Raw genomic sequence first — 142,372 nt, forward strand, 5'->3', positions numbered from 1 at the left:
CATAATTAGTGATTGGGGAGGGAGGGCTCAGCCCATTGTGGGTGGAGCCATGCTTGAGCACCTGTGTTCTGTGAGAAAGCAGGCTGAGCAAGCCAGTGAGCAGCACCCCTCCATGGTCTCTGCATCAGCTCCTGCCTCCACGTTCCTGCCTGCTTGACTGAGTTCCTGTCTTGATTTCCTTCTACGATGAACAGCGACAGGGGAATGTAAGGTGAATAAACCCTTTCCTTACCTAGTTGCTTTTGGTCATGCTGTTTCATAACAGAAATAAGACCCTGGCTTTGAAAGTAACAGTCTCGTGCCTTTTCCAGTTTGCTTTCTCTGCTTCATGCTTTGTGGTTGAGGAATTGTAAATTTGTAAGGTGGAGTTTTATATAAATCCACTGTAGGGTCCACATTAGGTGTCTGGCTTCTCGCTGTTCCTATCACCCATACCTATGGGGAGAAGCTCAGGCGTTGTGTGGAGAAGGGTCTCATTTCCTTTCTGGGAGTTCAGCTTACTTGGCGCCATCATGTCTTCCATGCCTCCAGGTAGCCAGTGGCAGACATGGGCCTTTTGAGATGAATTCTCTCTCTCTCTCTCTCTTTCTCTCTCTCGTGTGTGTGTGTGTGTGTGTGTGTGTGTGTGTGTGTGTGTGTGTACCTGCTGTATCCATGAGTACCGCCCTGCTCCTGTGCAGAGCTCACCAGCACAACAATCCCACGGCTTAAATTCCATGTTGAGAACACCGAGGCTCTGAGGTTGCTAAGCTTCTAGCCCAGCTCTCCCAGCTGAGGCCAGATGCAAATGAGATTTGTGTTAGATGTGTTCTGACCAGTTTCTGACTGAGATCTGAGCTGCTCCCTTCCTCAGGTCACACCAGGGTTCAACAACTTGACACCTCTACCATATTGGGTGAGGCCACCCTCTGCTTTGGGGCACCCCTAGGAACCTTGCCTTGGCTTCAACCAACTGGCTGTCAGGCACACCTCCCCTCCCTCTGCTTGAACATCTCCTGGATTCACCCCAGGGTGGGGAGCTCTGTAATAGGGGTCATGGTCAACACTGAAAACAGTTTTTCAGTGTTTTTTTTTTTTTTAAACATAGAGAGTCTAATTTTTTAATTGAGGCCCAAAGGGATGGATTTATTCAATTTTTGGTTTATTGAGACAGGGTCTCGTGGAGCTCAGGCTAGCCTTGAAGTCACACCAGCCTGGAGTGGCCTTGAACAGCTCATCCTTCTGCCCCTACTTCCTGAATGCAGGGATTACAGGTGTACCCCAGCCCACACTGGTTTATGTGGTGCTGGGGGTGGAAACAGGCACTCTACCCTCTCAGCCACAACCTCAGCCCCTTGGATTGGAGGATGACACGGACAGTTGTTTCCAAACTGGCTTTGGCTCAACACCTCCCTTCCCAGTCTCCTACAGAAACTAGTCTGGCATCTGTGGTTTTACACACACACTTTCTTTCTTTCTTTCTTTCTTTCTTTCTTTCTTTCTTTCTTTCTTCCTTCCTTCCTTCCTTTCTTTCTTTCTTTCTTTCTTTCTTTCCTTTCTCTCTCTTTCTTTCTTTTCTTTCTCTCTCTCCCTCCCTCCCTCCCTCCTCTTTCTTTCTTTCTTTCTTTCTTTCTTTCTTCCTTCCTTCCTTCCTTCCTTTCTTTCTTTCTTTCCTTTCTCTCTCTTTCTTTCTTTTCTTTCTCTCTCCCTCCCTCCCTCCCTCCTCTTTCTTTCTTTCTTTCTTTCTTTCTTTCTTTCTTTCTTTCCTTCCTTCCTTCCTTCTTTCCTTTCTCTCTTTCTTTCTTTCTTTCTTTCTTTCTTTCTTTCTTTCTTTCCTTTCTCTCTCTCTCTCTCTCTCTCTTTCTTTCCATGCCACACCCCAAATTAGTTCTCTGCCCTATTTATCACCAAGAAAAGGTCTCAGACTGTGCCTTCCTCTCTGGTACAGTCTTTTCTATGGACTGTGGGGAGGGCTGTGGATAGTTCCAGCAGAGGAAAGGATCACAGGAAACCAGTGAGCCACACAGAATCCAAGGTCCTTCCTTGCCTGGCCGTTGTCATGGGAACCTGTAAGCTATCCTTACAGGTGTGCATGGCCACCCCTGCCCACTGCACTCAGAAGGGCTTGTCTCCATGTCACTTTACCCGAATGTTCTGTGCTCTGTGGGGGGGAGGAGAAGTGACATTCCTTGTGTCTATCCATTCAAATGCCAGCAACACCCCCAGCTGTGGAAAAACCCAGCCACGCCTCTGGACCCTTGCTAAACACCCCTGTTTGGGAAGTTGGGGTTCCATTGTGTGAAACTGGAAACCACAGCTTTTCGTGGTTGGTTTCTTGTTTCCCAACTTAAATCCCAGAGGCCCTGACAAACCCACAAAGCCCAACCGGGGGCTTCATGTCTCTTTCCCACCTCTTTTGTTCTGCAGCAGTCTGCTCCTCGGTAGACAGTCACCCACAGCATCCCTCCCCAATGTCAGGTCCTCCCTTCTCCATCCTGGCCTCATGTCTGCCCCACACCTACCAGCCAGTGCATGATTGCAAAAGTAGGTTCTCAAAGCAGATGTCTTAGTCACTGTTCTATTGCTGTGACGAGGCGCCACGACCAAGGCAACTCTTATAAAGGGAAGCATTTAATCAGGGGCTTACTTATAGTTTCAGAGACTTAGTCTGTGACCACCATGGCAGGCACAGTGCTGGAGCAGTTGCTGAGAGCTATGTCCTGGTCCACAAGTAGAGAGACACACTGGGACCGGCTTGGTATTTTGAAACCTCAAAGCCCACCCCCAGCGACATGCTCCCTCCAGCGAGGCCACACCTTCTAATCCTTCTAACCCTTTTAAACAGTGCCATTTCCTGGGGACTAAGCATTCAAATGCATTAGCCTGTCTTAGTTATTGCTGTGAAGAGACGCTATGACCGTGACAGCTCTTACAAAGAGAGAACATTTCATTGGGGCTGCTCATAGTCCAGAGGGTTAGTCATGGCGGGACGCATGGCAGTGAGCAGGCAGACAAGATGCTGGAGAAAAAGCTGAGCGTTCTACATCTTGATCCGAAGGCAGCAGAAGTGTAGCTTGAGCCTAGGAGAGTCAAAGCCCACCCCACATTGACACACTTCCTCCAACAAGGCCACACCTACTTCAGCAAGGCCACATGTCCTGACAGTCACTCTCTATGGGCCAAGCGTTCAAATGCACGAGTCTGTGGGGGCCGCTCCTGTTCAAACCGCCACAGAACTTATGGAGCATTCTCATTCCAACCACTACACCAGATTTCCTGGGTTCAAAGTCCGCTCCCATCTTCAAGCTGTGAGCAGCTGGTGACAGTGAGGTAGAGGAACCTCAGCTGTAGGTCTCCGGTGCTCTCTGATGACACTCGCAGCTTCTGGGTTCGTGGAAGCTGGGGTTCTGCTAAGTTAAAACATCCCACGGGGTTTCACCTGTAAGTCACAGGGTGTTAGGCTCCCAGGGAGCCTCATCGGGGAGGAGTGGGAGGCCGGTGGTCCCCCTCCCCATATCCATCGGCTCTGTAGCACTGACTAGTTCCCATGTGACATCACTGCTTGAGACCTCGGGAGATGCGCACAGCTGACTCCCGGGGACCAGGATGAGGGGCTACACTACATTGTCAGCTTTTCGCTCAGGTGGGGCTGAGAGCGGGAGCCATCTCTGGGGCACAGAGCCTAAGCTGCCAAGGGCTAGCTCCGGCCAGTCCCGGCTGCCGACCGTGCCTCCTCTCAGGCACATGAACATGACTGCTTCAGGAGCTCCTGTGCACCTATTATGTGCTGGATGCCAAGTGAGTTTGAGAGATGTAGTTACAGGTCTGGGTGGTGGCCATAGTCCTCAGCACCACTCTTCAGATGGTGCCTGAGTGGTGTAGGCGTCAACATACTTCTTTATCCGTGACACTGGCAAGTTCACAGGATCAACGACCCTAGCCCCTCCCTCCCCCATTGCTGTGGTCCTTACCCCAGGAGGATTTGGGACCCGGGCCCAGTGTTTTGGACAGTTGACTTCAGAAGGTATGAGGTTAGTAGTCATGCCTGGTGGCCATAATAACGGGCAAGTGCCCACCTCAGGCCTCACTGGAGATTCCTACCGCCATCCCTTGACTTTTGGACTCATGAAGGTCCTCAGCGAGTGCTTCCTCTGCCTTTGAGCTGACTGTTTGTCCCCTGTAAGTCTAGTAGCCAACAGCAAGGACCACCCCAAAGCTACTTGAGTCAACAATGTTGCCTCCCTCAGGACCCTCACATTTCAGTTACAGATAGGCCTCGGGGGCCTGATGGGATGTGGCTACTCCTGAGATGAGAGGCAAGTCAGGGGTGGGGCAGAGACACCCCATCATTGCCTTTCCTTCATGTTCTGAGGTGTGTCTTCCTTTTCAGGCATCTCCCCCGAATGCTGGCAGATTGCAGGCTGTGAATCTGAAGGAAACAGTGAGCTGGCAAAGATAATGAAAAAAAAATGCATTGCTGTGGGCACTTCCCCTCCATACGTCAATGCTTTTAGAAAAGAGATGGGACATGTTTCTGTGTCACCATGAACAGCTCTCTGCCCTTCATTCCCCATCCCCCATCGGTGCCTCCTACAGCCCTCTGAATCTTGAACAGCAGCCTAGAAGGGGGACGCAATCCCACTCTCCAGAAGGGAATGAATATACCTGGACAGATGTGCTCTTTGAAGATGGTCATTTGCAATCTCATGAAGTCTGGCATAAGACAATGCCAAATGATTTAAGGCTGTCTGTCTGTCAGTCAGTCAGTCAGTCTGTCTCCCCCTCTTCTCTCCCCATGCACCCTCTGCCTCTTCCACCTTCCAAATGGGCTCTGATGGTCTCTGGTTCCAAGACAAGCACTGTGCCCCTAAGTGAATTACTTAACTTCTTTGAGCCTCTCCAGCCTTGGCCATGTCCTGGGTGGTTCCCTTCTCCATGTTTTCCCTTGGCTGGTCAGAAGGGAGGGTGGGATAGGAGAGCCCTGCATCCTGCTTTATACCATTCGACCTCCATCTGTGCCCAGGTGAACTCCTGAGGGACAGAAACTAGAGCCTACTTTGCCACCCTCATCCCATCCCCCACTGCGCTCTCATTCAGTCCCAGGATCCCCCTGGGGTGGCACACTGCTGAGGCTGGGAGCTCCGGGTCCTGCTAGTGGTCTCTCCTAACTGTGGCCTAGTCCTGTGCCCCAACACCCTCCACTTTGTGTCTCTCTGCCCTCACTCCCTCCACGTCTCTAATTTGGAGTGTTCCTAAAGCATCAGGCAGTGAGCTGGTGCTGCAGTACTGTCCCTTCCTGTCAGGGGGACCCTTAGCAGCCATCATATAAGTGAGGTTCTGCTCATGACATCCATTCCGTTTCTTTCCCTCTCTTTCATTTCCTGCCTCCCTTTCTCTTCCTCTATCCTATTACTGTAATAGCAGTGCTAAGGACAGGGCAGTGCAGCCCCTGTTCTACAGATTCTGTTGCTAAGGAAACCACTTCCTTGGTTACCAGCCTGGGTACATTTGTCTCACTATGCCTGGATCCCACAGAGCCACCCCCACTCTGCAGGATGGAGTGATGGGGGTGGGAGAGAGGGAGGAAGGGAAGGACAGAGGAGATGAGAACTCTGAGATAAAGGGGTAGGGACAGAGAGACACCTGCAGCAGCAGAGACCAAGATGAGCTGATGGCGAGGGAGACAGAGCAAGATGGAGAGACAGGAAGAGGAAAGGGGCACCCGGGGCAGCTGAGGGAAATCGGACCTCAAAGAGGGAAACCATGGCTCTAAGGAAAAGTGAGGAGGAGGAGGGATGAGGAGAAAGAAAACAAAGGAGCGATAGGAGGGAAGAGGGGCTGGGTCTCTGGCAGGGAGGCTAGTCTTTGGAGGACCTGCCTGCATCTCTCTTCCCTCCCACACCGATCCAGCAGCCGCCTCCAGGGCTCCTGGGAAAATCTGGAATTGCTTCCAGTGATCAGCCTTGTTCTACTTGAGTCTGGGAGTCACTGTGGGAAGAACAGCAGGATCCAGACTGGATGCCCCCTCCCCTCCCCCACAAGCTGGTTTTCATGTTGCTTTCCACAGTGAGAGCCTTAGCTCTGAAACAAATCTCCATGTTGGTTCATAGGGCATAGGGGTCGCCAGGGGCCTCCCTGTCCTCTTCCCCAAATGCTTTCTGATTCTGATGGCACCTGGTAAGATGTGAACTCTTCAGGAATGGGGACTCCCTAATCCTTTTTTAGTCTCGAAAACAGGGGGGCTCAGGGTCCGTGTTGCACTGAAAATGCATGCTCAGGACTTGTGTGTGAGTTAGATTCCAGATGGCCCCAGGAAGGGCAGGCATTGGCTGTGACCATTACTTCAGCCCAGCTTCACCCTGGTGTCGAACTGGGTCCTCAGGGAGGAGGGGGAGCTGGATGTAACAGCTCCTTGTGATCCTGAGACAAGAATCCCAGCCAGTTAGATGTCACAAGGCTTCCTTTACTAGGACTGGGTGGGTAAAGGTAGCCTCAGGGATACAGATGGGACTCAGGTTCAAAGCAAGCCAGTCCATTAGTTCAGGACTAGGCCGCCAGGACCAGTCAAGCCTTGATGTGAGATCACATTAGGCTACATGTGACCGAAGTTAAGACTCATCCCACGCCCAGACTGTGGCTTAGCACCTAGAGTCAGTTAGGTGACAGAGATTAAGGTCGAGTCAAGAGACATCAATGGCACTTGTTTTGGGGCCGGTCAGGGATAAGCCTGTGAACACAGTGGTCAGACAGCTAGGAGCAGGGCTCAGTATGCATAGGAGCAGCGTTGGGACTCAGTCAATGTGGAGTTGCAATAAGGATTAGGATAAGTCTAAGACTGATCATGGATCAGTATACATCTATGACCTAGACATGTAAACTAACCAGGATTTAGCTGTGACCCAGTTTCAAGGGTCTAGGTTTGGCCAACCTAGGTTCAAGGCCCCTAGAATTGGGTGACTCAGGTTCAAGGGTCAAAGATTGGGTGACCCAAATTCCAAGGTCTAGGTTTGGGTGACACAGGTTCTAGATTCAAGGATCTAGATTCAGGTAGCGCCTATGACAGGTCAGAGTTGGTTTAGGACTGAGACTTGAGTTGGCCTCGGCCCAGGTGCGCTCAGTTGCCCAGCATGGCGTCAATGAGCAGAACCCCCTCACTCCAGGACTCTGCCACTAAAGTCTCTTTTCTTGCTTTTGCATTGGTGGCCCAGGACCCTGGGTGGGGAGAAGCCCCTCCCTGCCTTTCCCCTGTCCATCTCTGCTGCCCCTCCCCCAACTGTTCACTGGTAACATTAAAGGCCCCTTCTCCCTGCGGCTAAGCCCATCTCTGGTCACAGCCCTCCCCACAGAAGCTGCAGTCTGGTGTGTAAGAGAAGCCAGGGTGGAGGTTCAGAGATTGAGGGTGGCAGCCACAGGGTCCCTGGGCATCTTTGTGTTCTGGCTGGCTTCCTTAATGAAGAGACAAGGTACAGCGGCCACTCAGGGTCTCTGTCACTCACATGCACAGAAGAGACATCTCCCAACGGACACCCCCACGTGTGTGCATACACCCAGAGAATCCCTCACCTCGGCCGTCCCCTGGACCTTCTCCTCTCTCGTACACACACACCCAGGAAGACACTTCACCTGTGAGCTCCCCACATATAACAGGGCCACGTGGTGGAATTAGCAACAAAACTCTTTTAATGATACTGTTGACCTGAGGAATCTTTGAACAGAAAGTTCGTGACCAGAGGTGGCCACTAGCAAGGAACTATATAGCCCAGGGTCTGGAACCAGAGAATCTCAGGAAGAGCCAACCTCCAAGCAGGAGGGGGAACAGGCCCCTCTACCAGCCAGTGAAAGAAAACTAGAAATTAGCCCAGGGTGGGGAAACACCATACAAAATACATTCAGAACCCCCTGGCTGAGCCCCGGGGTGGCCCAAACCCTCCAGGTGAGGGCATCTGAGGAGAGCAGGTCCAGTGTTTTTTTTTTTGGCCCTTCTTTTTGGTGTGGCCAGTGTCCAAGGGGCAGAATGTCTTGGTCATATTCCTCTTAAAAAAATATAGATCTCTTTTCGAGAACCTTCTCTAGGGTTCCTTGGCTAGGCGGGAACGAGAGTTTGACTGCCCCTCCCCCCCCAAGACTTAAGTGGCTGCTCCGGACTGAAGTGCGAGGGGGCCGTGACTATGGCTTTTACGTTTATGCAATGGGAATGGCAAAGGTGCGGGCTGGAGGGGGAAGCCACAGGGATCCTGGGGAGACGGGATCCTGGATGCATGCTTTTAGAAACATGATCAGTGACTCAAGTCACAAATCCTTTGGTGTCTCAGCATTGAGAGAGCAGCGGTACAATGGAGATCTAGAGCCATCCGTTACCCCATTTCTAAGGAGTCCCGAGTGGGGACTGGGCCTGTTGGGCTACGAGCAAGGAAAGGGGAGGCTGATGGCTTGGAGGGTAGGCAGACTGTTTTGGGCGTGGCTCCGAGTTGGAGCTCTTTTGTTCTCTGCCCTGGCTGAGGGATCAGGAGGGCAGTGTTAAGATAGCCGTGTTGGTCCACACCCTGCAAAAGTTGGGTCGCTGGGCTTTGTATGTGGCACAGAGCCAACCTGTTGGGTTGGTTTTTTGGTACCTAAGGGCCTTTAGAAGGATCAAGAACCCCAATGTCATCCCCACCCTCAAGACACAGCATGGGCAGGCAGGGCAGGGTTCCGGCGCCCAGGACAGGTGGAATGGCACCCAGGTTGGGTCTCTTATGTGCTTTAGCCTGGGGGCGGCTGCCACGGTAGTGCCAAAGCACCAATCTCTGTACCTCAGAAGTCAGACACCCAAGGCCACGGAAACAGGTCCCAGCCGTCTGCCTGTCACACAGAGGTGGCCTGAGAGAGATCAGAGAGCCAGTGCTTGCTCAGGGAAAAGGCAGGGGCCCACATAGTCAGCTGCAGGGTCGTCGCTTGGGAGGGTCATCAGCTGCCTCATTCAGAACCTCCTAACTACGGTCGGCTCCATGACTACCATCTCCCTTCTCCCATCAATGGCAGGGACAGGGACACCCCCACACTCTCCAGGGGGAAGGCGTCTGATGTCTCCTCCCCAGACCTAGGACGGGCCTCTTTGAAGGCAGGCAGAAGCCTGGAGCTGTCTTCATGCCAGAGGGAAGCCAGCTCTTTGAAGCCGTGGTGTGGGGTGTGGGGGTGCTGGGCCCCTCCCTGGCTGCCCATCATCTCGGGCCATAGGCATCGGGCACCCCGGTGAGGTTGCGGCTGCGCAGCGCGGCGTCCACCATCCTGATGTAGGCGGCGATGGTTCTGCGCATGTCAGCCGTGTAAGGGTCATACTCCAGTTTGCGCAGCCCGGAGCGCTTGAAGTTGCCATCCTTCTGGCTCTCCACGCACAGCAGGCGGTCCTCCCTGACCGACACGCCCAGCAGGCTGACCATGCGGCCCAGCTGCGCGAACAGGTCCTGTTTCAGGTCCTCGAAGTGCACCACCAGGACCGTCTTCCCAAACTTGAGCCAGTCCAGCGTGTGCGTGGCCCACCACGGGGCATAGTTCCTCACGAACTCGGGCCACTCTGAGGAAAGAGCAGTGTGTCAGCACGCCACCAGGTGGGCGGATGATAGACCTTCAAGATCTCTGAACCCGCCTGTGCTCTCTGGGGTAACACGCACCTGCCTGGCGCCTGGTTCATTCCAGGTACAGCCCAAGACACAAAAGAGACCACACCATATAAATATATGCTGCCAAAAATGTGGAGGGGCAGAAATAAGAGACGCAGGATTCTACAGGAGGGGTTGGGGAGTACAGCCTTGCTTGCCCAGCAGGCTGGAAGCTCTGGGTTTGATCCTGGGAACAAGAACTCTTGGAAGGAAGCTGTGTCTGCAGAGGCTGATGGGTTGATTAGAACCTCAGTTCTGTGCAGCGGTGGGAATGTTGCCAGTCCAGCCACTATCTATCTTACCTTGGGTTAGTTCTAGGCTCTGGAACTAACCCAAGTACAGCTACTCCTTGCCCTCTGCCACGCCAGAATGAACATCCCCTGACTAATAGGTATCTTTTGGAATCTATTAACAGACAGCTAGCTTCCTCTTAACCCCAGAGCAAGAACGCCATCAGATAGCATCTTGGGCCTATAAAAGTCCCGCCCACCTTGCTGAGGTGCCTACCAATATATCTTAAACTTGTCTTGATTTATGACTATCATCTTTGTTCTAGGAAACTACAAAAACTTGGTGAGACTGCTTCTATATTGCAATACAGAGTTTGGGGTGTCCTAAATCTGTTTTTTTCTGGGCCACGGTCACTCAAAATGCCTCCAGAATAAACGAGCTCGTATTCCCTATAAGAGGAGAGCTATGGTTTTTATGCCATCAGATATAGTGACATGTGGCGTTTTCACCGGAGGAAACACTTGAACGGAAGCCAGGCACCTGTATGGATCCAGTGGGCCCTGGCCATAGGGTGCTCTCTCCTTACGTGAGTTCTGTCTGGGGCTCTGACCTCCCATGCTTTTGTGGACAGTCTGTCTATGCTGAGCTGCTTAACAGGTCATTCTTTGAGAGGTATCTTCTTTTTGTCTGCTTCAAAGTTACTTGTTTTAAGGTGTGTGGTTTGTGTGCTTGTTTGAAAACATTTCGGTCTAACGTTTGTTTGGTTTGGTCCGCTTGCACTCAGAACTCTAGAGGCATTTTAGATTCTGCTGTTTAGCTCGTGTTCAGTATTTTGTTTGCTTCTGGACTGTTTTGTCTTGGTTTTCCTTGTCTCTGAAATGCTTTATTTATTGCCATGTGGCCTGTGTTTCCTGACACTCCTCCTCAAATGCTATTCTGCATTTTTTTCTGCTGCGGCTCCTGTGACCTCGTCAAACCCCTAGTTTAGGAAGTTTACGATCATCTGATGATGAAGCTGCTGAAGACAAGACACACTTGTTCCCTCACACCCCAACCCACCCCAACGTGTGGTGGTGTCAGCGGCAATGCCTCAGTATGTGCAAAGGCCTCAGTGAAACTCAACAAATACGCCCCATCCTTTTGTTTTGTTTATCGGGACAGGGTTTCTCTCAGGAGCCCAGGCTGTTCTGAAACTCGATCTGTAGACCAGGCTTGGAATATTGGCTCATTGGGAAAGACACACATGAAGTTTTGTTCCCCCCCACTGTCCTGAGCTCCTTTGTGTTTGTGTAAACATATAGGATAACAAGAGACCCAGTGGGGGAAGGTGCAAAAAAAACAGCACATACAGCTGACCCAAACCACACATTTCCTAGCTAGCACAGACAGGTGACTTTTCAGGACAAGAGAAAAAAGAAAGATGGAGAAATAAAAACTGAGGAAACAAGGTTTCCAAAAAGGAGGAAGTACCTGGAGAAAAAAAAAAATGGACATCTGGTACTCTGACCTGCTCTGTGAGCAATAATTGCTGACTAACTTCCAAGTGTTTGGGAAAAAACAAAAGAGACTAAAGACAATCCAAGAAGTTACAGCCTCCAAGCTTAACAAAGTCCTGAGCGATGGAAGTCTTAAAACTCACACATAGGCTTTAACTAAAATGTAAACTGATCTCCAAATACTGCTCATATTGGTAATTCATAATAATAAAAGAGTAGTAAAGCCACACCTGAGTTACATTTCATGTCATTAAATTAATTTAGAGGCTAAAATTTTAAAAAAGGGCTCTTCTTCCTTTCTGGCCTGCTTTTTTTGTCACATCCTATCTTACAGTTTCTTTGAGCAGCTTGTTTTCCTTTAACTCCCATGCTTACGTTAAAGCCGGTCTTAAAAATTCCTGCCAGTCTTAAAGCCCAGAATCTCAGCTTGGCCTGAGCTAGGAGGACTCCTTAGACTATTCAAGAAAATCAAATGAAACTGTCTGTGCCCCCTCCATCCTTTTCAGCACAGGTTCTGCGTTCCTTTGCTTCCAATTGCCTAACAAGAAACTCTCTAGACGTTTGAGTGGCTCTGACACCCAGTATTAGCCGTTTCTCAGACCCAGCCAGCTCTGCTCCTGAGTCGTATGTAGCAATAAGTGGCTTTTCTTGGGAACATCATCATAAAACCTGATCCCCTGAGTAAACAGTGTAGCAAAAATATATTCTCAAGAGACACGTGTGTGTCTCAGTCCAACTGTCAGACTGGTGAAGCAATGGACCCCAGGGATATGAGCCCCCCCACCCCAGGAATTTCACACTGGGAGAGGGAAGGGTGCCAGCTGGAGGGGAATTTGTCTCCCTGAAAGAGATTTCAAATAGTTCTAGTAACTGTCAAACACCTTCAGGACACCCGAGGCCCAGACAATGACGAGGGACCAGGACTGTTTAGATTTTACTTCAGGTCCCAGGTCCTTAAAGCCAGATCTCGCTGTCCCCCTTCCCTTGTGACCACGCCAACTAAATCTCCTCTTCCCACTTTTAATGGCTCTTTTAATGATCCTAAATATTTGTCTTTGGGACAACTGACATGTTTTTAAATTTAAAAAATTTTAAGTCTGCTTTAAGAACAAGATGCAATTCTGATGAAGATGTCACCTTATGCTCCTTATCCAGTTGAGGGTATAAAGTAACTATGAGATGATTGCTCTTACGCCAGCATACGATTTTCCTAGTGACAGCTGAGATACCCCAGACACTGACTGAGCTCATTATCTCAGAGATTAAAAGGCCAGATCACATCTGTGCTTCAGATATGGCTTGTTTACATGTGAGTGTTTATCTGCATACCAACATTTCAAAGACAGTTCTGAGCACACTGCCTCTTTAAAAACAAGTGAACGAACAAGCAGGGATTCAAGATCTGCACCTTGGTAAGGCCAATGTAAGAGAAAGCCCTAAATGTCTGCTTTTTGTTTTGTTTCGAGATAAGGTTTCCCTGTGCATCCTTGGCTGTCCTAGACTCACTCTGTAGACCGGGCTGGCCTCGAACTCACAGAGATCCTCTTGCCTCTGCCTCCCTAACTGCTGAGATTACAGGCATGTGCCATGGCTCCCGACTATTTCTATTTTTAATTGTCATTTTAAAAACCGATTTCCAGGTTTGCATAGACATCTTAGAGTTTACAGATCCACTTAATGTATGACCATAATTATATATTTAAAAGAATTATTCAACTCTTAATTTAAAAGAACACTAAAGTCATAATTGCTAAGCACTGTCTTACTCTGGACGCCTTACGTTCTTGATGTCTGGGGAAGACAGCTATAAGAGGAAATGCTTTTTCCAACCATGACAACAAAAAACACACACACAAAAGCAAAACACTTCACGGTACCTGTTATAGTAGCTTAAATCTTTAACAAGCATTTAGTTTAAATTTGGTTAAGAAAACAAAACTATAAATGTGCTTTACCTGTGTTTGTAAGTAATGGATATTTAAGATACCATGTTTTCTGTCTTACATTATGGCCTCCTGAACTTTCTTTTAAAATTACCTCATTAAAATTGTTTTCTAAATTTTATAATAATAATAAGATCAAGGTATGTTGCAAAAGGATTGTTTAAAAATGGATATGGTTATGACAAGGTTAAAAATAACATTTAAATTATAAAACCTAAGGTCAGTTCAATACCCTGAGATAAAATTAATGCTTAATTCTCTACAATACTTTCTTAAGTACTGATTTGTTCTTAGTAATGTTTAAAAAAATCACTTAAGACAATAGTAACAAAACCTTTTTTTATCCTTTGACTAAATGGACATTTAATACCTGTGATTAAATGTTTCCCCGTTGAACAAAGCCTTTGCTTTTTGAGTAGTCAGTCATTGCTTTAATCATTTAAAAGTTGTTTAGAGAGTTATCCCTATCTGGAATATTCCTACTAAATTCAGTAATAGTTGTAAAAACTTTATGATGAACAAATATTTAAATCTGTTTATACAATTTGGTCTAATTAATGAATAACTCATAGCATTGTAAAAGACTCTTAAGTATGATAACTAAATTCAAAGTTAGTCCCCGAGTCTTCAAAGGATAAAGACCACCGGATGATTTCAGAATCACCGGAACTGAGAGACATCACATCAAAGACTCCATTCTGATGAAACGATCAGGCCTGTATCCAAGTGCTTCCAACTCACTCCCAGACTATACTATGCAATTCATATGAGATTTACATAAAATAGGTTTTTTGTTTGGTTTCTCTGTGTAGTTCTGGCCTGGAGTTCACTATGTAGACCAGGCTGGCCCCAAACTCAGAGATCCACCTGCCTCTGCCTCCTAAGTGCTAGGATTAAAGGTGTGCGCCACCATGCTGGCTTTAAAAAATAGTTATATTTATATAAATATGTTCGTATCAGAGGTCTATAATTTCCATTAATATATTAATTATAAAGGTGTACTGCTGGACTGTAAATGTGTTTTCACTGTGCAGGTGTATTCAGGAGTTAACTCTACTCAGTCCTCACGGGTGCCCATCATTAGCGTGGTCATCATTTAACTGAAGAGGAAACTGAGGCAGAGTGGATGAAGGACTGTTGAAGGCGGTCTGGGATCTGGGAGACCTGGCCAGCTGCTGGTGGGCCTTTTACTACCAAGGTATTATGTGTAATGTCAGGGTGCTAACAGGGAACAGAGGGCTGTGTACTGTGTGGCCAGAGGACGGGGACTGTCGCCACACTGGCCCGGGCCCTGCAGTTGTTCAATAAGCATGGTTACCCTCCTTACTGCTGTCCATCTTTCTCAAGCAAGAAGTCCCCATCGAAGGCCCCGGGAGCCCACACAGGCCTCTTCTGGGCTCTGCAGGCTCCATTCTTCCTCCTGACCACAGTGAGTCCTTCCTGTTTGGTCACTCTGCTTACACATCTGTCTCCACTGCAGAGTGAGACCCTTGGGGTGGGGTTAGACAGGCTTGGTAAGCTTGTTCTTGGGGGTCTCTCTGCTCTATTCAAACTCTCCTTTGGGGGGCTCATTGTTAGCCCTGACACAGAAAGTCACCTGACTAGGAGGGTGCCTTTAGGGTTGCCTGAGACAGGTTACACAGAGCAGAGCACTCCTTGGGGGTAGTTGTAGAGTGGATCTCAAGGATAGCCGCTGAGGCTCAGGCTGGAGAGAAGCCGGGAGAGACTGCAGAAGGTGGGCGCTGGGCTGCTGGGAACAGCATCAGCCCCTACGTGCACTAAGGGCCCAACTGCTGACGGTGCAGCACTCCTCAGGCCCCTCCAGAGGGAGCACGGAGAGCATGAGTCTCTCAAGCTGGGTTGGGGACTTTAAGATTCCAGAAGCAGAAAGACATACATGGTACATACTCACTTAAAAGTGGATATTAGACATATAATATAGGATAATCGTGCTAAAATCTATACACCTAAAGAAGCTAATCAAGAAGGAGGACCCTGGGTAAGATGTTCAATCTTCATTCAGAAAGGCAAACGGGATGGACATCGGAAGAGGGAGAAAACAGGGAACAGGACAGGAGCCTACCAGTCTTTCAGAGGGCCTCTGAAAGACTCTACCCAGCAGGTTATCAAAACATATGCTGAGACTCATAGCCAAACTTTGGGCAGAGTTCAGGGAATCTTATGAAAGAAGGGGGAAGGGGGAAATAGAAAAACCTGGAGGGAACAGGAATCCCACAAGGAGAGCAACAGAACCAAAAAATCTGGGCACGGGGGTCTTTTCTGAGACTGATTCTCCAACTAAGGACCATGCATGGGATACAAAGTAAATAAACTATAATTAATATAAAAAAATAAAAAATTCTCCTGAATCCTGACCCTCTGCTGGGTGACGGATCCTCACTGTCTCACTTAGTCCTCCCACATACCCCAAGGGAAAAAGACTTTCGGATATCATCCCCAGGAAGGACTGAGGCTCAGACAGGGAAAGTGACTTGGTCAAAATCACACCCTTCCATCCAGCCTGTCTCACTCTGGCCTATTTCCTCTCCAGCCACCGACAGCCTCATCCCCGCTTCTCCCACAGCCTGGTACCCAGCAGGAACCAAATTGAAATATCCAACAGCTAAATTGCACCGTGATAAAGGACTGCTTTTCTCGACAGAACTCATCGAGGCTGTCCTCAGATGGCCGTGTCCCGCCCCCTCCCGGAACCCCACGGCTACTTGAGAAATATTTATGCTGGTGACGGGTTATTTCTTATTCTTAAAACAGATTATTCACAAGACAGCTGACTAATTGGGCCCGCACTGTTATAATGGGTGAGGACCAGATGTATCTGGGAGGGTAGGAAACCTTACACATACAGAGCGGCTCCTTCCCTTTCACAGCCTCTCCCTACTTCCTGGTCACCTCCCGGCACCCTTGGTGGCTCAGGACAGCTACTACCATCCCAGGAGAAACCCAGGTGAGGCTAGCCCTTGTCACCCAGCACCCCACAGGTCTAGACCTCAGGGGTGGTCACGTGGGACCATGCTAAAGACATTTGCTTGGTGTGTCAAGCTGAGCCTGTCTTCTGAGACCATCACCTGAAGCTCTGGTTCTGGGGAAGCTGCCTCTGTCTCCCTGGAGCATCCTTTACCTCTGGGTACTGGCTGAGACTCAGGGTTGTCCATGGATGACCCTGCACCCAGGTGGCTGGGGCTGGAACCTCTGCTCCTCTCTACCTGCACTGGGCGACCTGGCTGGTGCTATTTGCTCGCCTTGAGTTTCAGTTTACAGAGTTGCAGACGGGCAGCCTTGCTCTCTTAGGATAACGAGCTTTGCAAAGCTCCTGCTCAAGCACCAGGTGCAGAAGAGTCCATGCTGCTCCGGAGGAGCCTGCTGGTGTTGGCCCCCAGCTTTTCCTGAGGCTCCCCACATGTCCCATCCTGCTGGCCTGAGTCTCCCCACCCTCAAAGTAACAGCTCCCATGTTGTTCTGGGCTCCTCCATATCAGAGGTTCGCCGGCACCGCTCCAACTCCCACCTCTCTGAGCTCCTGAATGACTTCATTGCAAAGTAGAATAGAATTGAAAGCAAAAACCATCCCTCTCGCCCCCCCACCCCCAGCCTCCGCTAGCTCCGGGCTCCTGGTAATTGATCAGCACCTACAAATCCAGAAATCAAGGCCCCCGGACGACCCACAGGACACCTGTGTGCCTGGCTGCCTGCCACCTGGCGGTCTCTGCTCCATCTCCTTGTCGTCAGGGGGAACCAGGCCCTGATTAATGGTTTCAAGGCACCAGCTCCCCACGGAATCATTAAACACAGGATCTGTTTCATTAAACAGATCCAGGACAATTCACCTTGTGTAATCATATCACATAAAATTTCGCCTTCGTCCCGCTCCAGAGGGGTTGTAAAATTAACGTTATGGAACCGAAGCTGGGGGGTGGGGAGGCTTATCTTGGCTCTAATCGGGAGGGGATTAGGGCTCCTGTGGCTGGACACACACAGCAGCTATGCGGCCTCTGCTTCTTCCAGGTCACCCTCCCTTCTGTACATCGAGGGTGTCCCAATGCAGTTTTCAAACCTTGGGAGAGCATTGGAATCCCCGGGAAATCTGGTTGGACACAGACTCTTAAATTTCCCAGGTCACACAGCTTCAGGGTCACACTGCCACATAGGCAATGACCTGGGACTGCACGCAGGCTGGGTGAAACCCAGGAGAGGACCCCAAAAGATGTGGCAATCAATGCCATGTGGATTTTACCAACAGTGTCTCTGTCACCAGAACCAGAGAACCATAGCTGCTGAGGCTGTACCTTCCAGCCTCTGCACCCCACAATTTTATCACCCCACTAAGTCCAAAAAGCTAAGAGTTGTTCAAGAAAGTGCAATGAAGGCTGGAGAGATGGCTCAGAGGTTAAGAGCATGGTCTGCTCTTCTAGAGGACCTGAGTTCAATTCCCAGCTCCTACAGGGTGGCTTACAACCACCTATAACCATCTATGCCCTCTTCTGGTGTGAAGGCACACATGCAGGCAGAACACTGTAGACATAATAAATAAATTGGAATGATTGGGAGTCATGTTATCAAGATTCACTGTAAATTCCAAATCCTTAGCTCCTGGTGCTTTGGGTGTGGCCTGTGAGGCCTCAGCTGCAGCCTCTTAAGAGCGCCCTGCTGGCCACCCCATGCTGGCCACCCCATACCGCTCCAGCTCTTCCCTTCTGTCACCCCATGCTGTCTGCCCCATACCCCAAACTGCCCCAGTCCCTCACCCCTCGCCTGCTGTACCTTTGCCTTTCCAGTGAGCATGGGCAGCAAATCCTATGTGGCCTCCATACTTGCGGTTGAACTCCGCCATGAGGGCCTTGTACGGGTTGCGGATGAGCAGAATGGCTGCGTCAAAGGCTTCGATCTCCTTCTGACCGCTCTCGTGGGTCTTGATGCAGATGGTCCGCCCACTACGCCAGTGGTCCCGTTCACCTTTGAACCCTGTGGGCAACCCCAGCCGAGAAGTTAGAAGCTGGGGAGATGGGGAGGCAGGAGGCACACCCAACCCTTCCTACACCACCTCAGGACTCTCTTCTTCACTCACTCACTCACTCACTCACTCACTCACTCACTCACTCACTCACTCATTCCTGGGTGTGTTCTGAGCACCTGGGACCAGGTCTTTTAGCAACAGCTCTTGATGTTCACAGAGGCACAGCATCCTGAGGGTACTGAGGGCAAGGGCATGGGGCTACAGCCTCATGCCACACATCCCTTTTCTGGGACTCTGTACAACCCGGGCAAAGACTTTGCACCCATGGCCTCCATTCTGTCTACGCTGAAACCCACTTTCTTCCAGGCCCAGCAATGGGGAGATACAGGTGGCATACGAGAACCCACACGCTCCTCAGAGACACGGCATCGGTTCCAGGTTCACTGGCCCATGCCTGCAGTCCCCATGCTTGAGATGCCCTGAGTTTGAAGACATCCTGGCTATTGGGTGGGACTCCATCTCCAGAAGCCAAAGCCAACAAAACAGTCAAGAAAACTTCCCAAACCCCCACACAAGACATGGTATCAGCAGCAGCGACCGTACGGAAGTCACTTTCCTGTCCTGGGAGACCTGCGATGCTGTGCCTTTGACGCCCCGATGGCATCAACCTATCGCAGTATTTGCGGAGCTTGAAAACAAACACAAAGAAAACGCAGCATGGTCGCCTGGAAATACCTACTCCAGAGTCTTAAGTTTTCAGTTTTATGACTAGGAGGACGCTGTGGGAGGACAGTCGGATGGGCTGTCCTGAGGAAGGCTGCTCACTTGTCACTGAATTCCACCACCCGGGGGGCCCCCTTCTGTACCCCTCTTTTCCAAGGGCCAAGCAGCTCTCCATTACACAATGTGGTACATTTAAATATTAGTTTCCATAGTCACCGCAGCTGTGGTTCTGAGGAGCCACCAGACAATTGTTCCAAGACCTCATCTCAGAGCTGCAAAAAAATGCTTCCCCTTGTCTCTCTCCTCATACCTCCACACCATAGCCTGGTGTGCCGCGTCACAGTGTCCCCAGTTGCCCTCCCGCCGCGGTCTGGTGTGTCTGGAAAACCTCTGTGTTTGGTTCCAGATAAAGAGGAGAGAACCTGAGCCCAGGTCCCATTCGCAAAGCACCATGGACTTTCAGACTGATGGCTCCACTGTTCTCTGAAGCTGTGAGGGAGCCGATGGGGGCCCAGTCCCGGTGTCTAGGCAGCTGCCTCCCTTTGCCTCTTTCAAGCCACCGAGGGAAAACAGAACCTCAGAACCCTTCTCAACATGTCTCTGCAGAGCGGGGTTCACCGGACTTGACATAGGACATGAAACCACCTTACATCCCTGACCTCAATGATCCCAGGGAACCCTTCTCTGAGGCTGGAGCCTGAGCAGTTAGGGCAGTTAGGACAATGTGTGACCTGATCCCAGCCACCACCTCATAAAGACAGCACAGCTCCAGTTCTGCTGATGGTCTGGGTTCAAATCCTGACAGGAGCCTCAAACACAGTGGGTGCTACTTCCCACATAGTAAGTGCTAAGGACATGAGTACAGAAACCCAAACCAAATGCAGAGAACTGGGCTCTAATGTGCTGGTTACTTTAGTGACACCCATGGAAAGGAAACCTCAGTTCAGGGATTCCCTCCATCAGATTGGTCTGTGAGGCATTGTCTTGATTAATTGCTGTGGGAGAGTCCAGCCCACTGTGGGTGGGGCCATCTCTGGGCAGGTGGTCCTGGGTTGTATAAGCAAGCGGGCTGAGCAAGCCATGAGGAGCAAGCGAGTAAGCAGCACCCTCCATGTGCCCCTTTCCTGTCTGAGAAGGCTTTGTTCAGAGTTTATCACAGCAACTGAAGGCACTAGGAAGCCCTGCTCCTACACCCCTGCTAAATCCATCTTCAGCCCTGCCCACCTCACCTCCTGCCACTTTCTCCCACCCTCCTGCTTTCTATGTTGGGAGCTGTTGCCGCCCGGCTTTTCCTCAGCTGTGCCGTAATGGCAGTGTCTGTTTCCCTCATGCTGGACTTGTTAATGCGTCAATCCATGCGCGTTTACATCAGCCTCACGAGGTCCAAACTATGCATGATCACAGGATCAGAGAGGGACAGCAGCATGTCAGAGACCACACAGCCAGGAAGTGCGCCTCCACCAAAACACAGACACAGAGCCACAGCTGAGGGCTCCCTGCACACAGATGTAAAACCCATGCCAAGGAGATCGCTTCCTGTCCAGTGCTACCTTGGATTTCTAACTCCCAGTAGGAAGCCCAAGGGTGATAAGGACGTAAACCTGACATCAGGACACAGCTGGGCACAGTCTCTAATCAGACACTTGAAGAAACTGTGACTCTGGGGGCTGGTTATGTCCTCTTATTCAGCCTCAGTTTTCATGTCTGGGGTCACAGACAACTCGACAGGATACCTGTGAGTGCCTCTTGAAAAACCACACGAGGGAAGAACGTTTCTGATGTAACAGTACGGGGTAAATGACTGTGAACAGCATCAAAAAAAAAAAAAAAAAAAAGAACAGGGCACACAGCAAATACTACAGGCAAGATGCCTAGTAAACAGTTGATAATAAATGCCCCAAAATAAACAGTTATCATACCTCTATTGGTAGCACACAGCTGTTGGTCAGTCTATATCTGTGGTGAGGTGCCCAGCACACAGTAGATGCTTAAGAAATATTTGTGGCAATCCAAGTGGAGGAAAGTGACTAAGCACATAATAGGTGTCAATTAGTCGGCAGGCTCAGGGCAGGTGCCAAGTCTGAGACACACGAAGTGTGGGTCAGCCATGAGGAGGAGGATAGCACCAGGCAGGTGACAGGCCTTGACTGGGGAGCCCAGGCGTGCTGAATGGTGCACCGCATTTCCCTCACCCTCCACCTCTCACCTTTGTTGTACAGAGAGCCATCGAAGTAGTAGCTGCCAGTGTAGAAGCCAGTGGCCAGCTCGATGAGGTGGCGGGCCCACGTGTTGCCGGCGCCCGGGAAGCTGGCTAGAGCAATGAGCTTCTTAGACTTGGCTGGGAGGAACCTTCTGTCCATGCAGCGATTGTCTGCGGGAGGACAGACAGGGGTGAGCACAGTGTACCCTGGAGACAAGGTCATATCGGGAAGAGGAGAGGCTCTGTGATGGGCTGAGCGTACAGGAGGGGGGACAGTCGTCCACAGGAGGACAAACCTCCTGTCCAGTCTCAGGCGATCCCCAGAAAGTCTCTCACATTTGGTGGTTGCAGGGTTCAAACTGTCAGTTTGATGGGACTGAGACCCCGCCCCAGCCACTGCAGCTCCTATCTGAGCCAGAAGGCTCCTCTGCTTTCTTTTGGTGCCAGAGGAGCAGGGGCTGCCCTGGGGTCATGGACCACACTTAAAAGGTACCTCTCCCTCTATGCGACTTAAAAAAAAAAAAAAACCTAAGCGAATGTTGCACTGTAATTAATGTTTCACATGGTGAATCGCACTTCTTTCAGAATGGCAGGGTACAAGAGGGCCCTGGGGAGAAGGGGTGGAGAGATGTGTGACTTAGTAAACACAGGAAAAGGGACGAAGGAAGCCTCTGGGTGTGTCCTGCACAACATCTCAATTTTCTGAAGTTTAACAGGTTTTGTTTGGTTTTTCATAATAAAAGCTTGGCTCTGGGTTTGGGGCACCCTTCATCCCTTCATCCCTCTCAAAGAATGCTTAACTCACACCTTCCTGGGAGGCCATGAGTCAGCTCTCTGATAACATCTATTGTTCTCAGGGTTAAGATCTACTTTGTCAGCCAGGCACGGTGGCCAGTGCTGTGATCCCAGCACTTGGGGAGGCAGAGGCAGGCAGATCTCTGGGTTTGAGGTGAGCCTGGTCTACAAAGTGAGTCCTGGACAGCCAAGGCTACACAGAGAAACCCTGTCTCGAAAAGCCAACCAATCAACCAACCAAACAACAGAAAACTATTTTGTCTATGGTAATGGTCAGCTGCCTCCATTATTTACCTTTTTTTTTTTTTTTTTTAAGTTAAACAGTGTTAGACTTTGATTTATTTCTATATTGCTCCTTACGGTGTTACTCTCGTCTCTAATCAGGTCCTAAAGGTCAGCTTGCTATTTCTATTTGTTCTTTCTCGATAATCGCGTGACATATAAATCGTAAATAGTTTTCACGGTTTCATGGTAAGTTCTGAGAGCTGACTGACCATAAAATGTTTCATCATATGTTCCGGTAACTGTCTGACCATAAATCCATAACATGTACCTTTTTCCATGATCATAAAAATAACTGCAAAATTCCGCTTTTGTAATCACTTGCTATAAAGAGGTTTCCTTGCCTTTGGTCTGAGTTGCTTCCTTCTGCTACTCTGGAGGAGACTGTAGGTTTGGCCCAGCCGTAAAAACAAATCTTTTACCTTGCAACCTCTCAGTGTTAGCTCCTGTGTGGTTCTGAAGCCCCGTACACCAAGGGAGAAGCTACAGGCTGCATGTTCTAGGCCGTGGAACCAGCAGACCCAAGTCTCCACCCTGCCTTTCCACTGGGCACCTTTACCTCCTTGGACTGAAGTCTCCTCGCTTTGCGAACAGAAGTGAACAGGCCACTCAGAGTGAGTCTGAAGTAACGCCCAGAAGCTGCACTTTGATCACCTGTCTTGGAATCCCAGCTCTGCCCTATTTAGCTGTGTGGCCATACTGCTCAGCCTCCCTGTTTAGTCATCCATGTGTAAACTGGTCACACATCGTGACTGGACGGTTAGGTGGGCAAAGCCTGGTAAGGCACATTGACAGTGCTGGGCACGCAGCCTGCTAGCTGTTTAGTTCCCGTCAGTAATGTCAGGGCGCATTGTGTAGTCGATGCTTAACAAAGGACAGACACAGTAGACCAAGATTTGGGCAGTTTGCAGAATCTATGGTATGCAACTCTTCCCAGGGGGTAGGATCTGCTAGAGCGCCTTGGGCAGGCTTGGGATGAGCACAGAGATGCTATCGACTGTTGGGAAGACATCAGCTTCTAGCATGGCTCAGCAAGGCCACACACGAGTACAGTGCTATTAGTTTGGCAAGACTCTCTCCTCCAGGCCAGGGCCACATAGCTCGGCCCAGATGCCCGATGCATCCCAGAAAACCAGCACACACGTGTCCCTCCTCACTGCACTGTCAATGAGCAGTATTTTTCTTACCAGGCTTCTGTACTCAATATCAGATCAAGTGGGACCACCGGTCACAGGATTTTTACGCAAATCACAAACAGGCATCTGTTGCTTCCCTCTAAGAGGGCACCGGTGTGCGAGAGTGCAGACTGCCTTGCAGGTAATACTGCTGTTGACACACCCATGCCGTGTCCGTCTGTCCATCTATGCACTGTTGCTAGGAGGCAGTCTGCCCAAAGACGTGCTGTTACTCTTCAGACTTCAGATGGGCTGGGAAAGCTCTTCCCATTGAGCCAAGGATTCTAGCATGGTCTTTGCAGTCAGCTCTGAAGGCACGTTGCTCTCCTATGTAGGTAGGACTGTGGCCAGTTCCTTGTCCCTCCACCATCTCTAAAATGGGCATAGTTCTGCCCTGTTCACAGGCTGACTGTGGCTTCACATCATGGAATGAGCTGAGGCTGGTGCAGTGAACGGCCAGTGTTTCCATGCTGAGATAAGTCCTGGGGTTCCCTTAGGTTCTGGTCCAGCGTAAGTGCCCAACCCCATACCAGCTACTGTTTGAGAAGCCCCTCCCAGGAATAAAGGTTGATGGTCTGTCTGTAGGCAAGCCCCTCAGCTACTCTGAGTCTCACTTTCCCAGGGAAGTGGGAACAATCACCATCCCCACCTCAGAGGACAGCTGAGGAGAAGGAAGTATATATGAAGGCCTCAGTACTGAGCCCAGTGTGGAGTAAGACTTAAGAAACCCATTGCTGCTGTCATACCACCGTTTTCTTTTTCTTTTCTTTTTTTTTTTTTTAAAGATTTATTTATTATGTATACAGTGTTCTACCTGCACGTGTGCCTGCAAACCAGAAGAGACCACCAGATCTCATTGTAGATGGTTGTGAGCCACCACCATGTGGTTGCTGGGAATTGAACTCAGGACCTTTGGAAGAGCAGCCAGTGCTCTTAACCTCTGAGCCATCTCTCCAGCCCCCCATACCACCGTTTTCATCATCATCACCACCATTACCACCACCACTGTCACCATCACCATAATCCTTAACACCTCATCATCACCATCATCACAACTGTCATTACCACCACCACCGCCACTATTACCACCACCACCTTCATTACGAATATCACCACCATCACCACCACCATCATCATCACCATCATCATCACTACTGGCACTACCATCACCACCACTACCATCATCACCACTGGCACCACCATCATCACCATCATTACGACCACTGTCACTACCATCGCCTCCCTTCATAGTTCTAGTTTGCCCCTCTGTTGCTGTGATAAACCCTGACCAAAGGAAGGGTGGGTTTCTTTGGCTTTCATGTCCCAGGTATGGTCAAGCACTGAGGGAAGTTAAGGCAGGCACTCAAGCAGGAGCAGAGGCAGGAGCCATGGAGGAAGCTGCTTACTGGCTTGCTTTCCATGGCTTGCCCACTCTCCTTTCCTAAACAACCCAAGGCCACCTGCCCAGGACTGGGACCACCCACAACGGGTGAGACCTCTCACCTCAATCATACACCTTACAGACTGGCCTATGTGCAATCTGATGGGGACAGCCCTCAGCAGAGATTCCCTCATCCCTGCTATGTCTAGGTTTGTGTCAAGTTGACAAAAGCTAACAAGCATGACTGCAGTCATCACCACCGCCATCATGGCCACCCTCCTAGCCACTGTCATCATCTCTACCCTTGGCCTCCCCTGTAGGCGGTACAGAGATAAACAGTCAGCGTGGGCTCTATCGGCAAAGGAGGACAGGGATGGAAAGGACGATTGACAGGGAGGGGAAGAAGACAGGCTGACAGAATTCCAGAACAAAAACGATGTTGGAGACCAACCATCTACAGCTTCATTTTCCATATGGAGAAACTGAGGCCAGGACAGGAGGTATGGGTTGTCCAAGATCACATTCTGGCTCTGTGTTGGAGGAGACCCAGGGCTCTCTTTCCGCTATCAGCAAAGCGCCACCTCAGGTAGACACGGGCTCATCAGAACCTCCCCTCAGGAACTTCCCTTGTCTCATACCCAGGGTGCCTAGGTCTCAGCAAGTCCGCCAGCCCTCAGCCTTCTCATCAATTCACTTCCCTCCTCACACTGCAGGCTTCAGGAAACGGACTGGCCAGGACACACCTGGGAAGGGGGGTCTGTCGAGGCAGCCTGGCTTACCTTGGACCTGTGTCTGGTACACAATGAAGTAGCTGGGCGTCCCACAGCTCTCAAACTCCTCGGCACTGCACTTCTGTGCACACAGCTGCTCGTCCTCCCGGTCGTGAAGAGGGAACCGTGTGGTGGGGAACCCACAGTGGCAGGCAGTGCCAGCGAGAGCTGCCAGGGGATACTCCTGGGCATGAGGACAGAGGAGGGTCACCCAGTCCCTGTGCAGCCCAACCATACCCCTCCTCGGACATCACAGCCACCCGGCCCAGTCCTTGTGTTGATTAATCGTTTATCTGAAATGAGACTTCAGGAGAAACAGGCACGCACATTCCCAGGCAGCAAAGGGAGACCCACAGAATGCACCGGCCCTCTCCATCTATCTGCTGGCTTCACGGTGAGGTAAAAAAATATTCCAGAAAAGTACTATCTGGTCACTGAACAACTGGACCCTTTCGTTTCCCTCGGTGATCTCCATGGCAACGTCTTACACAGCATCAGTACCAAATTAGGGATTAGGAGGCACCTAGAGCTGGTGTAGATGTACATGGCCTCGGCAGAGCCTTGCCTGCTCAGTAAGACCCTGGAGTGTCCTAGGACCCAGGTATCTGCAGGGTGAGCTGGAGCCACGGAACACTGAGCGGCCAGTGTTGGTAAATTCTCTCTGGGCCCTTTCCCCTGCCGAGAATGAACCTGGGGTCAGCGCCATTTTTTTTTTTTCTGGCAAAAGGGATTCATTGAGGGTTACGGCAGACAGTGTCAGCACTGTACTGAGAGAAGCACATGAGAGAACCAAGAGGGAAATGCTTGGCCCTGTCTTCCCTGTGACTAGGAAACTCTGTCCAAATCTGTGCTCTAAACCACCAACGGATTGCCCACATGCATGCGGCAGACCACACGTGGAGATCGGAGAACAACCTGCAGAAACCAGTTCTTTCTTTTCACCGCATGGGCCTTGGGAATCAAACTCAGGTCTTGAGGCTTGGCCGCAAGCCTTTCTACCTGCTGAGCCATCTTGCTGGCCAAAATCTGTACCTTTTGTACAGACCAAAAGGATATAGGTGTGCACACAGGCATACCAGAGCTGCCTTGGGTTGTTTCCTTTGCCGCCTGGGTAGCCAGGTTATCTTTGGCCAGTTGGCGCCTAAGCCAGATACAGCTCAGAAAGATGGCATGCAGCAGGGTCCCACTGGCCACCGCTGACGACATCATCCAACCATGAGTGTTTAGTATGCCTCCTCAGCACCCTCAGTCTCACACTCCTTCACCCTCAGACACAAGCAGGTGGCTCCTGCCATTTTGTGCAGCTCCGTGGAGTGACGCTCATTCTGACTCATCATAGGTCATGGTCTGGTGACCCCTGCAGCTCTTCTGAGTGATGGCAACTTCTTCAGCGCCACATCCTGCCCCTCAGGCTTCATGCCACCCTGTCCTTGCACCCCGAGGGCTGCGAACGGCCCCAGCTCACCTTCTCTGTGCAGAGGTCCACACACTTGTCCACAGACATGTTTGGCATGGCGACTGTCACGGGCAAGGCCAGGGAGAGGTTGTTGGGTCGCCGGAAGCAGCCTCTGAACACCGCGCTCCCATCTGAAGGGCCAGACGAAACGGAGCTGTTAGACCTAGCTGAGGCTAATCTTCATCATCAACCTGTCTGTATCTGGAACCCATTAAAGCCCAAGTAGCGGGGCAAGCTTTCCAGGGATTTTCTTGATTGGACTCCTTGTCATGGGAAGACCCACCCTAAATCTTGGCCACGCCTTTGGTGTCAACCCCCATAAAAGGACATGGAAGAAGAAAGCTTTTGCTTTTTGCCTGCTTGCCTTCACACTCATGGCAAGTTCATCTATCCTGCTGCTGAGGGCTTCCCTCCTTGTTGTTAGACACCTACATCAGGACCCCAAGGTAGAATGAAGACCAGCAGCTCCCTAAGAATTCCCTGGGACTCCAGAGCCAGACCAAGACAGTTGACATCTAGTCTCACGGACTGAAACAACTCCCATAGCCTTGGTTTTTCTGTCAGGAAACAGCCATTGTTGGACCACTGCTTGTAAGTCACTCTAACAAATCCCCTTGTGGAAGGAAGGTGTAGAACACTAAAGCCCAGAGAAGGCAGAATTTGCCCGAGCAAGCCAAAGCAGGAAGGAAAAGAATGGTCCAGTTCCCAGGGAATAAGCTCAGCATTTCAGGGACACTCCTCTGCTCCAACATCCATGTCAACTGGTATGAGAGACTGGTTCTCCGTGGGCCACCTTACCCCCTTTTCTTTTTTAGCATCCCTGTGCCTCGTGTCTCAGTCTCAATGGTGGGACTGCCCCATACATGAACCAGATGCACGGGGGGCAAAGGTGTGCGTCACATTCTCATTAGAAGGAACTGATGCTACAGTATAGCAGGAGGCAAAGTCCCCAGCAGCATCCAAGGGCACCGTCTTCCCTGTACCAGGGCCTGCCCCTGTGCTTTAGGGAAAAGTTCCTGGACCTCAGAAATTGCTGCTGGACCTAGATGGACACCTATGGGCTGAAAGAACTGACACTGTGTTAGGGCTGGGGAGGGGGCTCGCGTTAAGATCCTTAATGTGAAAATAGCAAACCTGGAGCCCAATGCCATGTCCCCCAAAGAAGTTGGCCCTGAAGAAAACATCTGGAACCATGGTCTCAGGCTGGCTGTGGGGAAGCAGAGCCTGAGGCAAGTGTGTAGATGAAAGCTCCAGATGGGAAATGTAGAACGCTGGCTGGTCCAGGAAGGTGGTGAATATACCTCTCTTTCAACACCCTCCCCTTTTATTTTATTTTTATTTTTTGGTTTCTTGGGTTTTTTTTTTTTTTTTTTTTTTTTTTTTTTGGTTCTTTGAGACGGGGTTTCTCTGTGTAGCCTTGGCTGTCATGGACTCACAGCCCAGGCTCGCTTGGCCAGGCACTCTACCACTGAGCTACTCTCCCAGCTCTTTATTGCTCAGATCCTGAGCTGAATGTCCCTTCCCAGAAGCACAGTTACAACAAAGAACCTAGGTCTTGAACACAGGAGCAGGGACAGGTGGGACTTGCACAGCCCCAACTGTGACAGTACTCTGCTGAACATTGTATAAGTACCAGCAGGTCCCCTTCTCTTAAAAACTCCACAAGGGGTCTAGGGATGCGGCTTGGTTGGTAGGGAGCTTGCCTAGCATGCATGAAATCCTGGTTCCATCTCCAGCACCAAATAAACCAGGCATGGGGACCAAAGACCGCAATCCAGCCCTTGGGAGGTGGAAGCAAGAAGATCAGAAGTTCAAGGTCACCCTTGACTATACAGTGAATTTGAGGCCAGCCTGGGCTATAGAGCAAAGCAAACCCCAGAAGCCCACAAGAGGCAAACTCATTGAGGGAGTTAACGAGAAACAAAGATGTCTTGGTAAAGAAGTCCCATTCTTTCCCAGCTGCTCTGAGACCGTCTGAAGTCAGAAGAGCAAAGAGCAAAGAGAGCCACAGAGGAGACGGGCCTCCAGCTTGGCAGATCTGAGTGCAGAAGTGCGGATCCATGTTCCTTTGCACACACAGACACAGGTGTTTAGATTCACGGGCTGGCAGAGAATGGAGAGTTCCTTCCATGCAGCAGGTGGAGTGTTCATGAATAGCATGTGTACATCTTAGGTCTCGGAGCTGGTCACATTGGCACTGGCCCACAGCACAGACATGCATTTGGCTTACAGGACAATTCATATATCATGCTGGGTATATGCTGTCCTGTGCTGTCTCAGCTTTCCCTGGGGGAGGGGATGGAGGCCCCAATGTTCTCATGTCTAGACTGGCAGTAACGTGAAGGAGCTGTGGTGGGCCTGCCTCCTTGCCTGCTGCTCTGAGACTGAGGACAAGGAGACAGAGGTGGGGAGTCCTGGCCTGGACACGAGGAGTCTAGACCGCGAAGGGCGGGGAGAGGATAAGGACTTTGTTGTCCAGTGCTGTGGAGGAGTCTCCTTTGATGTTTAAGCTGCTCATGAGAGGAGCCCAGGGAGAAGGGCTGGACAGGAAGCCTTGATTTCAGACAAGGCGAGGTCTGCGTGCGGAGTCTCACGGGGCCAAGGATAGCAGCTGGGGGAGCAGTGCAGCAGGCAGAGAGTCAGCTCTAGGAGCAGCCCGTCTTCAGGACATAGGATCTTCCTGTTCTGAGGTGCTGGGTAAGACTGCAGAGCTCTTGACAGCAGGGGGAAGATATGTGAGCCTTCTAAGTGAGCCAGGAGAGGGTCCAGCCACTCTCAGGAGTCTGGGGAGCCCGGCTCTCTCTCTCTTTAAATGGCCGTCCACTACAGCTTCGTCAGCTGGACACCCAGCATGCCAATGGTGGCCGAGATCCTGAGTCTTCCCACTTCCCTCCTTCCCCCATCTTTGGTATGGGTCACATGACTGTCTGCCTTGTGTCGCTTGCATTTGAAAATGAAAGTGAAGTGGTCAGTGGCTCCCTCGGCCTCCCTGTGGCATAAAAAAAGATTTGGATTCCCACAGCATTAGGCTGACATTTTCTTGTTGGAAAAATTTCTGGAGCCCAGTGCAAAGGGGATCAGCCTTAAGCCAGATGGACCGGGTGACGACTGGACTTATTCTGTCAAGCATTTAGTGGATTTATTCTATCTAGTGGATTTAGATGGTCATCTTCACGTTTCACTAAGCCTCAGTTTTCCTCATCTGTGAATGGGGTCCTCCTCTCCCTCACTTGCGCATAGAGGCTCGGTACTAGGCAGTGAGCTATTGTCAGTGCCTCTTTAACGTGCACCCATCCTGGACAGGATGAGGGTGACCAGACACTATGTCTTACTGTCTAGAATATAACTTCCCCAGGAACCACCCTCAGGCAAACATGGGTGAGAGCTGGGGAATCGATACTCCTGCCTTCTTTTCCTTGGGCAGGCCACCTCTGAAGTCTGGGTAGTGTGTGCCAGAGAGTTCCATAGGACCTCGAGGGAGTCCTCAAGAGTGGCTGGATCCATGAGGGACTCTTTACTGGCTGCTTTTAGCCTTGCCACTCCATTCCCCAGCAGAGACACAGCGGCAGCAGCCCCCAGTCACCTTGTACGTGGGCCAACAGTGTAAGAACTCACAGTGAAGAGTGTCTCACGGAGGTCAGGGCTGCAGCCTCTCATGGCCACTTCCTAGTCACGCTCTACCACAGCCCTTGCCAAAGAGCAGTAACGGTGACTGTGACAGAGGCTTGCTGTGTGCAGCGTGGAGCGGAACATATTTCATAGAGTGTCTCATTCTCCCTCACAACAGCCTGTGAGGCCAGCAGTACTGCTACCCTGTTTTACAGGGAGACAGCCCAAGACTTAGAAGGACCCTGTCTCCAGGTCCCACGGCCAGCAGGAAGCAGAGCTGGCTTTTGTCCCCAGCCTTCTTGCACATCAGAAGTGCTTTCCCACCTCTGCCTCTCCACATGAGCTGTACCCGGTTCTAAGGAGGGGCTCTGGGGATCCCCGTGCTAGTCACACTTATATCCCAGGATTGCTCTCAGGCTCCGCAGCAGGGTCCTACAATGGCTGCAGAAGCCTGTGCCCCACATTTTGACAATGTCAGCTCTTATTGGCAGTCTAGCAGGGACATGCGTGACCCCGGTAGCTTGAGCTATTTTACTAGAAAGACTTGAGCAGAGCAATGGCGCACTGACACTCTTATTTAAGAGACCCGGAAGTCCTGTCACTTCATTGTTTTGGTGGTTCACAAAAAGATGAGGTAAATGTCAGTGAGTGTCAGCTCAGAGGCAGACATGGAGGAGTCCTCCTTAGTCTGAAAGAGGCCACTGGCCCCTGGATAATAAGGGCAAGTTCCACTGCACTAAAAATGCTGGCTAGGGGATGCTACTTATGAGATACCTACAGTCAGAGAGGCATTGATTACAGAAGGGGTCTCCCTGTCCAAGGGGAGGTTCAAGGCCACTATTTGTAGACCTCACCAGAAGGTCCCAAGGATGTTGGAAATCCAAGTAGCTTGAACTGGGTAGTTCTCAGAGCAAAGTCGGGGACTCCGTCAGGAGCAGCATGCACCATGCAGATCTGTCTGGACCCTCACTTGCTTGGTGGTCCTAGAGATGGTTCAAGTTGTTCCCAATTTACAGACCATGATCAGAGACTCAGAATGGATCTGCAGCTCGGCCAGAGTCAGTGTAGCAAAGAAACAGAAATCGGAGTGGAAAAATCCACACATCTCGCCTTGCCTGCCTGCTTTCGGGAATTTGTGGAGAGGTGCAGGCTGAGTCCACCTGTTACGACTGGCCCTGCCTCCCGAGACTGTGGCATCCACCAGTGCCATATGTTAGAGTCTGGCAGAGAAGGAGCTGGCAAGGTCCATCAAAAGAGACACGAGCTTCCTGGACAAGCTGGAGGTAGGGGTGGTAGGAAGTTAGTACCAATGAACAGAGAGTGCATACACCCATCCCAGAATTATCCTTCCAACTCTCAGAGATGGGAATCTCCAGGGTTATCAATCCCAGGAAAAATCCACTATCCAGCTGGGAGGTATTCGCTGGGTTCTTCAGAGTTATTGTGAATTTCATAATGCCTCATCAGGGCAGGAGAGAGTGCAAAGGTCAGAGTAGGAACCAGAGGCAGGGTGAAGAGATGCTAAGGAGGAGAAGGGGAGAGAGGAAGAAAAGGGCTGACCCCAGGGAACAGCGCTGGGTGGCAGTCACAGGGTCTGAAAGGCACCCGATGGCCGTCAGCACCACGGACAGCGCTCTGGATCCTCTCCACCTAAATCCTGCAAGCATCCTCAGGCAGACAGACTCTCTCCAGACCTCCTATAAAATCACAATGTTCTCCAATTACCAGCTGGTCTCTCCCTCAGGGAAGAAAGCTGAACTCAACGGCACATTTAGCAAACCGTTGTGACAAATGCAATCTCACCAAGAAGGTAGTCCATTTCTTGGTTCTTTTAGACCAAGAGTGAATTTGTGTGCCCTAGGGCCTGCGTCAACGCAGAATGGCAGGGGACTGGCAGAGACTGGTCCAGCCCATTGCAGGAACAAGCAACCCCTCCCAGCCCACCAGGGTGGCACTCAGAAAAAAAACAAAACAAACAAACAAACAAACAAACAAAAAAAACGCCCCTGGAGGATCTTCTGATTGGAAGTGTTCTGTGTGAGTTCTCAAGAGACTCTGCAAATGGAGTCCTGTTTCTACCTTCTCCATTTCCCAGAAAGGCTCTCTCACTTCTTCACCTGTGTCACCCATGCTGAGTTGGCTGTGAGCCAGTGAACTGGATGACACACCTTTCTGAGTTGTTTATGGTGGAAGCAGATCCCAGCAATGGGAGTCAAGGGCACTCTGGGGTCAGAGCAAAGGAAGCAGAGATGTCGTAAGTCTTAGAGGCAGGAGACAGGAAAGGGGGTCAGGGGTCAGCAGAGGAAGGAGTTGGGCTGAAGCTGAGTCCTTGCAGAACTGGCGATGTTCCAAGCGGGAGTCAGAAACCTGTTTCCAGCCACCCTTCAGATCCCCCAGAAGGCACCTGGGCATCAGAAATACGTGCCCATCGCCATTCCTGATGCACAGCCAGGCTTTTCCAGGTCCAGGTCCAGGTCATTTGCTTAGATTTCCCCGGGTTCCTTGTCATGTGTCTCAAGTCTGGGCGTCCTTTCCTTCTCTACCAGGTGAACGAAGCTTTATCCACTGTGTGAGAACCCCACCAAATGCGCTCTCTTCTATGGCATCGCCCAGGGTGTTCCACAGGGCTGCTTCTGCTCTCTGTGTCTCAGTTTCCACAAGTGTACATATAATGGAAGCTGACGAGGAAGGTGCTTCCAACAAGGCTTTCACTGAGTCTGGACCATTGCTTCTGGTTCTGACTGTTGGTTTCTTGCTCACCTTGACTCTCCAGAGAAGAGGATTCTACTCAAGCGTCTCCTCCTTTGGGCAGCCTCTGTGGTACTCTGTGCTTACCTCCACAGCTGACTCAACCCAACTAGCAGCCAACTGTTACCCCAGGATTGCGGCCTCCTTGGAAGAGAGCCTGCACCTCTCACACTGAGTCTGCAAGAAAATGCACAGTTCCCTGTTCCAGTTTCTCCATACACCACACTGCTGAGCGAGAGCCTAGCAGGCACCTCGGCTGGACATCTGGTCAACTGCAACCACCTGTCTTCTTACCCACACCACCTCCATTCTAGTCTCAGGAGAAGCAGCCTTGAGGTACACAACTAGGCTTGGGCTTGCCTTCAGTTTCCCCGTGGAAGGCTTCATACCATGCAGACCACACTGGAAACATCTTCTCAACCTGTGGGTCGTGACCCCTTTGGGGGTTGAATGACCCTTTCACAGGGGTCACGTATCAGATACGCTGCACATCAGATATTTACACTAGGATTCATAACAACAGTAAAAGTGCAGTTATGAAGTAGCAATGAAAATAATCTTACTGTTGGGGGGGGTCACCACACACGAGGAACCGTATTAAAGGGTCTCAGTGTTAGGAAGGCTGGGAACCGCTGCCGAGCTCTGCTCTCAGTAGAAATGGCCCCATCTCCTTCTGGACAGGACACAACACAAGGATGCTTTTCCCAGGCAGTATGGTGTCCCGCCCAGGGGTCTTTTGCTACCACAGCATGGGCAGGCTGGGGGAGGGGGGGAAATGCCACCCTGCCCTCCCCTGTCCTCTCTGTATGTGTGAAGATCACCTCACCCAAGAGAGCTCACCAGCTCACTCACCGTGTGTTTGTTACACACCTCGTCCAGCTGACATGCCTTTGATGTAAGTGTCATACCACAGAACCAGAAGCGGGGTGGGGGCCGAGGAGGTTCCCGGGTCATCTAGTTAGCGAGACACACCACTGAAATGCTTCCCACCATCCCAGCCGCATCTGCAGTCAGTGGTAGCATCATCCCAGTGGCTGCGATACCCTGAGGTCATCTCTTCAGATGGCCAAAGTGTTACCACTATAGCCTCTTGAATATCAGTACAAACGTGGCCAGTTGTAAGGACATGCAGGCTGCCATCTACTTAGAACCCCACTGTACCAATGGTCAGAAACCCAAGCCTGCCCACTGCACTGGCTCTCTCCAGCTGAGGTTTCCCACCTCTGCGCTTTGCCAGCCGGGCCTTCAGACCTGAGCCAAGGTGACTAGGCACATTTGAAAACCGACGGCACACTCAACCCTGCTCGCTGCGGCGCACAGGCTACCGAGGTCCAGGATCTCAAGCCCTGAACATACTGCCAAGTGCCAGACTGTGACAGAGACGCCCACTGAGGAGATGCCCCATCCCTACAGCCGGCCACGTGTGAGGCCGCAGCCAACACACCCGTACAAGAACGCACGTACAGAGGACAGGAGCTATGGACCAACAGCCTAGAACAGCTCATGGGCACCATCCGGGTGTGGAACCCAGCTGTGTCTGTATCTCAGGCCTGTCACCCCACCTGCTCTGGAGGCTCAGGCTTGAGGAAGGAGCTGCAGGACAATGACCACAGAAAGGATGCCCCCCGCCTCTCCTACCATGTCCTCTCCTTGGTTTGCGAACTGCAGAGTTTTCTCAACAAGACTCTGGCTGGGGATGCTAGCAAGCCATACGGAAGCTTTTGGAGGGGCAGAGAAGTGTGCTGAGCTGGAGAAGGTCCCCACTGCTTGCTGTGGCTGTGGCGCTGAGACAGGCTTCTCAACACAAGTGGGAGTGGGTCAAAGCAGTGTCTCATGCCTTCCGACCTCCCTCTTCAAGTCCCTCCCTCCCTCTCCCTCCCTCTTCCTCTCCTTCCCTGCCTCCTTCCTTCCCTCTTCCTCTCCTTCCCTGCCTCCTTCCTTCCCTCTTCCTCTCCTTCCCTCCCTCCCTCTTCCTCTCTTCCTTTCTTTTTATTTGCAGTCCTGAAGACTGACCCAGGGCCTTGTATATGACAGACAAGTGCTCTGTCCTAAGATACACGCCCAGCATCTTCCCACCCCTTAAATGTTTTGGAGACTGGTTCTCCCTACGTTGCCCAGGCTGGCCTCAAACTTCCTCTTGTAGCCTAGGCTGTCCTCGACTTAGAATCATTCCCCCTAGCCTCCCCAGTAGCAGGATGTCAGGCCTGCGCCACCAGGTCTGGCTTTCCTCCCGCCTATTTCAAGGGTCACCGTGAGGATGACGTGAGCTACCCTGTATAAAGTGCTCAGGAAAGGACAAGGGCTTTGAACTCTGCAGTCCTGGTTACTACACTGCTCTAGCACACTGAGGCTGAGCCCATCAGGACCCGCAGAGCGGGCAGTGGGGGGCCGGCCGACGCTGGTGTCCCGAACTCACGTACACCTTCGGGCAGACTCCTGGGCCAGCTGCAGCCGGTAGACGGACAGGCGGTTGACGCCGCCACACACGCTGCCACGCTCTCCCTTGCACTCCATGTCACACTCCGCTTCGCTCACGTTGGCAGCCTGGATCTTGTGGCCGCAGTAGCACTCGGCTCCGAACTCCAGCCCAGCGTACAGGTAACCCCTGTGGGAGGCTGCTGTCAGGCGGGGCGACGCCACCAGGGGGACCCCCAGGGGACAGGGGACTGCACAGGGTCTCCAGGAGGCATGGACACCAAGGAAGGAGAGCACGGGGGAGGGGGATGGGGACTTCAGCAAGGGGCAGGGAACTTGGAGGAGGAAATGGGGTCACACCCACTCCAAAGGGCAGGACAGCCTTCTGGAAGTCACAGAGCGTGGGGAGTCAGAGACCCCTGGGGACACCCATCAGCCCTCATCACTGCCTGATGTGTTCTGGCCCTTACACTACCCTCTCCATGCCCACATTAGTACACTCATGCATAACACACACACACACACACACACACACACACACACACACTCACTCTGTACACACACATATTTATACATCCACAGGTACTCACTCATATCCACACAAACTCGTGCATACACATAAACGCATCCACACACACGTTCATTCATGTGCACAGAAACATTCACACATCCACACACTCACTCTTACACATTTATACATTCACAGATATACACACGCAGTTACCAACACACACTCAGGACACACACACTCAAAATATTCAAATATATTCATATACACATTACTGCCACCCTGTCCCTCCCCCACTCCTTTCACCTCAGAAGGACCCAACCTCTCCCTTCCAGGAAACAACCCCCAGGGTGACGCCTCACTGAGCAGCAATGGGGAAGGGGAGGAGGGAGGGCGCTTGTATCCCTTTGGCAGGCTACAAAACCAAGCTTACATACCCTGCCAAGAAAAAAAAAAATTCTTCCCTGAAAACAAAGCCAAACAAAATTCCAGGAGCCATGAGGGTATGCTATTTTTTTCCTAGCCGTGGAATCCTTTCCTAAAAAGGCCGCTCAGTGGACACCAGTCTAAACACATGGAAGGAGGCTGCTGGCTCCGGCTGAGAATTTGGGGAGGGGGGAAGACTTGCCAGCCAGCCCCCTGGCCACCATGCTCCTAGAGTCACGGGGGCTCCTTAGGCAGCACCCTCAAAAAACATCCCTGGAGGAGATGCCGTGGCAAGGGCTATCTCCTGGCTCCCTATGCAGTGCTGCGGAGATGGGCAGAGCCACCCAGACCGGTGCCCGCACATGCCCTGGAAAGCCCTGGTGACCTGGTGGCATTACTCTTGTCCCATCTACCTGCTCTTCCTGGAAGAGAAGGCAAGGGCGGCTGACATGGGCATCTTGGAACCTCATTGCAGGAACTGCCTCCATGTCCCTTCCCTCTGAGCCTGCTTCTTACGCATCCCTTGGGCCCCCTCTCCTGCAAAGGAACCTGTTGGCAGCAGCAAAATTCCCCAAGGACGTACGTTATCAGGTCTGAAACAAGGGACAGCCTGGAACTCAGAGCCAGAAGGGATGAAGGCTGAGGAGGAGGGACGCTGTTCTGGAGAGGGCTCACCAGCATCCGGGAAGGGGCTTGTATGGTGGCTGGCCTCCTGGCTGGGGAGAGCTGGGAGTCCGCAGCGCAGCGTGTTAGCAAACTGCGTTCTTTAAGAGGTGGAGTTTAAAAGCAGGCAAGATGACACAGGCCTGCAATCCCAGTGACTCGGGAGCCCAAGGCAGGAGGACTGCGAAGACTCGCGATGACACAACCAGCATTTCTCAGAGACAGTCGGGTGCCAGGACTAACCTCACCCACATAACCAGCTGACCACAAACACCCTACCTTACAGCCTGCTCCTCGGTCCAGCCCACACAGTCGCACAGTCACGCTCCCACAGGCCATGTTCGCTTGCATCCTTGTGTACACGCATGTAGGTGCACACCCATGCAGACACGTGTGCCTAGACACATATGAATCCATGTATACATGGGTGCACACACACAAATCAACCACTCTTGCAGTCCTCTTGTTTTTCACACTCCCTTATTCACTCGCTGACAAGGCAAGGCAAAGGGCACCACTGAAGGAACACCGGGTGGGAAGGGTTGGAAGGGATATGTCTGGGGGCGGGGTGGCAGCGGTGGGGCGGGGGGCACTACCGTTCAGCACAGTTGTCCTGGCAACGGAAGACTGTCATCTTTTTGTAGTCGAAAAAGGACACACCTCGCAGAGCCCGGCTCTGAGTGTCGTCCAGGTAGCAGCCGATGTACTTGGCTGTGGGGAAAGAGGAAGAGCGTGTAAGTACAGCTGAGGATGAAGCTGGAGGGATGCAGGAGGAGGGTCCCGTGCGCCCCTGGCTGTGTGGCTTTGCCAAGTGTGTGGTACCTAGGTCCATCCTCAGGGCACACACAGGAGATGGGAAATGCTGGGCCTTGGCCAATCAGGGCAATGGGGACCAACGCGAGGCTGCAGGTCCTGAAGACACAGGGCACCGGAGGGACTCCCTTCCCTGGGCACAGCCAAGTGCAGGGGTTTCCTGGTGACAGTGGACACTGGAGGCATTCCCCTGGCCCAGGAGGAGCCCCACACTACCCAGGACAAGGCCTGTTTTAGTGTCTGTGGACAGTCCACAGGCTGCCTCAAGGGTCTCGCCGCACTTGGATGACTCAAGGTTCGACCTCACTTCACTGTTACTTCCCATCTGGTCTAGATGGGGTTAGATGGCCTTGTTCCCCCTGCAGTGGGGATGAAGCTACCCACCATCCGGAGGGGGATGACTCACAGACACCCCGCCCCGGTAACACTGTCCTGTGTGTGCTAGGTTCAGAGTTCTGGTTAGCAGCGTAAGAAAGTGCCCATTCACTGGCTGGCTAAAACACTTTACAGTGTGTCTCTCTGGGGGACATGGGCAGATGCTTCTGTGCCAAGAATCACTTCAAATGGTATCTAAGAACCACGCAGGCATCAACACTGACTCAGACACAAAGACAGCAGCTTATGGTTTGTGCAAAATCTCTTTTTTTTTTTTCCTTAACATTTCCCCAATGCTATGGTAAGTGCCTCATACACACCAAGACTCTGTGAGGATATTATCTGTGCTCTGTGGTTCAGAGAGGGTGCTATCTGCTCAGGGTAACACAGCTTGTGTAAACGAGGCCAGAGCTAGACACACACGGCGTTGCTCCAGCTCTCTCTTCTGTATGTTTGGGATATTCCTGTATGCTGGACAGACCTGGCGTTCTCCCGCCCTACAGAGGAGAGACCCAGCTCAAAGCTGGATGAAGACTCAAACGCAGGTCTACAGGACCCACACCGCTCTCTCTGCCCCTTCTCTTTAAAGAGTTGGATCCAGCTAGATCCTCGGATTAAATGGCCTTCCCAGGGAGTGATCAGGAAAACCTGAATGCCATCTGACACTTCCTCTGCCTAGGAGACCCCCCCGGGTTAAATGGGAGGAGGCCCTTTCCCTGTCCTTGTACTGGGGAGCAGAGCTCCATCCACCATTTGTAGCTGTCAGCTCTGCAGGACACCGGTCTCCGTCCTGGTGACCTGGACTTCCTTCATACAGCAGAGGTGATGGGCTCTGCTGAGAACAGTCTGGCTTCAAAGGGAGCATCACTGCCCCAGTCCCCCGTGAGCCCATCACTCGTGACAGCCCTTCAGGGTCCTGGTGGTCTTTGTTCTTGCTAGACATCCCAAATGCCTCGTGCCTCAGAGAGAATCTCAGCGGAGAGGGTGCTGTAGGGCACAGAGCGGGGCCATGTACACACGTGTTTCGTTCTGGGCCTCTGCTAAGGGACTACTGAGCACCTAAGGACGGTGGGTCTTTGTTTATTTCTGTCTCAGGGAAAACCCAGGACTCACACATACTCAGACATCCCTCTACCACAGAGCCACGCTTTCGGCCTTCTCAAACTTCACAAATTTTTTTTTAAGGAAGCCATTTTTAAAGTATGTATACATGCACATGTGTGTGCGCATTCATGTGTGTTTGTGTGTGTGAGAATGTCATGTGTGTCCAGGTGCCTGCAAAGCCAGTGTGTGTGTATGTATGTGTGTGTGTGTGAATGCCATGTGTACACTGAGGTGCCTGCAAAGCCAGAAGAGGGTTTGAACCCCTGGAGTTACAGGAGGTTGTGAGCTGCCTGATATGGGTGCTAGGAATGTCACTCATGCCCTCCTCAAGGGCTGTCTGTGCTCCTAACCACTAAGCCACCTCTCCAGCCCCATGGAGATCTACTTCACTGGCAGAAAGCCAATCATCAGGACACTGATATCCTTTGCCTTCCCCTCCTGAGGGCCAGTTTACACACATATCTTACCTGCCCTCCCCACAGGGGTACCCAGCTAAGCTGGGGTCAGTAGCAATGCCCACCCACGGACCTGCTGGACTCAAGATAGGGCATGAGGTCCATGCTCTGAACCCTTAAAGATTAAAGCTGGTCATGCTGGCACCTGCCTTCCCTGGCTCATGACAATGGCATTCTATAATACCAAAGATGCCAAGGGTAATAGTCCCTTGTACCAAGTTCAGTGTGTGCAGGAGAGAGAGAGAAAGACAGAGACAGAGACAGACAGAGATAGAGAGGGGTGAGAGAGGAGAGAGCATTAAGAAATGTGGTTTTTTTGTTTTGTTTTGTTTTTTTTTTTTTGAGGCAGGGTTTCTCTGTGCAACCCTGGCTGTCCTGGACTCACTTTGTAGACCAGGCTGGCCTTGAACTCACAGTAATCCACCTGCCTCTGCCTCCCTGAGTGTTGGGATTAAAGGTGTGTGTGTGATTAAGAAATGTTGAAGCCCAGGTTCAGAGCCTTTCTGCAGGCTGGTGGCATGGCAGGACAGACGGCCATTCTCCAGGACTCTGATGCTGAAGCCATTGACCTGGTGAATCTACCCTCAAGGAGGTCCTGGAGCAAACCTGGAGGTCTGTCACCTCCAAAGCGCTGTTTTAGAGGCAGGACAGTGGAGGCTCTTCCACTCTGCTCAGACGCCAGGGTGGAGGACCAGAGAGGAAGGCTCCTGCAGTGACAGGAGAGAGGAAGGTTCCTGCAGTGACAGGAGAGAGGAAGGTTCCTGCAGTGACAGGAGAGAGGAAAGCTCCTGCAGTGACAGTCAGTACTGGCTCATATGTCCTTCTCCCCCAAACCTGCACTTTTAGTTTGAAATGACATGCTCTCTATGGCAGAGTCCTTTTTCAGTGTGTGTGGTGTGGCACGGGGGATGGAACCCAGGGCTTTGGAAACCCAGGGGTCTATCTGGAGCTGCATGACTCCTCCCCAGGCTAGCCTTAAGCTGAGATGTCCCACACAGCAGGTATACACATCTACTGAAGGAACACTTGAGTGTCTGTTTCCTTATCTGTCAACAGAAGGGAGATACAAGGTCCTCTGGATGTTTTGAACACGGGCATTTCACACACCATTGCCCAATGAAGTCAACGTCAAGGGCCCGGTGGTTCCTCCCTGCCAGCTTCTCTGGTCCCTATACCTGGAACCTCACGGCACTGCCAAGCTTGAGCTCAGCCGTGTGATTGCCAAACACTGGACCTTCTTTCCCAGGGCCTGTGCTCAAATCCCACTGCAGTGGCAGAAGCTCTCGGAGGTGAGGTGTGTAAAACAGTGCCTAGTCACAGGCCACACCAAGGGGGACTAATGGCTGAGTTTACACAATCCATCAGCATCTCCAGGGCCCCAGGGACCGATGAAATAGCTACGGGATGCAGGCTGGTGATTTATCTCCAGCCCAGGGTCCAGAATGTAACAACCTCCTCTTCTCACACTTTTTCTTCTGCTCTTATTAATCTTTTTATGGACAGCCCCCCTCTCTGATGGAGGCCATTTGCTAAGAGGGTGGCTGAGCCCAGGCAGGGACTCAAACACTGTGCATGTATCATTACCTCCACCCATTCATCCGTCCCATCCACAGGTGCCACACGCTCTGACCAGCGTCCTCAGTTCATCTCATTTGGTCACATGGTCATCCTCTGACAAGGCCATCAACCCTGTTGGTTTGGGGCCACCCTCCAACGTGTGACCCAACCGAAGATGCGGGCTGCACCCAGGGATCTGACTTCTTGCCGGGTGCCAGCTCCACCGGCTGCAGTTCTTTCCCTCCCCCTTACAGTCCCAGGGCTCTGAGGATCAAGTCTCGCATGCCCACGACCTGCAGGTCTCCTGGCTCCAGCGTCAGGCCAGAGCAGCATTCTGAGCACTGACCTAAGGTGCTGAACTCCAAACAAGTCCCTCAACAAGGAGGACACTGCCTGTTTCCGAGGCTGCCTGCCGAGGGCCCAGAGCTTGGGGCCGCTTTTCTACATGCTCTTCCTTCTCTCTTTGCATTTCACAAAATATGTACAAGCTCAGTGTGCTGGGCCGCGCGCGCAGCATTGAGAAGAAGGTTCGCATGCTTTGGAAACCAGTGGCTCTTGTTTCACCCTCCAGCTCTTCTGCAAACAACCAGTGTAGCCATCGCGAGCCACCTGCAAAATGGCCTCTAACTCATGGAGTGGTGCTAGTGAGGTAAAGCAATGAGTTGCTCCAACATGGTCCAGCCCGCAGCGACCACTCAGAACACATACCAGTACCAGCAAAGGGGCAGCTGTTAAGTGACATCACAAACCAGAGGGTGTGCCGGGTGTGCCAGGCGTGTCGAGCATGGAGCAGGTGCTCAGCAAATGGCATCGCTCCTGTCAACAGCCATAGGGGCCACATAGTGGTCTCCCAGTATCTATCCCACAGCGGCAGGGTCCAGCATCCCCCACATTTAGGAAGTGCAGTATCTGCACAGGACTCAGACCCTTCCTTCCTCACATGCTCAGCAGTTCTCTCTAAATGGCTTTAGTCCCTAACGTGGCGTGAACACTGAAAATACAAGGGGGAAAGCCAGGGTGTGATCCTTACAAACACATTTTTTCCTTAGGTTTGTTTTTTTTTTTGGTCTATGGTTGGCTGAATCTCAGGGTATGAACCCTCAGCTACGGAGCGCTGACTGCATTTGATTCTCACAAACCCACGGGGACATTTTCACGCAGATCCACTGTCACAAGGGCTACCACATGGCACAGGGCGGAAAAAGAGCCTTCGATCGGACTTAGATGGGGCGGTGTTCTGGGTGTGGACAAAGCTGAAATGGAGGTGTCCTGGCAGAGGGAGAGTCGCCCTCTCATTTACTCATCCATCCATACTGGGTAAGCTACAGAGGCGCACCTGCGCTGTCCCGGGTGCTGACGGGCTGAGCTGGCCAAGCCTGGAACACCTCTGCCCTCCTGGATCAGAGGCCCAGCTATACAAGCAACAGGCCTCTGCCTGGTACTGTGTGGCAAGAGTAAATCTGGGGGGGATGTGTGTGTGTGTGTGTGTGTGTGTGTGTGTGACTGTGACGAGGCACAAGGTGAAGACAATTGGGACATTCTGGGACGTGGCTATGGGAGGAGGAAGGGACATGGGAGCTATGCAGATGTAGGCTGAATGGGCTGAGATCCTGAGCAAAGACAGCAGGGAACTCAGTGGACAGCAAGAAGGACAATGGGCTACAGTGGGGGAGGGAATCTGAGACGTAAGTGGATGGCTAAGCTGGGGCTGGTACCCTAGGCCAAGCCTGTTCTGTCTCCTCACTTCTGTGAGCTCCAGGTCTCTCACAGGGCTGAAAGGTAGGAGTCTCCTACACAGCTTCTGAGCTAGGTTCAAGGCCACCTGTCCCTGTTCCTAGGATGGGTCCCTTTGTGAATCCTGTACCTTCAGGGGGCGGGAGGCGGGAGAACGGCTTCCTACAGTGGCACTGTAAGGCTTGTGGAACCAATCCTCTCACCCCATCCTCACGGGGTTCCCTGAACATCCTCCCATATTAATACCATGAGCTGTGGCTGTGGAAGGTCTCCCAGCCTGCTGGTCACTGGTAGCTGCCAGTGCAATGGGGACGCCTTCAGAGGAAGCCAAACATCTGGGCAGATGGGGCTTAAACTCCAGGTTCCATACCTGGTGACTGTTTGCTTTTAGTTTAACTTATTTTTTGATTACATGTATGTGTAGTGGTGGCTATGTGCCAGAGACCATAAGATCCCCCTGGAGCTGGGATTACAGGTAGCCGTGAACCACCTGACATAGGTGCTGGGACTGGAACTTGGGGTCTTCTACAAGTGATTTTGCTCTTAGCTGCTCATCCCTCCTGAGGCATCTGTTTGTGAGACAGGGTCTCCTAGCCTAGGCTGGCCTCCACTTCCCTATGTGGCTAAGGATGGCCCTGAACTCCTGATCCTCCTGCTTCCACCTTAGCGCTGGGATTACAGACGTGCCCTGCCCTCCCTGGGAACCCTGCTCTATCCACTGAGCTACCCGGCCCCCAGCCCTGCACACCTGCTAAACATGCATGAGCTCGTCTGCACCCTGTTCAAGCCTGTGACATGTACTGGTAATCAGAATCCTTTTGGGTGTAAAAGGCTGAGAGACTGTGACAAGGCAACAGAATTTACCCAGGGCTGAGTTAGCTCCTGGAGCCTCGTCGCCAGGACGGAGTGTGGCAGATGCAGAGCTGTTTGGTGTGGACGCAGCTTCGCTTTGCTAAGCAGCTGCCACCGATCCTGGGCTCCTGGTGTCTTTTTTTTTTTTTTCCTTTGACACAGAGTCTCATATAGCCCAGGCTAGCCTCCCGCTCCTCCCAGCTCAGCCTCTCAACCTCAGGAATGGCAGTAGGCATCACCCTGCCCAGCCACCTCCCTAACGACAGGAAGCATAGCAACTCTGTTGAGCCCGTGTTCACTGCTGACCCCGGGACACTCAAGAGTTCTGGAAACACTGATGCTGGCATTTCTGCGTGTTTAACCAGCTGTGGTAAAGGGCACAGGGACTGTAAACTGAGGCGAGTATAAAGGTTCAAATCGACCTTGCCAACTGAGGAGCTGTGTAACCTGCTCACTGTGGATGACAGTGCAAATTTCCCACACCCACGAGGGTCTGGAGCTCCGTGACCAGTTGCTGGCTGTTATTCTTTGTGTTCTGTGTTTTTTTTCCCCTCCTCCCTCAGTCCCTCCAGGCTCTTACCTCTCTCCTCCTCCTTTTCCTTCTCCTTCTCCCGGACAACCCTCCCCTTGAGGGCTCTGCTCCAGGTTCCTCCGTAGTCGCCCAGCTTGGCTCTCTCGCTGGTGTCCTTGCTCTTGAGCGAGGGTCCGTACCTGCGCGTGATGCTGGAGGCCTCCCCGGCGTCCCGGAAACCTCTGCCCAAGTGCAGGTCACCCAGGAAGGGCAGCTCCGCTTCGGACGGGCTCCCCGCCGCGGGGCTGGCCTGGCTTTGGGGCACAGCGGGCTGGCCCACGAAGCCTGAATGCAGGAAGACGAGGCTCCCGGCGGTCAGGTAGATAGCCAGCAGGGTAAAGAAGCGCACGGGCTTCCGGCGGAAATATCGGAAACACCGCTGGAACTTGAACCAGAGCTTGGCCATAGCCGGATCATTCCGGACTGGCTCAGGGCTGGCTGGGCTGATGGCTGGGAAGGGGCGTGGAGGGCGTGGCTTCCCGGAACTCCACAGGGTTGAAACTCCGAGAGTTTGGTATTCTGATCCCTCCACCAGACTCGGAGACACTGTAGCAGGTCAGCACCTGGCTGAGTCCGGAGGAGATGAGGACAGAGGTTGCTGGTGTCCCAAGGTTAAGGAGAGCTGCCCGGGGCCAAGAAAGAGGAAGTACAGGACACGATCCCCTTTCCCCACATCTTGTTCCTCAACCCAGAGTGTGGCTAAAGAACTCTGGCGACGGGGACTGGGGAACGGAGCCCCACCGTTTCTGCTCACTCGGGCCCCTTCTCAGCCCCCTGGGCTGTTGCGCCGGATTAGTTCACCGAGGGCTTTAATGCTGGCCTCTCCTCCAGCTCCAGCGGGCGACCGAGCTGTGTGCCACCTTCTGGGGACAGGTGCTGGGAGGCCTCCATCTGCTCAGGCTTCAGGGCACCAGGCTACCACCTGCAACACAGCAGTAGACACATGTGTGAGGCCCCCACCAAAGCAGGGACTGTAAAGAGATACCGAGAGACCTCAGGAGGGGGCGCAATGGCCCTGAGAGGACTGGAGGCCAACAGCAGCAGCAGAAGCACCCTGAGAGCAGGGCCGCATGGGATCCAGGGCTCCGGAACCTCGCCTGCACTCTCTGCCACACTGGAACTCGGGTGCTTCAATCCTACCGGGTTGGGGGCTGGGGTTTGTTTAGGATCTGCATACACCGTCCTGTGGGTTTCCAAACACCTCACGTATCCTAGACCACCTAATACAATGTTTGCGTTCAAGTTTTTTTTACAAGGCACTAAAGACAATACTTACAAAGGAGGGCTTTTCTAGGCATTCAGTATAGACCCGGTGTGTGTGCGTGTTGAGTGTGTGTGCATCTGTAAGGGTGTGTTTGAGTGGGTAGTAGCTGTGTGTCTGGAGGCCAGAGGTCGATGTTGAATAACTTCTGCAGTTACTCTCCCCCTATTGTGTTTTGAGATACCATCTTTTCAACAAAACTGGAAGTTAACTCAGCAACACTGCCTGGCCAGGGAGCTCCAGGTATCCTCCTGCCTCTGCCCTCCCAGCAATGAGGCTCTGGATTCAGGTTCCCATGTTTAGGTGGCCAATTTTTTTTTTATCAACTGAGCCATGGCCCCAGCCCCTCACTGGCTTTTTTCACCCACGGTGGTTGGTTGAATCTGCGTATAGAAGCTGCCAGCTGGGCAGGCCGGAGCTGCTTGCTCTTCCCTGTCTACACAGGCTTTGTCTCTATTTGTCAAATATGCATGCGAGGGTTTGTGGGTTCCCACAAGTCCAGAGGAAACCTCAGAGACGTGGCTGCCCAAACCCCTTCATTCTCACTCTCCCCAAGGAATATTAAAGGAGACCAGCTGTGTTCCAGCTCAAAGCTGAGATGCAGAGATAAAACACACTTCCCAGGGCTCCTGTTCTAATGCAGAAATCAAATCTCCAGGCAGCCATCACTGCCTGAGGGGAAATGGGAAGTGAGGGAAGCAGGCTGAGGAAGCAACCCATCCGCATGATCAGTATTTGCTGATGGCCCCAGGTGGCCAGCTCAGTGCTTCCTCCGTCCATCTTCTCTTCTCTCCTGTCTCACCGGCCAGGATGAGTAGGGCAGCATCACAGTTTAAAACCACTGGGTTGCTTGTTTTTTGTTTTTTGTTTTTCTTGCTATTTGTTTTTTGTTTTAGATAGGGTCTTGTGTAGCCCAGGCTAGACTCAAACTTGCTCTGTGGCTGAAGCTAGCCACGAGCTCCTGTTCTTCCTGCTTCTACCTCGCAAGTGCTGGGATTACAGGTAAGTGCCCTTATCTTGCTTGGCCAAACCACAGCTCTTAACCTCTCTGATTCGGCCTCTTCCCACACACTCTGGACACTTTCTGACAATTCAGAGATAGCCCCAAGGCAAGATTGCATCTCTTTCCAGCTACTGCAGCGACTTCCCCTGGTCGGGGCCTCTCTGAGGAGGGTCTGATTGTTGGGAATTCGAATTGTCCTTGGAGCTGCTGAGAAGTTCTGACTTTCCAGTTAGCATCTCTGGTGTCACAAAATGGGTGGCCTTGGAGAATGCTCATGAGCACAGGAAGCTGAGAACTCCATTTTGGACTATTTGCCAGAAGGAAAACAAGGATGGAGATTAAGTGCTGGGCAATGCTGTTTCACATTGCCAGCAGCAGGGGGCGAAAGGACGCTCTCGGCCAACGCAAGGGGGACCCTATAGTCCATGGCCAGCAAAAGGGCCCCCGGGTGGCCCCTCAGGCCACACAAAAGCACAGGAGCTTCACTGAGATGTTGGGTGGTGTCTGCCACCCCCCTCCTTCAACAGCTCAGCACTTACTGCACCAGCCACCTTTTAGGCACGTGGAACTGGTAACTAAGCAAAGCACAAAAATCCACACACTTGTAGTGCCAAATGTCCGTTTGTCCATCCATCACCTTCAGCCTCTACATACCTACCAATTATCCACCCGTCTATCTTTGCATTCGTCTGTCAGCCTGTCTACCCATCCATTCAGTTCTCCACTTAGCCAGGTACCGTCTGTCCTTCCAGTTACATGGAACAGGCTTCTTCCATCAAACCTGACGCTTCAAGGTACCTTTCCTATATCTGCGGGGTCAAAGGCTGCTCCCTGGGGGAAGCTGTCCTCTGCTCCATGTTCCCGTGCTCCAGGGATTCCTCAGGATCCTCAAACCTGACACTGTAAACCCAAAGCTGCAGAGCAGGGATATCCTCTAGGAAGGGCCCGGCCAGGAGGCAGAAAGCAGTGGGTGGAGCCAGACCACAAGAGTCCTGAGTGCCAAGGCCCTGCTACTGGCACCGAACTCATGGGTGTTCCACGGACACTGCATTTCAGGCCTCACTCCACCTCCTGGTTTTTGAGGCAGCGCCTCCTGTAGCCCAGGCTGCCTCAGATTCACCATGAAGCCAGAGACGACCTTGAACTTTCAAGCTCTTCCCACCTCCGCCTCACAAGTGCTGGGGATATGGGAATGCACCTCAAATGGTTTAAGGGGTCTGGTACTTTGGGAGGACACCCCTTCCCCACCTTGAGCACTGAAGATGACAGATCTTTAAGTCAAAGTGTGAGCCCTGGCGAGAAGCCCACCTGGGTTCATCTAGCTGGGAGAGAGACGCGTTTTCACCAGCCTCCGTCTCCCCGCCTCTCCCCTCCATTGTTGGAGGATTGAACGAAACTGTAGGAAGACAATGGAAACACTCAGGGCTGCCCGCTGCCCACCTGCCTCCCCAGGCTCCCGTGAGCAGGAAGCTATCTGCCACATAGTGAGGAACACGGTGTCGGTCCCTGCAGCGGTTCCCTTGCTGGTGATGTTTCTATGTCTGCCTCTTTGGTTGTTCCCCCTGTGTTCTCTCTATATTACCTTAAGTGGCTGCCAGGTGGGCGTTTGGGGGACACCGAACTCATTAGCAGCCAGGCAGAAGACAGAAATAGACGGGCGTGGGGTGGGCTGAAGACTCAAGGAAGAGGGACAGAGAACAGGGGCCATGCCACCTCCCCTTCAGGAGGATGGTGCAAATGCAAGTTTCCTACCCACACCTTCCTGCTGGGGCTGGGAGGGAAAGCCCCCCCCCCGGGAGTCTGAGCCCCGCACACCATGCTGTAACCCCAGCACCTGGTGTTCAGTCCGTCCCCAGGCTGTTTGCAGTGGAGGAGGTGAGGACAGAAGGGGCTGCCCCTCACCCCAGGCCTTAATGTGAAATCAAGATCGTGTACCTAGGGCTGATGGGCTCAGGTAGTAGACGGGGGTGGGGGGGTGGGGGGGTGGAATCTGGGGCTCGGGAGGGGGGGAAGGATATTGAATCACTTAGGGTGGGTCTCCGAGTCACAGTGCCCTGTCCTCAGAGGAAGCTAACCGCTTCTCTACCTCCCGGAGCTGGCAGCCCTCCCCCACTCAGCAGCTCTCCCTAAGACCGCATCTCTCCCTCCTTCCTCCCTCTCACAGACAGAAATCCCCCTCCAGAGAGAACAGGATGGGATAATTAGTTAGCCATCATTCGCTGAGCATCTACTTTATTCTGGGTGCCCTGTTTAAAGGGCTTTCAAGCCCGCCCTACCTCTCCCTCTCTCCTCACTGGGTTTGAGGCAGCTCCCCCAAGTCCATAGACCTTGCACCCATCCACAGCATTGCATTGGCTCCAGCGAGCTCTTTCCTCCTTCTATCTCTATCGCCTGGGGACTCTGTGGTATTGATGCCCTTCCTTGGCAGTCACAGTGTCTGGACCTCCTTGGGCTGCATTTGTCTCTCTGTAAGGTGAGTCAGTCACAGAGAGATGCTATGTAAGGTCTGGGGTTGTCACTTGTTGAGGATGCTCTCATGGCCCCCTGCTCTTTACTGCAGGAGACCCCGAGTCTCAGTGTCTTCATCTGTGAAATCTGTCCCTGCCTCAGTGGGCATGGGCAGGGTCCTCAACAGAAGCCCTGAATGCAGATTATTTTTTAACACCAGAAACAACCAATGTAGGGGCTGAACCACCAAGTAAGAGATTCTTGAGGGAGACTGGAAGGAAACTTTTAGGCTAGGGAGAGGTTGGGCCTTTCTTCCCTACACCAGAGCCTGACTTGGGTGGTCAGAGGCAGCTGGGTGGGGGACTAAACAGGTCTGGGGACCAACTAAACCTATGACGGAAGTTTTCCTCAGAAATAGCTGCAGAGAAACACAGCTGGTGAGAGCTGATGGCTTCCTGGTGCTGGAGAGGAGCCTGTCTGGGTCATCTCTGTCTTCACCTCCTACCTCTTGACAGCATGGACCACTGGTGAGATGAGAGGCCCTATTGCTGAAGGAGGTGTGTGTCTCCCAGGAAGAGTTTCTGTCCAGCCTGGGAGGCTTGTCTCACATACCTAGCCCATACACATCTCCTGGCTTCATCTCATTTTGCTTTCAGAGTTTAGCTTAATCTGTTATCATAGTGTATGTGTGTGCCACATTGCATGTGGAGGTCAGAGGTCAGCTTCCTTAGTCCTCTACTTATGCTGTGGGTTCCGGGGGCTAAAGATGGGTTCTGCAGCAAGTGCTGAGCCAGCTGGTTTGCCCCATCTTTTGTTTTAAGATGAAGGTCTCATATAACCTGAGCTAGCCTCAAACGCCCTATGTACCTGAGGATGTCCTTGGACTGCCGGTCCTCCTGTTCCCACCTCTTGGCACACCCTGTAAAGCTCAACATTGTCCCATCTTTCCTATAATACCGTGCAGCCCTGAGGTAGAGGAGCAGAGAAACTGAGACTCTTAGTTCTCATCATTGTTTACCCAAAACTCCAAACGAATCCATTTCCCTCTGCCAGTTTCTGTTTCACGGCTTCTTTAAAATCCAGGGAAACTGAGGCAGGGAGTTCCAGAGCCTCCTAACTGCCTGGCTGTCCAAAGACAGAGCAAATGTCATTCCCCAGTGAGAAGAAGGAGAAAACAGATGAGCAGAAAGGGGACACTGAGTGAGGAGCCAAACCTTGGACCTTGACGCCTCCAGGGGCTTGGACACCGTCATCAGCACACAGCACCGGGCACAACGTATGGGCTCAGAGAGTCTTTGCCACACCCAGTCTCCAGAGAGCAGTAGCCTAGGCCTAACATTCTCCTCCATCCAGCGCAGCCACGGCTACTGGGGAAATCGGGGGAGTCCTTATTCAAGGGCCATATGTTGCCAAGGAAACCGGGTCCCTTTTGGATTCTTAGTCTTCTTAATAAAAGGATTTTAAAACAGACTCAAAAGGGAACTTGGGGACAATTAGTGTCTGAGAGAAAAGCAGCAGGGTAGGCAAGCTGTGAATCCTGGCAGCTGCCTGGAGGAAGGAGATGGGGAAGAGGAAGAGAGAGCAAGCCATGTCCTTTTAAGATAGGGTCCAGAAAAGCCAGAAGGTCCAGTAATGGAATCCAAGCATCACAGGGCAGATGAGGGGTAGGGACAGCTTCAGAGAAAGAGTGAGAAAGCCCAACCTGCCTGGGAATGAAGACACAGGCTTTGACCAGGATCTGAAAGGATAAGGAAGAGGGAAAAGAAAAAGTTCTACTTTTCAGAGTGAGAGGAGTGTAGCATGCCTGCTACAGGAGGGGCTTCTGGGACAGAAAAGTGCTTTTGGGGTGATGACCCAGCTCTGCTAATACTATTATGGCATTTATATGTCACATTATGTCCAGGACCACAGAACACGTGACACTGAACACAGCCGTGAAGCCTGGGACACGAAGAGTAGCCTCCAACCCCAAGAAGGAAGCGTATGCAAATGACAACAGGCCTGACCTTCAGAGCTGAACCCCACCAGTGTTGACAGTGTGGGCAAGGACTACTGTGCTTTCTTACTAACTGCTGCATCAACAAATATGACCGTTTGCACATTAAGGTGACCATGGTTGGCTGTAATTCGTCACACATTTCACACAGCTAGGAGAGTGGATTTCGTTCGATGTTCTAACACAAGGAAATGAGGAATGTCCCAGGCAATGGATGAGCTGGTCCCTCTGATCTTCTCATCACACATCTCACATGGACGGAAGCATCGCCCTGGGCTCTATGACACACACTATTATTTTAAGCTGCCATTAAAAGGGTTTGTAATCGTTGGTTTGGATATTTTCCAGGAAAGGATGGTCACATCCTTGCCCGCTCTGGGCTGGGAAGGTAAGAGAAGCTGTAGAAAGGGAGGCCTGGAGAGAACAAGGCAGGAAGCTATGTTCTGTCCAGCGGTTCTGATGACCCGGCTGAGACACAGTCCCTATCTGTGGTCCTCTCTACCAGGCAGCTGGCTGCCTTCTGCAGCCTGGATCATTCCCTTCCCCAAGAGAGAGCCTCGCGTAAAGCAGGGCCCTGGGCCCCTATCATTAAGCCATCTGGAGTCATCGCTCTCCTGCAGGCGCTGCTGTGTCGTGGGTCAATTAGTGTTCATTTGCATAGGCATCCTTAATAGGCTGCTAATTGTCAGGGGGATAATGGATGGTTCTGTTCATGGGCAGAATGTTTATCCAGGGGCCAGACCCATGGGGGTGGCAGAGCTAGGAGAAAGAGAAAGGAGGAGACCTGGAGGCCGAAGGAGGGCATGGGAGGAAGGAGGGGACCAGTTCTGCCGCTCGGAGCCTGCAGCAGTGTCTGGAGGTTGGGCTTCCCTGTGCTCCAGCCAGCTTCTCCAGTCTGCTCGGTTAGCATAACCGGAAAGCACAAGTACCGAGGGGGAAACTCTATGGGTCCAGAAGGACCCTCTGGGAGCTGTCTAGGAGCTGAGAACTCCAGAGAAGGTCCCCAGCAGGGGGACATTGGGCAGCATGTCCTGACTGGATACTGGGACAAGAGTGGGTTCATCACACACAGGCTGCACCTAAAGCTGTCCCCAAACCTGTGGTCAACTGTGTCCCTGCTTCCCAAGGGAGCCCACACAGGGTGGAAGAGGGAGGTCCAAAGGTTCCTTCTGGGGCGAGTGATGCTATCCCTGCTCAGAACCAGGAGGCACAACCCCTTCTTGGTGGGCCTCAGGCCTGTGGCCACAAACCGGCGGTGTTCTGTGTGGCCTCTTGACGAACACATCTCCTGACCTGTGTCTGAAAAGGGGCTCGTGTCCCTGCAAGATGCCTGACACAGACAGGACAGAAGGAGGTGTACAGGTGATATCAGAAAGCAAGGTTCTCCAAACCAGCCAGGACAGGCCTGAAGGCTTATAAGAGGACTCAGAGAGCCTAACAGAGGGACCAGGGCCACAGAGCCAGGCCAGAACTGAGTAGCTCCAGACACTCCGGTCCTGTGTCCACACTGCTCTTGTTCAGCTCCTTCTAGCCACAATCACCAGCATACCGCCACTTGTTGACACACCCAGTGAGACTCTAATTTGGGAACAGTGACTACTTCCATTAGAAACTCTTCCCCGGAGAGGAATTTTCCACCCAGGATCAGCCAGAGAGTACGCATTGGCTGGGGGAGGAACTTCTGCCCACCCCTCCCCTGACCCAGTAGCTCCCTCAAGGCCATGAGAGACCCACTGCAGTTTGGGCCTTCATGTCCCCCATCATGGCCGCTCCAGGGGACTGCACAGTGGTTTTAATGCTCCCTCGACAGACAAGAGAGTCAATCTGCTTAACAGAAGTTCAGCCGATAAGCAGCCGGACACCACTCAGACCCAGGCTTGTGCGAATCTAGAACCTTCTGCCCACTGCCGACCTGCGGCCTCCAGTCTGAGGAGAAAGCAGGGAACGAGGACTTCCCAGCAGGTGCAGAGGTCACTGGCCCTCAGGAATGAATTTTCATCATGGCCTTCAGTGGCTAGAAGGGTTCTACGCCACCAATATCTCCTCCAATGCCCCCCTCTCCCAGAGGACAACCACAGGCAGAAAGAGAATGTTCCCCAGCTCCTCAGTCAACCATCTAAACATCACCAGAGGAGACGGTATCGCAGCCCCCTCATGGCACACCCCGAGCCTGCCCTTTTCCCACCTAGCACAGTCATGAACCATTATATCCCACGCTGTCCCTCCTCACACCCAGCACAGATTCCGGTCCTGGACCCCACTCACACACAAGGAACAACAGCTGCTGCCATTCGCTCCAGAAACCTGGTTAGTGCTAGAAGCTGCAAACTAGATTGCTCAGCCCTTGGGAGTTTAAAGTGAGCGGCTGGCTGGAGCCTGAAGGCCCCCAGGCCAGGTTCATGTTTCTCCCCGGCTGATTGTCAACCTGAGCTGTTTTCAGCACCACAGGCTGGTCACACCCAGCCCACACCAAACAGCACTGTTTGCCTACCTCGATGGAGGCCCAGTTTCTGACCTGCCCTGGAGAACAAGCTTAGGCAGGGCCAGTGCCCTTGGGCCCATCACTCAATTCATAAAGCTTTTACCCAGCTCTCCATCACTGACTCTATTTGGGGGTTCAGTGCTAGGGTTCCCATTTGTAGGACCTTGTGCTGGGGTGGCCAGGGTCTAATGACTGGCAGTAGGCTCTCTGACTGGGACATCTAGATTCTGGTTCCTTCTGTATGGAGGTCAAAGCTCCCCAGTCATGCTTCAGTGCCTTCCAGGGACTGGGGAGAAAGACACACCCATGAATTATATATTTCCAGTCAGCTCCAAATCGCTCAGCAATTACAGAACACCACAGGAGCCACAGAGGGCAAGAGCCTCCCTGTGGGCTGAGACATAGCTGGACAGAAAGGACCTCACCAGCCAGGGGCTGGGTTAGAAGTAAGTTTATATTTTTGTTTTGTTTTGTTTTGTTTTTTTCCAAGCTATGCTTTGAATAATACAGGGAAGCCGTGTGATGGTTCTTAAAATGATTTGATATCATTCATCCATCCATCCATTCATTCACTCGTGTGTATGCTTTGTAGCGCCCACATGGAGGAGGAGGTCACAACACACCTTGAGGGAGTTGGCTCTCCTTCCATCATGTGGTTTCTAGGGATCAAAGTCAGGCCGTCAGGTTTGGCATCAAACTAATCCATCTCGCTAACCCACCTTGCCAGCCATTTCATGAATTGTGTTGCCAGTTCGCTGCAGTTTGACTCTTGGCCCTGACACAGGCAGCACAAAGAACGTGGGAGCCACTGAAGGCATCAGGGCTGCAAGTTCTTACGTATAACACGGGATGAGAGCACTACTTCCATCCCGTCTCCCTGGCCGTTGAGCTGGGTGACATAGTGTGTGTGAAATACTCCTCAGGGGCCAGGCACATCACAGTGGTGCTGGTACAGGGATCACCTGGATGCCTTGCCTGGAGAGCAGGAATTAGCCCAGACAGCCATGACAGGAAGGCGGGACAGAGTCAGGATAGAGTCAGGGGCCCTTGTCTCCCTGAGCTTTCATTTTCCCAGCTTGATAGCCCATGGCTACCCCGTTGCCATGGGCACAGGGAAAGGTAGGGCTGGGTCAGAAGTGAGAGGGGGCTGCTACTTATCACTCTGTTTATTTGGGGGGGGGGAAGCCATCCCTTTCCAGCCCCAGCATTAATAGGCTGCTGTTGAACGTTTTAAATTTAAATTTAGACGAACGTCCCCCCACACGAATGCTCATCGCCCACACACCCCCAAGAATAAATCCACCCGGTGAAGGGGAGACGTCTGTGTGCTTACATCCTGGGGGTGAGGGAGCAGGGAGGGCTGGAGTATGCAGGAGGCACCTGGGGACAGGGAAGCCCCTCTCTGTTGGTGGCTTTAGGCCCTCCTGCCAGGAGCACTGGACCGAGAGTCTGCCGTGCAGGGCTGGGCCAGTGGGGCCTCGGCTAGCAGGTGGAACTGACTCCCTGTCTCAGAAGCTGCATGCCTCTCGGAGCTGTTTCCTGTCTACAAAGGAAGTGGTCCCAGACCTGCTTCTGTAGGCTTGCCCATGCCCCAAAGTCGGGTGGCTCACATCCAGGAAAGCTTTGCCTGCGTTCAGCGCCCTGCTGTGGCTTCTTGTGCGGCTTATTACAAGAAGGTGTGGGTATTTGCCACCTCACACTGTCTTCTGAGAAACAGCAGCTGCCCACAACAGTTCCGTGCTAGGCAAGAAGGAGCTCAAGCCCTGTCCTCTTTTTGTTCTTCCCATTTCACCTTCAAGGTCATTCTACGGCTGTGTGGCCTTGGCCAGGTAGATTGGCCTGCTCTGCTTGTCTAGATAAAATATATGTGTGTGTGTGTGCGTGCTTCCCCCTAGTTTTTACCTGCTGTCCTACTCCAATACTCAATACTCACTTGTTCAGTCAATAGACATCCCTTATTACTAGCCTCATTAGCAGGCTAAAGTTTGCCATAGGGGACCAGCCTGAATTGGAGGCTTTACCAGCTGGGAGGGTTCATCATATGTCACCCTGGGGACCGAACACTTACTTCACATCTGGGGAGTGTTTGTTCTCCACTTAGAGACCCCCTCATCTTCCCAGGCTCGCTCTGGGTCAGGGGCACCACACTCTGGCTTATTCTCTCAGCACAGACAGACAGAGGTTGTGGACCCAGTGCTCAAGAGGGCGTGTGACCTCTGGCTCCAGGAAGCTGGTGGCTTTGTAGTTTTGGACTTGGGGTGGGTGTTGGTTTAGTCTCCCCTTACTCAACTTTCAGGGCCTCAAAACACACAACTTCCAGCATTTGAGATGATTCTGTAAGGTCCGCTCCCCTAACCCCCACATACACTTCCAAACACAAGGGTGAGAAACTGAGGATCCCAAAGGTCAAGAGACTTGTTCAAGGTCATGTCGCTCTTTGGTGCAGAGCCAAGACTTCAACCTGGCCTGCGGGGCTGTGTGCAGGAGTGAGGCTATGTGTGTGTGTGTGTGTGTGTGTGTGTGTGTAGTTATGTGTGTGAGAGTGCATGTGCAGCTGTGTGTGTGCACATACATGTGGCTGTGTGTGTGTCCTTCCTCCCGGCACCCAATCTCCTGTTCCCATAGGAACGGATGCTTTGGAGTTAAGTTTCCCCATGGCTACGTGGGGCACTCTACTCAGGAAGGCACGTCTCCAGAAGACGCTGGTGGGCTGCGTGAGCACACCATTCCTAAAGGAAGCTCTAGTCCCCAAGACCGAGTGGAAGCCTGACACAGCAAGGTAGTCCCCAAAGCCTCCCAAGTCAGAGGGCGACAGCTCGGCCACGCGCTGGGTTCCATTTGTGAGCTTACTCATTGATATTTTTAAAGAGGGGGTCTCTCTGTATAACCCACTCTGGCCTTGAACTCTCTATCCTGTTCCCCCAGCCTTCTAAGTGCTCGGGTCATAGGGCACATCACCACACCTGGCGTTAACTTAGTCTTCTGAACCAACCCAGTGACGTTTCCCTAGAATCCCCAGGAAGGCTGCAAAATGGGGGTTCTCAAACTGTAGCAAGCCTAGGAACCTGTTGGGATCCCACGCTGTGTGGCCGGGAGCACATCTCTATGGGAGACAGGAGACGCACACTCAGGTGTGCGACCATCCCAGGGCCAGGGCTGAGATGGAGCCTGGCTGCTCCAGGGCACATGGCCCCGACACTGTCCTCAGCCAGCGTCTGCTGAAGGAGATCAGGGTGGCAGGATGTGGCGGCCAGCTCTTTAATTAAAGCCTCGGCGAGAAAACATTAGGGCAGCTGAAACACACAAAGCAAACTCAGTGAGGAGAGGCTGGGGAGAGCCCCCAGTCACAAAGGCGGAAATGAAGAAGGGAACAGGAGCCCTCTGGAGAGAAGCAAGGTCGCTCCTTGCGTCGGTAGAAATGTCCGCTTACTGCGATTTCTAATCATCTCCCTCCTCAGTTGCTAACCTTCGAGACATGGTTGCCATGCTTACAGCAGAATCTGAATCCAGATGCGGAGGGAAATTCTGCCTGTTTCTGCCACCCTCCCACCCCAGGCAAGTGGATCCAAGCTGCTGACTTCATGCCCCAGGGGAGTACTACCCAGCCTCGAAGAAACTGGCTACTCAGACCAGCCAACCCTCATGAGTCATACAAGCCGACATGACCCAGAAAGAAGCTGGAGTCTGAGGGCTGTCGGTGTCTAAAGGGGGAATGGACTCTCGTGTTTCTTGATTTGGGCGCTGGGTGCTGAGTTACATGCATTCGTCAGAGCTCCCAGAACGGCAAGCTAAACCGGGTGGATGTCACTGTAGGCGAATTACACTTAATAAAAAACCTGAGTGCAACAACAAGCCCCAGTTGTGTTTTCCACTTGGCCAGCTGCCTCCCCAAGGGGGCAGGGTTGACACCTGCCCGCTCCCTTACCCCGGCCCCTGAGATGCTCAGCTGGGCTGGGGTGCTTCAGGGAACACCTGGATTCCCACGTGCCCCCCCCCCCCCGCCCCCGGCCCCCTCCCTCTTTTCTCCAGGAGCTGCAGGGCTCAGGGTTATTTTGCCCTGAGCAGCACCAGCCGCTGAGCTGTTTCTCGGCAGGCAGCTGCCACCCCCTGCTGTGTTTACAGGAAAACACATTTGCACAAGGTTTTGTTTTTACCTCTGCCTCAGCAGCCTGGATCCTATGAAAGCCCAGGGCAGCCTGGTTATCCAGCTGGAAGCGGCTGATGGAAAAAGGCTAGAGTAGGGCAGCCCAGGTAAGGTCTTATTAGAAGGTCAGGGGCCCTGGACTTCTAGGTTGAGGGCACAAGAGCTGGTGGTGTTCGGGTGGTGTGCGCTGATAAGACCCTGACAACTCGAAGCCCCTTTGCTAGGGAGGAGATGCCCTTACCTCATTTGCAGGAGCCTCTCCCACCCCCAGCTGGGAGGAAGTGGAGCCTCAGTAGATAGAATCAAGTGTCTTCTCCATGGTGGTCTCCCGTTATAAATCACTGGCTTTCACCAGCCACTCTGGTGAGCTCAGCTCGGCTTCAATTCCCCCTTTCCCCCCAACATCAGCTGTACTGAGTGCCTAACTCCTCATCTGAGAGACCATTGTGCTTAATCTTGATCGTTAACAGACAGGGCCTGAATCCCTTGGATGGAATCAACTGGGCATGATTGTGAAGGAGTTTCTAGATGGTTGTTCAGTGGGGTGGGAAGACCTATCCCACAGTGGGACCATCCTGTGGGGTCCTGGGTCACAAGAAAAGAAATCCCGCTGAGCGCCAGCATTTATCTCTCTCTCTGCTTCCTGAGGGATGGGTGCTGTTTAAGGAGTGGTGGGCTCGGGACATCTGTGTTCTGTGGATACTGACTAGCACAGGCCCCGGGTGATACCAGCACACTCGCCCACCACCCACCCCTTATCTGGCCTCCCCCGGGTGGCTCCAGCTGCCTCAGCGGAGGAATTGGCTGGGCTGACTGAGCCCCGTTTGCTTTGGAGCCTCCTGCATGAAGCTATGAGGCCAGCCTGGGTTCAGAGAGCCTTGTGGGTCAGAAACAGTCCTGTAGAGATGCTATCTATGGTGGTGAGGTCCAGCTCAGCCATGCCTAGCTCAGGGCTGCCCTCCTATGTGTGAAATCATCAAGATTCCCTTTTCGTGGGGTGGACAGGACTATCAAAGCAGGGTCCGTAAGAGCCGGTGCGGCTCCTGAACGCCTGCACAGTCAGACCCTAAGTGTGTGGCCTAGGGCTGCTGCTTTATGTCCATTCCCCAGACTGGAACACGGCGGAAAGACAACTTGTTTAGTGCGTTGCAAGTAGCAAGGATGAATTCGGCAAGCACAGACCTTGTTCACAAGTTCCTGTGGAGATGAAGTGTCAGCAGAGATCAAAACATGTGGAGAAATGCACAGAAGTACATGTTTCTCTTTGTCACAGCCAACATCGTTGTTGCTGCCACCACTGTCAACCAACACCATCATCGTTGACATCATCACCAACATCACTCTTGACGTCACCATCATCACCATTGTCACCATCATTTCCATCACTTCACCATTGTCACCATCCATATCATCACTGTAACCATCACTGTCACCATCTTTATTGACATCATCATCAGTGTCATTGTCAACATCACCAGTATAAACATCACCATCGCCGTTGTCTATGTCATCATCATCACTGTCACTGTCGTCATTGGCGACATCATCACCATCATTGGCTATACGATCATAGTTACTGCCAACCGTCACTATGGTTGTCACTGTCGACATCACCGCCACCATCATTGTCATCATTGACACTGACACCCCCCCATCCTGAGTATTGTGCTTGTCATCATCATCACCGCCGTCATGCCCTGCCTCCCTGCGGTGAGAACATGGAGCTGCTTGTTGGCACTGAGCAGTACATTGTGTCCGACCCAACCACTGACGTGCACGGAATAAAAGCTGGATAGATGGCTCCTGGGTGGAAGTCACACAGACACCCACACCCCTCCACCTAGGACACTGTCTTTCGAGGGAGAACACACAGCACAGAGGACGCCCTGGAGACAAATCCACACACTGCCTTTCTGGCTACTCGGAGTTTACTGCTCCCTTCCCGGCACGGGGAGGCTGTGCCTCCAGCTTCTTGCCCTCCCTTTGGAGAAGATTCCAACCAGAATCACCTCTCTTGGGGCTGACACGTGCACCTGTACCACTCTAGCCGTTTTTGTGGCACTCTAGCCATTTTCACAGGGTCTGAATAGTCTCCATGAAGCAAGTTCTGGGCAGGGCCACAGGTGTGCCATCTGGCTGGCTCCAGGTTAAGCTCCGTAAGCCAGCAATAGGACACTTGAAACAGGGACACATGCACAGATGGATGTGTGTGTGTGTGTGTGTGTGTGTGTCATCCTGTATAGCAAGACTTGGGGCTGGGAGAACTGACGAGGACAGGGAAGGGGATTTCAAATGGGGGGAATGCCTTAGAATCGACTGGAATCAAGCACTCAGGAAGCTGCTTCCTCCGAGTTCACACTGCCCTATCACATTTGACCTTTCTGACGAGGCCCATGGACAACTAAGTCACGTCTGTCTGGTCTGTGTTCCGCAGTGTCGGGGACACCAGAGCGTGGAGCTGCAGCCTTACCCAGCCGGTTGTGCTGAGCTGCAGGGCAGGCAGAGGCTGCGGGCTGAGCTGCAGGAGCAGGCCAGTCAGACTCTAGCTCCAGTCTCTGCCGCTGTTATTTGTTTTGATACTGGGTTTTGCTCTGTAATCCACCAATCCTCTTGCCTGGTCCTCCCAAGCTCGGGGATTACTGGCATTCACCATCATCTCGGCAGCCCATCTTTCCCACACAGTAGAGAGGGCAAGCCTGGCTTCCCTGATGGCCGCTCTGCCTGGATTTCATTCAAGCTAGCCTTTGCTGAGCCTTGCCCCGTGTCAGTCAATTTCCATGATTATCTAACACAGATCTCCCAAGAAGGATTCCAGTTATCCCACTGAAAGATGGGCTCAGGAAAGACAGGCTCAGGAAGGGGCTAACTGCCTTGAGCTGTTAGGAGCACAAGAAGTGTGAGGATGTGAATTACACAGAGGGAGTTCTCTGGGGATGGGAAGTCAGGCTGAGACCTCAGAGGCACACACAGTCACCTGGCAGGGTGTGGCAGGACAGCACTGAGCAGGGGCAGATGCACAGAAGGACTGTGCCTCGGACTTTCCTGTCGCAGCCAGGGCTCTGGCTCAGCAGTATGGAGCCAGGTCTCAGCCATGGCTGCTGCCTCCGGGTCCGTGTCTCCCCATCTCTCTGCTCCTTCCTCATCCCCTTTACCTCAGGAGCCCAGCGCTGTGACCAGCTAAGCTAAACCAGTGCTCCGCCAGAATCCAAAATAGCTACTGCTTCCAGGTGAAATTAGTGAGGAGGAACACTGCCCCATTCATCAGGCTGACAGGCAACATGGCCCCGGGATGAGGAGAGAGGGAGAGAGAGAGAGAGAAAGAGAGAGCAAGCACGTGTGAGTGTGTATGAGTGCACGAGTGCATGTGTGTGAGTGTGTCTGTGTGTTTATACATGTGTATGTATGCATGCATGAGTGCGTGTGTATGTATGTGAGTGCCTGTGTGTCTATGTGTGTATTCATGTGCATGTGTGTGAGTGAGTGTGTGTGTGTGAGAGAGAGAGAGATCATGCATGTGTGTGTGAGTGTGTGTGTCGCTGGGTTTCAGCCATCAGTCATTTCTTTGGGAAGATGTGGGGACCTCAGAGTGGTCCCCACCCCTTTTCCTTCGCCTCCCTTCACTCCCCAGCATTCCCAGCCAGTAAAACTTCCTCAGAGTTGACTTCACACTCAGCTCAAGGAAAATGTCCCTGCCTGGCCTGAGCCATGTAGCCCAGCTCATCTCCCCACCACGGCCGGACACAGAGGTCAGAGCCTTGATTGGGGACATGGGGGTTTCTCACAAGTAGATTTGGGCGCCTGGGAGAGGTGACGCTGCGGTCCTTGCAGGCAGCCAGAGCTCAGGGGATGTGATGTGAGGAACTGACATCTGATGGGCGTCATTTGAGTCTGGACCAAGCCACAGCTGAGGCAAGATCCTGGTGGATCATGTGTCAAAACAAATGATTCTCTTTCCAGAAGGCGACACACACCACTTTAAGCCCGTGGAATCCTGCCCAAGTGAGGGGTCCTGCAGACAGCCTCCCAGGCCTCTGAACACTCTGGGTCGGGACTGTGTGTGGGCGAGAATGGGATCTGAGGCTAGGTGCTGGGCATCCTGAGACAAAGATTTAGGATGGGCACATACCCAACCCAAGAGGTGACATCAGATCCACAGGGCATTACGTCCCCTCACGGTTTCCTCAAAAGACAGCGGTCATAAGGACTATTTTGGCTGTCGCCTACCTGGCCAGCATGTTTTGCGAGTCACCTCAGGTTTAACAGTCCTGTTTGCAGGCGAGTGAAAAAGTGCGTGCGTGAGTGTCACCGGGACTGGTCTTGTGTTTAACCTTGGCAGAATCCCAAGGGCCATAAACACTCCTGGGAATGGGAATGGCTTCTGCGGAGGCTCTCCAGGGAGGAGGCTTGACTGACAGAGCCATAGCTATGCGGCCACCTCAGGAGTTCAGCCCGCCTCCCGCATCCACCCTTGGACACCTGCTTCAGGGGCCTGCACCTCACAACACCTAAAGGCAGAGCCATCCCTTGGGTGTCTTTGAGGCATGTACAATGACCCTGTTGTATAAACATGGGGTCAAGGTTCAGAGAGATAAATCTGCCTGTCCAACGTGATGAAGCAAGGCGAGCTGGCATTCAGGTACAGGCCCTACACAGAACCAAGAAGATTTCAATAGGACAATAGAAAGTACCGAAGTCACCTTGTCAGCGATGCCGGCCTGAATAAACTGCGGGTCACAAAGCCAGGAAAATATTCACTTTGAGTCACCTGGATTAATGAGGAGGAGGGCCCCGGCTATTGCCCACAGATCTTTAACACTCTCAGCCTCAGGCTCAGAGCCCATCCCACACAGGCTGCTGGCCTGGCCCCCTGCTGCCTTTGAATAGAAATGGTGATTAGCCTCTTTAGGGGAAAGCATATTGGTTTCATATTTTCAGGTAAGTTAACTTCCAAACAGTGTTTTGGTAAAAAATGTAAATCAATGCAAAGAGAAATGAGTAACTGTGGGAGAAAGCATGAAGCTGGCATGCTCCTGGCTTTCATCTGGGAAGAGCCACCCCATGCCCAGTGGAAGCCAAACTATTGTCAGCTCAGCAATGGAGGGTCTAACTCAGAGATAATGGAGCCTGCATGCCCCCTTCTCCCTAACTGTCCCAGGCTCTGGGTTAAGGCCCAAACCATGCTTGTTTGCTAAGGCTGGCAACCAAACACCACAAACCAAGCTTATAGCTGTACCTCATGACTGGCAGCTGCCCCACTCCCCTCATGCCTTCACCCCTGCAGGCTGCTCTCCCGTGTCTGTTTGCCCACATCTTAAATGTGTTTTTAACTGTTTGACAGTTTCATACATTTACACAATAAACTTCAGCGGCCCTCACAGCCCACTCCCCTCTCCCACTGGAGCCTTCCTTCCTGACACATCCACCCCACTTATACCTTCTCTTTGGGTGAGACCCACTGACTTTGACCAGGGATGCTTGCACGAGGCTGGGTAGAGGCTGTTTTACTGCACACCTTACCTTCCCCAGCTCTGGCTCTTGCGTCTCCCTTCCGGGGTGGTCCCTTAGTCTCGGAGGGAGGGATGTAGCCGTCCCATTTAAGGCTGAGCACTCACTCCGCCATCACTTGTTCTCTGCATGTTGGCCAGATTTGGGTTTTCATAGAAACCTTCACCAGTCAGGTTTTCTTTGGCTCACAGTTCAGAAGTTTTAGTCCATGACTACCTGGTCCTATCGTTTTTGGGCTGTGGTGAGCAGGAGAACATCATGGAAACGCATGGTGGAGCAAAGCTTGTCACCTCATGGTGACCAGAAAAAAAGAGGGAGAAGGGGAGGAGAGGAAGGGAGGGAGGGAGGAGCTGAGGACAAGATAGTCCTTTGAGGGCACACCTCAGTGACTTCCTTCTCCCTATAGGCCATTCTGCCAGTCCCCACTACCTCCCAACCATCCACTCAGCTACGAGTCCATCTGTAGATGATCTGACAGCCAGTTCAGAGCCCTCAGCACTGCCACAGTGGAGACTGAGGCTCAGCAGGTAAGCCTTCAGGGACAGGGACACTCCAGATCCAACTGTCCCAAGCCCTGAATGCACTCTGACATTTTCTTTACGGTGGCACCGCAAAGCATGTTGCAACTTACGCCATTTGACAGGTGAAAAATCTGAGATTCAGGGAAGACTTCATTCAAAGCCACAGAACCATTGCGCATCACGGTTGCCCAAGACCCACAAAGTCAGGCTTTGAAGTTCTACCTGCCTGCCTGCCCGCTGCCCGAACGTCCCTTCACCTTCCCGGGTTACCCTTTCTACTCTGTGAATGGGAAAAGCTGAAGCTCCCAGAAAGGACGATGAGGCCACAAGCTGCTCAGGCTTCTCTGAGGGGTTTCCGGACATCTCCCAGGGAACAGCTTCTGGACTGTCTCTCAGGTCTCTCAGTCTGTGCCAGGGAAACCAGCAGACACTGTACACCACTTGGGAAGAGTCACATACAGTCATCTACCGAGGGTTGTAGCTTCAAGGTGGTCTGATTCACACCACTCACACTCAAGAAGGGTGTGGAGGGCCTGACGTGCTCCATGACTACAAGTCCTTAATGGGGATCTTTCCCCAGGCTGTGGCTACATAGCCCAGGTCTCTTGGCTGCTACTGGGCAGTGGCAGTGAGCCATAACTCCAGGGGGAACCAGCATGCTACACTGAGTTACATCTGAGCTGGGGTGTCCTACTAAATTAGGCATTCAAAGCCTCGTCACAGTCCTGTTTGGGGCTCATGCTGGGGTAATAAGCGTAAGCCGAGGAATGTTAGAATTGCCTTGCACTGTGGATCGGGTCACCTGTCACATGCGTGTCACATCACACTATGCCATATGACACCCATCAAATCACACCATTCACATCAGATCATGCTACATCACATCCGTCACACCATACTGCATATGTCTAATGTCATGTCACACGTAGCTCCAGAGGGCTGGGATTCAGAAGGAACCCGGTCCATCTAGCCACCGGGATCTCCAGAGTCCTGGGCCAGCCTAGCCCAGCAACACTGTCCCCACCCCTGCAAGACACCCCATCGTGACTTGCTTTTGTTTTGGGTTCCGGAAGCCACTCACATTGAGAGGACCCCAGCCATGAGCCTCAGAAGGTCAAGCGTGCACCCCAGACCAGCCAAACCCCTCTGTTAACTGTGAGGCTCTCACACAGCTGGTCCTGTCTGGGAAAATGTCTTTATGGGAGCACAGGAGAAACCCAAGGGGCCTGTGCTGCCAATACCATGCCCAGTGATGCCAAGCCAGGGCCAGTTTTATGCTGGAAAAATGTCATCGGGGAGAAAATCCGGCATCGTCAACATCTCACCTCCCACAGCTGCCCTCCCAGTAAGGATGTTTCAGGGACCCTCTGGGCCTGGACACCGAGGGCTCCCTGTGCAGAACCACCCGGTCCCGTTCATGTGATCTGAATAGTGGGAGCAGTGTAGCTCAGTGTTTGCTGAGTCCTTACTGCCTTGTGGGCTAGTGTGTGCATGTGTGCGTGAATCTGGCAGAGACCGTGCAAGAGAAACCCATTCCATGGGAATGCTCTGGGCAGGGGCAGCTGCAGATGTGGGGTGCTGAGCTTAGCCCTCCCATCTCTGTGTGACTTTCCCTGGACAAGCAGGTCCTCTTCCCCAATGGAGGTGTAAGTGCCAAACCAGTTAACATGACCCAGGATCAGCACAGGGCCAGGCCCACGGAGAACCAAGAATGCAAGGGACTGGCTGTAGGACTCTAGGCGCAAGGGTGGGGACAGCCTTCAGCCAGGAGGGCTTTGTCTGTCCCAGACACGGCAGAAGGGACCATGGCTACAGGATGGTATGGCTCATACTAGGGAGTCTCAGGAGAGATGCTGGCTACAGTGCAGAGGCTGCTCCAGCAGAGGCGGCTGGGTCAGGGCAGCTCAGGATCCAGGTGTCTAAGACACAAAGACACAAAGAAGGAATGACTCTGCCTGGTGTCTGTCACCCTCCTAGGTGTGGCTCCAGCTCTTGGCTCTGTGTGGGTTGAAGGGCTGTGTCAGCTGCCACCCAGAAAGGACTGAGCAGCCGGCAGAAAGGCTACTCTGGCCTTTGTGCTCTGGCCCTCAACCTCCTACTCACTCCCCTGTGGCACTAGCCCCCTAAGCCTTGCAATTTAATCCCTGGGTGTCCAGTTCTTGGCCTTACTCCAGGAAGGGGGGTCAGTGGGGTGAGCTGCAGTGTTAGCATAAATTATTGATATGGAGGGCGGCAGCCGCTGGAGGGTTTTTGTGGGGCAGGCGCCCTCGGAAGCTGGGGCAGGGCTAGTGAGAGAGAAGCCCCAGGCAGTGCCGTGGCTGGGTGGCTGAATGGCCTCAGATGAGCCGGCCCTGAATTCCAGAGGATTCATTCCCATGACATCCCTGTATCTGTCACTCTTTGTAATTTCAAGCAGGTGGCCGGACTATGACATTGGAGCAGAGACAAGAATGACCTTCAAGCAAGGGCTGCTGTGGTGGTCACAGGGAGGAAGGCCAGAGTCTCAGACTCAGATTCTTCAGGGGAGGGGGAGGGTTGATAGCAAAGGGATGGGCAGAAGGAGGGGGAGAGCCACCACTCTGCTGGGATGACAGTGTCACCTCAGGGTCCCCTAGGACATCAGCATGCACTCAGGGATCCCGGATCTCTGCATCTGTTCAAGACATGTCTCAGTGTTTAAATCTTAGACACTAAATTAACTTTAAAGTTCTGGGTCTTTTTATGATATGTGCTGCTGGATGGCTCAGGCTGACCTCAAACTGGTGATCCTCCTGTGTCTGTTTCTGGAGTGAAGGCATTATATTCCTATGCCCAGGCAATCCACTGTTTAAAAATCCAGAAAGGTGCACTGTGTAGGTGGGAGAAATCTCAGTGGCTGTGAGGGGCTCAGAGCGTAAGGGAGTGAACGCTGCGGACGGAGGTCTGGAGAACTGAGTCAGTTCCGAATGGTGCCCACGTGAGGGTCATTCTACGCCTGTCACCTCTGCAGACTGTACAAAAGAGGGAGCCCTCAGCCACACCGTGGCCTGAGTGACAGAAATGCGGCCCCTAAGCTGTTGTGATGGGATGCTGCGGGGCACCTGGAGGCCGGCAGGAGCGCTCTACTTCCTGCTCACTGTTTTTTCTTTTCTTCTAGCTAGAAAACTTTCCCCCAGCTCAGAGAGCAAGTAAACACCCCCAGTGAGCCAGAGGGAAGCAGCACCATGAAGCCTCACTCATGGTGTGATTATCAGAGCATCCACTGCTGTGACAGGCACCACGACCAAATGCAAACAGAGAGGAAAGGGTTAATGCGGCTTAGGCATCCCAATCACCTCACCAGGGAAGTCAGGGCAGGAACCTGGAGGCAGCAGCTGATGCAGAGGCCATGGAGGGGTGCTGCTCACTGGCTTGCTCCTCCCGGCTTGCTCAGCCTGCTTTCCGACAGAACCCAGGACCACCAGCCCAGGGACGGCCCCACCCATAGTGACCTGGACCGTCCCACATCATCCCTCCATCATCAGTCAAGGAAATGCCATACAGACTTCTCTACAGGCCAATCTGATGGAGGAATTTTCTCTACTGAGGCTCCTCCTCCCAAGTGACCCTAGTTTGTGTCCAGTTGACCAACCCAACCAGGACACTTGCCCTTCTCCATTTGCTAACCCTGCTCTCTGGGAGGAGGTCAGAGGTGTGGAGGTCAGGGTGGGTGGGACAAGGAGAAGACCCCAAAGGGACATCAGACACTTGGTGCCTCCAACACCAGCTCCACAGAAGACGTGTCCCCAGGAGATCTCTCATGCCATGGAAGAAAGAATTAAGAGTCTTCTGTGGGGGTTCTGTGTTGGGTTTGAGTTGAGGGGGTTCAGGAAAGCTGAGGTCTCTTGGACAGCTGCATTTGGGGGTTGAGATGGATTCTACACACCTTACGGGCCCACGCCCATCTGCCTCTGTGCAATTCCACAGCCTGTCCAACCCCATTATTCAGAGCACTGGCTCCTTGCATGGAGACCGGGCCAGGTTCCAGCCCGTTCTTCAAAAGGCTCCTCTCAAATCCTGCCACCACTCGCCATTCCTGAAAGTACGGGGTCCAGCTTATAGGGAAGTGAACAGATTGGAGAGGGGACCGGTCCCTGTGTTTCCCGGCCTCTCTAGAAGCACTTGCAGCTGTTCTTGGCCGTGTTAACGCCATTGGCTAAGCAGAGCCTTTTCTGTTACCCAGAGGAGAATCCCTCCACGCGCGGCTTCCAGGTGATCCCTGGGTAAGAGGCATGTAGGAGGGGAGGTGCCCCCCCGCCTTCCAGCCCAGCCCCCTCCTCTCCGTGACAAACCAGCACGTCTGGCTCTATCTTCTCCCCATCTGACTCTGCCACACGACACAAAACCAAATTAAAAAAAAAAAAAAAAGACTATTTTCTGCTCACATGAAATTTTTAGTTTTGGCGAGCATTCCAGAAAACACTTTCAGCACAGGGTGGCTGAGCCATTGAGCTTCTCCAGAAAGTCTGCTGGGACAGAATGGAGCGTGGGGGGCGGGGGACCAGTTCCTACAGACATCCCTGACAGTCCCCCACACCTCCAGAATGGCCTCTCAGCCAATGGGGGTGGCGGGCCATTATTAGGATAAACGCTCCATGCCAGGCGCTGGTGTTTGCAGGCTCGTTTAAACCTAAGCACACACTCCTGCTCCGTATCATGGGAATCGAACTGTCCTCTCTCGGTTGGTCAGTCAGTCACTCAAAAACCAGATCACATCTAAGTCCTTGCCATAAGACTGGTATGTGGCTACAAGGCTGAAGAAAACCCAGCTTCCCCCTGAGAGCCAGGGTCTGTGTGTGTAAGGAGCTACGAACGCGAACGCGTACGAGTTCGGCATGGTTCTGGTTTGGGCCGGCACTGGCTCTCTTCCAAGGCTGTCAACGCCTCACAGCCAGTCCTAACAAGCTTCCAGCAAAATCACACCTGCGCTAGAGAGAACACGAGAGCTGCCCTTTTCATGCAAACGGGGGAACTGAGGCCTGGAAAGTAAGGAATCTCGGCTGAGGCTGCTGAGAGGGTGGGCAGTGGGGGTCAAACAGGTCTTCCCACCCTCTCTCAGGGGCCTCCCCCTGCAGGCGGTTGTGTTTTCTCTGGGCTCTGAGTTGAGCTGCCGTGTGTGTGTGTGTGTGTGTGTGTGTGTGTGTGTGTGTGTGTCCAGACCTGCCTTCCTTATCATGTCAGTGGCTATGTGGTTATCACAACAGAAACGGGGATCCTTAGGAACATCCCAGGTGAACACTGTACCTCTATTTCCCATGATTCTTCACTCAGGAGGAGACTTGAGGGGAGTGGGACTTGATTAAAGGTCCAAGTTTTAAAAAACCTCAAGTTTGGGGACACCCTGGAAGATAGAGCAAGGCAAAAATTGCTGCTGGCGGAGCGGAGCTGGGGCGCTGGGGCTGCACACAGAAAGATGTCTCCCTCAGGGAGCTTCCAAGAGCCTCTTCTGCCCTCAGACACGCCCACACCCTCGTTCCCAGAACTGTGACAGCGTCACCTCACGCGACTGGATGTGATGGGTAGGTCTTGAGATGGGAGGTTGGCCTGGGTCACTTGGGGACATGGTGGAATCATGGGGGAAAGAGGCAGGTGAGGACACCAGTCTGTGAGAACTAGCTGAGGCCTGAGTGTTGGTGGGTGCCAGCTTAGGACGAGAAACAGGCCCAGGGTTGTGGGCAGCTTCAAGAGGCTGGAGAAGGCCTCTCTGGTATCTCCGGCATGTCGGTGTGACCCAGATCTTGGCATTAGCAGAGCAAGATCCAGCTTGGCCTTGGGGCACACATGTCTGTGTGGCTGCTTCAAGGCAGAATGTGTGAATGCTACTGAGAGGAGCACACACTCCGTACCTCCAGCTTTCCTCTCAGGCCTCTGGTGGAGCTGGCCTTCCATGTCCTGCTGCCAGCAGGGCACAGGAGGAATGGATAACACTCTCCTACCTGTCAGCTGGGTCCCATCTCCCTGGACTGTCTCTTGTCCTCTGCCCTACTCTCTGCCTGGCATGGCCTCTGGGGACTACATCAGCAGGCCCTCCACTCTGCACATCTCTGCTGCCTGTAGTCAGCCAGTGGGAGGTGCTCCCAGGGCGGCTTGAGGAGGCTCAGGGTCCTGGCGTTTCTTCCTCAGCTCAGCTCTCGCAGGCCCCCTGGGGTTAGGTGAGCCCTTTCTACTGAGGCACAAGGCCTTCTTCCCCAAATGCCTGCCCTTTGCCTTGGCAAGCCTGGAATGGAAAAAGCACCACCCCTCCCCCCATGGCTGGCTCTGGGATGCTGTGCCAGCCCCTGCGATTTCTCTCCACCCTGAGCAAGCCTTCAACCGCTGTGGTATCCCCCTGGATACAGATAATCCAGGTACGCCCAGAGCACTCAGGAGCAGGAAGGGGCAGAGAAGCTTTGGCCTCAGTTCTGCCTGGAATACCCGGCTGGAGGTGCCCATGGACTCCCGCTGTGGTCACACAAGGCGCAGCCCAGGCCCTCAACCTGAATGCCTTGCTGACACACACCAAGACGGAGCTTCTCTTGGACCCCAGCGGAGTCAGCTCTGCTCTAGGTACACTGTGTGTCCATTTCTCAGATTTTCAGAATCATCCCCCGGTGCGGACGCTAGCACAGATTCCCTTTACCATGTGGGGAAACTGAGACGCAGGAATGAAGTCGCTTGTCAGAGGAGGCACTCAGCCAGTGAGTGGGGTCTCACTGCAAACTGTTGGATGTGACATAGGCTAAGGTCTGTCAGGAACCCCCCTTGCATACTTGCTGGTGCCCCTCATTTTACACCATGAGATGCCCCATCTTACACTTCCGGCCACCTGTGTCTTACACCCTAGCAGTTCCCAGGGCCATTCACGGTCGCAGCCCTTCCCTGCCAGGGAAAGGAAACTCAGGTCTCTGCCATCGGGTTTCCATGGTGAGCCTGGATAATTCTTGGGTGTCCTTTTTGCCCGGAGCAGACTCCATCAGCCACAGCGCACATCCCACATCTTATAAGCCTGTCCTGCACAGGCTCTGCCCAGGCTCATTCTGCAGCATCTGTGGCTGCCAGACCTCAGCCTCGGGCCACGTGGTGGCTTTTTGATCACCCCTGGAACCTGGCTGGAGCCTGGCTGGAGCCTGGCTGGAGCCTGCAGAGCTTGGTGCTCCTGGGCTCACGTCCCTGTGCCTGTGGCACACTGGGCCCTTTTTCTCCTGCCTCTCCGCCCTGCTCCTCCCAGGCTGGAGCCTTGCCTGGAGCTGAACAGGGCTCCAACTTTGTCATTCCTTGGCCACGTCCCTATCAGCTGCCCATGGGGAAACCAAGTCACAGAGGGCATTGGCTGAAGTGCTCTGAAATGGAGCTGGCAGGGTCTAGGCTGCCAGGCCGTCTGCCTCGATAGGGAGGCCTGTTGGGTCTGGTTTCTGTCTTTCTTCTTTCTCCTCTTCCTCAGTTTCCTCCAAGGTCCCAGGGGAGGAGGGTTCTGTTAAATGCCCTCATTGTGAAGACTCAAAGCATCCCCGCCGCCTGGAGACAGACCCAGGAGGGCTGTGACGTCAGGCCAGGGATCCGTGGCCTTCTTATCAAGCGTAATTCTCCTCCTGGCCCAGGCAAGGGAGGGCAGAGAGGGGCTGAGACCGCTGCGAAGAACCGTTGGACCTCAGGGGAGGCAAACACAGTCTCAGAAAAGGAGGAGCGTTATCTCACCAAAGAGAACAATTAATTGGCCATTCCCTTGTGGAGGAGCTTTTTCATGGCTAGAAGCTCTCTCAGAGCCAGCAGGGGCTTCCAGGGAGCTGACCCACTGAGCCTCATGCAGGTGTGTTCCGTAAATGTTTCTGTGGCTCTTCGGTGGTGTACAAGGTATCTTGTGAAGGCCACAGGCAGAAGGCGGCACAGGGCAGGGGCAGGGACAGGCTACATCCCACACACAACTTTGAACCCAAGTGGCTTTGCAGCTTGGAATGACTCTCCTCCTCTCTTGGCCTCAGTTTCCCCAAATGTAAAATAATGAGGGGTTGGGTAGGCTGCGTGTTCCAAATGTTCTCCGCTCACCCACCTCTGCTGGACATACCACAGAGATAAGAATGGCAGAGCTGGCCGTTCCGCATCTGCACTCTTTCTTCCCAGGCAACCGAAGGCCTGGCCATGGTGCTGCCTCCCCGGAGGTGGGGGTTGGGTGAGAGAAGATTGAGAGAAACCAGCAGCTCCTAACAAGGTTAGGGCAGTGAGGAGGTAGGCAGGTGGGAATCTGGGAGCTCTGAGGACGTGAAGGGTGACAGCATCAGCCCGGGTCAGGATGTCGAAGCAGGAAGCTGGGACTAAAGAGAAACTGGACCACAGGAAAGGATGCCGGGCAGTGCCTGGTCCCTCTGAGTCTTCCCAGCAGGTGACACTGCACTAACCAGGGGCCTTTGCCCACGGCTTCCCATGGCCTGCCTCACCTGGCGACATTAGAGACCATCCTTGCCGGTCAGAGCAGGGTCAGTGAACCCGAGCCTCCGTCTCTTAAGCTATAGATCCAGGTTGTGTCTACACCTATTCCTGGTCAGTTCTGCTCTGGCCACTGTGACCTCTGTGACCCTTGGCACAGAAAGAAAGACTGCAGCGCCCGGAGAGGATGCCGAGGCGGACGTGTGCTACGCTGACACAGAAACACCCTGGGTCTAACCGACTCCACCTCCGGAGTGCTTCCCCAATCCTTCCTCCAACACCAGCTGCCATCATTACTCCCACTCAGATATCCCCCCACCCCCGGCTTCACTGCCTCCACCAGTCGCTCAGCAAACAGGCAGTGCACGCCATCGCCATAAATGGAGCCACTTTCACAGGCGTCAGTCACAGCCCTCGTGATCCTTGTTTCAGCACTGGACTTCTTTGCTGGGGTGTGAGTGTGTGGTAGGTTATCACCTTAGCAGGAACCTCAGGGGACGATTAGCTGTTGCCTAGGTGGGTTAGAGTCTATTGGGCACATGGGTGGGAGGGGCTGACAGTAGAGACCTTCTATAGGGGACCTCATTAGGGCTGGCCGGAGCATCTAGAAAGGTAAGGAATCAGTGTAGCTCAGGCTGGCCTGGAACTCACCGTCATCCTCCTGCCTCAGCTCTCTGAGTGCTCAGTGCGGGGATTACGGGGTTGTGGCACCACACCGAACCCCAGGTGTCTATAAATAACACCTCCCTGTGTTTTCTCAACCTCTCCACAAAGCCTGGTGCCTCCCGTGACACCCCCCAGTCCACACGGTGATCTTGTTCAGCCCCTCTTTCCAAGGATTCCATGCAGATGCCACCCCCTCCAGGAAGTCCTGCTGGACCCCAGCCAGTGAGGGAGGGCCTCCAGCCTTCTCTGCCTAGTCAGCGCCCGGCCATGCTTCCAGACTCCCCATGGAGCTGGTGTGTGAGGCCGTGTGTCCTGCAGGGTTGAGCATTTCTCATCATTCCAGGGGACCAGGGTATCAGGTGGGTTGGGGGCTCTGTGCTGAGCCTGGGGAAATACTGGGCAAGCCCCAAGCTGGTCACAGTGGCTCTCTCTGAGCTTTGCAGGACTCCGTCACACCTGACAGAGGACTCAGGAATCAGGGCCAGACTTCAGGGCCATTCCGGAAGAATCCAGCCCCATCCTGCCCTGCTGGGGCTGAGGATCAAGGGCAGAGGACATCTGCACCCTCTTGCTGGGGGCAGAGAAAGCCCGCAGACATGCCCTCCCACCCAGGCAGAAGGAGGGGGTCCCCAGGTGAGTAGTGGTTGCAGAGCCCTGACTCCCTTGAGCCTCGATGCCAGCTCCTTGCCTGGGCCCCATCACTCTGGGCTGGCCTCTGTCACCTCACCCTGGAGCACCTCGTCCCTTCTCCGACCCTGCCATGGCTGTCGCCGGAACCACACAGGATGCTTGTCTCCTTGCCTATGGCAGTGTCCTCCAAAGCTAGGGACGTCACAGGATTCTCGGGTTTTATTTTTTCTCTTTTCCTTTGTAATTATTTTTCTGGGGCAGCCCCTCCCCCTGCCTTATCACACACTTCGGGAAAGGGGCTGGGCAGGCGAGAGGGTTGGCTGATGGCCTCTGAGCAAGGCAGGGGCTGATCAAAGAGCTTTTGTTCACACAGGTTGGACCCATGGGAATTTTCTGCAGCAGAGAATGACTTGGTTAGAAAGAGGATTTGGAGCTGAGTGTGGCGCCTGTCTGTACACCTGTCATTCCACCTCTGGGGAGGCTGAGGCAGGAAAATAGCCAGGCCAAGGCCAATCTAGACTCTTTGCAAAATACCCTCCACCACCCCACCACTGCCAATAGCAGCAGAGCAACTGGGTGTCAAGGGCATTGCCCATGCCTGGCACCTAAGCGTTTCCTGGCCAGCTGGCCTCAGAGAAAATTATCTGGGAAAATGAGGGTTGTCTCTGGGGGAATACACACACACACACACACACACACACACACACCAGAAAACCAGAGTGAACAACCTGACAAGCCTGGATATGTAAACACATACCCGTGCAGCCACCAGCCCAGCGGTGAATGGTGTTGCCAGGTAACACCCTTCTGCGCCACTCCCCCTCGATCTGCCCTCTCTCTTCCGTTGGTGGGCCATCCTTCCTGACTCTTTGATTGACACCCTCTTCACCTGAGTGCACACACAGCTTCCATTTTGAGCTTTTCACACTCAGGATTTTGCAGCCTGTGCTTTTTGCTAGTTGGGATGTTTTTGGTTGGTATTACTTTGGCACAAGGCATCGGTTGTGGTGTAGAGCTAGAGTCTGCCCATTGTCATGGCTGTACACTCTTCCTTGCTTAGTCCGAGTCTCCTGCTCCCTGTGCATTCCAGGACCACAGATGTTTAAATAGCTTCTGTTCTACCATTGGTTCCATTACAGGGAAGGATTTCACCTCTGTCGAGTGAGTATCTCGATGGAGTGGTGCAGAGAAGACAGGCCACATTAGCCACTGCTGCCATTTGCTCAAGCAGGCGTGCAGATTCCCACCCCTCAACATGTACATGGGTGTCTGGAGACCTCCGTTCAGCTTCCTCTGTGAACCTCCAGGCTACTGAACGGTGTGCACCCGAGTGAGCCTGGCAGGGGGTTAGACACACGTGCAGCCAGTTCTTAGCCCCTGGGAAGACAGTCCAGGTCACACGAACCCCAAGAGACTGACACACCTCCAGGGAGATGTGACGAGGTCCGGGGAGGGCCCCGGGACTGCCAAGAAGAAATCCTTCACCCTGGACAGGGGACTGCAGCTAACTGTACAGAAGGAAAGCCCGTGGGCCAATGTCACAGCCCGTGTAAAGACTGTGCAAAAGCCTGTGGTCTGATGTCACGGCGTGTGTAAAGGTCCTGGGGTGGGGCAACGTGAAAACAGGAAACAGGCCTGGAGAGATCAAGAGAGTGGAGACGACAGTGCTGACATCAGACTGTTCGTATTGTCTAACAGTCTTCCAGGATGCATGCTGCCTAGGAGACTCCTCCATTCTGAGGGAGAAGGATGAGTCTGGCCCTTGGGTGGGTGGAGCCAGAAACTACACCATCTGTCAGGCTCCACCCACCCAGCAAGGCCAATAAATGACGTGTTCCCAGATGTGGTGGCGGTAGGGAGAGGGGTTGTGGGGGGTATGGGGAGACTGTGTGCTGTGAGGGGTAGGGGGTGGGGGTAGTTTGGGGGTAGGGGTAGGAAGGTCACAGCCTTCACATTTATGGGGGGAGAGTTGAGATTGTGGGCACAGAGATTGTGTTAAGATCGTCTCAGGAAAATGGGGTCCAGAACTCATGGGATACCAAGTAAAGGGTGTATCTCCCTCACCTGGGCCCGAAAAGTGATGGACACCCACCCCTGTGATAGCAGGGGCCCCACTAGCTTGTCATCGGATACCTGCTGTGTGCACTCCCCAGCGGCCCCTCTGTTGATCCGGGCTGCTGTCTGCCCATCGGGACGGGGACCCGCCCCCGGCTTCCTGCCACCGAGCACAGTTCATTTCACATGCTTGGCCTCTCACTTATTGCTGAACTCTGCAGTTCTGCCTTCAAACCGAACTCCAGCAGCAGCTTCCTTGACTCATTATCTCCTCTGTGCAGACTCCCTCCCTTCTGGAGCCTCACAACCTCTGCGGCAGCCTCTGTGCCGCGTCTCCATTCTGTAACAACCCCCCTCATGCACACACACGCAGACATTCATACCCATACATGCACACATATACGCACCACACATGTATGTGTTCTTACACACATACATTCACACACATGTTCATATACACACATTCACATGCATGCACATGCGTGTTCACACATACATATGTGCCTGAATACCCATGGATATCACATATGTCCACATATACAATGCATTCACACACATACGCACACACACATTCACAGGCATACTTGCACATACAACATATGTATACACATACACACCATACATGTGTTCACAGACACACATGCACACACACACATTTACTGTGTGCCGAGAGAGCTAACATTAGTAATTTGAGACTGTGATAAAAGAGCCTTCGTTGGCTTAGGCCAGGGCGCCTACACAGGCAGATCACATGACAAACTGTGATCATTGAGACACTAAAGCTTGTGAATTTGCTGGTCGATAGATTCTGACACCATGGAAACACAGCCCTGTCTGTCTGCTTCTGACACGCACAACACAGCAAGTGGGCGGCAGGTTGAGCAGAGACTTGTGGGTCCCCTCTTGGGAGGCGGGCCCTTCATTTCAGGGGGGCTGGAGTTAACACCTCAGTTCTGCAAGTGGTGGTTGTGACTTCAGAGCCTTGGGGTGCAGAGGGAGAGCAAGAGTCAGGGCAAGAAGGAGAGAGGGAGAGGAAGGGAAGAGGAGAAAGAGGGAGGGAGGCAGAGGGAGAGAGAGGGCTGGGGAGAAAGAGGGAGGAACAGAGAGAGGGGAAAGAAAGGCGAAGAGAAGGAGAGAGACAGACAGACAGAGAGGGAGATCAAGAAAGCGAGAGGGCAAGAGTTAGAAGGGCCTGCCTTGACTCTCTTGGGCTGCTGGGGCTGTGGTGTGCAAGGACCTGTTGTACGAACACCTACTATGTGCTAGTACCCCTGTGCCATGGGTACTTTGAACACAGTTGGAAGTGGGCGGCCAGGAGGGAGTCCGCCCTTCCCTGGGGACATGGCAGACCTACTTCCTTCTCAGCCTGTGTAGTTTTACCCAGAGAAATCAGGGAGAGTCTTAATAACTGCAGACGGCAAAGCTGACTGCTTCCAGCCAGCAGGGTCTCTGCCACAAAGCTGCCCCAAGCCACCCTCTGGTCCAGGGCAACGGGCCTGTGCGGCCCTTCACAAATCTACATTGGCAAGACCCCGCCTAGCAGGAGGAGGTATGGCTACCTCCCCAGAGCATGGAGGCTGGTGATCAGCACCCACATGCGTGCGCGCACACACACACACACACACACACACACACACACAGACACACACACACAAGTGTGCGTGTAGGTCGACGGAGGAGGGAATGACACTAGCCCACGCGTGCGCATTCCCGGCTTTGAAGTCCAGGCTGAGCTCCCAGATTATGGGCTCTCCTCACTGCTCTGAATCTAGCTGAGAGCCCGCCTGGCCGTGTGACATCGTGTCAGTGACAGGCTGTGCGCTTGGAACCGCCTCGAGCCGGAGGCAGGGGAAACCCCGCATGAGGGTCTTCTTTCGGCCATAAAGCTCTCCGCTTGCCTGCCAGTCACTTCAGTACAACCAGTACAACCAGAGCCCCTGGGGCTCACCCCTCCCTGACCATCTGCCAGTGTGTGTGGCCTGGGAAACCACAGAGGGCAATCTGCACCCCCAATTCAGTCCCCTAGGCTTCAGTTGGTCGAGAGCAACCCTAAATGAAAATTTGGCTGTAATCTGAGAATCACTAAAAGTGGTTCAATTATGTGGTTCCAGGGAGGCTGCCGGGGCTTTGTGCTGGAAGGAAAGAGCTAGGCAGAGAGGAGAGTCCTTAAAAGAAAACACGAACCGAGGGGCGAGTGCGCTGTGAGGAATGGGGGAGGGTTAGGGAGTGGGTGTGTCAGGCTCCTGGATCCAGCCAAGCCTGAAGCTGGGTGTTCATGTGAGCATATATGCACCCCTTTCTGCCCAAGGCCCAAAGAATGCAATAATATTCTCAGTTGAGATTTTTATCTCTTAGGACCCAAAGAATGCAGCGTGGGTGCACCCCACCATTGCTGCTGTGCTGCACAGGACGGGGCTGAGGCAGGCTGCCAACCTGCATCGAGCTGACAGTGTCTGCAGAGACCCTCGACCTGCCCCCTCCCCCACCTTCCCAAGGAGGCAGCTAGGTTAGAAGCCTCAGGTTCTGGGACCTGTCCCCTTGCCTCCAGGAGCGGAGACACGGAGCCTTTAGAGGCTGTGTGTGTCCAGAACTCACTGTGCCCTGGGCTGGGCTGGGCAGAAAAGGCACAGCGTGGAAATGAGATATGGGATTATTATTTGAATCTGTTCCCGTGCCATGAGGAGAAAAAAATAAAAATCTCATTGATGGAAGTTACAACAGCCCACGGGCCACCAGCTGGTGAGGAGAACAATAACAGCTCAGGGAAGCTCTTGGAATCCTTCTCCCGCTGCCCCCATCTCAACATCGAGGCCAGAAGCCACCTCTGTACCCTGGCTCCCTGGGGGATCTCTGTGGACTCCCTTCAGGCGGGCAGCTTGCTTCCTGTTGCTCTGGCCAGTGTCACCGGCTTTAGTCAAACCCTTCAGGAGCCCATCCACCTCCAGAAGACAAAGAGCAGAGCCTGCAGCGGCCCCTGATGACTGTGCTGCCCTGCTGGGCCTCGGCTGCTCCCCACTCACAAATCCCTCCAGCCTCTGTGCCTGGGTTCAGCCACGGCCCCCCGGACCTTTGCACCTGCTGTTTCCACTGCCCTGCTGTCAGCCTCTGCTCTTACACCACCCTTTCCTGCCCGTCGACTGTCCTGTGGCGCACACTCCTGGCCGAGCTCACTTTCCATTTTGGGGTTTATGTTTCCAGGCCCCTTCCCTGTATAACAGTATAGAAGGGCTCTCTTGTTTTTCCTTTCCTGTCTCTACAGGGACTGGCACGCTGAAACACGTGTGTGTGTGTGTCTCATTGCATTGGCTCACAGGGCAGGGGTGGGTTGAGGTTGAAATACCAGCTCTGCCTCTGGGGCCTCGAGCCGTGGGGCTGGTGCTCGGCCTCTAGACCTTCCGTTTGTTGTGATGACTAGCCAGGAGACTGGGGTGCGGCTGGGACACAGAGCACCCGGCCAGCATGCCTCAAGCCTTGGGTTCCTTCTCGGCAGCTCAGAACAGTGACAGAAAAGCCGGTGGCAACAACCAACAAAAGCAAGAAGCACGTCATCATGTGGGAGTCTAAGGGTTTGTTTCAGGGACGCTAAATACACATTCATAGTCTGTTGTTGCCTCTATCCAAATTTCATCACGTGTGCATACATGTGTGTGCACGTGTGCTTGTACGCACATGGGTGTGAGCATACATCAGTGTGTGTGTGTGTGTGTGTGTGTGTGTGTGTGTGTGTGACATCTCCTCAACAATCCCACTTTGTTTAGCCTTGCTGTCTCCCACAGATACTGTGAGCACAGTTGCTCTGGCTGGCTGGACCACCCTCAGTGGGAAGTTCACTAAACAGGACAGGACAGCGGAGTTCTCGGGGTCCAGAAGACGTTCCTAAAGGAGAGGATCCAGGCCTGGGGGCTGTCATCCGTCACACAGCCCTTGTCCTGTTGGTCAGTATCTTCCCCAGGACACAGGAGCATCATTCCTCTGCTCCAGCACCAGCCACGGGCAGCTCACAATGTACTGCGGATGCTGGAGCGGCGCTTGTGGGCCTTGACGGTGGGCTTAGCCTAGGTCACTCGGGCGAGCAGTGTCCTCACAGGGATCCTCGCACGGAGGAGGCATGAAATCCAGACGGAGACTGAATGCAGAGATGGGACCTGGGGCCTGCCTAAGATGGCGGGAAGTGAAGGCTCACATGTCCCTGAGTCTTCCGGTGTCAGAGGCCCACTCTAGCTTAACTCCCTCCCTGCAGGTTCCTCGCCCTTTGCCCTGACTGCTAACCAGGGCTTGCCTGTGTCCTGGGCTGTCACCACGGCCACCAAGTCTGCCCTGTAATATCAAACTAAGGCCAAAGATGCTGAGCATCTTTTCCTGCACCTTATTTTTTTCGAAGTCCTCACCCACCCGTGTCTTCGTGCTGCCGGCTGTCATGCTCAGCTGCGCCTCCTTCACCATCCTACATGCTCCTCATTTGTTCCTTTTAGCTGTGGTCCTCTTGAGAACCAGGTCACCAAGTTTATGAGAAATGGCGGGCAAAGAAAGCAGGTGGGCCCAGAGCCCCACAAGGCTGATACTCTGTTCCCATGTGGGGCTGGCAGTTACATTCGACAACATTCCTGTTCTGCTTCATGAGTGGTGGAGAGCCCAGGACAAATGGCGACACGCGCAAGAATGGAAAGGAGGAGGAGTCTGTTCTGGAGCACCTAGAAGCGCGTGTGGGTGTGCCTATGTGTGTGTGCATGTGTGCACATATATGTTAGTGTATGTTTTATTACTATTATTTTTAACTTGTCCCTCGAGGCAGGCATTAAAAATACAGAGTCCAGGTTTCTGTCTTGCAAAAAGCCACACTGGACGGAGCATTGAGGCCACTTCAGCAAAGTGGAGGCCATAGGGAGGCCCCAGACACTTCAGATCTTGCTGCAGCTCCTGAGCTGGGGCCTCCACGCATGAACTGCAAGGTCAGAGGTCAGAGCCCAGTGTGTGCAGCTCGGCCCCTGTCCCGCTGCCCTTCTCTGTCCTCGAGGCCCTTGCATGCTACGCGACCACCCAGGCTTCCCCAGCCTTCAGCTTTGCTGAGCTGACTGTTTAGCAGGCTGGAGACTTGCTTCTTTTTTTTTTTTTTTTTTTTTTTTTTTTGCAGTTTTTGTGGTTTTATTTTAAACACAAATAAAACACGGACACAAGCCATCTACTCATTCTCTTCACTGCGCAGCCTGGCGTTGGGATTGGTCACTCTGATGGCCAGCTGTGCTGCTCTTTCTACGATGGCTTTCCGGTTCCTGGAGGACACATTGTGAGCAATCTCAGCACAGTAAGACTTGTTGCACATCTCCAAAGAGCAGCACCTCCAGCTCTTTGACATTGTGGACCAGAAACTTCCGGAAGCCGCTGGGCAGCATGTGCTTAGTTTTCTTGTTGCTCCCATAACCAATGTTGGGCATCAGGATCTGGCCCTTGAATCTTCTCCGAACCCTGTTGTCGATACCTCTGGGTTTCCGCCAGTTTCGCTTGATTTTGACATATCGGTCTGACTGGTGCCTGATGAACTTCTTGGTCCTCTTTTTGATGATCTTGGGCTTCACCAGAGGCCAGAGGGCAGCCATGTTGCCTCAAAACAGATGGCAGCCACCTCGTAGGTTGCGCCAAGGAAGAAGGAGACTCACTTCTTAAGGGTTTCGTAAATGCTCACCGCCTCCACTTGTGAAACCAGGGGCTTCACATCAAAGGACACTGGTTGAGACGGGCACTGAGGCTTTGGAGTCAGACACGTCTGGACTCAGCTCTGCCACTCACTGGCTACGGGACCCCGAGCAAGGGAATGAAGCTCTCTGAGCCTTCCTGTCCTATTTGTAAAGTGGAGATAGGGATCCAGTGAGGGTAGAAAAACAGCTTTTGGTTTTCACACCAGGCACTCTCTGCCCCCTTCATCAGAGGCAACGGTGACCACGATTTCTGATGGGCATCTCCATCCCGATACACAGGTGTCAGGGTAGACTGCGTCCTGCAAGCCTCCAGGGGAGGAGGCTTCAGAGCTGTTCTGAGTGGAAGAGAGCTGGGGCCCTGGGCGGCCAGGCCACAGAAGCTCTCCCTGGGCACCTCAACTCCTCTTCCATTCTCCAGAGGGGAAGACTGAGGAGCATAGAGAGGAAGGGATCTGTGCTGCGCCTGCTCAGACAAAGCTGGATGGAGCTTCCCGCGTCACTCCCCACCCAGGAACTCTCCCTTTAGCACCACACTCACAGGACTGTTGGCTGCCATTGTGGTGTGAAGTGTGCCAGGGGCCTGCAAAGGGCTTGGTGAGCATTTCCTCCATTACAACAGCTCAGTGTTAGGGGAGCAGAGCTCTTCCCAGGTGGAGTGGAGACTGGACAGTCCTGCCTCTGGTGCCTCTGGAGCCTACAGCCTTCTTCTTTGCAAGGACAGAGCTGGGCATCTCATCATGTAACTTTTGTTACCAGCACAAAACATGTCACTCAGAGGAATCTGAGAAAACACTGGGATCAGCAAATACTGACACCAAATGGATGGATGAGTATGTGAGTGAATGATTGATGGGTGGTGGATGGATGGATGGGCAGGTGGGCAGGTGGATGAATGGGTGGAGAGATGGATGATGGATAGATGGATGGATGGATGGATGGAAGGATGGATGGGTGAATGGGTAGAGGGATGAATGGGTGGAAGGATGGATGGATGAATATGTAGATGGATGGGTAGATGGATAGATGGATGATAGATAGATGGATGGATGGATGGATGGATGGATGGATATGTGGATAGATGGATGGATGGATGATGGATGGATGTGTGGATGGATGGTTGGATGGATGGATGGTAGGATGGTAGGATGGATGGATGGATGGATGGATGGGTGGGTGGATGGATGGATAGATGGATGGATGGACAGCTGCATCTACAGATGATGGGTAGATGGATTGATGGGTGGACGGTGGAAGGTGTTAGACAGGATGGACAGGATTGGTGGGTGAGTAGTTGGGTAGGGATGGGTTGATGGGTGGGCAGGAAATTCCCCCCACATTCATACAAACACTGGCTTGTTCTGTGCCGTGACTCATTCCCACCAACATATCCTTCAGGTGAGCTAATTGGAAAAGGTCTCATGTGCTCTGACATCTATTATGTCAAACTTGCCTGCCAGCACCGGGGAGGCAGTATGATATCATATTTAAAACGTACTCCCTGACATCATGTGGCCTCTGTGAATTCCTAGGAAGGCCTTTCTCTGGGCTGTATGACCAGGATAAAACAACATCTCTCTCTGAACCTCACAAAAGAGGGTAACAGAAACTGTCTCACGGGGCTCCCATGAAGACAGGTGACACTCGTGTAAAGCATGCGGCGTGTGCTGAGTAAATGCTAAGTATCATCTGCTGGCGTCATCGTGTTGTGCTGAGCAGAGAGCAGGTGGGTCGGACGTGGCTCCAGTGAGCAGCACAGTGTGTGGCTTGGACATAGGACACTGGGTCAGACAGGGTCAGGAAGCCAAAGCTACTTAGTGGCCACCGTGTCACCTGGCCCGGACCACAACGGTGGTGCACATCACACAGGCCCCTGTGGCTTCTCCAGCTCACCTGTGTGTGACCCTCTGTGAGGCTAGCACCAGGCTTGGTGGGGGGTGGGAGGACAGCCGTGGCCTCAGAGGAACCCTGTCAGCCAGGTTCATGCTGGGCTCTAGTAGACCTAAGCAAGGCCACACTCGTCACCACTCCTACGTCTAATGGGCAGTGACACTCACGGAGCTGAACCCAACCTTGGGGCCGGGAGTGCAATCACTGCCTGCTGAGACTGCCTGGCCCTCCGAGTAAAACAAGCAAAATGAGGCCTCAGGGCCAAGGCTACCGACACAGGAGAAGGGGCCAGAAATGCTTGTAATCCCCCAGGCCTGCAGCAGCCAGGCTGGGGAAGGGCCTGTGCCCTCCTCACTGGCTCCGCACCCCTCCTCAATCCCAGGAGGATCCTGAGCAGGCACCTTTCGGTCCCCAGGACCGAAGACCCAGCTCATGGTTCCACCTTCCAGACATCTGGACCTGCTCCGGGGAGCCATTAATCTCTGGCAATTTCTTTCCTCACTTGATTTGTTTATTTAAGGAAAACAAGTCGCTCCTAATTAGAATCGCTGCGGAGACGCGCTCGGCACACGGGAGCCTCCTGCTTCCAGACATTCTGCCTGAACGCGTACCTGGGCTGGCAGCATCTGTGGTGTGAGCAGCTACTGTCCTAGGCGGTGGCTTCCGGCGAGGGAGACTTGGGCGTGTGGGTGACGAGGGAGGCTGGGAATGCGCTCCGCTCCGGAGTGCCTGGGACACGCTCGCCATCCCGGAAAGGTTAGCGCTGGCACAGGTAAACTGGCACTCACCGTGTGCTCAGCACGACGCGCACTGTAGAGGGACCATAGCTGCGGCGGCCTGTGCTTGCAAGCACCCGTCATGTTCAGCCTGTTCACCGCAAGTTTACACCTCTACAGACTCTCAGTCACAGCCTCGGAGGTTCTCTTGTTTACACACACACACACACACACACACACAGGCACATACTGCAATAACATACAAGACGCTGCAGGCTGATGCCCCCAGTACATACCTCCAGCAGCCCACTCACCCACAGATGTGTGTGAAAGTTGAGACACTCCAGAGAGCACAGGCACACCCAAACGGGCACCACAGATGCTTACGTTAGGAAACACATACGCACACTCGGGACACAACTAAGCACACGATGTTCCACACACGCACAGGCACACGGATGTCTGTGTGCACGGTACCACACGGTACCCCAGAGGCATGTGCCCATAGAAACACACATATGTGCAGAGACTTGAATGCAGAAGAAATGTACGCATGTCCGGAGAGGGATGCTGGAGTGTGTCAGACTGCGCCTCTAAACACTCGTAGACAGAGCTGAAATGAGCTGAGAGTCACACGGATGCAAGTGTGTCTAAGCGCGCAGCACAGCTCGGCTCACACACATGCTCACACACAGCACACCCATTCAGAAACCCATGAGCACGCACTCAGGAGAGGTCAAGTTCATCCTCGCTATTCAGACATGTGTGCGTGCACACAGTAGGCACACTCACGACTGCGTGGCTGCAGCCACACTCACACCCCCTGCACCCTGGTCCACCAGGACAGCAAACTGGTCTTTTCTTAGTGTCAAATCTCCCAGCGCATGTCGGCTCCATCCCTAAGCTGCTCGGCTGCACCCACCACCTCAGCCCCCAGCGGGTGGCTGGGACCCTCCGGCCCGGCAAGGGCCCAGGGCAAGCTTCACAACTAGCCCGAAGGAAATGAGACTGTCCCGCTGCCCAGTGCGCACCAGCCCGGCAGCCTCCGGCTTTGCCCCGCCCCCATCACAGACCCAGAAAGCACTCATCTCCCCAGCACGGATGGGTTGCTCCTGCCGGGAACAGCCGCCTGGCAGTGCCCAGCCCCGAGGCAGACTGGATGCCTGACCCGGAACAGACAGAACGTCCCTGCTCTGGGTCCCTAGACAGCTGCAAAGTTGAAGCCATGGAGACAGCTTACCTCCATCTCCTGTTGTCATGACGACGCAGCAGCTGGGTGCATCCAGCCCTCCCAGACTGCCCTGGGCTCCCCACTGGGAGCAGCTGGTCCAGCAGCAGTTTTAAAAGGAAGCAGAGAGGGGGCGGGACTGCAGGTACCTTGCGATTGGAGAGACGGAAGACCCTGGCCCCAGTTGAGGATCCTCGGGTTCAGGGAAAGCCTCCCTGGGGAAAAGGTTCTGAGGACCCAGGCACAAGACCTCCAAATGGGCATGCCCATCGCTCCCTTACTCTGCCAGACTGCGATGAGTGCTCCCATCACCCTTCCAAAGCAGGAACCATGAAGTCTTCACAGTGGAGAGTGGCTGCTCAGATCAACTTTGAGATGTGGATTTCTAAACACTAATGTGCAACACACACATACACACACCCTGAGATCTTCAAAATCCCATCGGTCACATCGCTTAGGTCCACATCAAGTCCTGAATGGGATTCCTGAGGATACATGACAACATCTCTCCATTCTTAGAGAAGTGGCCACTGGAGTTCAGAGAGGGCTAGTGGTTTGCCTATGACACACAGCAAAGTCAAAGGCAGGTCTGAACCAGAGCTGGTTCCCCCCCGCCCCCACAAGATCTCCAGCCCAGACCTTTGACACTCTGGAGGAGTGCGTGGATTTGAGTAGCCTGGGTAAGTGGCATCTGGCCTCAGATCAGAATCCTAAGCTAAGGCGAAAAGTCTTTAGAATCTCACCTAACAGCTCCAGAGCTGTGCAAGAACCCCTACCCCCAGCAACGATGCTCCCCATAGGCAGACACTAGCCCCAGCAGGAGGCTGAGCCACGGTCCAGCGACCATTTCCAATCACAGCTCATGGTCAGGAGAGCGCCCGGTCTGTCTCTAGGGGACACCAGGTCTACCAAGGACCAACCAGGATGCCAGTGCCCCCAGCCCCAGGCAGGAATCGAGGACTCTGTCCTCCACCAGAACGTGGACGCAGGGCTAGCCGCTTGGAAGTGTACGTTCACAAGAGAGAAAGGTGTGTGGCCGTGGCTGCTCTCACTGGTGCCCTGGGTTGGGACAGCCTCAGGGGCCTGAGGTGGGCAGCTGCGGGCTGGGCAGGAGGCCACCAGCAGCCCAGCCTGGGCCCCCTCAGCCTCCTTCCCCTGGGCTCACTCTCAATGTCTCATTGAGGAGTGCGGGCCGCTCTCTATTTGATTTCTTCTGCTTTCTTTCACTCCCTGAAGGGGCAGCCTCTCCAGGACCTCAAGGAGTGGGGTGTGACCCTTGGGGGGCTTTCGGAAGGAGTCAGGGGGCTCCTGGAAGGGCGCTCGGGCCTGCTGGCATCTGGACGGGGGCAAGCGGCTCCCTCCCACCACATGCCCCTCAGAACCCACGCAAGCCGGTCTGCAAAGTGGGCTTCGCAGTGCCCACGCTGCGGGGACCCCGGCTGCTGTTTGGTTCGCCAGTGCGGGCGCCACCCCAAGGCCGGCTCACAGGCTCACAGGCTCGTCCCTTCTCCCCAGGCTGGGAGCTGGCCCGGCAGCGGGGCGCGAGCGAGTGTGAGTCGAGGCCCCCCGCTGCTCCGGCGGCCCCCCAGCCCCGGGATGTCCCTACGCGCGTCCACGGCCGGAGGAAAGTTTGTCATCTCCCCAGAGCCTCCTGTCCCCTCTCCGAAGCGTGGGGCTCGCTGGGGACCGGCAGCAGCCGCTTACCCGGGGATGCGCTGAGGTCTCCGCTCCCGGTGGGGCGCGGCGCGGAACAGGGAGCACGGATCCCGGAGCACCGATCGCGGAGGAGCGGGGGCCGGGGCGGAGTGAGCTTGAGGCCGGGGGATGAGGATGGGGCTGCGCGGGCGCCCGCTCTCCCGGCCCTGCCGGAGCAGTCTGCAGCCCGAGCTCCCGCGCCCGCCCGCCGCCTCCCCGCAGCCCGGCCCGGCCGCCCGCGCTTAACTCCTTGCGTCCCGGCCTCCTGCCGCGCCCGCCGCAGGCCGGGGATCCCGGCTGTGCACTGCGCTGAGCCCCGCTCCTGGGCTGCGGCGAAAGGCACGGAGGAAGAGCCCGGGCCTGGCGTGAGCCGCCGCTGCTCACAGCTCTGGCCCCGAGCCCGACCGCCAGGCCGCTAACAGAAAGCCAACAAAGGGCAGTTTTGTGATGGGTGTTCGGTGTGTTGTTTTAACAGGCCCTGAGTTTTAGCTGTGTGGCCTCTGGGCTATCGTAGTCCCTCTCTGAGCTTGGCGGCTTTCTGGCTGTGTGACTCTGGCCCAAAGGCCAAGCTTTGAGGTCCCTGAGGGGGCTCCGGGGCGCCAGACATCTTGCTTGGCTCCAGGTTAGATCCAAGGATGACTCGAAAAAAAAATGGGGGGAAATATTTGTATTTATTTACTTATTTTTTTTAAAAACTCTGGCTGTCCTGGAACTCACAATGTAGAGCAGGCTGGCTTTGAACTCATGCTGCTTCTGCCCCTCGAGTGCTGGGATTAAAGGTGTGAGGCACGATACTCGGCTTAGGTTTAAATTTATTTTGTTTTCTTTTTGCGTGTGTGTGCGTGTGTGTGTGTAGGCCTACATATAACGTGTAACATATAAATGTGTGTGACATGGTGCTTGTGTGAGGCCAGAGGACAGCCTGAGTGTCAGTCCTTAATGGGGCTACCTTGCTTGTGATGCTCTCCTGTCCACCTCTGTGTGCAGATGGCCTTCGAGGGCCCAGATTCTCCTGCCCTCCACCTCCCATCTCTTAGCAGGGCCACTGGGGTCACAGGAGCAAGCTGTTGTTAATGTGAGTACCGGGGATTTGAACTCAGAGCTTCAAAACCAGTGTTTTATCCGCTGAGCCACCTCCCAGCCCGAGATCTGGTTTTGCGTTTTTGAATGCCAATTGTCGATCTAAACAGAACTGGGTTCAAGTGCCAGTGCCTAACTGTTTTTCTGGCTGTGTGGCCACGACCAAGTTGCCTCAGTTTCCCCACCTACAGAACAGGAGCAGCTCACACCTCCTAGACTGGCAATCCGGGGATTATACGGTGCCAGCACACTACTGACCTGGGACCCAGGCCACCCCATGGACACCTCAGAGAAAAGGAATGCCAGGCATGGTTGGGAGAGTGAGTCTGAGCCTCAAAGAGAGCTGTGTGTAGAAGGCAAGAAGCCAGCTTACATTTGTAGCATGAGTGTGAAACCTCTCGAAGTCCCCCAACTCAGCTTTATCATTAGTGCCTGGGATACAAATATCCTGGGCATTTGTTAAGCCTTACCGTCTAGCTGCTGTGACAAAGCCCCCGGCAGAAGCTGGGAAGGGAAAAGGTCTCCCTGGCTGTTGGATTGAGGATGCAATCCGTCAGGGAAGCAGAGGCGAATGCAGTGCTGAGCTCGCCTTCTTCTTATTTCTTCCGTCCGGCACTCTAGCCATGGGAGGTACTAATTTCATCCAGGGTAGGACTCCCCCTCTCTGTGTCCTGGCTCGTTTTCAACTCAACACAAGCCAGAGTCATCAGAGAGGAGGGAGCCCCAGGTGAGAAAATGTCTCTATAAGATTCAGCTGTGGCCAAGCCTGTGGGGCATCTTCTTAGTTAGTGATGGATGGTGGAGGCCCAGCCCAGTGTGGGTGGGGCCATCCCTGGGCTGGTGGCCCTGGGTTCTATAAGAAAGCAGGCTGAGCAAGCCAGGAGGAGCAAGCCAGTAAGCAGCACCCCTCCATGGCCTCTGCATCAGCTCCTGCCTCCAGGTTCCTGCCCTGCTTGAGCTCCTGTCCTGATTTTCTCCAGTGGTGAAAAGTGATGTGGAAGTGTAAGCAAATAAACCCTTTCCTCTCCAGGTTGCTTTGGTCATGGTGTTTGATCACAGCAATTGTAACTAACTAGGTGCTAATTACTGCTTGTAACTAACTAAGACACTTAGTTAAAGGTCTCTGAAAATACCCATACAGGCACAGCCAGGTGAGCCCCCCAGGAGACTCCAGATCCAGCCAGGCAGATGATGAAGATGAGCCAAGACAGGGTCCTGACCCAGAGCTCTCTGGGTACCTTGCGCCAAGTTGCTTTAACCCCTCTGGTCCCAGTTGCTTCATCAGCAAACAGCACCAACGAGGCTTGGAAGCTGCTTAAGGCCGATGAGTGACTGTTCCTGTTCTCTGTGTGCGTCTCCAGGACGCCCCACAAGTGTGGCTGAGACCCACCACCGGTCTTCCGAAGTGAGGGATAGTTGGCAACACGGAGGCTGTGGCGTCTGCAGACCACAGACCCATCAGTGTGGGAAGGACGGACGGAGCCCTGTTCTTTAAACCCCACTGCTGAGGGTTGGCTGAGCCCTGGGCTCATTCGGCTGTGACCTGGGTGTGGGGCTTCTGGGTGCATCTCTGTCTGCACGGGCTTGGGACCTGGGGTTCTGGCCAGAGTCTGCTGCTGGAGTAAAGAGCAGAGCGAGGAGGCGGCCTTCGAAACGGACCAGAAAGATCAAATGGTGATGTCAGAGAGTTTCTCAGTGGAAGATCAGACACCACCTCCGGGCTGCGTTCACAGAATGAGTAGCAGCCCATGCGTCACTGTCACTCGAGGCACGGCCTCTAAAAATAGGATTTGCTCTAATTCTGGGAGTAGCTGAGGCAAGAGCAAAGAATGTGCAAGAATGGAGAGAGCCATGTCCGGCAGTGAGTAGCTCCCTTTGATGGTCTTGTTCTAGTGGAGGGAGGGGACTGGCCTTTAGACTATCACGGTGACCAAGAACTGTGGGGTCAGCTCACACCCAGGATGAAACTCGGGCCCTGGCCCTGCCACCTGCCAGCTGGGCAGCCTTGGGGAAATTAATTAACCTCTCTGGGCCTCCACCTTCTAAAAATAGAGATAATAATTCCCAGCCCATGAGGGATGAGTGCAGGCTGAGTGGCATCTGTGAACAGTTTGCCACGCTGCTGACTGTACATGCATTAGGCACACAAGCTGTGACCTGTGACCAGAGTGATGTTCGGCGGCAGTTGACAGCACAGGTGAGTGAGGGAATTGCCTTGGAATTTGTACACACACACACAGTTCCCAGGGAGGTGGTTCTGTTTTGTTTTTTTTTCAGGCACAGAACAAGTCCTGTCCACGCCGTTTTTAAGTTTGAAAAGAGAATAAAGTGCAGGTGAGGCTAGCCTGGGCAACATAGCAAATTCAAACAGGGAGGTTCATCCCAGAGGGTGAGGAGACCTACAGTTTACAGGTGTTTACAGAGCTGGGGTTTGTGTGTGTTCTGGAGATTAGAACTTGGATTCGAACTTGGCTTTCCAGGGCTCTGTAAGGGTCTTATCCATTGAGCCATCTTCTATACCCTATTTAATTAATTTTCTTGTTACAAGGTTTCACTGTGTAGCCCAGGCTAACCCTGAACTTGTGATCCTCCTTTCTCAGCCTCCCCAGTGCTAGGATTCACAACATCTTGTCTTGACTTTAGGAGTTTTAATGTGTCTAAAGCACATTTAAACCATCATGAGAGACTCTGAAGCATCCTTGTCTTAGTATGGTTGCAGCTACCCGAGGCTAGCCTTAAACTCCCTATGTACTTGGGGGTGACCTTGAAGTTCCGATCCTCCAGCCTCTACCACCTCTTGAGCGCTGGATTTCCAGGAATGAGCCACCATGCAGGGTTTAAACCAGGCGAGCACAGTTTCAATTGAGCCTCACCCCACGCCCAAAGCCATCCTTTCTATGTTGTATCTCTAAATAGCCTCACGTCTGATACTAACGTTATGGCTTAGGCGGGAAACGTCTCCATTTGCTCGTGTGTTTTGAACACTTGCTTCCCAGCTGTCCTGGACCTTCAGGTAAAGCAAAGCTGGAGGAGACGGGTCACTGAGGGTCTTGGGGCCTCACTTCCTGTGTGGCCTCCCTGCTTCCGGGCTCTGGATACAATATAACCCGCTGCCTCAGGCTCCGGCTCACCAGCCTTTCCCACTATGCTGGGCTGTAACCCTCCAACCTGTGACTCTCAATAGGCCCTTCCTCCCTGACGCTGCTTCTCAGGTATCTAGAGGCAGCAGCAACGAGAAAAAGAGTTAATCTATTGAACACACATGGCTCCATCTTAACACACTAGCCCAGTGGGGTATCCTACAGCTCCACAGCGCTGTCCTCTTGGCGGAACGGTATATACAGCAGAGATAATGGATGAATTGCGGCTCTCGGGAGAGCACAGGTGAATGCCGCAGACACAATCTTAAACAGAAGAAGGCAGACCCATCACTGTTCCCACGTCTACTGCCGATTCTACACGGAGTTCAGAAGACCTAGAACTGTCGCAGGGGTCACACTGCGAGACACTAGTAGGTAGAGCAGGGGGCGCTGTGGCTGTGGCTCCGGTGCTGGCTGGTTTCATAGGCATGTCCTTCGACCTGGACCTGTATTCTTACTAATGTCATTAAGAATGGTTCTTAGGTGTAAAAAAAATTTGCAGGTTCCAGTGTTTTAAGGTTTATGGGTCTCACAGGCTTTCTCACCACCCTGGATGGGCCGGCTGATAAAGAGGGTGTCCCGAGGACCAAAAAACCCCTCTCTCCCAGCTCTGGCCGAGAATCACCCACCACAGGCTGGCTTGTTTCAAGCTCCCTGAAAGGGGGATTGTGTTCGGGGGAACCAGGGCAGGTGGGGACGAGGACCAGGCGTGGGACATGTGATCCAGAGAGACAGGCTGGCCAACCAAATTATCTGATTTGGCAGATGCCCGGGATCAAATGACCCAGATACTGGCACCCGCCACCACGACACCACATACCCGCAGCCAGAATATCTGTAAGGGAGACCTTTTGGTTGGGTCCATGCTGTGGGCAAAAAGGACAGGGCCAGGGCCCCAGGGTCTGATTTCTGCAAGAGGATCATGGGAGTCTGTGAGAGCTCAGAACAGCAGGGTGGGCTTGGCCCAGAGCTCCGACGGCCCTACCCTGCCTGCCTTTCACTGACACTTTATGACCTGCCAAGGGGCACACCCAGCTCACCGCCCAGAACCGTCAACCTGCCTTGTCTCATTTAATCCCATCTAATTCCACAACCCCAGGAGGGTCAAGGGAGGAAACTGAGGCTGAGAATGAGTTGTCCTTGGGAAGATGCTGAATCATTTGTTTTTGACCTGTTCTTCACACAGCGTCACCCTCTTCCTCAAAAAGGGGCTTTTCCCATTTCCTACCCGGCAGCCCTGGGTCCACCTGCATGGGGGTGTCTGTGGAGGCGGCGTGGAGAGGAAGCCAGACAGAGCAGGGCGGCGCTTCAGATTGTCAGGAAGGGAAGAAGAGGGATGCAGGGAGGGAAGGAGAAAGGAAGGAAGGGCGGGCAGGAAACATGAAAGCCCTCTCCAGCAGAGGGCTCTGGGGAGGACCACAGAGCCAAAGGAGCAGCAGGGTAGACTGCTCAGCGGGCGGAGCCTTGGGCCAATGGGCTTGACCCACGGGGCTGTACCCTGCACCACAGAGCAGGCAGTTTCTGGAGGGTAGACTGAGAATCGGTTTGTTCAGCATGCTGGGGGTGGTGGTGGAGGGGCATCTCCTGGGCATCGCTCATACTTATTCCCATGTGACTTTTTTCTCCACTGCTCTCTCAACTGCACCAGGGAGGGGGGGTATCTTGTCGCCAAAGCAAGCCTGGCTTGTAGTAGGTACTTAGCAGCTGCATCTCTTGACTGACGGGCATTTCCTGAGGGTGTCTGTCCATTCTAGGTGATGTACTTTAATGATGAAAATGAGGGCTCAGAGGTCAGACCCGGGTTCAAGTTTTAGTCAGGCATACTTCACTACAAGGCCTTAGAGAGGTCGTCTTGCTCTCCGGGCTCAGTTTACCCACGAAGGAAGCAGTCATGTCTGCTGTAAATGAGGCTGGTAATAGCCACCATGGAGACGCACCCGCACACCCCTTAGGGAGAGCAACAGCCGCAGAGACTGTTCTGTTGCTGTGTCCTGAGTCTTGCCTCAGCAGCCTGCCCTGGAAGGTGGGTCTATCACCCTTCTTCGCCGTGCTCCAGGGGATTCCCACGTTGTCAGGAATGTCAGGGACCCAAGCTGCAGCCACAGCAGACCATGCGGCCTTTGGATCTGTTGATTTAATTACGCCTTGTGAATACAGGTGCTGGAGGCCACGTGGGTGATGTGACTTCCCTGAAGCCACAGGAAGACGAAGGTGTCAGGCTTGGGATGCTCTCACTCTTCACGGAGGTTTCCCAAAGGGGCTCGTGGCTGATAGGCCAGGCTAATGGGTCAACCCCAGAGATACCTTTTTCTCCAGAGGGACCCCGGGCTGGTCTCCCGGCATCCTCTAATTTGGATGTTTTGGCCTCTCAGGAGGAGAGAAAGCCACAAGCTGCAGGATTTTTACCTCAGACTCTTCAGAAATCAGCATAGCTAGTTATAGGGCTGCTGCTGTCTCTCCTGTCCTTGCTGTCCTCACAGCCCTTCTCTGTGTAAATACACTTGGGAACCACTGCTAGTGAACAGAGGCAATGTTTGCTCTGCTCTGGCTCTGTGGAAGTCTGGCGTCTAACCATCGGGAGCCATCATGTCTGCTCTGCCTTGCTGGGCAAGATACATATTCCCACCCCACTTTCCAGGAGGGAAAACTGAGGCTCAGGAGAGGTTGGGTTGCCTGTGTGATGTCAGTCACAGGGCTGGAACTTGAAGCCAGCAGGGACCAGGTACAGGCAGGAGCCAGAGAGGGAGTACACTGGCATTCTACCAGGGCTAGAGATGTCTCCCACTTTTAAAGAAAACAGGGACCACATCTTGTCCCTGAAGAAGCTCTCCCAGAGGCCTTTTGATACCCAGCTGAGAGCCCAGATGCTTCCCTGGTACCCAGGGACTCCTGTGTCTGGCTTCAAGTCCCTTCCTACTCTGCTTCTGCCTCGCTCCTCCCTCAAAGACTCTGTTTCTCCCCACAGTTGCCACCTGACCTTTGCATAAGCCCGGAACCCCTTTGCCTTCCTTCCACCTCCCTGCCCAGCCTGCGCCCGCTAGCCTGCCCTTTCAGCTGTTGCCTCACTTTTTGCAGCCCCACCTTCCCACTAACACGGGGCATCAGAGGAAACCATTGTGTCCGCGCAGTCGTCCTCCGTGCCAGGGAGCTCAACAGCCATCCCATAAGCTCAGAACTGGGCCAGAGTGAAGCCCAAGTCCCCAGCCCCGAGTGCACAGCCATGCCCTTGAGCCCTCTTGCATCAGCCTTGGAACCCCATAGTCCTGGTCACACCGATTGGTCCAGCAATTGTTCATCAAGTTGGGGAACTCCTCTGGGTGGAGGGCAGGCATCGTTCCAGTGATCCTAGGCTCTAGGTAGGGAGGTCCCAGGGGGCCTGTGATGGCCCAGCTGGGGGTCCAGGAGGCTCAAGTTCAGGGTAGATCTCATGGCTTATAGCCACAGAGTTCTCTAGTCGCTGAAGTCCTTCTCCAATTATGTCACGCCAGGGTGTTATCTACAAATGTTTACTGAGAGCCCACTGTGGACCAGGTTCTGTGCTGAGTGACAAGGACGCCGTTGGGAGCTCCACTTATGTCCCTTTGCCATGGAGCTGGTGCCGTAGCCACTAGGCAATTAAAATAAAATTAAGTGGCATGTAAAACCTGGAGCAAGAAAACCGATCATTCAGTTAGAAATAGGCAAGGGTGCACACAACCAGCTTGTATGAGAAGGTGTGGGAGCATTAAATCAGCAGGGGCTGAAAGTACCACAGTGTGCGTTCTCTCTCTCTCTCTCTCTCCCTCCCTCCCTCTCTCACACACATCGTCAGGATGGGTGTCATCAAAAGCAAAAAGCGAGTTTTGGAAGAAGGGGCAGGGAACCCCAGTGCTAATGTGAAACGGTGCAGCCACTGTGGAACACAGAGCTGCACCAGCAACCACACTGGCGTGGAGATGTTTAATTCCAGGAAATTAAACCAGTCTCTTGCAGAGATATTGCACGTCCACAGTCACCGCAGCACTATGGTTCAGGAGAGCCAAAGCGCGATTTCAACCTAAGCGTGCATCAGCCAGGGAGCAGAGAAAGGAGACAGGATAGACACACACAGTGGAATATTATCCAGCTGTTAAAAAGAGGGAGACCTTGTGGTCTTCCATGGATGACCCTGGAAGACGCTGTGTGGGGAGAGCCGGGCATGGGAGGTCTATGCCTCATGTGCTTAGGAAGGAGTGGAATCACGGCGGGAATGACTCTCGGATGCAGAGCGCCAGCTGGCAGGAGGGCTGGGACTGGGGCAAGGGAGTAGTCACACCACTAAGTGCTCAGAGGCTTTCTTTTTGTAGGTGATAGGCAAGCGTCTGCTCTGTTTATATGTGTGTGTGTGTGTGTGTGTGAGAGAGAGAGAGAGAGAGAGAGAGAGCTTACAAGCCCTCTCTCAACTTTATGTTTCTGAGGTGGAGCTTCTCACTGAACCCCAGGCTCATGGACTCTGCTAGGCTGATTGGCCAGAGGGCACCAATGATTCTCCTGCCTCTGTCCTTCCCACAGCTGGGATTAGAGGAGTGTGTCCCGCCATGGCTGGCTTTATTTGCTGATTTTAACACAGCTGCTGGGGATCTAAATCCTGGCCCTAGCGGCATTTGTGTGATAAGCACTTGACCCCCCAAGCTGTCTCCCCAGCCCCCACCCCCGGCCAGACTGGCTGCCACTGAGCCACCTGCTTGCTGCTCCAGCTGGCCTTGATGTTGTGACTGTTCCATGTCACCCTCTGAGCTAGTGATGGAATCCCGGGCCTTGTGCGCACCGAGCAAGCTGAAGCTCGCACAGTCCACACCACAGAAACCGAGGGCACTGACGAGTGACGCCTGGAGCCGGAGTTACAGGCATGTGCCGGGATCCGAACTCCAGTTCCCCGAGGGAGTAGTGAGCACTTGCCACTGCTGAGCCATCTCTCTACCCCAGTGTGCGCACTTTAAACTTACACAGTTTTAACAGCCAACAATACCTCCAAACACGGGTGAAAAAAGGAGCAAATTACTTTCAAGCATCACGATCTCTGTTCTTTACCGGTTCTTGCTTTTTCCAGGGGAAACTCAGCCCCTGGCTGGAAATCACTTTAAAGCCAGGGAAAGCCCATGTGGAACCCAGACTCTACATACATATGTACTGTCTGCACATGTAATTAAAAATATAAACATGCGTGGCACATGGAGTATATTCCTTTCTGTTCCTTGTCTATTTCAGAGGCTTGGCAGGACTGACTTCTGATGTCACTTTCCTAGCTTGAGCCTCCACAAGGTAAAGCCTTACCCCTGAGAGAGACACATGAGATTTTCTGTGAGAAGTTTGTCTTCCTGCATCTGACGACACCAGCGAAGCCAGAGGCCAGGTGTGGTGGTGCACACCTTTAGTCCCAGCACGTGGGAGGCCAAGGCAGGTTGGACCCTCTGGAGTGGGGGCCAGCCTGGTTCAATGTCGTGAGATCCAGGCCAGCCAGCGCCACACGGTGACACCCTGTCTCAAACAATACAATTTAAAAATAAAATTGAAAAGTACAGTCTGAGGAGATGGCTTGCAGAAACTCCAGAACCATGTGACGATGTTGGTTGTGGTGGAATGAACTCCAGGGCGAGGGAGAGAGGAGACAGGATGGTCCCTGGGGTGCAATTCCTGTCAGGCTGACCCAACTTGTAGCCCCAGGTCCCTGTGAGAACCCTTTCTCAGAAACAAAACAAAAATGGGGCTATAACCTAAGGGACTGAGTTTGACTTCTGACCTACAGACACACACACAGACACATAGACACAGACAGACATGCACACACACGCACACGCACATGCACACACACACACACACACACACACACACACACACACACACTGTGTGAGAAGACAGGACTCCCAGCCCGCTTCAGCTGAGCGGAGAAGCACATATACCTTTACATGCACTTTCCATGTTCAGTTGTGGATAGTGGAATGAGATACTTAACAGTCACAGGAGGAAAAAAAAATAAGGAAAAATAATTTGAAGGATTATTGAGTGCCAGAACCCAGAGCAATTGAACAGGATGTCTGAGAGGATTTCAAGCAGAAAGGTCAAAATCTGCAATTTAAATGCGGAGTCGGGCGCCTTTTCCTGGTTATGGTTGAAGCTCCAGTTAGTTGATACACACTGTGAGATGGTGTGTCTGTTTGTGTATGTGTATGTGTATATGTATATGTCTGTTTGTGTGTATATGTCTGTGGGTATGTGTCTGTGTGTGTTTGTGTGAGTGTATGCCTGCTTGTGTATGCACGTGCATGCGTGTCTGTATGTGTGTGTGTGTGTGTGTGTGTGTGTGTGTTTGTAGGAATTCACGTGACACATCACACAGATAAAAAGGGCCTTTGCTCAGGGTTGGAATGCTCCTTGGGCCCACGTCTTTCCTGTGTACAGACAATTGCATCCCAAAGCCTTATGAGGGTGAGGAACCAGGACAGACAGAGAGAGGGTTAGAGGTGGTGTGAGTCAAAAGGAAGTGATGGCTCCTGGATGCAGGACTTAGGACCACCAACTGCTCGAGTGTGTGATTTACGCTCTTGGGGGTGAGACCGGGGCCAGTTGGCTGGGTGGTCCCGAGTTTACTGAGAGAAGGCATACATGTTTTCCCTGGAGAAACTCACAGAAGTGAAGGCACCCAGCTTGCCTGGGGGGTGTTGCCGCCCTATTGTTATAAAATCCCCAAGGGGCGGAGCCTGAGGGTCCTCTGTAAGAGCAGCAAGAGTTCTTAAGCACTGAGCCATCTCGTCAACCCTATTTTAAAGATTTTTTTTTTTTTTTTTTTGAGACAGGGTCTCACTCTGTAGCTTAGGCTAGCTTGAAAAGTACTACATAGCCCAGGCTGGCCACTAACTTGCACCAATCTTTTTAAGTCAGACTCCTGGATGTAGAGACCATGAGCGTACGCCCCCACGTACGGGCAATTCTGCCAGTTTCCATTGCTTGCACACACCCGTGCTCTGTCTGCATCTGTGGAGCTGCAAACACACCCTCCACAGCCGGGCACAGCAGCAGACATGTCTGCAGCCCACCACTCTGGCCCAGCTTCCCGACAGGAAGAGAGGGGACAGATCTCAGGCACCGGGTCTTCTCCTCGGCATGGGTACCCCAGGCGCCAGAGCTGGTCATCTCAACCACCTTCTTTCCTCCTAGGAACAAAAGCCCCTTTGCAAAGGGGACCAAACGTACTTAGAATTGGCCCTTTGAGGGCAGACGGCATGTTTGGTTTGTCCCTGAGAGCCCAGGCCTGAGGTACAGCAGAAGGTCAATGATGGAGCGCTTCAACACTGAAGCTGTGTGTCCCATGCCAGGCACCACGCCCAGCCGTTCATACTGTGTCAAGGCATAGCCCTGCAAGGTGACCGCCGTGTGGTTCCCACCCTACAGATGAGAAGCCAGAGTCCTTCAGAACATGAGCAAAAGGGACTAGATTGAAGATCTGAGGCAGGATCCACCTGACTTTACTCCAAAGCTCTAAACAGCCTGGACCACAGAAAGACGAGGCTTGGTTCCCTCGGGCTCCTGAGAGCCGCACTGCGGAAGACTGAGGGTTACGGTTTACGGAACGCTGTTTGCCTGTCCTAAGAAATGGATTCATTCAGACAACCCCACAGAGATCTCATTGCGTAAGATTACATTCAGTTGGGGAAACTGAGTCAACCTACCCAGCTTGTTAGAGGCAGACTCTAACCAGGATTTGAAACCAGGACTCTAACCCCGAGCCGGAATTGTTAGTCGTTCTGCTCTGTTTGCAATTAATCCACCTCTTCTAGAATCTTCTAACACTTCATCGAGGCTGGGGATGGAGGAACCTTTCAGCAACATTCACCTACCCTGAAGCCAGAGCCTGAGGGAGTCAAGCAAAAGAGAAATTCCTGCAGTAAAAGGCAAATGGGAAGAGGCCACAGGGCACCAGCCTGGGGGTCCTGGGGGTCCTGCCACAGGCCTGGTGGGGTGAGCTTCCCCCAGGACCCCTGACCACCACCCTGACAAGCATGCTCAGGAATTCCAGTGAATGGGGGCCCCAGGACTCACCCACATTCCCCACATTCCCTACCACCTCAGGCGGAAAGAATTTCCAAGCAGGCTTGGCAGCCAGAGACCCTGTGGTCTGGACCGGGCTAGAGGAGCTGTCAGGGGCCCTGGCCGCCCAAAGGGCTCTTTCTTCCTCTCACAGCTAAGAATAACTAAGCTGCCTCCACACCCACCCAGGTTGCAGCCGCCCTCAACTCTCCCTGCAACCCCCCTAGACAGGGAGCCTTGTGCTCTGGGCTCCTTGCGGGGTTCTGAAGCTGCTTCCCTCACTGGCCACCAGCAGACACCACTCCGCTCTCTTTCCCTGCTTTTTTCTCTTGTTTCCAAAACACTGGCCAGTATACTAGCCTACATTCTCATGTGTTCTGTTCTCCTTTTTTGGTGTCCTCGATGCCCCCCCCCCGCCTTCCCCGTAGGTGTCAGCCCCCGGGGCCAGGGCTTATGTTTGAGCTTTATTCTGAGCTCATGAACAGCAATGCTCAGAAGGAGGAGGTAACCGCTCAAACGAGGCTCAGCAGGTAAAGGTGCTTGCTGCCAAGGCTGACCAACTGAGTCCCTCGGTTTGTGAGGAAAAACCGGAAGGAGAAAACCGACTCCATGGACTTGTCTTCTGACCTCCACATATAAAGCGTGGTACAGTTGTGCGCGCGCGCACACACACACACACACACACACACACACACACACACACACACTCACACAGGTGTGTACACACGTACAAAAATAATAAATAAGTAACCTTAAATACTGTTCTTATGAGCTGAGCACTAGCAGAGTAATGCAGGAGGGTGACTATGAACCAATCCAAATGACATATGTGCATGAAAGCGTCACGACTCGGCCATTATTCAGGCGCACCTGGCTCAGGTGCTGGTCCCTTAATGGGAAAGTCACGCCTGGTTTCTACCGTCACTACGTGACAGGTTTGGCTACGTAAGGATGGACCAAAGAACTCGGCTGAGCAGAGCGCTTCGTAGGACCTTCTGGATCACTGCAGAGATGGACGTGCAGGAGAACACTCTCCACCATCAAGAAGGATGTATGTCTCAGTCAGCAATGGCTACAGTAGAGCCGAGTAACAAACAGCCCTCGCCTCTAATCTCACAGGAGTCTGCTGAGCCGTTTCCTCCTGTGGGGCTCCGGATGAAGGAGGCTGAAGTCGACTCAGGTGGAAGAATGGCCCAGGAGAAAAGTCCACAGGTGTTTAGAGAAGGAGGAAGCAGGGGTCAGGTTGGGAGGATCGCCTCACCCTTAGGAAGAGTCTCTGTAAGTCAGATTCAGGAAGCGACTCTGGTATCACGGGGGCTTGAATTCTGATCCTGGCCCCTTCACTGAGCGCAGCTCACGCGGAAAAATTGGCGTGGGCTTGGCTGAGCCTCCGTGTCCTCTGTAGGTCTTGGTGAGGACTGGGCCGGGATGGATGGGATGTGAAGTCCTTAGGTCCATCTCTGGAATGAAGTAGAGCTGAGCTCTTTGTTCCGGTGGTTGAGCTCTTTGTTCCGGTGGTCGGGGAGGGGATTGGCCCCCGACAATAGCCAGGTCCCACAGAGGAGATAAGGAGTCGACAAGGGAGGAGTGAGTCGGGCACAGGGGTCAGGGCAATCTTGCAGCCTGACTCACTGGCAGTCTGGGTGCTTCTTCATTTATACGGAACTCAGTAGACAGGGACAGAGGCATGTTGTTCCAAAACATAGATTGTATCATTTTTGTCCCCGAACACATGTTTTAACTGCCTCTTGGTCATCAATCATCGTCCTTCATCAACCCCAAAACCCAAGATTTTTTTTTTTTTTTTTTTTAAGGGCATTAGACAGAAAGAAAATCTCCAGGCCAGCCTGGGCAGATTGTCATGTTCCAAGCAGCATTATTTTCAGCTTCTAACAGTGAGAGTGCCAGCTGTTGTTAGGCCCCAAGAAAAGTCTTTGGGCCAAAGCTGCTGCAGTTATTATTCAATTACCGCCACGATACAATGTTATATTTTATATATGTGTGGAATGTATTTATATGTCTGACCCTGGTTTGGTTTTGTTTCTTGGTCACATGACACCACAGCAGCCCTCCACGCACTAACTTCTGTAGGAAAAGGATGGTCTTAACGTTTCATTCTTCGATCGTTTATCCACACCGTTCTTTGTCCGTCCGTACATGGAAGAGGCTTTTAATCTGATCTGCTGTCCATATCTCTAGCCTACCTAATCTTGTACAACTATGAAAAGCTCCCCACTCCCCCCACCAAGCCTGGAACACACGGAGCTCAAGACCAAAAGTGGAAGGCCACACCACAGCGATTGGGTCACTGGGTTCCGCTTTGCAGGGTCTTTGTCAAGTAGCTGTGCTGGCTTTATGATGTCCGTTGTACCTCCGTGTTGCCTGAAATGTATCAGCTAGCACCACGCAGCTGTGGGGACCATCTCCAGACCTGAAGCTTCATATCACTTCCAACCATGTCTGTGGGTTGACTGATGACTCTTCTGGACCAGTGGACTCCCTTCTGTGTCTGCGTGTTGCCAGAGGTCATGGAAGTGGCTCTTTTCTCTTGGCTTCAGCACGGAGTGTGCATCAGTTGATCTAGGACAGTCTTGGCTACACTCCCTTTAGCAGGCTAGCCTGGGCTAGTTCCCAGGCTAGTTGCCAATGCCACAAAAGACAAGAGCGCCAGTGTCCCTACCCCATTGCCTCTGGCGCTAGGGACTCTCAGAGTCACTTCCACCATCTTCAATTGGCCAAGGTGTCAAGGCTAGCCCAGGGTCAAGGATTCTAGAGAAATGGACTGCGTGTGTTAGTAGGAAGAGATACAGAGGCAGGATGGGCGAGGATGTGCACAGAGAGCAGTGGGAAACTGCAGCCGGTTTTGCATCTGTCTCATGGCTCAGGGGTCACGAGACCCCAGGGATGTGAGGGAATGTTCCCACACTAGGCAACTGAGACATCCTCTCCCAGCGTCTTCCCACAAATGCCTGCTCTGACAAGTTCCCTGCTTGCCCTCGGCCTCAGAAGAGGAAGCCTTTCCTGTCACCTCTGGGACAACAGTGAAGATTTCAAAACTGTGGTCCGGACTTTAATCTGAGTGTCCTGGATGCAGGAACCTGGCGTGCCCTGACTGTCTGTAGTTAACTTGCAGAGATACCCTGGGAGGCTTCAGCTCTCCCCTCCAAACTGTCCAGAGAGCCCCACTCTGCATCTGAAAGGGTGGGGGCTGGTTCAACTGCTTGTGGGATCCTTAGCCCGACTTCCTGTGTGTGTGATCTCACAGCTCTTCCCCACAGCAGGGCCGCTGGGCCGTCGCTTTAGTTAATTTCTCACCGTGGCTGTGACAGAACGCCTCACAGGGAGAACTGAAAGGGTGAAAGGACTGGGTTTAGCTCCTGCCTTTCTGATTCAGAGGGTTCAGTCCCTGGTCGGGCCCCAGGTAGTGGGGCAGAAGGCGGCATCAGGAGCTGAGAGAGCCTGATGGAGAGAGACTGTGCCGACTGCTTGAGGAGCAGGAGGGCTGTGTAAGCAGCAGCCAGAGATAACATGCTCCCAAGCACACCTCTCAGGTCCCACCTCCCTGAGGTTCTGTGGAGTCACAGTCCATCCCGCTGGGTCAGACAGTCAGTCTCTAGAAACAGCTCACAGACCCAGGGATCTTTAAGCCAACCATTCTCTTCCTTGGACATCTCCTTTTCTCCAGGGACAGGAGTTTTCCTATTTTCTGCCGAACCAGCCACGGTCTTGGCAGGGCATGGCAATGACCCATTGCTGGTGCTCACAGTAAGAACAGTGAGCCACGCGAAGCTCACTGGGTGCTTAACAATGATCAGGACACAGCAAGGCCCAGCAGACCACACCGGCCATGGGCGGGGTTGCAGAGCTGTGCCACCAGCATCTGCGTGGCTAGAACTCAGGGCACTGAGAACATCGCCATAAGAAGCTAAAGGGTCCCCTGGTGCACGAATCCTTGACAGAGACAGACGTCACTTGCAGCTGTGGAGATTTCTGGCCCTTGGCAAGGAGCTGAGAGAAAGCAGAAGGCTACATTGCGGCTAGTTGGTTGAGGGGAAGTTCGGGACAGTGTGAGAGCTCTGCAGCAAGAGGTGGGGCCCATCCAGGCCTGTTTCTGTAGCACTGCTGTGTGCAGGATCGCAGCAGCAAAGGCCCCTGCACCTTTCCTGTCTGTGGCCCTTGTTCTTGAGAAGAAGCTGCTCCATGTGTCCTCTCCTCCCTGTGTACCAGTCACGTTTCCTGCTGCTGTTACGAACATCAGACGCAAGCAGCTTCAGGGATGGAGGGCTGAGTTTGGCTCCCGGTCTGATGGTACAGTCCATGATGGCGGGAGGTCGTGGTGGCAGAGGCTTGAGTCAGAAGAGGGCCGCACAGCATCTTTAGTCGGGAAGCAGGGAGTGATGAATGTCAGTGCTCAGCCCGCCATGCCTTTATTTACAGCCGGCGAATGGTACTGCCAAATTTAGGGTGGGGCCTCCTTCCTCTCTGGAAGCATCCTCCCAGGCACACTCTAGTCTCCGAGATGATTGCAAACCCAGCTGAGTAACAGTGAAGGTGAGTGGCCCTGCTTTGCCATGGGTGGCTTGTGCTGGCCGGCGAGATTTTAGCAAACAAGGAAAGACTCAGACAGTGCTGGTGCCTTTGTCCACACCATGAGACCACGCCCAGGCTGTTTGCCCAAGGATGGCAGACAGATGGAGAAGAGCCTGTAGCTGGTTGGCCGAGCCCAGAGAAAACTCATCCTAGGACCAGCGACGTGGACTGACTGACCACACAGCCGCTCCCGTGGCTAACTTTATCTTCAACGTTCCTCAAGCTGTTTGTTACCCAGCAGCTTCATAGCAGCAAGTAACAGATATAGCATAGTGCAGGCTCAGGATGGTGTATCCCAGCAACCAGACACCCCGGTACTGGCTCATGTTTGGTGGAGTCTGATTCTGTCAGAAGGGGGGGTTCCTGGCAGGACTGGCTGGCGGAGATGATTCTCAGGTATCACTCTTATTTCACTTATTTCTCTTACTTATTCTCTTATTTCTCTTGAGAATCCCCGCTGGCCTCGACCACCTAAGGATGAGGGCATCCTTCGTTATTGCAGAGAGCTGAGCTCTGTGATGCCCAGCAGTGATCAGGTGTGACCAGGTGCTGCTGTCCACCTCCCAGCCAGGCAGACGCTGGGCCAGCCTGACTCCCCGTGCCTCTTCACTGGGAATTCTTACAGCAGCCTTAGGATGGTATGTAACTAACTCCGAACACACACACACACACACACACACACACACACACACACACACACACACACTCAAACAACCACCAGGCCACATCCCCATGCCCAAAACTCGCCAATAACAGAATGAACCATTTGAGGACATACCAGGAATTCAGCATTAAGCTGTTTAATCCCCCCAGGACAGGACAGTCTGTGCCCTTATCATGAGATTAAAAACAGAGCAAAAGCCAGCGAAAGAAAAAAACCCACACTATGTATAGGGCATGGCGGCTTGTACCTGAAATCCCCGCACTCTCAGAGGCTGAGGCAGGACGAGTTTTCTAAGTTTGAGGCCAGCCTGGACTACTAGTAAGAAGCTGTCTCAAAAAAAATAAAAAAAAATAAAAAAATAAAAAAGATCCATGCTCCAATAGGATTGTATTCACATTGCTACCTTTTACACGCATGCCTGTGAGCACATATGAAAGTGACGAATAACAGAAAAGAAAGAAAAAGAAGAAAAGGCAAAAAGGAAGGGGGAAAAAAAGCAGGGAAAGACTGGAAACAAAGGAAAAGATGTTTAAATCCTCCAGTATTAGGAAAGTGTGACTTAAAGTGCCAATGACGCACTTGCCCCCTCCCCACTGTCAGAAAGAAAGAGGTTATAGCGCCCCCTGCTGGCTAGGGTTACACAAAGGTTTTGCTCTAGAAGTTGTAGGTTTGCTTCAGAGGTCAAGGAATGGGGGGGGCGGGGGACGCCTCCCAACATGATGCCCTTAGCCTTAACTGAAAGCTTTCTCCAGGGGCTTCCACCTCCTCCTTCCACATTGTCTCTCTTCTTACCCATCATCCCCTTCTCCTCCTCCTTCCCCTTATCGCTCTTTCTCCCCTCCCCTCCCTTCTATTTCCACATTCCTCTTTCTCCTCCTCTCCTGCCTCCCTCTCCATGTCTCCTCTTCTTCCTATTCCATCTTCTTTCTCATCCTCGTCATCTTGCCCCTCCTCTTCCTCCTCATCCTCGTCTCTCTCTCCCTTCTCCTCCCTGTCCTTCTTTTCTGTATCAGGAACCTCTTCAAAGAAGATTTTGAGGAAACCCCAGTCCCACGGGATGACAAAGTGCAATTGTGGTTGTGGATTGAGGCAGAGGACTCCTACTTCCTTCCTGGCATCTTCATCACAGAGTCAAAGACTCTCCCATGACCCCACAGAAGTGACAGCTGAACAGCCCACAGAGGGCAGGGTTTGGTCAAGGCCACACAGCTTGTGGTGGCTGGGGCCAGCACTGCAATGTAATCCCATGCTGTCCTCATGTTAGGACCACCCAGAGTCCCCCATGGAGCACCTTCCAAGGAGGTGCGTGCTTGCCAACTGCTCATATTGCCTAGCTCAAAGTGACTGCGGGATTGGGAGGTGACTGAATATGCCCTGCCCACAGCAGGAAGTAGAAGAGGCTGGACTGGACCCTGTCTCAACGTAAACCAGGCTTGCTTTTTACAGTACCGTTGTCCCAGGCACGGTGGCTGCCAAAGCCTTGACCAGCTCCTGCAATCCCTGCAACATCACGCATGCTCTGTCACCATCTGCCTCCCTTCTGTCCTCAGGGACTGGGTCTCTGCTTCCTCAGCAGTCAGCACAGTCTGCTATGGCCGCCCAATGACTGTAACTGTCAGAATGCCCATGCGTAGGGTTCAGCTATGTGTCAGTCCTGGGGAGGCAGCTGGAGGCAGAGACTCCTGGGGTCATGGTAGAAGCCGAACAGATTCCATTGTGTGACCCTGGGCAGGGTGCCCACCGCTCTGTGTGCCCTGCTGTTCTACAGTGACGGGCCTACCTGAATATGATGCTGTGGGGTCAAGTGGAAGAAGATGGGAATCTACCATCCCTGCCTGGCTGCACTCTGCCTGCCCATCCACCCACACCTCCTGGCAACATGAGACCCCCTCAGTGGGGTGCTATCCACTCCAGGGGAGGGATTGCTGTCCCTCCTTAAGAGGTTTTAAATCGTGTGTGTGAATGTTTGCGTGAGTGTGTGCTGGAGCTGGAGTCACAGGACACCAAGGGCCTCCGGATGTGGGTGCTGGGAAGTGAACCTGGTCATCTGCAGGAGCATATTGTGTTGTTAATCACTGGGCCTTCTCTCCAGCCCAGTGTGTGGGCTCTTGTATGGCCCTGATAATAGACCGAGTCTCGAGTCTCGCAAAAGAGCCCAGGCGACTTTCCGACTGTCCTGGGTCCCATGCTCACTCTTAGCCAATCACTGGCAAGGGAAACAGCATTGCTGAGCCTGTTTTCTGCAGGGCAGTGGTTGATGGGAAACCATGCGGGCCTGGCAAAGATGCGTTAAAGGAGGTGCATGGAATGTCCTGCCCAGAGGGACCCCTGCTGATTTCAACTTTGAATCTAGGACGCTGGGGGCCCCAGGCCACTCACTGAAGAAATTCAGCAGCTGGTGACGGGGTAGGGTGGGGAGGTGGGGGTGGGGCTCTCCTCCGTTCCTTCTTCAGGACTCAGCTCCATCAGCTTCAGTTATCAAACACAGCCACAAACCATGGTGGAACTGGGAGAAATTAGCAAGTGATTCAAACTCTGTGGAAAGCTTTGGACCAGGTTCAGGTGGTTGGCTCCCTCAGGTTGGGATAGGAGCCCAGGTACCTTGATTTGGTTGTTAGTGCCTGGATCTGGTGTGATAAAGAAATGCTTCTTGGCAGAGTGCAGGGAATCTTAGGAAAGAATGGGGAGATAGAAAGACCTGGAGGGAACAGGAACTCCAAAAGGAGACCAACAGAGCTATAAAAAATGAGCCCTGGGGGCCCTGAAGAAAATGATACCCTGACTAAGGACAATGCATGGAGAGGACCTAAAACCCCAGCTCAGATATTGCCCATAGACTCAGTCTCCATGTAGAGTCCCTAGTAAGGGGAGCAGGAAGTTTCTCTGGCATGAACTCAGTGGCAGGCTCTCTGATCACCTCCCCCTGGGGGGTGCAGCCTTGCCAGGCCACAGAGGAAGACAATGCAGCCAGTCCTGGTGAGACCTGATAAGCTAGGGTCAGATAGAAAGGGAGGAGGACCTCCTCTATCAGTGGACTAGGGGAGGGGTGTATGAGGAGGAGGATGGGGTTAGGAGGAAATGAAGGAGGGGGCCACAGCCAGGATACTATTTGAGTAAATTATAATAATGCAAATTTTTTTTTAAAAAGGAAAAAAAAAAAGAGGTGACTCTTGGTTTCGAGATGAACCCTAGAGCGGTCATTTATTAATAATAATCACAGATGCTCAGAACATATTGTCGACTCTGTTTAGGCAGAGGAACAACCAGACATGTCAGCCCAAAGCTTTGGAAAGGTGCAGTGTTGGCTACAATTCACTATGACTTCTGGTCACTTCCAGCATGGAGGATGCTTGGCTGATTTCTTTCTCTTTGGAGCTGTGGTGAGGAAGGGCATGTGTGGCTGCCTCAGCCTCCATGGACCTCATGCTAGGGGCTGTCAGTCCAGACCCCACTGGAGTAGGGACGTCATCGACATGACAAAGACCCTTCGTGGCTGGAGACTTGCCATGGTGCAGAGGCCTCAGTTTCTTCATCCGTAAGGCCAGGGCCAGGATGACTGACCTCTGAGGCATATAGGAAGTTTAGGGGTGGGTCCTCCACTGCTAAGCAGCTGCAGAGCTGGGGTATGAGTGGTCTCCAAAGCTTGCTCCCCCACCCCCAGCATGCCCGGTTCCACCTGGTGAGAATGGGGTCAGTGCTCCTTTTTCTTCAGACCGCTGCTCCGCCGTCAGGCCTGAACATCAGTGCTTCTTCCGGAAACGCTGTGGGGCCACTTAATTCCTGAACCTCCTCAGCAGCTGGCAGCCCTCTGTGGCCTACCTTCCTTTCTCTTTCTGTCCTCCCAGCTCTCTCTTCTATTTCCTTTTCCTGTTTGATTCTTTTTCCTTTTCTGTCTTGGATGATTGAGATAAGGTCTTGCTGTGTAGCCCTGGTTAGCTTCAAACTCAAGGTAATTTTCCTGCCTGAGCCTCCCAAGGTAGAATTACCCCATGTGTGCTGAGTTCTTTGTTTTCTGTAACAGCCTGTTCTCACCTCCTGACTTTCCCATAAGCCCTTAAGTTCCCAGTCCTGGAGATTGTGCCTTGTTTGTTTTATGTCACCTGCAGCCCAAAAGGCAGCATACTGGACTGGAGGCGGACAATCTGTGTGAAAACTGTGCTCTTTACAGGGTGGAGAACACTGTGTCAGCCTGGGGAATGGAGGAGGGGCCGACCTTAAGGTATTCAAACTGCTCAGTCAGCACGCCTGTCATTCTAGACTGACGCATCTGGCTTTGCAAGGTCGTAGGACACGCTGCCTCGCTTTTCGTACTCTGAGTCTCCAGGGCTCTTATTATGAAGTGAGGGTCCTTGTCTTTCACTTGCAGGCAGCACAAGTGATGCTCCAACAGTGCACGGGGCTAACCATGTTTCAATAAAGCTTTATTTACAGCCCAGTGGATCCGGATCACGGATTGCTGACCTCTGTTGTGTAGGAAATCAGAGCGGGATGGATGGTCCTAGGTCTCTCCAGGGTTCTACTACTTTAAAGCCGTTATGCAAATGCTGGAATCTTTGCTCAGAGGCGTCTGGAGCAGGTGTGGGAGGGCCATTCTTGGGTTGACACCTGCACTCCAAAGCCTGGGCTCAGGGTTCAAAGACAGAGAACACAGAGACCATCCTCCCCATCGAGGTGTGACATGACTGTGAGCAGGGTCTCCCTGTCCAGACTCTGGTGCCACGGCTGTGACAGCACCTGCATTTTACAGGTGCACGGGGAAAAGAAAATGACACCGAGTGCTAATCCAACCTTGGCATGCTCGCAGCTCTGCAGAGTGCCCGGCAGTAGGAAGGAAAACTCAGAATGAAAATCCTTGGCCACCTCTTAGCCTGTAGTGTGAGGAATTTCTTTGCAAGACCTTGTAAGGTACCTAACTGTGGGCAAGCCTGACGTTTTTCAGGCTGAATAAGTGCAGGGGTAGATCACAGTGGAGATTCTTTCAAGGGGGCAAAAGAACTTCTGAGTTATGACCCCAACCTCTCCCATGTCACTATAAATACGTGCAGACAGAGGACAGCAGGCTTCAACCCTGGCCAGGGCTGGCTGTCCCACTTCCTCCATTGCAGGGGGAGCTGACATGGTGAGCATTGCTATGATAATCCTGGGCAGGGAGAGGCTTAAGCAGGGGTGTGGGCGAGGGTGGGCAGTCTGGGTTCATCCTGGACGGCAAGTGGATTAACAGAGACAGTAAAAGCTGATGGCCACTGATCTACCAGAAGCTTCTCTCAGAACTGGGGTTTCCCCAGGCTCAGATATCTCTTTAAAAGATTAATGAGGCTTTTTGTTCTTATGGGTATTTATTTGGGACTGGGATAGTTTTGGACAGAGTTGCATCTTGTGGCCAAATCCTGCATGCAGATGTGTGTGTGTGTGTGTGTGTGTGTGTGTGTGTTATAATTTGTATAGTTCAGGCTAATAGATAATGTCAATGTGTTCAGTTACCAGCAACCCGAAGCCACCCCAGGTTCTGTTAATGTGGGTGTCTGGGATAAGAGGCAAACCCTCAGCTGCAGCCCCCTCTGTCCCTCCTGAACATCACCAGGGCTCGGTGGTACCAGACACTGATGTCCCGAGGCTAACAAGCCAATAGAAGGATGTAGTCAGGCGGCCAAGATGATGCTTTGGTGAGAGTCCCAAACCAGCATGGAAGGGCTGGAATAAAGGTGTGAGTCTTTGTCAGGGTCACTATCGTTGTGATGAAACACCATGACCAAAACAACCTGGGGAGGAAAGGGTTTATTGGCTGACACTTCCACATCATGGTTCATCATTGCAGGAAGTCAGGAAGGAACTCACCCCGGACAGAAACCTGGAGGCAGGAGCTGATGCAGAGGTCATGGAGAGGTGCTGCTCACTGGCTTGCTCCCCATGGCTTGCTCAGTCTGCTTTCTTATAGAACCAGGAACACCAGCCCAGGGGTGGCTCCACCACAATGAGCTGGACCTTCCCAATACTCTTCAGGGTTGCCTACAGACTGATCTTATGGAGGCATTTCCCAATTGAGGCTCCCTGTTCTCGGATGACTCTAGCTTGTGTCAAGTTGACATAAACTATCTAGTACATTGGGGCAGGCATGCTCAGCAGCTGTACCGTGGAGGGAACAGGGTGATGCCTCAGAGAAAGCCTTATGCCACCGCCACACCCCTGCTGCATGCCTCCCACCTGAGCCAGCTAGAAAGGATGGATCTGAAAGCTTATCGACACCTTTACATATAAAACCAAGATTCCAACAACTACCTAAGGACCAGGAATAGGGGCTGGCTGTGCAAGTGAGTGTCTTGATGGCCACAGCACCAAGAATGGAGCAAAGATGGAGGCTGTGCAGCAGCCAGCTGAGGAAGGAGGGAAGCTACACTTCACCAGACACAAAGAAGGAAGTCACTGAAGGCCAGCGGTGGGCTGAGTGAGCTGGGTCTAGAGCCAGGGTTGTGAGCCATGCCTGGCTTTCAGCTCCCAGCTCTGCTGGTGGAGGGAACACGAGACGCTCAAGGGAAGAGCCGATGACCGAGGCCAGCAAGCACAGTGAGTATACACGCTGGCTGAGAGAGCAGTGCCACAGGTTGGAGAGGGGCTGAGTGGGGGAAGCCGAGAAGAGGGTAGAGGGGCGGGAAGAGGGGAAAGGAGGGCTTTGCCTTGCCTTGCACCCAGGTGTATATCCATGCTGGTCTTCAGGTAGAGCCCTAGAATTTACCCTTATTCCTGTAGAAAATTGTCTTCGGTGGCCGTGATGTTAGAGCCCCTGTAAGCCTCAGGATCACCTGGCACAGCCTTGACCTCAGGCCAGCAGCCTAGGGATGAGAGAGAGGGGTGGGGCTAGTAGGTGCTGCCTTGCCAACAGTCTGTAGGATTCTGGATTCTCTTCTGTAGGTTTCCACCCTGGATGAAGAAATGTCAGAACACAGGGGTTTCCCTTAGACATTGAAAAAAGCTACCTGTATGTGGACATGTGTGTGTGTACATATGATGTATGTAAATAGACCTACACATACACACATATGCATACATGCATATATGCACATATACATACAAATTATTATGCACACATAAATGCATATATACACAGACATATGCACTTATACATATGCACACATACATGATGCAGCAAAGGGTGGAATCTGCACACCCATCACCTACTGCTCAGCCAGGTGACTCTAACTTACAATCCTGTGTTGTCTATTTTAATATAGCAAGAGGGAGCCATCCCCCCCTCGCCATTTGCAGTGCTGGCGATGAAACCCATAGACTGGTGCATGCTGGGAAAGAACTCCATCCCCTGAGCCACATCCTCTGTCCAAAAGTGGACTTTTCATGTTCTTACCACAGGCAGAAATGTGGTTTTACTGAGGGCTTAGTGGGCTCAAGTGGTCCCCAGGGTTTCTGGGGGTCCTTTCTGCTGTCCCTTTAGTCCCTGCAGTTCCTTGATTGCCATTGTCACTTCTGCTCCCTCTCTGCCAGCCTTTTCCAGTCCCGGGCCATTTTCCCTCCAGCCCTCAGCCACCTCTCCTCTCCAAGGCCCCTTCATATGCAGAATTTGGATGAGTTTTCCACTGCCCTCGTAGCTAGGAATGATTTGTGCTGTGTTTTCCTCCAGTAATCTTCATCGTTATTGCCTCTGCAAACATGCCACTCCTGGACCTTAGTCACAGGCTGAAATTCAACCCCCTAACCAACCAAACACCAGAAAAAGATGCATTTAAAAACTGGTGCAGTACAGACTGTAAATACTGTGAGTACCGTACATAGATCAGGGACCTGGCTCTCCAGAGCAGTGGAATTCTGGGTCTATGAGGTGGACCTGCCAGTGTCGCATGGGTTTTCCAGCTCTCCAGATACATGCTCGGCTTCTCAAGGGTCTGATTCCTGCTTCCCCCTCAGCCTGCAGGAGCAGCCTCAGACACCTGCAGCCCGAGGTGGAGGCTTTGCCAGCCGACTGCCCAGTTTTCCCCTGGGATCTGCACATTCCTTTCTTCTTGCATCTTCGGCATATGGTTAGTGACTGAGCAGCTCCAAATTCAGGATCCATCTTTGCTTGCTGAGTAAGCTCAGACAAACAACAAGGAATGCTGGGTAAGCTCAGACAAACAGCAGCATCTGTCTGGACCTGCCTCGCCACCCTCAAGATGGGGGTAATGAGATCACATGACCACAGAGATTGCTGAGGATTCCAGAAGGCATACAAGTTGTCGGCCCATAGACAAACCTCCTCCTGTCCTAACGAGACAGGTGTGCACAGGGCTGTTCATCAACCAGGGGCTCCACCTGCCTCCAGTAGCACACAGCCTGCTTCAAAGATTGCAGTAAGTCACTCCTCCCTTAGCCACCCTTGGGAATACCCGTTTTGTGGCCAAACACATCCTGGAACATATCTGGAAACTACAGGCAATGGGTTGATGCAGCCTGGGCTAGTTTTGGGTGAATACACAGTAAGGTAAACTGTGTCCTCTGAGTGAATGTTTAGGGAAAATATCTTATTAACTGCCTTCTGCCTATGCATAATTGGATATGCCTACGATTAAAATCAGATGCATCATGGGAGATGATATTAATAATAAAAAAAGGCTTTCCTACCCCAAGCCTGTCGATTATAACAAAGAGCCACACCACTTAGGAACTAAATCCTTTCCCTGGATCTGATTGAAGGAAGCTCCAAATAGTAGCTGCTGCTCTTGAGCACACTAGGTCAAGGAGTCCACTGCTTTTTGTGTGTGGCCTGCTGTCTTTAAACATTTTATTGTTTAATTATATGTGTTGGTGTGTGTGTGTGTGTGTGTTCCAGCGCACCTTTGTGTGCAGTTCTTTTGGAGTCCAGAAGAGGGCTCCAGGTCCCCCGGAGCTTGAGTCACAGTGGTTGAGAGCTGCCTGATGTGTGTTGGGAACCCAACCCAGGTTCTGTGCAAGAGCAGTCTCTGCAGCCCCTTTGCTGTCTTCTTACATAAAACAATGGAGGCTCTTTGCCATTTCTTCTCCAGTTCTTTCATTAAGACCCCAAGAATCTAGACACGTGCAGTCCAGACAAGACCATCAGCAGCACCGTGCTGATCAGCACCATCACATTCGGGTCCCTGAGACCTTCTGAAGTGTTCCCTGGTGCGCCATGGCATGTCGAGAGCCAAGGTGTGGCCTGGGAGGAAAACAACCTGGCTATAGGATTTCACCAAAGCTGACAGGGAGTGGAGCACCAGGACACCTCTGTCCCAGCTCCTAGGACTGGAGGCCACTCCAGAGGTGACAACTACCTCCAGCCAAAGAGGTGGGTTGAAGAGTGTCCACTTTGGTATGGAAACAGGCTGCTTGGAGGAAAGTCATCTTTCAGAGAAGCCTGGCGGGCTCCCATCATCCCTGTCTGTGTTCACTCAAGCAGGTGAGACAGATCCAGCCCAGGAGGGCTGCCAACCACAGGCAGCAGGAGAGAGCAGTTCAAACAGAGCACAGCACTGGCTTCCCGTGGCGCTCGGGACCCCAGGGAATTCTGGGAACCTGAGCAGAAAGAAACACCCTGAAGGCAAAAGAGTGGGGTGGAAACAAACCAAGAAGCCAGCCAGTGCTTCACTTTTCAGAAAAGAACTCCCCCGCTCCCAGCATCTTTCTGACTGCAAAGACATTTTCTGTCTCTTTCAAATTGCTGTACAACTCTCCGTGGGCTGTTGCGTCGTTTGCGCCTTCCGTCTCCTTGGTTACACATTTGGGTTATTTTCACGTTTTCACCTTTATAAGTGACCTTGGGATGAGCATTATGTGTGTGTAATATTTGATTAACTTTTGCATCAGAGTAGATTCCTGGAAGGGAAACTGCACACTGCAAAGGTTTAACGTGTGGTTTGAAGCCCTCGCCTCGTGGACCAGTGCCCCCACTAAGCCTGGGAGCCGCAGCTGTCCAGTTAGCCTGTGGTGTCACGCCGAGGGCCCGATCCTCTGTGGACAGTGCCGTGGGACGGTTGTGGTGTGGTCTCAGCAACAGAGCTGACTAAGACAGCCTGCGGGAAAACCGTGGTTGGTTTTCAAAGGGTCGGGCTTGCATCGTGAACCCCCCCCTGCCCGCAGATGAGCGCTGCTGCCCGCCTGTTCAGGTGAGAGCCTGGGCTTCGGTACGTCTTTAGAGGCTGTTGTTTTAATCCAGGGAGAAGCTCACGGGAGCCCGATTTCACAGCAAGTGCCTCCGAGAAGGCAAACAACAGGCTGGGGCCTCCAGGGATTGCTCAGTGACCTGAATCCCATCATCACACGTTCCAGAGAGTCACAGCATTTTGACTGTGGTTAAAGTGTAGACTGCACCTGGAAGGGATAACCCAGAAAGACATTAGCAGCCTGGATTGAAGCCAGGCCACATCTGTGTCCAAACTCTACCCTCAGTACCCTTGGGTGTCCTTTTAATAATTTAGGAAGAAAGCGCCAGCAATTGATGTTTATTTTAGACATTTATAAAATGTGGAAAGGCAAAATAAAAAAATGAAAGCAAGAAAGAATGAAGGCAAGAAACAGTGACAGCATCTTAAATCTCACAAGGTCTTCTTCCTTCCTGTCCCCCGCAGCAAGAGAAGGCAGCCTTGGCAGTTCTGCTCTGGGGACCCCTTAGTCTCCACCAAACTCAGCAGGGAGGGCTTGCTCCAGCTCCTTGGCTGAGACTAGGACAATCAGAACATTGGCACTGTGGTTGGTTCACAGAACGGTGCACAACCAATCCCAGGCACTGAAAGCCTGACCCATTCCTAGTGTGGGGTCAGATAGCTAGGAGTGACAGCCCTAGGCTGCCCAGAAAGCTCCAGGTCAGCCTGGTCACATGGTCACCCTGTCTCAGAATGAATGAATGAACAAACGAATAAACGAACAAACAAGTGAATGAATGAATGAATGACCGGATGGTTGGGTAGCCCTGCTCAGCTCTCCCACTGGAATGGTTGGCAGAACCTCTGATGTTTTCTTCCCTAAGAAAACATTTTTTCCTAAGTTAGGAGCAGGAAGAGGCATTCCTTGCCCCAGCCTGTGGAAAGACAGTATGCGAGGCAGGCAGACGCGTAGAAGACCAAAGGAGAAACAGATTTCCGACATTCTCTGAACACCTGGATCTGTCCATGCCTGGAGCTTGTCAGTCTTCGACTTGTCAGTCACAAAGTTGGAACAAATGTAACTTATGGTACTTGATAAATGAAATGACAATTTCATTTGCTTTAACGTAACCTTCGGGGACCATAAAGTCCCCTCTTCACCTGAGTTTAAATGAGTGTCTGGCTTGCAGTTGAAAGAACGCCACAGTTTCACCAGTGAAAAGTCAGCGTTTGCACAAGGTCCTCTCCCACACGTGAGTGTTTCGATTAGAATGAGGATTCGACAGCTGTGTCTTCCTGTGATGGTTCAGAACTTAAAAGGTCTCCAGAGGCTGGCATACTGAAAGGCTTGGTACCCAGATGATGTTGCTATCGGGAGGTGGGGCCAGTAGAGGGCAGTGAGGTCATCAGCCTCCTGCCCTTAAAGGGGATACATTAGTCTCTGCTAAGGCTGGAACACCAAAATGCAGAGGCAAAAATAAAAGCAATCAGTCAGTCAGTCAATCAAGCAACCATGCCACCACCAGGTTCTGTGATGACCAGACATGGAGACAGTTGTCAGTGTTGGGCTGTTGCCGTGGCAACCACCATAGATATTCACAGCCACATGAGTAAGAAAGCTGGTGTGTATTGGCATTGAGGTGCTGATGGGTTTCTCCTCATGGTCTCCTTAATTTCCTTTGACATGCAGTGAGCTTGGCCCTTGGACCTACTGTAGAGAGAAGAAAGCAGGGACTCACTTCTGGTGACAGAGAACTGGAGGGCAGATCTTGATTTGAACCCAGGCTCAGAGACTCTCTCTCTCTGATGCTGCTTTTTGGTTGAGCTAAGCCCCGGTACCCCCACATTGTAGCATAAGGACAGTGAGGCTTTGAGTGAATATAGCACTCCTTTGGAGTGTGTGTGGGGGGCACCAGTCCACCTAACTGTTGAACCTTTATGTACAGAAATTTCAATCCAGCAACATGGCTGTTCCGGCAAGAGATCACATCTAAAGACCTTCTAGGTCTGTGTGATCAAGACAGGACAGGGAAGACAGGATACTTAAGAGCAGGGCAGGAAGAGAGGAGAGGTTTTCTTGACCAAGGGTGGATTACCAGGACAGTTTTGCAGAGAGAGGTCGCAGAGAGAACAAATTAGACATAGGTTAAGACAGAACAAGGCAGAGAATAAGGAGGAGTCAGAAGATTAAAACCTGTTGACAGAATTAGTTTGAGTCCAGGCAGAACAATTCCGGCAGAAGCAAGAGAAGCCAGTTTGAATCAGTCAGCTAGGAGAAGAGTTTAGGCCAGAACAGCCGAGTTGAACCAGCCAGCGAGTTCAGAAAGAGCTAGAAAGGCTTGGGCACAGCTCTCACCCCCATATCTGAGGAAATAAAAACAACATTTACACCTCTAGCTTTTCAGAAAGGACCCTGAACAGAGAGTTTGGGATGTTCACCCTGACACATGGATCGCTCAGTCTAGGTAGAGGAGTAGATATTGGTTAACTTTTACATGACTTCAGGGTATGTCTGGGAAAGTACAGCCTGGAACAACTTGGGGTGGTCGTCTACGCCGAGAACAATCTCCCTGACCCTGGCAACAGGACATGTGTGAGCATGCGCACTGAAATGCCATCTGTGTTTCAGCGGCCAAGCTCCGCTCCTTCAGGTGTCATCCCCAAACACAAAGATGCTTAAAACTCAGGGGAGACAAGGCAGGGAGACCAGGAAGCTATCCCAGCAATGAGCAGGCAGCTTGTAGGTCAAGTCACAGTGTGCCACAGACGGTCCAGGGGATGCCCACTGCCCAGCTTGGGAGTGAAAAACACACCCACACAAGACATTTTCCGAGAGCAAACACGAATACAAGCACTGCAGAGCCCAGCTGCCTGGGCTGCCTGAGGGGGGTGGGGAGCGAGCTAGAGTATCAACAGGGGGTGCCTGAATGAGTGAAGGGAGAGGGTGCTTGCAGATTAGAGTCTGCAGAGGTCATTGGTGAAGATAAAGGGCACACCAAGCTTCAGCGCCCCAGATCCAAAATCCAAGCACACTCCAGGCCAAACCACATTGCTAAGCTTGAGAATGAAAAGGCCCGGAGGAAGGATTGGGAAGTGTAGACAGTCCTGTGTAGAGGCCACCCAGGGCTTCTTCCTCTCTTCTCTCTGTGCCTCTCCTCTCTCCAGTGCCATGCTGATGTGGGTAGGTAGGACGGTGTAGTGGAGAGCTGAGGTGGCTTGCCTGGGGCTTGTCACTGGGGGAACTGAGGCCTGACTCGGGTTGTCCCAACCCTGAAGAGTTCGCTTCCCGGTGCATCAAACCCTGCAGGTCTGCTCCTGGGAAGGGCTGGGCAACGTGCGACTTTGCACACAGAAAGCAGAACAGAAGGAACCGGGCAGGTGTGAGCAGGGAGCTCGCTGGCCTCTGCTGCTGAGACTAGACCCGGCTGGTCCAAGGGATGCCTCTTTGCACACTCAGAAATGAGCCGCGGGGCTTCTGAGGCCAGCGGCTGAGGACCTCGCCTCCTGGGGGGGCAGGGATGGTGCAGCCGTGCGCCCATTCCAGGTGCTGTTTAAGGCTCCAAAGGTAAAGGGGAGGGTGCACACACATGGGAGGGGGGTCCCCAGAGCCTGAGGAGCCTGTGACCTTGGGCAAGGTATGACCTTCGCATAGACTGTTAATGGACCCACCGCCCCAGAAGCCAACGAGAGCTGCCTGCAAGCACCAGGCGGAGCCCGTGCGCAGCAACACTGTTGTTATCACCTGTGCTGGTGGTTCCTCGGGGCCCAGAAAGCAATTCTCTTCTCAGGAGGAAGCAGAGCTGGCCAGCAGGCTACTTGTCCTCCAGCTGCCCTGGGCTGGCCCTGGGCCAGATGCCTCTTACTTCCCGGAGGAAAGAAGGCAGAAAGGGCCGTCTGGCCAGTTCATCAGCGTGCACAGGACCCATGGCGTCCAGGCGGTGCCTCATGGCTCCAGCGACTCCCTCCCAGAGACACTGCCACCCCCACGGTGCTCTGTCCTCATAGCCACAAACCCATCTTTAGTGTTGAGGAGGGCTGGGAAGTGTCTTTACGTGGCGATGGTCCAGTTCAAGGTCAGGGTGGAAATGGGAGTCTAAGAGTCGTGGGGGGGGGGGGCTGTGGACTTAGTCGCCAAGGCACAAATATACACAATCACCCTGCCTTTCAGATGAGAAAAGTGAGGCCCAAGGGAGTGGTGACATGTCAAAGGTCACTCAGATGGACCTGGAAGCCGAACCAAGGCCCGTGTGTGAAGCCGGGTCTTCTGTGAAGGGAGGGGAAGGAGACAGCCTCCACGCTTACGTGCTTCAGGACCCAGAACTCACAGGCAGGCTTCAGAGCCGAGGCCTGCCACCGTCCAGTCCCTAGGAGTCGGCTCCCTCCATCTGGGCTGCGGACCGAGTCTTAATTACAGAATCCTCAGATCGCAGCATCAGCAGGAGCAGGCGCAGGAGCCGTTTAGAGCACCCATCGCTGCCAAGTCTGCCAAGTCTGCCAAGTCTGGCCGGGCAGGGAGGAGGGTGAGGCAGCCTGGCACTGCGAAGTGGGGGCAGGGGCAGGGGCAGGGCGGGGCCTTGGTCTTCAGACTGCTCTGTCTCAGGGCGAGCAAGTGTGTGGTGACTAGAATGGCTTCCCAGAGGGACAGGCGCCAGGACCCCATGGGGAGGGTCAGCTTCAAGCAGGCAGGGTGCTCACTGGACCAAACCCTCCACCTTGACAGCCCTGTCAGCCTCCGGCCCGAATCTCCCCGGGGAGAAGAGAGCTCGCCTTCCTATTCCACAGGCTCTGCAGCCTCAGAGCCAACTCACCAGCAGTTCAATTCAGGAAGAGACCACGAAGACACGACGCAAACCCGAGTCCGTGCACCCTTTCCGTAGAGGTTACTGTGAGCCAGCGCTCAAAGACGGGCCCGAGAGACCACCCCGGGGTAGACAGGGTGCGACAGCTGTGTTCACTCACGCGCTGTTTCACAAGAGACTTGGGAGACGACACGCAGTGAGGTGCTGTCTCCCACATACAGGGTCTCCACACAGTGCTCAGGGGCCTCTGGGTTATCTTTATTTAGCAGAACAAAAGAGGCCTGAAGACACAGAGCAAAGGCACAGCCATCTTAGCCCTCTCTCCAGCAGCTTCTCACCAAGCAGCCAGCATTCTTGCGGAGTATTTGCCCAAGAGAAGTGAAGGCAGTCAGGCTAGTAGGGGGAGCAATCCAAATGTCCGTCAGCAGGAGGATGGGCAGAGTGAGCCACACGATGGAGTACTACTTAGCAGTGAAAAAGAGCGAAACTGCTCTGCGGAGCCAGAGCCCTGGCTCTGAGGTTCGTGGACAAGCGCAGAGGTTCAGTGTGACAGAGCAGTGGCCGCCTCCGGAGAGAGCCCTGCTCTGTGGTTCCCCCGGGGTGTGGCATTCGCACACTTGACAGAGCTGGGCGAGGAGGTATTAACAATGTCATTAATAAAAGTAATAGACGGACTACTGGTTATCTGCAGTCGGCTGTGCAACACACACACACACGTGTACACACCTGAACACACACACACAAGAGTACCACACATACTACATGCACACACGTACCACACACATGAAGATGCACCACACACATGCTTGCACAGGTGCGTATGTACACACAAACACGTATGTACACACAAACACGTATGCACACAGGTGTACTACGCACATGTACCCATGCAGATACATCACACACACTTGCACACACGTACATGTGCACACATGAATACACACAGGGTACACTACACATACATGCACAGGTGCACCACACACATACACATACCACCTGCACACACATGTCACACACGTGCATCACACACGCATACTTGCACACATGTGCACACACAAACACACAAGGGCACCACACGCACATGTCACACATGGGTGCACGCACAAAGGCACAAACATCATACACACATGTTTGCGCACATGTACATGTGCACACATAAACACACATATGTACTACACCTACACGCACAGGTGCACCGAACACACAAAGTACCGAACACACATGCAAATACATCACACACATGCCTGCACATGTGCACATACGAACACACATACATGTACAGGTGCACCACACACACACACATACACCACACACATGCACCACACACACGTTTCCACACATGCACACACATGCACTGTCTACATCAACGCACTTTTACAAGGCTCTTGTATGCCTTGTTTCCATCTTACAGAGAGCGAAACTGAGGCTCCGAGGGGGGAGACTCTGACCTGAGGCCACACATCAGGTGGATGGCGCAGGCCTGAGGCAGGTCAGCCGGGTCTAGGATGTGTGCGTGTGTGTGTGTGTGTGTGTGTGTGCACAGCAGCATGGCTGACGGGCAGAGAGGACCCCACGCAGCTGGTGCTAAGTTTTGCCCTGTGGGCTGACAGTGGCCTTCGCACCCGAATCAGTCATCAGTCACTAGCCTTTAACGTGTGCGTGTGGGCGGTGCCTGTGTCAGTGGGGACAGGCCTGGGGTATCACCAAACGGTGGCTGACATCACCCAGCCCCGCAGAAAACCTCAGCTGGCGCTGCCACCTCCTCCAGGCAGGCCTCGGGGAGGGCTTCTCAGAATCCAGAATCACCTCCACTGATGACAGGTCGTGAGGCCTGGAACTATCCCACAAGAGGCGGCCAAGATGGGCTTGCACTCGCCTTACACGATGTCATTAGCCAACTCGGTTCCAGATCTCTATCTCTCTCTCTCTCACACACACACACACACACACACACACACACACACACACACACACGACCCTCCCGGCCCAGCTGCTCTGCTGTCGCTGGTCCCCAGAGTGTAGAGTTTTGAGCAGGAACCAAGAGCCTGACTTGAAGACACTTCTCGAGAGCGTCCGTTTGCGTTTTCCACACAGATCACAGGCCAGCATGGCGTGTGGCTGCCGGGAGAAAGGCCGCGCTCTCACGAGGCCTCCCAGAGAGACAAAACAGCCCACGTTAAACACTAAACAGTTTTCTTTGTTTTTTTTTTGTGTGTGGTTGTTTACATGCATGTTAATGGACACATGTGGGAGCGTGCGTGTGAGGGCCCCAGACTGACGTGGTGTCTTGTGCTTTGAGGCAGGGTCTCTCGATGGCCTGGAGCAGACTCAGCTGGGCACGGAGCTGGCTTGCAGATGCGCGCCACGCCTGGCTTTGGTGGTGGCAGCTGGGCGGGAGGCTGGGCTTCTCATGCGTGGGCTTCAGTATCCCAGCAGCTCCCCGGCCAGGACCTCGCCTCTAGCCACAGGGCGAAATGGGGCGCGTGTCCCCTGGCTTCTCCTGGGATCCCTTTGGCACGCTGCCTTTGAACTTCAGTCCACTCGTCTGCGAGTTCACGGGGTCGCCCGAGCGGCAGTGTGCGAGGCCGCGCTTGTCTGTCCTCTTCAAAGGAGCCTCCCAGCGGTTTTCACATCTAGACAGACTGAGGGTGGGAAGGGGCAGAGCAGGCCTGGCAGACGGGGCTCGCTCCCCTCCTGCCCGCCGCTCCATCTGGTGGCCAGGGACCTGGCCCCTGAGCTCACGGCCTCCTCTCTCTCTCTGTGAGGAAGAAGAAAACTCTTCTCATTAAAGCCAGCACGGCCCTGGGAGCAAGGATGACCATGGACGCCACTCGGCTGCAGCGGAGGGGGCAGGACGCCGGACTCCTGACGCTAAAGCATTTTAGAGGGTAAAAAATGACCTCACAGTGAGCATAAGGAATGCAGGCCAGCCTGTGTGGGGCTCGGAATGGTGGGGCAGAAAAGAGCCGGGGTGAGGACGGCAGGTTGGGCACCTGGGGGAGATGAACAGCCAGGAGGGGGTGAGAGGGGAAGGAGGGAGAGATGCAACCAGAGGAGGGGTGGTGGGGGAGGTTTAAAGCAACCCTCAGTAGACCAGCAAGGCCGCCCAGCCTCGGCCCCTTGTGTTAAAGCTCTCCTCTTCACTAAACCACGGTCATCAGACATGATTCACACGGTGTGTGTGTGGGGGGGGTGAACGTATGTATGAGTGAGTGAGTGTGTTTGTATTCGTGCATATGTGTGAGTGATCGTGTATATATGGATGTGTGCGTGTGTGTTGTGTGTAGTTTGTGTATGTGTGACTGAATCTGGAGCTAGGCTGGCAGTGAGCCAGTTCCTGCACTCCTGTCTCTGGTCCTGTCAGCCCCAGAGCTGGTACCTGCGCTCCTGACCAGACCTGGGTTTTTATGCAGATTCCGGCAATCCGGCAATCCGGCAATCCGGCAATCCGGACTCAGGCCCTGCATTTTCTCAGCCAGCGCGCTTACCCATCGGCCCACCTTCCGAGCACACTTTCTATTTAAAAAACCAGAACTGAAATGGAGAAGCGAGCCTGGTGTGGTGAACCTGAGTAAGAATGGGGCACTGTGGGGAGGGCCACCCTGGACCCCTGAGCTATGCTGGCCTTTGTGTGGCTGCTCTGTGCCTCCAGAGCTGAGATGCTGAGTCTCCCGTGCTGGCTGCCAGGTCAAGGAAAAGAAAGACACTCACAGAACCCCTCTAACTGAAAAGCTGGGGGAGGGTGACTTGGGAAGGGCAAAGGGAGAGAGACAGAAAGAGAGGGGAAGAGAGAGGGGATGGAAGAAATGGAGAGGGAGAAGAGATGAGGGACGAGGAGGCAAGGAGAGAGAGGGGGAGAGAGAGGGAGTAAAGAGAGGGAAGGAAGAGGGAGAGAGAGGGAGAGAGAGGGGACAAAGAAGGAAAGAGAGGGTAGAGTAGGGGTAGAGAGAGGGGGTAGAGAGAGGCTGACAGAGAGGGAGAGAGGGGGAGAGAGAAAGGGGGGACAGAGAGAGAGAGAGAGGAGGAGAGAGAGAAAGATGGAGAGAGAGGGGAAGAGAGAGAAAAAGGAAGGTGGAAAGAGAGGGAGAGAGGAGGAGAGGGGGAGAGGGGAAAGAGAGGGGAAGGGAGAATATTCTAGCCTATGGCACTCAGAAGCACACAGGGAGAGAAAGGTCCACACCTTGGAAGATCTGTAGATCTTCCCACAGATTCTAAGACCGCGTCACACCCCGTCCTCCAGTGGCTTCACAGGTGTCTTCCCAACGAGGAGGAAACACAACGTAAAACCTGTCTGTTGGAACCCCGCTTTCCGTGGCTACTTCGGAGAAGTGGTGTCACCTGAAGGCCACTGTCCAGCCCTTGGGGGACACGGTCCTCGAGCCTGTGACCCTCTGGTAGTGAATGACAACCTTCACTATCAGGGCTGGATTCAGAGGGCCGGCTAGAGGACCCAGCTGATGAAGGCTCTTGCCACTAAGCCTGATGACCGGGGTCCAAGCCCAAGGACACACGTGGCGGAAGGAGAGAACTGACGTCCCCAAGTTGCTTCACTTAGACTCTCCCTCAGGAATGAATGAATGAATGAATGAACGAATGAATGAATGAAATGATATTTTTAAAAGACTGGATCGGAAACACCTGGACGTGTCTGTGGAGCTGTTTCTGGAGACCTTCCCCTGAGGTTCAGCTTTAACCTAGATGTGTTGGCGCATCCCACCTAGACGGAAGTAAAACGGAGAATGAGAGCTGAGCAGCAGCATTCATCTTTCCCAGCCTCCTGACTGTGGATGCCACGCAAGAGGGGCTCCACAATCTCGTGCTTCCCCACCTGTTGCCCTCCTGAAACCATGAGCCAAAACAAGCTCTTTTCTCTGGGTCCCATGCAGGCTGTTTTGTCACAGCCATGAGCTGTGAACACAACACAAGCCGAGAATTGGATTTTACTCCAGTGCACAGAGGCCCGGAGTCCTGACAGAAGGAAGGTTGCAGAGAACAACATCTGTATTCCAGGTGACCAGGGATGAGAAAGGGGCCATTGCTTCCCTTCTCTGTCCCCGCACTAAATACTGTGACCAATGAGCAAGTTGGAGAGGAGAGGGGTTATTTGACTGACAGTTACGGCCCTTCATCTGGTGAAGCCAAGGCAGGAACCTGGAGGCAGTAACCGAAGCAGAGGAGTGCGCCCAGGCTCATGTTCAGCTTGTGTTGTTCCACTCTTGCCTAGGAATGGAACCACCCATGGTAGGCGGGATCCTTCCCATCAGTGCCTGTCAGACAAGCCCACGGACCACTCAGATTGAGACATCCCTCAGCTGAGCTTTCCTCTTCCCAGGTGCGTCAAGTTGACACTAACCAGGGCAGCTACTATTTACTTTCTGTTTCTGATGATACAGGGACTAACACACAGACACACACACACACACACACACACACACACACAGAGAGAGAGATAGAGAGAGAGGTGCTAACTATAACCAATGTAGTTATAGACTCCACTGCTGTCATTACACCCGTTCTGTCTAAGCACTCATAGTACAGCACACAGCACACACAGCACAGCACACAGCACACACAGCACAGCATGACACTTCCTTACATACACAAAACAAAACACGTGAGAAAGGGTGTTGTGCAACCCCATGGCAGAATGCTCACCTAGTGTGTGCAAGCCCCTGGCTGTGGTCTCCAGCACGATACAAAAACTAAACAATACTGAGAGAGGAGGCTGGGGGACTGTCTCCAACATGGATTCTGTCCCCCTAAGCCCACATTTAGCCAGGCATGTGGCCTAGAGAAGTCATTGCATGAAGCTGTGAAGGTAAAACCTGGATTGCCTCAGGGACCTCAAGACGGTGGAGATGACAGAACTCTGTGACACTTTCTAAGGAGAGCTGTAGCCAACAGAGGTGGAAGGAGTTGGAGATTTGAGGAGCGCTTTGACATCAAATGTGGAGATCAGAGTTTGGGGTTCGCCCTGCTGTGCTCTGGTCTGGCTTTGGCCCAGTATTTCCTCACTATGCCCCCATAACTTGCTTTTGGAATGGCAATGTTTATTCTGTGCCATTGTGGGTTGGGAGGATAATTTGCATTTTGATTTTACAGGGAGTTACAATTAAGAGATTGCCTCAGAAGAGACTTCGGAGTTTTAAACAGGGTTGAGACTTTGATAGGCCTTGGAGACTTCTGAGGTTGGACCCAATGGGTTTTGTATGATGATATGGCCACAAGCTGTGGGGCCAGGGAGTGAACGTGCTGGTTTGAAAAGAATGGTTCCCGTAGGCTCATATGTTTACCTGCTTGGTCCTCAGTAGGTGGAACTATTCGGGAAGGATTAGGAGGCGTGGCCTTGTTGAGGAGGTGTGTCACTGCAGGCGGGCTTTGAGGTTTCAGAAGCCCAAGCTGCTCCCAGTTACCCCTCTTGGCCTTCTGCTTGTGGACAGATGTGGGCCCTCAGCTACTGCTCCAGCACCGTGCCTGCCTGCTGCTGGGCTCCCTGCCCCGATGGCCATGCTCACCCACTGAAACTGGAAGCTGCAGGAAACACTCTTTCACAGGCTGCGTTGGTCATGGCGTCTTAGCACGGCAGGAGGACAGGTGGATCCTGGGTGCCCTTGGAAGGCAGCCTGGTCCAATCAGTGAGCCCCAGGGTCAGTGAGAGACCTTCTCCCAAAAAATAAGGTGGAAGGCAACAGAGGAAGACACCTGGCACTGACCTCTACACACTCAATGTGCACATCTGAAAGCGTGAGAAGGGATGAGCATCATTTGGTAGAAACACAAAGAAAACCACAGCCTACTCTTTTAGGTTTTTTTACAGCTCCGTTTTTTAAAAAAACAAAAGAAACCGCTGTAGTTGGCTCAGTGATGCATTTTTAACCCAGTAGATCTCAGGTATCATTTAATAATAAAATCAAGATTGAAACAACATCTTGGGCTCTTCCTCTGGCCATGCCCCGTCTAGGAGATCTGGTGTGAAGTTCTACACTTGGAACGCATCTTACTTTAATCTGCCTTGTCCTGAGTGGCCGATGGCTGCACAGCTGCTGTTAGGAGCAGGGCCCAGGAACACAATCTCGTTGTAATTAAACTCTGGACTCCAGCAAACCGTTCTGCAGAGGATGAAGTGGTCCCCGCAGAGCGAGTGACTAACCCAGGGTCACTCAGCTAGAAAGAACCCAGCTGGTTGGGGCCACCTGACCCTATTTGCTGTAACCCCATTGGGACCCAGGACCTTTGCCCCCCCACCCCCCGTCTTGTGGTATCCTCCCCCCATCCCCAGGCCATCGCTCACTCTCCTGATTTATGGCGGGCCTGCCAGGCGCCTCTGCAGACATAATGAATTCGTTTCTGCCGGCCGAGGCCTGCAGACACCTCTCCTCCCTGCCCCGCTTCTGGCTCAGACAACGGGTCGATTGCTTGATTCCTCTGCTGATCCGTGATTCCTAGGAGAGACGTACAGCGGCGGTTAGATTCGCTTAATCAGGCTTGCTCCGAGCCGCCTGCCGGCCTGATGATTTTATTGGGTCTCAGGCACTCACTTTTCAGCGCCAGCTCCCTGGAGTCTTGTTCCAGCCAGAGTGGAGGTTGCCTCTGCTGATGTAGGTCTGGACGCCCGCCAGGTCCGCCCGACTGAAGAGCGGTCGGCTGCCTGACCTGGGAGGGTCGCTTGCCAACCCGGCAGCCTTTATGATGCTCTGGCTGTGTGCTCAGCACTCTGTAAGGAGGGTTAAGGACAGCACCGGTAACGACCATCATGCTTTGTGGAAGGAAGAGAATGTCACGTGACGAGTGTGACGGCCAGCTCGTCCTGTCCGAACGTCCTGGCCTGTTCTTACATCAACCTGGACGAGGGGATCAGTCGTTTGACGTGGTCTCTTGATGTACTTAAGAACTAACAAACACGAGGTATGGGAGGCGCCTGCAGCTTCCCACGGAGACCGTTTCTAAGCTGTTTTGATGTGCGGCCGGAGTCATCCTGAATCACCATTAAGCACGGTGGGCACCATCGGCAACGGCTGTGCGACACAGGCACACTCGGGTGTGTGCGCAGCAGTGCCACAGATAGCTGTGTAGGGACACAGCTGATGTCCTGTGTTTCCCTGTGCTGATCCAGCAGGCCGGCTGGCTGGAGGATGGTGTTACTATTGCTTCCATTTCACAGAAGAGGAAACTGAGGCTGAGAATGAGCAGATCTTCCCAAGGACACCCCCATGCAGGCACCCTGGGCCACCCGGGTGACCACAGCAGTTCCCAGAAATCCCGGGACCCTCCCCTGCCCTGAGCAGGCCTGTCTGGGTTCTTAGAGTGGTGCCAGTGTCCTGTGACTGTGACTCAGACCGACCTTCAAAGACCTGGAGCTGCTGACCAGCCACTCCGAAGGATGTTTATTGAGAACGAGATTTTCTGTTTCTGGAAACGAGGGAGACTCAAGTGCTTCAACAGCACTGCGGGGGGGTGGGGGGGCTCCATGGGTCCATCTCGATCCTGGCAGAGTGAGTGCGACATGCACAAGCAGACAGGCACACACATGCACACAGAATGCCCAGGCAGGTTGTGACAGCTGAGGGCAACAAGCACCGAATCAGCCCTTTCCTGGAAACTCCCTGTGAGGATCTGGCTGGTAAGACCTAGGGGTTCTCTTACACCCCGAATGGTGAGAACTTTCTGCCCAGTGACAACCGACTACTTACCCAGAGGCTCGGGGGATCATGGCTTGACTAGAATTCTAGGCCATGGTGCTCCCTCAGCTTGAGTCTCACTTGTGCCCCCAAGGCCGGGGCAGCAGATTCAGCCCAGAGAACAAACAAACAGCTCAGAGTCCCAACCCCAACTTCTTGCTTTATATCTTCTCTTCGAGTTTCTCACTTGGAAAATGGGACTAGTGTGGATCTGCAGACTGGGCACGTGTGGCCTGAGATGCTCCTGGGGGTTGGCAACCATTCCCAATCACCCTGCTCTGGGCTGACCCCTGTGACAGGCAGGAGTTTGCTGCTGTGCTAGGGAGCTTCACTTACAGCCCCTCTCTCCACCCAGGCTTCTGTCGGCTCACTCTGGACACACCCAGCTTCATTCTCACATCTCTCCAGCAGGAAAGACCTGTGAGCAAAAGCCAGACCTCACTGGTGATTCCCCAGGCCCAGGGAGGCGGCCATATCATGGCTTGAAAGGCAGGGGTCATGGCTAACAAGGCACGCAGGAAACCGCAGGAGAGCGCCAGGCGTGTGTCAAGGGCTGTGGAGTGCAAAGCCAGATTCATGCTGAGGTCTGTGAGCTCCCTCACGGTGACATAAAACATTGTGCCTTCTTTGTTGTAGAATTCAATGCCTAACACTCTAAGGCCCAACCCACTACCTTCTCCATAAAGCCCAACACAGCAAACACTGAATAGGTTTTCAGTGAGATAATAGACAATAAAAAGTTGCGTCTGTCTTCATGGATTAAAAACAGGCGAGGTATTTTCGGAGGAGACTCCACCAAGCTATAGCACTGTCCACCGGAGGGGGCTGCACTTGTTCCTCTGCCCAGGAGGCCATGTTGTTGATCGGATTTTTCCATCCTTTTCTTGGAAGAGGTGGTGTCTATCCTCCTGCTCCTGACCGCTGACGTTGCGACTTCTTCTGGTGGGGAAGAAGCAGTGCGAGTGCTTGGGTGCCGGCTCCTTTCTGCCTCAGTCAGCACTCCATTACTGTAACAAAATACCCAAAGTAGATCAATTTACACGGGAGGAAGGTTTGTTTGGGAACACGGGTTTTGAGATTTCAGTCCAAGGTCAGCTCTCACGTTGCTGGGGTGAAGGGGTTGATGAGGTATCGCCGTGATGATGAAGCGTGTGGCAGAGGAAGTTGCCTACCTGTGTCAGCCAGAAAGTGAAGGGAGGGAGACAGGAAGGAGCTGGGTCCCAACATCCCCTTTAAGAGAACACAACCAGTGGGCTAGCTTTCATCTGCTAGGCCTCTCTCTCTCTTTCTCTCAAAAAAAATAATTTCATGTGCATGTGTGTCTGTGCATGTGAGAACAGGTGCACTTGAAGGCCAGAGAAGGCCTTAGAGCTGGAGTTACAGGAAGTGTGGGCTGCCTGATGTGGGTGCTGAGAACTAAGCCTGGGTCCCCTATAAGAGCTGTATGTGAGACTAGGCTGCATCTTCTAAAGAGTCTAGCACCTTGCAGAAACGTCACCTGTTAACAGCGGGCCTTGGCAGGACCCTGCACATCCTGGAGCCAAAGGCCTCATGCAGGTCCCCGAGCCACCTCTCACTAAACGATTGGATGGAAAGAAATTATAGGGGGTGGGGATCAGAAATGAGAGGACCCAGCCAGGGACATCCCAGACCAGCCAGTCACCTGTGGACACAGCAACTGAGGAGCACTGACCTGGACTCGCCCAGGTAACAGCCACGCATGCCCCTGGGTTCAGATGGGGGGATGCGGACTCACGCCCTCCACACCAGCAGCCGACTGGTGTGCGTGAGCATTGTGTGCTCACACCACATCACTCAGCCCTCAGCACAGCACCCCCAGACTAAGGCTATCAGGGCTAGCTATCTCATCCCCAGCCTGCCAGGCAGCCTCAGTTTCTCAGCCATGTGAGCCATTTCTTGCAAAGGAGTGAAAAATGGAAATCCTCTTACAAGTTCTGCCTTAATTGCTTAAGGGAAAAAACAAAACAAAATAAAACAAAACAACCCTCTCATCCCTGGAATGCCACTGTTCCTCTTTCCTGCTGACCCTTTCAGGACGCGGCAGTGAGAATAGTCAGCTTCAGCAGAGCTCCTCAGTCTGAATGCTCTGGAGAAAATGTGCCCTAGATTTTTACAAGAAACATGCTTCTGACCTGGGGCAGCGGCGGGTTAGAGCACTGTGGCCGGGGAGCTGTTTGGTGGATAAAGTGATGAATCCATAAGCACAGATGGACCGGGCTTCAGATCCGGGAACCCATATTAAAGCAGGATGTTTGAGCCCGTGTCTGTAATCCTGTAATCCTGTTGCTGGAGAGCAGAGTCAAGGGGAACCCTGAAGCTCCCTGGCAGAATTGGTGAGCTCCAGGCCCATGGGGAGACCCTGCCTCAAAAATAAGACAGAGAGTGATTGATGCTAGAGGTTGAATTCTTGTCTCTACATCCACACATGTGCATGACCACAAACCACACAATGTGTACTCACACACATTCATACACACATGTAGAGGCATGCATACATACTCCAAAACCTCCTCACACAGACACACACATGCACATAGACACACATAGCACACATGCACACACATGCTTCATCCCCCCTTCCTCCCCACAGTTGGTGGCGTCTCACTACATTATCTCTATCTGAAGTGGAAGTATCCGGTTTCTTTGGAAACTCAGTTGTGTCATGTGACTATGCTTTATATTTGGGTCCCAAGTGTGGGATGTGGGAATGTTTTTCCCTCCATGGAAAAAAGCCCCTGAGGAAAACAGTCTCCATGAAAAGGTGCATGATGTTGGTCAGCGGACACCTCCTTCATGCAAGGGGCATGTTTTTTCTGTGCTGCAAAACATACTTGTGTGGACTTTGAGAAGGGTTAAATAGAAGCCCACAGACAGTGAGACGATGCTTTCTGCATGTCCACACTTTTGCATTGCTAAGGTTTGCAGCCTTCGCTGGTCATCCCAGAGAAAAATGCTGCTCCGGGAGAGCCTCTCAGGCTGCTTTGGCTGACTTGTGCCATTTGGGAGTCTAGCTTCTCCGCTGCTGAGTGTTGGAGCTGCTGCTTTGTGTTGACGAGATTGCTGGTATCCTGACAGCTGAGTTTGGAAATTTCCCAAAAGACCCATTGACCCCCATCAGCAGGAAGTAGACAAAAGAAGTCTACAGCCCCCTTTCCTACTAATCTCCTACCTAAGGTGGTGGCAGGGGTTGGAAGGGAGGCAAAGACGTTGAAGATAATTAAACAAGTAGGTGTTAGAAAAATCTAAGCCCACATCTATCTTCAAGGGGAGGAAATAAGGGCTCAGAGAGGTGATTCTAAGTTGTGCCACCTAAGAGAGGAGCCTGTGGCTATTTCAATTGACATGAATCAAAATGAAACTAATAAATCTAGATTTTTTTTTTCTTTTTGGTCATACTAGCCACAGCTCAGGCTCTGGGTAGCCAGAGCTGGTTGCGGTACTGGGCAGCACAGACCCTGATGGCTGCATACGGAAGCAGTCGTTAGGGACAGCATTGGTAGACTATGGCTCGCTGTACACCGAGACCTGTGGCAACCCAGTCCTGGCTTGCCCATTCCTCATGCCTCCTGCTCTGCCGACGTCACACCCAGAGGTGCCCCGAGACCTTGCATGCTTGTTCGAAGTTCATCATTATCTATCTTGACGGAGAGGCTAGGGGAGGCAGAGACTTGTAATTAGGGGCGATGGCAGCTGGCAAGAAGATCAATGAGGGAAAACTCCTCATCTCCGAGACTCGCACAGCAAGTCATTAAGAAATTATTGCTTGGTTTCTCGAAGTTGGACATGGCTCAGTAGGCAGCTCTCATCACCCCTCGGACCTTTAAATCAGGTGACCCATCCTCTGCTGGAGGAGCCCTCCTTTGCTGGTGAGAAGGTATGCGGCTGGCCTACTATTGGTTGCTTGCGTAGCTTCAGCTGGGGGAGGTCCTAGAATGAAGAGAACAGGGTTGCTGACTGAAGGTTGATGTCCCACAGGAGAAGCAAGCGGGCATGGTAGGGCTTCCCTATGATGCTGTGAGCCTCTGGGTCTTCTTCCCTGTCCCTGGTTGATTTTAAGGATGGCTAAGATGAGGAGTGGACTTTGCAAATGCTCGGTGGGTGCGCACTGGGTGCTGGGTAATGTTCTCGGCGCCAGGAGGGGCCGCAAGAGTGTTCATTCTTCTCCCTCACTGACAGAGTCTAGCTGGGGAGGGAGAGGCGCCCATCTTCTAACAGACCAAGGAAGAGGAAGGTGTGGGTTGGTGGCCGTGGGAACAGGAGACCTGTGGCAATGGGTGATGCATGTCCACCCTCCTCTCCACTCCCTGTGTTAAGTCTACCTCAGTACCAGAGAGCGTGGCTGCACTGGAAGAGAAGACCTTCTGAGACCTAGCAGAGGAAAAATGAGATCCCATGGGTTGTCCAAAGCCCAACGCAGCCGAGTCCCCACAAGAAGGGGGGAGGGAGAGCCGACAGGTGGAAGAGCGAGCACCATGATGCTGCTGCCTTTGTGTTCTTTCCTGTTGCTCTGACAACATACCTGACAGAAGCAAGTTAGGGGAGGGTTTATTTAGGCTCACAGCCCAGGTTGCTGTCCATCATGGCAGGCAGCACCCACAGTCAGGACTCAGGGCAAAGCACAGCTGTCCCTCCGTGCTGAGCTCACTCAGCCCAGGGCCTAGCTGCCCAAACAGTGTCATTCAGTCCACGAGCCCAACTAAGACAGTCCCTCATAGCCAGGCCCACAGGCCAGTGTGATCCGAACCTGACAAGATGACAGCTGATGTCAACCATCTCAGATGCCATCTGCAAGTCAAGGATCTCAGAGGAAAGCGAGCCCACCCTCACCCTCACCATGGGATCCAGACTCCAGGGCTTCAGAAGTTGTGTTCTTGTTAGTTACAACCTCCAGGTTATGGTTTCCTGTTATGGCAACCAGAGCCATTAAAGTCAATCCCTTCCTTCTGTGAGGGTGGAAGGCAAGCCGGAGAAGGAGTCTGTATTTGCTGGTGTTCTTCAGAAAGGTAGAACCCAATTGTGTGTGTGTGTGTGTGTGTGTGTGTGTGTGTGTGTAATGTTAGAACAGCTGTCCTCTCTGGAGACCAAACAGTATCGCACTGCCCTGACCATCAGTGGGCTGGAGAGCCAGACACACCAGAAGCTAGAATCTTCAAAACAAGACAGGCCAACGACTCTGCCTCAGCCTAAGGCTGAAGACCTGGAGGCTCCCATGGATAACAGCAGCACAACTTCATGTTCAAGGAAGTCTGGGGGGGGAATGTGGGCACTCACTTTCTCCTTCTCCCCTGCCCCCACCATCCAGCCTCCTGGCCTGTTGGTGGGTGATGACCCATGTTCAGGCTGGGTCTTTTCTGTATGCTACTCATCCCTGGAAATGCCCTCACAGACACATGCAGAAATGGTTTCACTGACCTTCCATGTGTTTCTCAATCCTGTCAAGTTGACCATCAAGGTAAACTGTCGGGTAGCTATTGAGGCTGGCCCAGGGAAGCAGAGGATTCTGGGACAGCATCCTGGGAAGGGTGTCTGGTAGAGTAGAGGGCCTTGAGTGAGGTTAGAGAAATTAGCTGCCCAGGAGTCAGGGGAGACCCCTGGGAGTTAAGCAGAGGACCAGAGTTCCTTATATCAAGATGGATTTCAAGGGAAGAGAGGAGGCTGGGAGAGGTGATGAGATCTGGGGCTGTGGTGTAGAGCATAGCCTCTGGTGGCCTGTACCAAGGCAAGACAAACAAGAAGGAAGTGGAGAGGTTACACTGAGAAGCTGTCTAGCAGTCAGATGAACCTTGATGGCTTGGATGGAGAGAGGAGATACATGCCTTGATTCAGTCCCCAGCCATAGACTCTGGGGTCCAGACCTGAGAGAATTTTGTCTGTGAGGTAGAGATGGAGGAGTAAGGAAGTCAGCGGGGAGAGAAAACTCTCCTGAACGACATGTCATCGGGCGAGTTATCATCGTGACAAGAACTTGATCTAGCCGGGGCTCTCAGGATGGTGTGAGATGTTACCACCTGGTAACCTCTACAGAGCAGCTGGGGGACCCCAGTCCAGGTGACCTCTACAGAGCAGGAGGGAACCCCAGCTCCAGGTCACCTCTACAGAATATCCAGGGAACCCCAGCTCCTGTCAGGATTTGCCTAGGGCTTCTCCTGAGGCTCCCGGTATTAACTTCCCAGACATCTAAGCCACCACAGAGATGCTCAAGTGAGCAAGAGAGACCTTGAAGCCACAAAACATGAGCCTGCGGATGAATATTTAACACGCTGGGAAGTGGTACAGGTGACAGAGGTGTTCAGGACACAGTGTGTGGCCCAGGAATATAGGCTGTTCCCGAATTCTTGCATCAGGACCCAGGTCTAGCCCTTCGTGTATGGGATGAAAAGAATGGGAGAGGAAGGGGTGATCTTAGACCCACTGCTATCAGTGGAGCTCCCCAATGGGCAGTTGTTGTGCAGACTGGGGTCCCTGGAGCTCCAGGCTAATAGAGGAGCCAACATCTGGCATCTAGTAGATTCTAATAGATCCCAGGACACATGGGCCCACAGAGATGCTGAGCCCACGTAGTGTAGGACCCCAGGGTAGAGCCCAGAGAATGCCCACCACTGATATTGAGTATTGCAGGCCACTGAGCCCATCCCTGTGTGAGCTGGAGACAGAATCTCAGGCAGCACAGAGGAAAGTGATTACTGAGAAGTGTTGAAATTAAGGAAATAATTCTCTAGGATTTTTTTAATTAAAACCTTCAACCCAAGAAGCCTGTTAATTTCAGCATCTGAAGCGGCTCTCTTGCCTCTTAGCACCTGCTGCCTGCTTGCAGTTTGAAGCCGCTCTCCTGCCACTCAGCATCCTGCTGTCTCAAGAGGCTGCCTCTGAGTTCCCTAACTTGTGAGGCCCTCATGCTGTGGGTGGCAGGTGGGTGATCTCAGCCAGATGGGGAGCCAGCCCCTCCACAGGTGCATTGCTGTGGGGGTCTTATAGCCTGCAGGGTTTGGACAGACTATAGGGACCTTCGTCCACACCCCAATTTACTCCTATTGTTAGGTTCTTTTGAAGAAAAAAATTAAAAAAAAAAAATCTCAGCAAAGAGACTGACAAGACAGGCTAGCTGAGGCATTGCCACTCTGAATATGAGAGCATCGATCTTGGTGCACGCCACGAATGGCTAGATGGATTAATGGATGGATGGGTGGATGGACTGATGGACTGATAGGTAGATGGGTGGATGCATGCATGCATGCATGATGGATGGATAGATGTATGGATGGGTAGGTGGATGGATGGATGGGTAGGTGGATGGATGGGTGGATGGATGGGTGGATGGATGGATGGATGGATGGGTAGGTGAATGGATGGGTGGATGGATGGACTGATGGGTGGATAGATGGGACTGATGGATGGATGGGTGAATGGGTGGATGGACTGATGGGATATTGGATGGAGGGATGGGTGCACTGGGGTTGGTCAGATGGATGGACTGATGGAGGGATGGTAACAGGCAGTACTTACAGACTTTGCATGTGCTGAGCACCACACTCTGCTCTCTCTAGCTTAGTCCATCCTTACAATATGTTAGTGAATTGGAGAACCATTATTAGCCCCGTTTTATAGATGATGGAACGGAGGCTCTGACAGCTGCAGTGACTTGCCTCGGGCCACACAGCCTGTGGGGACAAAGCCAGCAATCCGGGTAAGAAGCAGCTCAAGGAAGCTCCACTGAGTGAGAGCAGAAGTGTGGAATCTGGAGACAGGAAAGCCAGCGTAGGGTCACTTACCTATTTATAACGTGCTCGGTAAAAGCTTGGTCACCATTTTGATGATAACCCATGCTTTAATATGCTTTCTCAAGAACCATGCTCAAGGACATCCATCAAAGGCACACTGTGTCCTCGGAACTGTGGGTGGTGAGGGTCAGTCCAGATGAGTAAATAAATTGAAGAATAAATCGTGAAAGGTTCTGGGAGAAACCACCATCCACAACAAAAGTCCCTGTGCTCCTGGTGCTTATATTCTGAAGGAGAGACAGGCACTAAAGTAATAAACAAACAAACAAACAAACAAAAAACAACAACTAGAGCTAACAAATACCAGCCAGAGAGAAGGGCTTTACGAGCTGACCTGAGACAAAAGGCTGGGAAACAGGGTTTCCTCTGACAGTGGCAGGCCATGGGGGTGGCTCTGGGCTTAACCCTGAATAAAAACTGGAGGCCAACAAAAAGAAAAGGGAAGGCACCCCAGACATGGTTGTGCAAAGGCTCCAAGGGAGGAATTGCGGAGGAGCTGAGGACTTTGTGGCCATGGAGGCTGAAGCAGAGTGGGCAGGCAGGCCAACAGGTCAAGGTGAGGTGCAAGAGGCAGAGGACCCAGACAGGCTTTCTGAGCCATGTAGGGGATGGTCGGCAGGTTCCATTTCACTCAAGGCCTCAGGAAGCCTTTAGTGGAACCTAAGTAAGGGGCAACATCACTCCTCCTGAGCCAGCATTTATTTGGGTTCTGGCTTCTAATGGGCCTGCAGAGGCCTTCCTGGGCCTGACTCATTTGCAGCCTTTTCACCCGGAAGCATTTACCATGCAAAAGGAAAGACAAAGCAAGACCGGTAGGTCTGTTTCTTTTATACGTGTGCCTTCTCTTCCTCCCGCCCTGTGCCTCAGGCCAAGGTGTGAGGACCTGCCCACACTCTCATCTCTGTTCTTCAGGAGAAGCCTGATGCAGGAGGAGGGGCTCTGCTAGTAGGAGATGGTTGGGCCTCAGCGTCTTCCTGCATCTGTCCCATGCCATGCCTCCCTTATCTGGGGCCGAGCAACAGCTGTGACTGGGAAGTGTGGAGGTGGCGGAACAGCTGGCCACAGCCATCTGCCACCAGCACCGAAGACACCCACAGCTCAGCACAAGACTGATCAGACTTTTGGACAACACATGAGCCTGGGCTCAGGGTACAATAGCCGGGGTTCAGCCCAGCTCATCCAGCTTTAGAAGGTGTGCCTGGAGACTGTGATACCATCCGTCAAGCCCCAGCTGCTCAGCCACCAGATCTGGGAGGAAAGAAAAACCCCACCTCCAACCCCACCCCGTTCTCTGTCACCTTTCAGCATTTCCTCCCAGAGTCTCCTCGAAGCTGGGATGGACTGCAAAGCTCTTCAGTGTGTGTGTGTGGCTGACCTAAGGGGATAAGACTCCAGCAGCCCTGAACCTTCATCTCTATCCTCAGACCTCGCACCTGTGTGCTTTGTCCTAAGGAGAGAAAAAGGCAGTTAGTTCTCCAGTGTACTGGTTTTAATTTTGCCTTGACAAATAGTTAGAGTGTTTCTGAAACACCCGGAGTTAAACTGTGGGCTTTCTCTGTGCCATCTCCCACCTCTTGTTAACATGGCCTTAACACCAAAAGACCACCAAGTTTGTCAGATACACAAAAAGACCACCACAGCTGTTGGATTCACAAGATAACTTAGGTTTAATTTATTTGTTTATGTATTTTTATGTGTATGTGTGTTTTGCCTGATTGTATGCCTGTGCCTGGTGCCTCCAGGGGCCAGAAGAGGGCATCCAATTCCCTGGGACTGGAGTTACAAGGAGTTGTGAGCTGCTAAGTGGGTGCGGGGAATTGAACTTGGGTCCTCTGGGAGAGCAGCTAGTGCTTTTAGCTGATGAGCCAGCTCACAAGCCTAGGCAGCATTCTTATAAAGACAAGCAGAAAGGCATCAAAGTGAGGAAGGGCCTTGGTGTCACTCAGATGGTATTAAAACAGTCAGTGGGAGGTTCAGGACTCCCAGGCTGGGGCTGGCTTCCTGTCCCAGATGGACAGCCACTGCTCCTAACGGCTCCCCCACAGGGCACACCACAAGTTTTTGGTCTTTACCCTCAGCCCCAAGTCCTGCCTTGCCCATGATCAGAATTTCACAGTGCCACAATATGTAATGCTGCATTGGAAAGGAGGGCAGAAAGAGGGACTCTGTGCCCTTAGCCAGATACAGCCTGGCTGGGAGGGCTCCGTGTCCAGGAAACACAAGCCAGCCCCACAAGCCATCTCAGGAAGGGATAAGACAGTCTCAGTCCTTTATGAGCATCTCTTCTACCTGACCATCAGCCAAAAGACTGTTAAACACTGGAGGAGGAGATCGAGGGAGGGGGGAATACCACACACCTCACAGCGCTCCAGTCTTACATGCGGAAACCACCCAAAGCTGCCATCTTGTATCATGTCTTCCTGGAAGCCGGATGCTGTTTCCAGGCCCTCCCCATCCCATACTTGCCAGCATCATGCTGTGGCTCAACACCCTCCCCCATTTAAACCAGGGGCCTCATGGAGTGGCTGCCCCACGCTCCTACAGCTCTTTAAAATGCACTCTCTGGAGTGCAGGGGATGAGCTGACTTGAAAAGGGGCACGTCAAACCTACAGTCCCAAACGAAGCCTAAAAGAAAAGCGTGGGTTGAGCGTGAACAGTTTCAACAGAAAGCAAGCCTTCATTCCCTGTGCTCTTGAGTGTACATGGGGTGTGACTGGCTGCCTGAGTTCCTGCCTTGACTTCCCCAAGATGAAGACTTGTGACCTGGAATTTAAGCCAAATGAACTCTTCTCTCCAATAAGTTACTTTTGGCCAGGGCTCTTGTCACAGCAAAACAGGAAACAAAGCACCAACTAGAGTGTTTCACAAATTATCCTTTTTACTCTTAGCGATATTCCTCGAGGTGGTGATAACCGCAGGTCCCATTCTGCTGATGGAAAAGTGAGGCACAGAAAGGCTCCATCCCTTGGCCTGGGCTGTGCAGCCCCTGAATGACTGCAGCCTTACCAGAGAGCCCCCTGTCTGCCTGAGCTCCACACAGGGCCTCCTGGGGGAGAGAGATGCTGGGGGAAGTGAGCGAGCCTTCCTTTTGGAAAATTATGAGACACAATCTGCTTCTTGGCTGAGCCATCACCATACAATGTCTGTATGAACCTAAAAACGAACTTGGTTTTTTCAGAGAAAGCTGGTGGTTTTGATACCATCAGGAAAGAGACTCGGGTAGCTCTCTGTTACATGTCTGATCTATTTTGGTCAACCGCGTCTTTACTAACGAGGCCTCAGCCAGCCAGTCACAAATCCTAGTAAGGGAGGTGTCACCACCAAGTGCATCAGGCCCAGTCAGGGCAGTCTCTGGCAGAGTGAGGAGTGGGACTGCTCCGTCCTTCACCATGAATCGCCCCCTCCTCTGTGTCTGTGGAGACAAGAAGAGCTCATCAGATCCCCCACAGATGTAATTATGGGGGCGGTCAGCTGCCCAACCTGGGCGCCAGAAACAAAACTCATCCTTTAGAGGCATGGGAAGTGCTCTTAGCCACTTTCTAGCCCGTTCCTTCTCCTTTTTCTCTGTCACTCTCATCTTTCTCCTCCCCTTGCTCTCCGTGCCCCCTCTTTCCTTCCTTTCCCCTCCCTATTCCCTTTCTTTGTGGGGATCAAGGCCTGGGCAAATCCCCTACCAATGAGCTATTAATACACCCCAGCCCATGTTTTCTTTTTAAATACAGGCTGTGGTGGTTTGAATAGGAATGGCCCCCACAGACTCATGTATTTGGCCCATACAGAGTGGCCCATAGGAGGCCGGGCCTTGTTGGAGGAAGTGTGTCACTGTGAGGGCAGGCTTTGAGGTCTCCTAAGCTCAAGCTATGTGTGGTGAGTCAGTCTCCCCCTGGCTGCCTTTGGATCAACATGTAGAACTCTTGGTTTTTATGAAACTGTAAGCTAATGTCAATTAAAAGTTGTTCTTTGTAAGAGTTGCCATGGTCATGGTGTCTCTTCACATCAATGAAACCCTGACTAAGACAGAAATTGGTGTCAGCAAAGTGGGGTGTTGCTGTGACAGACCAGACCATGTTTTCAGTGAAGGACTTTGCACCTTTGGGCTAGAAGAGCCATTGGGTGCTAAGAGCCCAGTGGGGTATTCTGAGGAGTTTGGAAGATAAGAATGTTGAGAGCTGTGCAGAAGGTGGAGGCTTGTGACATTTCAGAGGGAAACTTAAAAACTCTATCAAGGCCAGTTACTATTTTGATTTAAGAGTCTGTGGTTTTGGTGAGCTGGGGCTGAAGAATCAGCTGTGGTTAACAAGCCGATTATCAGAACTACTAAACCTTTGTGTTACTGGGACAATAGAGGTTGGTCAGCTGGAGCTAAGAAATTAGCGAAGATTAGAAAAGCAGCATCAGCATCACTGAGGTGAAGTCTTCTGGGAAGTTTTTTTCTGAGAGCACAAAGAAGCTTTGTTCCTGAGCCCAAGGCTGTACCTCATGCTGGCAGTCAGCCTTGGTAATGTGCAAGAGGCATCCAGGTGGTACTGGTTTTGTAGGCAAGAAGGACCATGGAGAGCAGCTGAGGCTTGGCCCTGTGAGAGGCCAGCAGAGGCCGTTGGTGAAGGTGCAGCCTCAGTGACAGTTGAAAGCCCAGGACCGAAGGGTTCATGCCAATAAGTAGAGGCTTGGCTCCACGAAGAGAGCCCAGGAGAGGCTATCGGTGAAAATGCAGCCCAGTTGTAGCACAGAGCCCAGCATTTTGGAGATGACCACTGTCTTAGGGTTTCTGTTGCTGTGATGAAATACCATCATCTGAAAAACAAGTTGGGGAGAAAAAGGTTTATTTGGCTTGCCCTTCCATACTGCTGTTCATCACTGAAGGAAGTCAGGACAGGAGCCTAAACAGGGCAGGAACCTGGAGGCAGGAGCTGATGCAGAGGCCATGGAGAAGTGCTGCTTACTGGCTTGCTCCCCATCGCTTGCTCATCCTGCTTTCTTATAGAACCAGGACCACCAGTCCAGGGATGGCCCCACCCACCATGAGCTGGGCCCTCCCCCACTGATCACTAATTGGGAAAATGCCCTACAGCTGGATCTCACAGAGCCATTTCCTCAACTGAGGCTCTTTCCTGTCCCAGGGCTGAGGCTCAGAACTGTCTGTCAGTCCAGGAAGCTCCTTTTTTTTTTTTTTTGCTTTTTTATGATAACCAGGGAGGCACGTACCTACAGCTGGTGCCCCATTCCAACTACTCCTCTGGCTTCTGAGACTCTTCTGGAAGCTTGTCTCTGATCAAAAGGCACCCACGCTAGGCCCGGGATCCAATTCTACTCATGTGGCGCTCCCATCTCTAGAATGTTGCTGTTCACAGAGACAATCAGGAAAACCAGAGGTTACATCACTTAGCGTCTGCTAATGAGCATTTGCGATCCACACCCTGTTATCACTAATCAATATGAGATTTATCACTTAGTGGGTGACAATTGCGATTGCTGTGCCCCAGATCTGCGCAGGGCATCGAAGCTAATTGAGATAGAAGCTGTGCAGAAGCTTAATGGCGACGTAAATCCCCCACGCATTAATCAAACAATTATTTCTATAACCACAAGACAGCTGATCCTAAACCTAATTAGGAAATAAACAAAGTTAATAAGTGAGCAGACCACGTTTGGTAATCATATATGTGTCACAAGAAAAGAAATATCAGGCGACGACTCATTAAAATGTCCCAGGCCGCCATCATTCTCCCCTTCCTAATATTGCTGCCTCCCAGCTTCAAGGAAGCAATATACAAAATTGTATTAAGGCATTTCTTTTTTTCTGCTTTGGGGTCTAGGAGACACCAGAGAACAAAGATGTGCATTATTATGTAAAATAAATAATTGCATTATTGTAAAATGACAGAGGCAAGAGCTGGGAATGGATTTACGTGACGAGGACCAGTTTGGCTCCGTGATTAAAGTTTGGGTCTTTTCAAGAGACAGGGGTGGGAGGGAGTTACTGAAGAAGTAAAAATCACGAAAATATACCCCCCCCCTTTTGCACACCTTCAACTCCTTGTCAAAATAGCTGCCTGGTCCAGTCTGGATCCCAACTGTGGACACACCTGACTCCGCCTCATCGGCTGACTGCTTCCTGTCCTTGAAGGCTCCACGAGGCTCCACCTGGCTGTCACCCAGATCTGAGGGTGGTCTGTCCTCTCACCCCAGAAGCAGCAAGTGTACAAAAGGAAGCCATCGGGAGGCCTCTGGGAGGAGCATCCAGTGTCAAAGTCCCCCTAGAACTGTGGACTTGGACA

The 142,372-nt window shown here is 52.8% G+C and overlaps 1 protein-coding gene, 1 long non-coding RNA gene and 1 pseudogene across 3 annotated transcripts; 1 reads left to right on the plus strand and 2 right to left on the minus strand.

Moving 5' to 3' along the window:
- Positions 1–7,636: 7,636 nt before the first annotated feature.
- On the minus strand, positions 7,637–87,364 carry Wscd2 (WSC domain containing 2). Of its 2 annotated transcripts, none has more exons than XM_021661940.2 (9): positions 87,228–87,364; positions 44,880–45,792; positions 38,006–38,120; positions 35,818–36,002; positions 27,050–27,171; positions 25,594–25,768; positions 21,188–21,352; positions 18,066–18,266; positions 7,637–9,532 (listed from the first exon to the last, which is right to left on the minus strand). In XM_021661940.2, exons 2-9 carry the CDS (start codon positions 45,274–45,276, stop codon positions 9,180–9,182), a joined length of 1,713 nt encoding a protein of 570 aa, XP_021517615.1. In that variant the 5' UTR covers positions 45,277–45,792; positions 87,228–87,364; the 3' UTR covers positions 7,637–9,179. The 2 variants fall into 2 exon arrangements, with proteins under 2 accessions (XP_021517615.1, XP_060238578.1); XM_060382595.1 differs by lacking the exon at positions 87,228–87,364 and adding an exon at positions 85,536–85,656.
- Positions 54,419–57,870, plus strand: LOC132653509 (uncharacterized). The gene is made up of 3 exons (XR_009591239.1): positions 54,419–54,506; positions 56,686–56,839; positions 57,519–57,870. It is a non-coding gene; the product is annotated as an uncharacterized LOC132653509 (long non-coding RNA).
- LOC110564472 (large ribosomal subunit protein eL32-like) lies at positions 81,087–81,656 on the minus strand (annotated as a pseudogene).
- Positions 87,365–142,372: the final 55,008 nt, after the last annotated feature.

The sequence above is a fragment of the Meriones unguiculatus genome, chromosome 4, assembly GCF_030254825.1.
Source record: "Meriones unguiculatus strain TT.TT164.6M chromosome 4, Bangor_MerUng_6.1, whole genome shotgun sequence".
NCBI lineage: Eukaryota > Metazoa > Chordata > Mammalia > Rodentia > Muridae > Meriones > Meriones unguiculatus.

Coding starts and splice junctions, on each gene's coding strand:
- Wscd2 (XM_021661940.2), bottom strand. CDS start 45,276: ATGGCCAAGCTCTGGTTCAAGTTCCAGCGGTGTTTCCGATATTTCCGC. Junction 36,003..38,005: donor CAGGACAACTGTGCTGAACG/GTAGTGCCCCCC, acceptor AGCCTCCCACAG/GGGTTACCTGTACGCTGGGC. Junction 27,172..35,817: donor CCAGGAGTCTGCCCGAAGGT/GTACGTGAGTTC, acceptor CTGGCCCTTCAG/ATGGGAGCGCGGTGTTCAGA.